This window comes from Lepisma saccharinum, unplaced genomic scaffold (genome assembly GCF_977018435.1).
Source record: "Lepisma saccharinum unplaced genomic scaffold, izLepSacc3.1 HAP1_SCAFFOLD_547, whole genome shotgun sequence".
Lineage (NCBI taxonomy): Eukaryota > Metazoa > Arthropoda > Insecta > Zygentoma > Lepismatidae > Lepisma > Lepisma saccharinum.
This window is the reverse complement of record NW_028143227.1, coordinates 26,868-171,046: the sequence shown is the minus strand read 5'-3', so window position 1 is coordinate 171,046 and position 144,179 is coordinate 26,868. Positions and strand designations below refer to the sequence as shown.

General features: G+C 38.8%; 1 protein-coding gene, 1 long non-coding RNA gene, 1 other non-coding gene and 1 pseudogene across 3 annotated transcripts; 1 reads left to right on the top strand and 3 right to left on the bottom strand.

Moving 5' to 3' along the window:
- Positions 1-7,726: 7,726 nt before the first annotated feature.
- TRNAT-GGU (transfer RNA threonine (anticodon GGU)) lies at positions 7,727-7,797 on the bottom strand. The gene has a single exon. It is a non-coding gene; the product is annotated as a tRNA-Thr (tRNA).
- A 1,506-nt stretch (positions 7,798-9,303) lies between these two features.
- On the bottom strand, positions 9,304-9,422 carry LOC145983016 (5S ribosomal RNA; annotated as a pseudogene).
- Positions 9,423-34,696: 25,274 nt separating this feature from the next.
- On the bottom strand, positions 34,697-121,449 carry LOC145983014 (adenylate cyclase 1-like; the record flags this gene model as incomplete). Its single annotated transcript, XM_083116296.1, has 2 exons — positions 120,785-121,449; positions 34,697-34,846 (listed from the first exon to the last, which is right to left on the bottom strand). Coding segments are annotated over exons 1-2 (735 nt in total), but the record flags the coding sequence as incomplete, so codon positions are not given.
- LOC145983015 (uncharacterized) lies at positions 51,302-58,116 on the top strand. Its single transcript, XR_014441216.1, has 3 exons — positions 51,302-51,371; positions 53,722-53,815; positions 58,020-58,116. It is a non-coding gene; the product is annotated as an uncharacterized LOC145983015 (long non-coding RNA).
- Positions 121,450-144,179: the final 22,730 nt, after the last annotated feature.

The following is a 144,179-nucleotide window of genomic DNA, read 5'->3' as shown; positions in this document are numbered from 1 at the left end:
AGCCCAAAGATGGAGATAAAGGGGGCGGTAAATAATGAAAATCAAACAAATACAAAATGAAATTTACTGAAGTTGGTTAAAAGTTTTAATTATAAAAATTACATGACATGGTGAAAAACACTACGGGTGTTGACCAAGGCAGTTTTGTTATAAACTAAAAACACTTTACACGTTACGTTCCTACACTACATAAGGATCTTCTTCAGACGGATAACTAAACTAAAATCTTAATAAAAAATAAAATTTTAGTTTAGTTTTCAGTGTGAAGAAGACCATGATACAGGGTAACAAACTGCCTTGGTCAACACATGCAGTGTTGTTAATGTGGAATGGAAACAAGGCTTAATGGTGGAGTATTACAACTTCAAGAACGTTATCTCGATTCGCATACACTGCGACCTAAGTTTTGAAAGTTCTCAGATGCTCTTGGGGAGAAACTCCAGAAGCCATGTTGCAAGTTCCTAAGGGTGTCGGTAGTTAAATGCCGCTTTTAATACACGACTTCTCCTCGTGCCCACCCATTTTACCTTGCTCGTGGAAATTGTAAAGCAACAGCAGATGAAATGTAAACAGGGTGAAAACGAATAACACCAACAGCCCGAAGGGCAGACAGAATTGCTCTGAGAGAAATGAACACCGGCTGGATATTAAATTATACGAGTTTTAATTAACGCGGACGTTAAAAATTTTGTTCATAAAAACCCGAGAGAATAATTGAATTCGACAAAAGTTTTAATGTGAACGGGAACCCGCTGAAGATGGGCCATTTGCAACAAATGTTAAGCACTTAAACGTTAAAGTGGGTTTTCAATAGTGTTAAATGTAATTGAACGGCATGAATCCTGAAATAGGGTCGTCTATCCTAAAACGAATAGAAGTTGAAACAGCAGCCGCCTCTTTTCTTCATTTCAATCCTTTCTCTGGAACAAGGGACTAGTTACAGGAAGACGCCATTTACTGATACAATGGGTTGATTGTATACACTGTAGATACTGTGGTGCACAGCTACACCAAGTGTGGTGTAGCAGATACCCAGCCTTGGTGAAACAAAACACTCCTTTTCGTATTGGCACTGGCTGTCGAACACCAAGTATAGAGGCCTTTAAGACTCGACAATGTTACACCAATTGATGATTGATTTGGTTTATTTTACTTCACTTTTCTGCCACGTTCGGTCAATTCCGATGATGAGGATGATTCATGATATGATGAAATGGATGAGGGACACTTACAAAGAACACCCAAGCTAAGGCCGGGATTCGAATCCGTGACCCCTGGCGTCGTAGCGCAAAGTGGTAACCACCTCGCCACGGATTGTTGCACCGATTGTACTTGGGTTGTAACGGGATGACCTTTTCCAAAGAAATCTAAATGTCACGTAGTACACCCTGAATTGCATTTTGCACACTAGTGAGGCTCTGGCATCCGGACCTTCAACGATCTTAACTAGGGCCCAGGACTTTATGTCCTATAAAACTGCAAAATATGTATGTAATTATGTCATAAAACTTGAAAAATATGTCATGAAAAATTAAAAATGTCAGAAAAATGCAGAAATATTTGCAGTAAAGCCAAAAATACACACAACAGTACTTTCGAATTTCCCATTATATGGCATGTCAGTATCTTCCAGGGAAGCGACTAGGGTGAGGATGGGGTATTGAATGAAGTCAGAATTTCTTTAACCGAAGAATTTAGTGGGGAAAATACCGAAAATATCGTGAGGTTCACTGCAATTTTCCTGTTTCATTTACTATTATGTCAGATTTACATCTTTGTGGAAACTAAAACACAATTGGCCGCTCGCTACAGTTGTTAAATCTGACTGATTGTTGTGAGAAGCGAAAGAAGGTAAATAAATTACAACAATTGAAACTACTTGATTTCCTGTCCGGTGATTCTCGTGCCCGCACAACAATGACAGAGAACATTTTTCCTCAATAATGTTCGCATGGCTATCAATTGTCAGCGGAATAAAAGAAAAGGCGGTATTATTGTTCTGTACTAGTTGGTAAGAAAATACGGCATCTGCTCTTAATTCTTTCGTTCGTAATTTCCTTTTCCTGCCATCGATAATACGAACTGAATTTGAATTTGAATTTAAAATTTTGGGTGCGTCAGCACTAAGGCTATTTTGCACCCGTCACATTATACGGGGTCCAGCCCCTTATCGTTACACATAACAACTCTAACGTTGCAGAACTAAAATCATAAAATATTAAAATCTTCTGACTTTCGTTAAAAGCTGAGGCTGTAAAGGAGCACTCAGCACAAAGAAGGACAAAACACAGGACAACACAAACAAAATTATACTGGCCATGGTGCCAGTCGCCAGAGCCTCGTTAGTCTGCAGTCCAGGGTGTACTACGTGGAAGTGAGGTTGACTATTGGGTACACTACGTGGAAGGAACACCACTTACACACCGAGAATACGAACTATGCGTTGCGCTAAAGGTACGAAGAATAAATTATAAAATAACCTATTACATGCAAGATAATTATGAAATTATACAGAAATTTGTCTTATTACAACAAAATTGAAGAAATATGTTGTAAAAACGCAAAATTGCTAAAATATGTCAAAGTATGTCTTATCAAGTTCGTCTATTTCGGCTGATATTCATGAGATATGTAAAGATCTGACCCCAATATTTGATCCGAGACCAAATAAAAAAATATGTTATAACAAAGTTCCGGGCAATAATCATAACCATCTGTCATCTGCACAGTAATCAAGACGCCTTACAGACTGAACCTACCGCGACTCTAAAAGGAATATAATTGATAGGAATTTTAAGGCTTGTTAGAATTCCGAAACAACAGAAATTCTCCGGACTGAGCTATCATAGTTCCATTAAACATCAATAATTCTCACCAATTGAACTTGATTTTAATATGGGTACCAACTAATCGAATTGTATAAAATCAGGTTTTTGGAAAAATACGAACAAAGTTCTCGTCAAAATGGTCTTGGGCGTTTAAGCCACTAACAATTCTGGGCTGTTTGGGGGGAAAAGCACTTAAGTCAAAGAATGGAATTTTACAGCAGGCGGTTTTTACGTTTATTATTTTAATAACAATCATTACAGACATGGTATACATGTTGAATCATCACTGTTTAGAATCTTTATACATGCTCAATATAATATTATGCGTATAATGTTTTCATTTCAGTGAGACTTAGATGAAAGGAAGAGAAAATCGAAGTTTGTGACTTATGTGCCTTTTGCCGAACATCCTAGAATTACTGTGCGGATTTTGTTCAATTCAGACACATTTTTGGCATTTGCAGACAGTTGCGATAATTACGATAACTCAACCAAGAAACAAGATAGAAAGATGTGGTAAAAAACGCTGTTTTCAGTACATTTATAAGCTACAATTTATGTTCTGTACCTTCTTTCACCACCTGTAATGCAAATAGCTGAAATTTCGGGTAAAAAGTGATTCAATTTTGAAGAAAAATCAAAGTTTAGGATTTTTTTAGTAGGGAAGTAATGTAATATCAGAGCTATAATTTTCTTTATGTTCCTTCCCTTACTTGCTCATGACTAAAAACAGATAGAAATAAAGTATTCTTAATAAATCCGTGAACTACTCGTATCCAAGATATCTACAATTATTAAAACACGTGTTTGCAGCACCGGCGTACGCAGAGAAGGGGCTCATGGGGCTACGGGCCCGTCAGAAATTGAGAAAATCAACATTTTCGATTAAAAGCCGTGAAGGGGTCGGCGAAAACCAGAGTGGTAAATGCAAAAAGAAGTTTTCACCCAGAGAACAATGTGAACAAGCCAATTGGTAGCTAAATGAATCGAGGAATTTAATTAAACCGTCTGCCTCGTTCTCTTTCTTAAAGTCTCATTATGTCTTGAATGCCTGGTGTCGAGAGGAGAGCCTCAACGGATGGTTTCCACGTTCATGAAAATTGTTTACCTCTCGTCAGCTTCTAAATCTAATTATAATTAGCTTCAACTAACTGCATGAAGCTTAATAACTGTTGGCGCACACAATCTGTGCGAAGAAAATCACATTAAAGTTGCCCTACGATGGGAGTGTATGTATCAAAGCTCTCACCAAATGACTTAATGAAAGATAGACGATAATTTTCTGCACGCTGAAAACTTGTTCAGTTACTCGTATATTAATAAAAGCACAAACCAGGTAGAAAAATACAGGGTGTCCACGATAATTCTTTCCTGGCACCTGAATTTTCAAATTTGTTTCTTAAATTTTTTTTAAATATTTCGAGTTCGCTCACAGAAATTTTCACTACTTTTTTACAATAACGAGCACAGAATATTAATATGAATTGGCTTATTCTGCCACTTTTGACTAATTGCGAAGATGATGAGTGATGATATGATTAAATGGATGAAAGGGACACTCACAAAGAATGCCCTTGCCCAGACCGGAATGCGAACCTGGGAACCTTGGCAGAGTACAGTGTATGTTTATGTTCTTTCTATTTTTTCTGTATTTTGGTGGAAAATCAGACACACACATAATACAATTTCGTAAGGATGAATGGAAGCTGACTGATGGCTACTACTTTTAATCCAATATTGGTGTTTTAAGCTTTCATTTCAAATATCAGGCTATCTGCGAAGCCTGAAGCCTAGAAAGTAGAATACTGAAGAAATTCGATTAGAAACTATGTGAATTAAGGTGATTTGAAAAATAAGATAATGGCTTTTTCTGAAGTTGGCAACCTGAATTCTTAGGATTTGGCAACCTGAATTCTTAGGAGTTGGCAACCTGACTACCTTTGGGATGGCAACGTGGCTTCCTTGAAGACGTCAAGAATGAGTCCAGTCTTCTCCCTTCCTCCATAGCCTAGGACCAGGTGTCATTGTGAGATATTGTGAAATGTATAGCATTATCTTACTTTTATTCATGGTTATTCATGGTTTCTCTTAGTCTATATTTATATAAAAAAAGCGCTCCTCAAAAAAAACATAGGCTGGTGCCTGAATGATTTTTATTTCTGTCTTACCCTGGCACTAACTACACATTTATATAAGCTTCGAGCACTTCCACGCAGTGCAAACTGAACTAAACTCCACGACCTTACAGCCCTCTCATTGATTCATTGATTGATTGATTGTTTGGTATATTTTACTTGGCTTTTGTGCCACTTTTGTTTAATTGCGAAGATAAGGATGAGTGATGATAGGATGAAATTATGAAGGGCACCCACAAAGAACAGCCATTCCCAGGCCGGGATTCGAACCGGTAACCCAGGCGTAGGCTTGCCAACTCTCCAGGAATGGCTGGGGGTCTCCCGGAATCGAACTCTCTGTCTCCTGAACAAACTTTGTTTTCTCCCGGAATGACGAGATTCAGTATTGTTATATTTTTATAGTATTTCGTTTTGAAGGAACTTGTTATAGTATTAAAGCTTCAGAAGTATCTGTATATCTGCATTGATTTTGTTTTGTATAATTACAATTGCAGTTGCTACGTTGTTTTGATCAAGTTGATTCAATTTTCTATTCACAGTAGGAATACCACAACAACAGACGTCCGAAGTTTTTGTCCCCAGGGGGCAAACCAGGCATATGCCCCCCATAATAGTGTCGCCCCTTGAAGGGCACTCACAGAGAACACCCATGCACAGCCCAGGATTCTAATCAGGACCCCTGACGTTTGAAATTATCATGTTCCTGGAACGCCCTTTTAATAATAAACATATTTGACTGCGACAAATAAAATTACATATGTGAAATATATGCTTTTAGGTTGACATTCCGTTTCCAGGGTGGTCATGTCCCCCTTTTCTAACGGTCACGATAATAGCTGATATTCAGAACATTTTAATCAACATTTAGCCATCTTTAATCCTAACGTAATGTAAACATACGTATTGTCTAAGAAACAGACTTTTTTCTGTAAAAAATAACAGGAAGGAGAAAAGTTATCAGCCTTTATATCTCTACCACCTTTCCAATTGCTTTGGGAGCGAGAGCGGAATTATCAGCTGCCATCGACAGATGTGTTAGTTTTCATGAGAAAGTTATCACACTTCACTCGCCCAAATGGCTGAATTCACGAAACAAGACCTCCACCGAATACGCACGCGACAGAGAAACAAAACGAAAGGGTTACGAAACCGTTCCACGGCATGTAATGACGCATGCGAGAACAGCGAAACGATAGACGTGGGAATATTTTAGTGCCAAAACGCAGGGCGGTGTTCGCAGTTTGGAGGCTCGAATAGCGGAAGACGTTAAAGGCACGTACTTTCAAAATGCAGTTAGGCTATCTCCCGTGCTTTGTCTTTACCATTACCGCACGGTAAAATTGCACAATTACCTTCACTTGTCCCCACACTTACTTGGGCTTCGCGTACGAATTTCCCGTGCGACTGCACGAACACTGTTCATTCTTAATTCAGCCATTAGCATCACATCGAATTTTCGCTTACTTGTCCCTGTGCCTGCTATTATCTAACTGTGATAGGAATACAGGGTGATTCAAAAGTCCCCGAACTCTTTATTTTAAAAATTCATTGTCGTACAACTAGAAAATATTTCTGAGTATTGATTGATGCTTGTGGTGATATGTGGGTGACCTTGGAAAAGTCCTGCACCACGGGATTGCTGCACGTGACAGCGCGCGCGCGAGTTGATAAGAAGTAAAATCCCGTGCACCACGAGTCTCGCGCAAGAACAGAGAGTTGCTATGTTTGAAGCTCATTTTGTGATGTTATGTAGCCTGGTTTCATTTGGACGATATGTTAACAGTCAGAACACTCGCACTTGGGCTTCAGAAAACACGCACGCATTACATGAAGACCCACCCACTTTACTGTCAAAAAGTTGGGAGTGTGGTGTGCAATTTCCAGTTGGCAAATTGTGTGACCATTAAAAAAACAAACTGTTAATTCAGCTGTGTACGGAGACATTATCTATAATTTCGTGGCGATGCTTGAAGCAGAGGAAGGTTATTGTTGGTTCCGAAGGAAAATAGAATTGAACTGGATAGGAAGAAAAGCACGTGTTTATTTGTTTAGACTCAGTCCCAGCGCGTCGTCTGCTGTAACGTCACACTATTGGACTACATATGTTGCTTCGAATGGACTCCAGAGGGATATAAGTAGGGCAACTTTAATTGTGGCCGAACAGTACGATGATTGGAAGATTAAACAATAAATTTATTAATTTCAACCCAGAAACCTGTAGTGCTGATAAGTGGGTCACGGAAAGGGGAATTTCTCGGAAGAGTGTTTTCGATTTCTCCCCTCCCCACCTGCCTGCAGTGCAAAACGACACCCACAATTAAAGTGAAATACGAAGCGTGTACGAAACATGGTTCGGCACTGGACGAGTGGCTTTGGCGTTAATGGGTCTCTGTTTGCTCGAGCGATAGGGTGTGTGTGTTGGAAGGGAGGGAGGGGGGTGCTGTGAAAACACAGCTTGGAGAACAAGGAAAACGTGTGACATCCTCGAGTCGGGAACAGTCTGTCTTGCGCTCGTCCCACATGGGTGTCGGTGCCTGTGGCGATGTGACCTTCACACGGTCATGTCCCCTCGCGTGATACGTTATCTGGTGGGAACAGGAGATGCGCGTGCGTCACTGGGTTACGAGAGTAATAGCCGATTCCTGTGTCTGGTGGATTAGAATGGGCTGACGACTAAACTGGATGCCAATGTAGGAACCGAGAACTTTTTTAAATTATGCACACACAGGAGATGTACTCGGTGAATTTGTCAGCGAAGAATGCAGGCTCGACCAGGACTCGAACCCGGGTCTCTGGCATACCGTGCCATTGCTCTACCACTGAGCTACCGAGCCGGCCTGGCCTCGACTGATTTTTCGTTATCGCTGTTTTACCTGCATGGAATCGTCCGTCAGTGCTACTGCAACGGGATCTGTTGCCTTTGAAACACTGTAGACGTCGACGTTGCCTGGATCCTCCCAGCGTAGAGATGTTTTTTTTTTTCTGTATGTTAGGCACACACAGGAGATGTACTTGTAGATTTTTATTCTACGAGCACTTTGCTGTTTTTTGAGGGAGCGGCCTTTCCACCTCTCGCAGGTCATCAACAGGCAGGGTTGGGTATCGACGTTGCGTCCAAACAATGTTTCCAGCTCGAGTAGTTTGTGACCAGATCGAAGCATGACCCGCTTGTGCGGCGGTAAACCGCATATAGCTATGTAAACAGTTATAAATGGTCCCGAATTAGAGCGCAACACACGCTAAAATAAGTATAATGATGGCGGAGTGCCTATGTAGATTATCATATCTCCGGGCAAGTGGTATTATTCGCACCAAATTTATTCTGCTATTGAAACAGCCTAAAACACGCAACCTGTTAAAAATCTTCAGAAACTACGATTTCTTGAGTCGCACATTATTTTTCTAGATTTCGTGAAGACCGACTTTGAGAATCCTCCTTAGCTAACGATGCCTCCACGATGGCGCAGTGGTATCGTCGTTGCCTTGTAATCAAGGGGTCCCGGGTTCGATACCCGGTGAAAGCACAGAGTGGTTCGTGTCGCACTTTAAACCGTAGATACAGTCCCGATTAGCCTTACTGTGCATAAAGTGGACTTAAATCCTGTCTTAACTCGACAAACCTTTCGAAGAATCAAAAATTTAAACAAGTAAATAGGCTACATTTTTGTCATTTTGAGGTAAATTATAATTTTTGGCTATTTTTGGTTCAGACGAATCTGCCTCGACCTTCTCCGTGGAAGTGCGGTCTGAGGCGCCGTGCTTTGGGCTCCGACTGCGGGACGGCATGGGTTCGAGTCCGCCTGGGTTCAGTCTCTGGGTTTTCGGCCTGTGGCAACCCACCATCGTGAGGAAATTGGGGAGCTACGATCGAGTAGCGTAACCCGGTCATAAAAATCTCCTATAACGGCGGGTGGGGGGGGGGTCGACGTGCTGACCCCACGTCACCCCATTACCGGTTGAAAAACTCCACACCTCTAGGCAGGATTGTGGGAGGGATACTGGCAGTCAGGTGATAGGCCAAGGCCCTAAAAGGGCTGTCGAGCTAGGGGTTATTATTATTATTAATCTCCCTTGCTCAATAAGTTTATTTTATTGAGTCAAGCACAATAGTCAACTCTTGCAATGATTGATTGATTGATTTAGTTTATTTTACTTCGCGTTTTGCGCTTCTTGGCTAATTTGCGAAGATGGGGTTCAGTGATGAAATGATGAAATTGATGAATGGACATTCACAAACAACCAAGTCCGAGCGGGATTCGAACCCGGAACCCTTGGCGTCGCAGCGCGATGTGGTAAATACTTCACCACGGGGGGAGACTTCTTTTTTTTTCTTTTTTTTTTGTCAACAGCACCTGGTGTTCCCAGGCGGTCACCCATCCAAGTACTTAGAAGGCCCGACGCTGCTTGACTTCGGTGATCTAACGAGAGCCGGTATATTCAGCGCGGTATGGCCGTTGGCACCACTCTGACACAGGGTCCGTCAACTCTTGCAATGAGTCACTGGAAAGACATACACGTGTGGTTGCACATATATATATCAGCATCTAAGAATAATTATATTCTTGTGGTCAGGAGTCGTTGTCATTTAACAAACTTTATTGATTTATTCTATCAGCATTATTGAAAATATTGTGCCATGCTGAACTTCACAACTTAACAAAGGCACATTGATTGCTTAATTTAATGAGGCATTCTTTGCGTTGCAGAGCAGGTTCAGTTTTTGGAGTATTACAATGCTTTACACAGTCCGTTCGAAGAAATCTGAGAATATTGAGGTTTTATCAGAGGGACCACCCCCGAATAAATATCTGTGGATGCTTATCTGTGGTAATTTTCCAGTGCAACATTTCTGTTGCCACTCAGGCTGGAGAGCCTAATGACGCTGACAAAGTTCCGATTCATAGGTGGCAACACTTACAGGCGGAACGACCTTGGCAGAAGGAACTCTGATTGGCACCATGTTGACAACTGACTCAAGAAGCCCCGCGACCACAGAACTCGTAGTGCTCAGATCCTACGTTGACACATAAACTTAATTAGGCGGGAGGTAGAAGTTCGCGCTGTTGCCACGTCGGAGCACAACCCCGTGTGTTCGGAGGTTTAAGAGAATGAAATATCTCGTTGTTAAGTTGGTCTTTGTAATCCATGCGATACAAACTGACAGTATTTGCTCGAAAGGTCACAGATGACACAAAAATGACCCGGAGAGAGAGAGAGAGAGGTCGGCCTCACACTCCAAATAGGCAACGCAGCCCGGTTGACGTTGCCACACAGTGCGCGGGAATCAGACATTTTTCGGCGTTATCGTATTTTCGAGAAACCAAGGCTCCTACTTAAGGGACAGCCTGTACATTTTATACATACAAAAATATATGTCATACTTTCATATATTCCTTACAGATCCACCATTCAGTTACCTTAAAAACACAAAAATAATTGAAATCGTAAAAAGTGTCAAAATTCTATCGTAAAAAAAAAGTTATTCAAATATGGAATACCACAGAAAATAAACAAAAATAGCTTACCAACATAAAATTCCATAACTCTATAAATACAAGAGTTAAGAGATAAAGAAAACTGTAAAGATGTAACAAAAATAATGGTGAGGTTCTATTGCAGCCGCCTATGGTATTCCATGTTATGAACTTGGCCATCTTTGTTTTCATATCCACAAACGTCAGAGGTAACCAACGACAGTCATTGAAACCTCAGAACATCTACCCTACAAATCCTCACCTTTATATTAAAATAACACTCATATCCATTATATTACACTAGTAAAAGAAACAACATAAAAAAAACAACTCACCTCTGCAAATAACACAAAAGAAGACTCCCGCCTGTTCCGCACATGTTTCACAACAGGCGGAATAGCTATGCAATACTACGAGGGATGATCGAGAGAAAAGGTTACAAAGCCTATTATGGCGTATGTGTTAGACATACCTGCAAGATCAACACACCTGATGATGGAGGGCACTGAACACTAGTCCTCGATGTAATCACCTTTTTTGTTCAAGCACTTGTCACAACGGTACATGAGGTTTTAAATACCGGTTGCACAGAAATCCTCGTCAAGTTCTCGTAGCCACCGTGAGGCAGCTCTTTTGACATCATCACATGTCACATGTCACATGTCAGATAATGGTGGCCAGCCAACCAAATGGTAGTCCCAGCTCAGCTGATATTGAGCGTAATGTTCTTCTGTCCTCACGAATACACTCATCCACAAGAGCACAGTTCACGTCAGTGGTTGAGGTACTGGGCCTACCACTGTGTCCAGGGTTGTCATTAACAATACTAGTCCGTCCTTCTTTGAAGGCAAGGCACCACTTCACTACATGTTGCCTTGAAATTGTCCCCTCCCCATACACCTCCACAATCTGCCTATGAATGTCAGCAGGTGTAGTGTTCTTGGCCCACAGGAACCGCACCACTGCCCTCACTTCTACTCTTGACCAATTTTCTAGACGAGTCACCATTCTAAATGTCCGCTTCTCGGGTATACATGGTCAGAATCCGAAGTCCTCAAACTCGCAACAAGACAAACATGTTATTAATTTACACATAAATTTTCGTTACGTTACAGTGAATAAAACAAAAGTTATATGCTTTGTAACCTTTCTTTCCGATCATCCCTCGTATATCGTAGCTTTGTCAATATTTCCTGCTCCAACCTCTAGGTTACAGCGCCATATAGGAGAGATATCCTGCTATTCCATATTACAAGCCTCTTCCATATTTAAGTACTTTCCTCTATATTTTTTCTCATTTAACATCGATTTTTGTCACTCTTTTGACAATCGCGGCGACGGGAATGAACAATGCTCAGATTAAACTGGCAAAGGCTGGAGAGCAAACCAATGTGTTCAACAGTCGAGGCAGCATATTAACTATGTCATACGTAATAATACTAACAGCAAGTGAAAGCTAACTCGTTCCGCTTAGTAAATCTAACAAGCAGGAGCGTATATTAAAGGCTAACTAGGTTATCTGCGAAGCCTGAAGCTTAGAAAAGTAAAATACGGAAGAGAAATATCTTAGAAACTGTGTGAATTAAGCTGATTTGAAAAAGAAGTTAATGGCGATTCTGAAGTTGGCAACCTGAATTCTTAAGAGGTTGGCAACCTGAATTCTTAAGAGGTTGGCAACCTGAATTCTTAGAGGTTGGCAACCTGAATTCTTAGAGGTTGGCAACCTGAATTCTCAGGAGCTGGCAACCTGAATTCTTAGGAGCTGGCAACCTGAATTCTTAGGGGTTGGCAACCTGAATTCTTAGGGGTTGGCAAACTGAATTCTTAGGAGTTGGCAACCTGAATTCTTAGAGGTTGGCAACCTGAATTCTTAGGAGTTGGCAACCTGAATTCTTAGAGGTTGGCAACCTGAATTCTTAGGAGCTGGCAACCTAAATTATAAGGGGTTGGCAACCTAAATTCTAAGAAGTTGGCAACCTGATTTTTTATAAGTTTGCAACCCGACTTCCGTTGGGATGGCAACGTGGTTTCCTTGAAGACGTCAATAATGAGCCTATTCTTCTCCCTTCCTCCATAGCCTAGGACCAGGTGTCATAGTGAGATAGCCCTGGTCTTAGACTCAGCATACGCCACTGCTAACAACGATGGTGAGAAGAACTTCCAGGAGCGATTTCAAAGTTTTCTCTAGCCCAGGGAAGGTACAAGAACAAAAAGGGGATAATTGCCTCATTTGCATTCTCTATGGGCATTAAGAACACCCGTGCCAAAGTCTGTACGAGCGTCCACCAATATTAACTTCAGAGAGTCGAAAGTTGTACGCCTCCCTTGGTCTTCAAGGGCAGAGAAATCTCGAATCTGGAACACGAACGTTAACAATATATTTTATATGGTTTGTTCTTATTAGCAGATTCGGTGGCTGAGCGCGTCAACTCACGATATCAATTCCGAGAGTTCCAGGTTAGAGTCTTTGCCTGGACATTAGTGTTCCTGTGTATGCTTTCATTGGTTTCATGATATAATCATCTCATCCTCATCGTCACGGCTGGCTAAATATTGCTTTTTCCTATTTTGATTCGCTTTCCTAACACTTTAGGTTCACCGGGACGATAAAGATGAATTGATTAAATAAGCTGTATGTGCTGGGAGCCGAACCAGGAACTTTCGGAAGTGGGGGGGGGGGGAGATGGGGATTAAGGTACCACAAGATATATGTTTAACGATCATTTAACGGAATATTATAATAAATTAAGCTGGATCAACATTAAAGAAAGACGTAAGTATAGAAAACTACTGTTACTGTTTCTTCATACAGGAAATAATTTGTACCTCACTGACAGATTGCTTCCGATTTTTATGACCTACAAATCACCAAAATATGCAAAATAAAATATGCTCGTATGACCTAAAATTGTACAAAATATGCACGATAATTTGAAAAATATGCCCTTATAACTAGACTGTTTCAAACATCAATGTCTAAATGCTGAGATATTTTCACATACGTACTATTCTTAGTTCACTTTATGGGCCCTAAGATGCAATCCACAATGAATACTTTCTGTAAATTTTCAAATGAAAATGAATAAACACCTCGAGTGAACTTGGGAGTAAGAATGAATCCACTTGGAATATGACTGTATATTTCTTTGAAAAAGCGACAATATGCTGAATATGACCGAAAATCCATCAAAATATGCTCCATCACGCACACAGAACCAAAAACATGTCAATTGACACATATATTTTGATTTTAATAACACGTTAACGTGCATAAACTGCAAATGATGCACCTTTTAGTGTATCAAAATACACATAGGAATGTATTAAAGGGTATTTTTATGAGATGAAGTCACGTGTGATGCACTAAAATGCATCAATTTGGAAGATCAGACAAGATCATTTCGAAAATGACAAAATTACACATTTAGCTGCGTCAATTGATGCATTAAAAGTGAAAGTTTGTTATCGTCGAAATGATCTTGTCTGATCTTCCAAATTGATGTATTTTAGTGCATCACACGGGACTTCATCTCATAAAAATACCCTTTAATACATTCCTATGTGTATTTTGACACACTAAAAGGTGCATCATTTGCAGTTTATGCACGTTAACGTGTTACTGAAATCAAAATATATGTGTCAATTGACACGTTTTTGGTTCTGTGTTTTTACTGTGTCAGTGATACATAAATAAATAAATAACAAGACAGTACTTGGCTGATTGATTGATTTTGATTAATCATTGATTTCATGCCACATCTGGCTAATCGCGAAGTGAGGATGAAGGATGATATGATGAAATTGATGAAGGGACAATCACAAAGAACACCTAAGCCAAGACCGACACCCCTGTTGACACAAGGCGAATTCCCAACATGAAAGATACCTTGATTTTTTGTCATTTAGCGCCGCTTTTCTGATAGTTTTGGTTATTCGCAACAATGAGGATAAGTGGTGAGATCGAAAAGTCGACCATATAACGCCTTCATTAAAAAGGTAAACCCCTAAACGGTAATCCTCTTGTCACTATTTCTACTTTATTATTAATCATTTTCTCTGAATTCTCCATTTTCTCATTCAAAACAAACGCAAACAAGCATATCTTACCTGGGATTCGAACCCAGGCCTCTCTAACGTTGTAACGCGCACGGAGGTCGAATTAGTCCACCGAGCCTGAGTCCCCAAAGCAGATGCATTAACGAATAAAACCAGCACAGGCGGAACAAATGAAATAAGTCTCCACTGAAAGGGTGAACTCAGGATATCAAACTTTCAGCATTTATTTGGATCCGAACCACAAAAACACTGCACATCAGTAATCAAACATGTTGAGTTGGTGTTTTAGTCCACTTTATGTACAGTTAGGCTAATCGGGACTGGACCTACAGTTTAAAATGGGATCCGAACCACTATGAACCTCCAACGGGTATCGAACCCAGGACATCTAAATTACAAGGCGACGACGCGACCACTGCGCATCGGGGAGAGCCGTAATGAAACATGTAAACAAAGCTGTAGGTGGGAGGTAATTGATTTTTATTTTTGCTATTTAGCGTCGCTTTTCTTCGGTTTTCGGTTAATCGTGACGATGATGATCGGTAGAGATATGATGAAATTAATGAGGGCCGGGATTCGAATCCGGGACCCTTGGTGTCGAAGCGCGTTATGCTAACCACAACGCCACGACGGTCGGCTTGGTGTAGCTGTATCCTCCACATTAGTTACACACAACGCCAAATCTTCAAGGGGTTCAAGTTTCAGGATCATGTTTCACGAAACAAACAAAAGCCTGCAACGTTGAATTTATTGTCCTTTCCTCTCTTCCAGTTGGGCAATGCCAATCGCGTTCCGATATCCGAAGCGTGTCTGTCACAATTGACCTAGAAGCACCCTTCTCTCTCTCAAGTGCCATGGCGTTAATTGAATGACGGCAGTTTCGACCTTCTCCATTCGTCGAGAGCTCTCCCCTTTAGAGTCGGGGGAGACAGACACAGTGCCATCTACGTCGCGCTATTGTTAAATAATGTGCAATTGGTGGAAACATTTCGGTTGTTCGTTCTTCACGGTGGCTGTTCCATATACAGCAAATGGAACGTTGTTTCTCTGATAGCTTCTTTATTTCCACCGCTTTTATCAGAAGGCAGGGGCGGCGCCAAGGGGGCGTGAGGGGGTGCTTGCGCAGCCCTTAATTTTCTTCCGCACCCCCTACGTTCAACTGACCACACTAACTCTTAGAGTGTCATATTAATGTCATGTCATATTTATTGAGCACCGAATGTTAGGTACTGAAGTAATACCGTTATTATTGTATGCAACAAGCAAGCACTGAAAGAGATGCCGATATACATACTTTTCTGCACTGGCGGCAGCCTCTATAAATATATGGATTTTTTTTCTCTTGTTTCTTAAACTGGTCTGTTTGTGGTTTCCATAATTGCCTGTGGCTAGTGCGAGTTATGTTATTTTTTTCTTTTTCTTTATTGCATTCTTGACAAACTGTTTATTTTCCGCCTGCTTTGTTCTTACTCGCACTGGAGCAAGAATTTCATCTGCTTTCAAGGTATCACCAGGTCGTGCTCCAGAAATTATTTAATGCGAGTTGTAACGTGAAGGGTAGTTTTCTTGTTAATACTTTCTATGTATTTGTTCCACGTAGCATGTCTAGTAAACGTACCATTTCAGGCTTTTCCAAAAACTGTTAAGGAAGAGACCCAATGTTCACTAAGAAATTTTACAGTTCATTGTTACGAGAGTGCGGCACATGAAATTTTAACGAAGACGAAGTTGCTGTGCACTATGTATTTTGTACCTCCATTGGTTACATTGAAAAGGTTCGAAAATTACTTATATTTTTAAAGGCAAGGATGATTTTGTATTTCACTACATAGCTAGTTCTATAAGACTGCAACCTGTATCTCAATGTTTACACTGTATGACCAGTTTCTTGGAATATACGACTTTAATACATATCATCATGGACGTCCAGAGAGAGGGGGGGGGGGTGGCACAGCCTCCCTGGAAAATGAATGTCAATCTAAAGTTATATATTTCGCACATATAATTTAATTTCAGTCAGTAATTTATGTTACTCAGTGGCGGCGATTAGGGGAGCAGTTGCCCCCGGTTTTGTTATTTTTGCCCCCGCACTATGCTAGACCAATGAAAAGTAAACTGTCCTTTCCCCCCCCCCCCGCCCAGTTTTGGCACATTGTTCCCTCAGTTTTGAAAGGTTGCATGGTCATGGATGTTTCATGTTTTCCTTATTTTCAGCATCGCGTTCCCTAAATTTCTTTCCGCACCCCCCTCAGCACCCCTAGATGATTAATCCTGGCGCCGCCGCTGTCAGAAGGGCACATAACAATACTTAGGCTTTTATCATCAAAATTACTTCACTTCGATAAAGTATGCTCGTAACCTCAGGCGTGCGCACAACCTCTGATTGGGAGAAGGAGGAGGGGCAACAGCCTTACTGAAAATTCAGTCGGGAAAAGAAAAACTACATTCAATCCCGCTGTCTTACAAAACCCACAGTTGATGCTTACAAAACAGGGGTGTATGTAGTGTAGTAAATGCTATTCCTACGTACATTAAGCCGACCTCAGTGGTGGAGTGGTTATCAGCGCTACGACGCCACAGGATGCGAGTTCGAATCCACGTCTGGGTATGGATGCTCTCTGCGAGTGTGTCCCTTTATCAATTTCATATCATCACTCATCCTCTTCTTCGCGATTAGGCAGAAGTGTCAGAAAGCTAAGTAAAATCAACGAATCAATCAACCTGTTTACATTTACTGCAATCTCTTACTTCTGATGCGGAAATGAAAGGAACTCAAATAACTTTACTCAACGTAGAAAAGTTGAATCTTCATTTAAAAAAAAAAAACACGGTTCTTCTTAAAACAAAAACTTTCACTACAAACGTGCTTGCGAATTGAATGCACACATATTTTTAAATATTGGACAGTATATGAAACAATACAAGAGTTATAATGTTAAGGAGAAGAGTGACAATTTCGCACCAGTTGTGCATTTATCTCAATATAGTCGGAATGGGCACTGGTACTAAAAAAAAAACCTTGGCTATACAAGAGAGTAAGAATCTATATACATGTTGCAAGTGGAAGCGGTTTTTTAAGGTGACTATTAAGCTAGACACGATGTTTGAAAAATATGATCAATAAGAATTTACAGAATCCCATGTATTCGTTACGGGAAATGAACTTCAACTTACGGCTAATCAAATGGGAGTTTCGACTTTTCCTACGAGTAAGACATTGTTCAACGTGTTCTTTTTCCGTCCATGTACGTTCCCAAGTCATTGGATGTTTTAACTCCCGATAGAACGAATAAAATAATGCTCCCATAAGCGTAATGCATTTCTCCTAGCCTCCTACGGCGATCCTGACAGTGTTGCCAAACCTGATGCACATAAAAGAGCTAAAGTTTACCTTAAATGGAACTAAAGTTGGCTTTTAAGGACCTAGATTAATGAAGGCTGGATAAAGTGCCTCCTAGGCTAATTTTAGTTGTCAGAAGGGTGCTATTACCGTTAACTTTAGGCGGCACCACCCATCTCAATAATTCACTTAAGGTTGCATGAAATTGGAAATAAAATATGACAATATTGTTATCCGGGAATCTTCACCTAAGCCACGGCACTATATAAAAGTCGCTAGGCAGATAAGAGGGGGTGGGCGATGCAGCCAATATAATAATATCACGTCATGGGCAAAATGTATACTCACTGCAAAAGTTGGTCTATGTGGGCCGGAGTCAGTGATGGCATCATAGTGGGGCATGTGCCACAGTTCAAAGCCAAACGAGCGCACGAAAGAGACACCTGGTTCCAAAAGAGCTAAGTTGGTAACAGTGCTTCCCAGCTGCCTCAGAGAAGAGGCATGGGGAAATTAAATTGTCACTCTTCCCCTTAAGGCTCCACGTACTCACGCCTACGGGTTTTAACTCCAAACAATTAAATCTGATTAGAACTCCTCCTAGAGAATTCTAAAGAATGGAAGATTCCATGCACTATTTTCTATGGCACCAGGAACCTATTGAGAATAAATATACAGGAAGGGTCCTTCTGAATATTCTAACAGAACGCATCTTTGCCTGTTAGAGAAATACTATGAGCTGTTCCTCTTTTCGCGAAGGCTCAAATAAATTGTCAATTAATAAAAACACACATTTAAAATTAAGTATTAACAGTTTGCTAGAGACGAAAATATGAAAAATATATCGTTGTCATTAGCAAGTTTCTTACAATAGAGGTTGTCCTCCAAAAAAGTAACCAAAAGTGTGCGAAACTTCTTAACATAAAATCCATGTTCCAGTTCGTCAAGGAGAAAAATGAGTTGCATGAATTCATTATAACCGCCTTGAACTTACGATTTTATTAGAGAACTATTACACGCCTCCATTATAAACTGCGATACTCACTATGATTCTTCGTTGCCAATACAAGATTTGGGCTAGTGAGTTTAATGAGATGACTGAATGTCGCCACTCTATCGGCTACAAAGTGATCAAAAGTGGTAAGAAAATTTGGAAAGGGAACATGATGTGGAGTGGATGAAAAGGACCGACATCAGTAGTATAGAAATGAGATAAGGACAGTTGCTATTTAATATTCGCAATTTAATTTGCACGTACTTATAACTAATTTGCACGTGTTTTAATTAATTCGCATGTACTTAGAATTCATTTGCATGTACTTAGAGTACTTTACATTTATATATTTGCTTAATTATAACTTTTTATGAATATATATTTATTTATTTTATGAAAAATATGTATATAGAAGGTAATTAGAGGTACTAAACGCTATGCATATGGTTTTATATTCATTACTGCAAAGTATGTAAAGTATCAATCGATAATATTAATGTTTATAATATTGAAAATAAGTTTTCTATGGTTTAAGAACCGCTACGAACGGTGGTAATGGCTGTAGGTACAGGTCCAATTACGATTGGGGACGGTCCCGGTACTCGAACCCGCGATATGTAATATTATTAATTAGTACTATGTAATAATGTATTTCATTATGTTATGAAACACGGTGGTTTCACACGCTAGACAGAATACTGTTTCCGAATCTGAACTCTGCTCTGATGCCAGACAGAGAGAATGAATTAATATTCCGCCCAGGTAGACGCGAAAGGAATTTGGGGAGTGTGCGTTCAAGGTCAAATGACGTCAGAACGTCACAACAAAGAAGGAATCTGATTCACCAATCAGAGAACGCGTCGGTAGATTTTCAGAACCGGTTTTTTCAAGGTTAACCAGTACGCAAGAACAGGGGAAAGCTATGCAATGCCGGAGGGCAGGGGAGGGATTCAACCAGACAACAAAGGATGTCTGGAAATGCGGAGCAAGGGTTAAATTTTTTTGAAACTGCGCGTCGCTTGCATGCTACGACATGTTTCTGTCAAAGTATGCCAAGGTTACCGAGAACACTAGAACAAAGGATGATGGGATACCGAATTAGATTGGAGCGAGAACTTTACTCTGAACAAGGAGAACGAAGCGTAAGGGTTTTAATCTGTACTAGGAAGAAGGGAGAGCTATCAGGGACTGGGCCTACAGTTTTCACTATTTGCTTTTATCACGGGGTATCGAACCTAGGACCCTTTGTTTATTGATTTATATAGTAAATTTATGTTACTGTGTGCTATTTAACATAATATTGAACTTATTTTTACCAAACTTTGACTTTATGTCAAATCTTTTACAACTTTGTTATTTTTTTACCAAAATAACACTATTTGTACTATTCAAGCAACATTTTTTATTAAATTTTGGACTCACAAAAACATTTTTCAACTTTTAATTTATTATTTTACAACTTTATGTTAATTTTTTACCAAAATAACACTATTTGTACTATTCAGGCAACATTTTTTATTAAATTTTCGACTCGCAAAGACATTTTTTCAACTTTTAATTTATTATTTTACAATTTTATGTTAATTTTTTACCAAAATAACACTATTTATACTATTCAGGCAACATTTTTTTTATTAAATTTTGGACACTCAAAGATATTTTTACAACTTTTTAACTTATTATTTTACAATTTTATACCTATTTTTAACCTAAATAACACTATTTGTACTATTCAGGCAACATTTTTTATTAAATTTTGGACTCACAAAGACATTTTTTCAACTTTTAACTTAAAATTTTACAACTTGATATTAATTTTTTACAAAAATAACACTATTTGTACTATTCAGGAAAGACTTTTAGTTACATTTTCGACACACTAAGTGTGTGTTCTCAACTTGTATCTGTTTATTATATTTATTATTACTCAAATAACACAATTTCAGCTGTTCAGGCAACATTTTTTCATTAATTTTGGACTCACAAAAAGACATTTTCTAAACTTTTAACTTATTATTTTACAACTTTATGTTAATTTTTTACTAAAATAACACTATTTATACTATTCAGGCAACATTTTTTATTAAATTTTGGACTCACAAGGATATTTTTACAACTTTTTAACTTATTATTTTACAGTTTTATACCTATTTTTAACCTAAATAACACTATTTATACTATTAAGGAAAGATTTTTAGCTATATTTTCGACACACAAAGTGTGTGTTCTCAACTTTTATCTGTTTATTTCACAAGTTTAGGCTTATTTTTACCAAAATAACACAATTCAATCTGTTCAGGAAAGACTTTGTTACATTTTCGACACACTAAGTGTGTGTTCTCAACTTCTATCTGTTTATTAGGCTTATTATTACTCAAATAACACAATTTCAGCTGTTCAGGCAACATTTTTTCATTAATTTTGGATTCACAAAGATATTTTTACAACTTTTTAATTTATTATTTTACAACTTTATGTTAATTTTTTACCAAAATAACACTATCTATACTATTCAGGAAAGACTTTTAGTTATATATTCAACACACAAAGTGTGTGTTTTCAATTTTTATCTGTTTATTTCACAAGTTTATTCTAATCTTTACTCAAATAACACGATATGAACGTGTTTTTTATTACATTTTGGACACACACACACACACACACACACACACACACACACACACACACAGAAAGAGAGAGAGAGAGAGAGAGAGAGAGAGAGAGAGAGAGAGAGAGATTTCCAAGTTTACAGGATTATTCTCCACGTTTACTCAAATAACACAATTTAAATGTGTTTTGAATTAAATTTTGTACACACGAAGTGTGTTTCGTCAAGTTTTACCCTTTATTTTTCAATTTTATGCTTATTTTACCAAAGTAAGACCTTTTAGTCTATTCAAGAAAGAGTTTTCAATTATATTTTGGATGCAAAAGTATGTTTTGGCAAGTTCTACCCTTTTATTTTACAAGTTTAGGCTTATTATTACTCAAATAACAAGGAAAGTTTGTTTATTTTAGAGTTTGCTGAGTATTTTGTTACTGTTGTACTAGGTAAAAGTTTTCTAAATATATCAGGTAGGGGGCTCCATCCATATACTTTGGTTTTTGCTGTTTGGAGATGATGCGATCAGCATCACTCTCCATCTGCTTTTTATTTTATGTACCCAATATTATTTTGAGGCTTAGTGAATTCTAGAGCCTATTTATGCAGGAGAGAGGGCTTGAAAATTTTGATCTCAGATAACCCACAACTATTTGTCAGAGTATTTTAAAGGATATTTTATACTTATTATGGGCCACTAGAATATCTAAGCTTGCTTAATTTTAATGCCTGTAACGCTGTTATTGTATTTCTAGCTAAGGCTTACTGGATAAAGTACACGAAATGTTTAACATTTCGACTATTTGCCTAATTTTTAGTGTAACGAAAATTATTGTGTGTCTATAAAGACTGAAATGCCTTTACCGAAGGGTCCACAACTGGACGCTTACCAACATTGTTTCTTTTTTTTTAAATATAACCATTTATCAATATATTGACAATTCACAGGACAAGACGAAGTTCACAGACGACTTACTATATGGACCATAGGTTCACTTGCTAAATGTTTTTTCTATGCTAGAAGAATAATTTAGCCTTATAACCTTTTTCAAGGTATTTTTTAAGTATTACTGGATTTTTTGGGTGCATGAACATTTGGGTTATTTCCATTTGGCTTATTATACGAGGCTACAATCACTATTTGAACACTGAAATCCTCTGATTGAAACTAAAAGCTTAGGCTGTAACTAGGGACTTAGTATTTATATCGACAATTTATAGGACAACACGAACCTTACAAAGGATTGTAGGTGATGTAAGCCCACACGCCAGAGCTTTGATAATCTGCAAGAAGCTCTTACAGCTAATATTACGAGGAAATGAGGTTGATTTTTTACTGTTTCACAAGAATGCTATCTTTTATACACCCAATATTTGATTTTTCAAGTAACTACATGTACCAGAAGTACTTACAGGTCAACTCTAACTACACTTCGATTTATATAAATGTGGCAAGAACTATATTTCTGAGGAAGTACGCAAAAGCAGATTACCCGATTAAAGTATCTGAAAAACAGATTTTTCTATGTAAGTATATTTTTATTGACTGGATTATTTAACAGATCAAACAGGAGGACTGCAAAATTCATTAAATGTAGTTCTATAGTATAGGTGGTTTCAGAGATATAAAAAGAACAAATATAAGATTTCGCTTTTTTTTTGCTTCTGAGGCTAATTGCGACGCTAAGGGTAAATGGCGAGGAAATGTAACGGAGGAGAAACAGTCCAAAAAGTTATGGGCTGCATGTAAGTTAATACCACAGAGGTATTACAGTAGGTGTAGGTTCTACCACCAGAACATTTCTATTATAATAATACTGGTTATGCTGTACTGTTAGTAAAGATGCTGATATTTGAGAAATTTAGAAGCTTATTTGCAAAATTTTAAGATAAATAATAATCTGTTAGACTGTAAACATATTTTATATCCATTCTGCACAAGATCCGATGACAAAATTTAAAAATTGTAATCGCCCAGACAGGGACTCGAACCCTGGACAGACAGGTTAAAAGCCTAACGCTATACCAACTAAGCTATCTGGGCACAAGGTATTCTTTTTTTTGAAAAGTTAGTTATGTTAAGAAATATATTGAAACACCTGAGAACACTTTTGGTCTGGTTCGACAGAGAAGGAGACAACATTTCCAAATTTTTACAGACTGGGTGTATTTTTCCACTATAGAGGCCTTCACTATATGTAATTCGAAACGCTAAAGTTCAGCTAGCTTCCAAAATTGAGGTAAAGATTGTGTTTGGCGAGATTAACAAGTTACAATTATATCCAGTTACGGACAAATAAAGCTAAAACTCTCAGATTTACTGTACTAGCCAAGTTTTAGTAACATTTTCCTTCACTATAGTACAAGTACCAAAGAAATAGATATATTTTATTTATAATTTGACAAAATGTACTAGTATTTAATTCACAAAGTTAGGTAAAAAACAGTATTTTTTAAAAATATTGTTACTGCCTTCAAATTTTATGTTATTTATCCACTAACAACTGGTTTACACTGTTTGGCATTCTTTAAATAGGAAAAGAAGGAATTATTTGTTTAGTATTTATACTACTTTATATTTATTTAAGAAAACAATTCTACAGTTTAACTTAATTTTTAACAAATTGTTACTAATTTATATATCAAAGTTATGTTATTTAGAGTGTATGAAGGCGTGTAAAGTTAATATTTGTACTTATCAGTTCAACTAACAATTATATTTTACACACAAAAGATAATGTTTACAGTTAAATTACTTGAATCAGAGAATAATATTTTACAGTAATTGATTCATTCAGCACTAGTCAGTACTTTTATGCATCAGAAAGTTTTTTTTAATTTTCTATTACGCATGCTATTTTGGGCTATTCTTAAAATGTATTTCTAGGGCAAACTGGTTTAATTTTCTGCATATAATGCAAAGTTGACAGTTTTCGCACAATGCATTGTACATTTGTTATATTCTCTACTTACAATCCAAATATTATGCTTATTTAATGTATAACTAACTAACTCTCTAGCCTTCTTAAACCCGAATGTTCATGGCTGCAGCAACACATGCCTTTCATCTGTCCCTGTCCTGAGCAAGATCTATATACTCCTTTCCTTCCCTACCAATTTCCTTTAGGTCCATCTCTACATTATCCCTCCATCTTTGTTTTGGTCTTCCTATTGATCTTTTACCATCAGGTTTCCCAACAAGAATCCTGTATACTCTTCTTTCCTCTCCCATTCGTACCACATGATCTACACACCTAAGTCTTCTTGATTTAATCATTCTAAAAATATCTGGACATGAATACAAATTATGTACTTCTAAATTATGTAACCTTCTCCACTCATCTGTCTCCTCATCTGTTTTAGGCCCAAATATTTTCCTAAGGATTTTATTTTCAAATACTTTCAATTTATGTTCCTTTTTCAATGTAAGGGACCAAGTTTATTTACTGTATTTAACTTTCATTTTTTGTAATTAACAAAAATTAAAAGCGTATACTGTAGTTATTATATCTCTTTCTATCAGCTTATTTTGAAATTAATATTATTAGGTATAGTCTTTGATTTATAACTATATTGCTTTTCTATCAATTTATCTAAGAGTACACGCAGACAAACACATGTGTACACACTTTTATGTACATAGATATGCCTTTTTTCAAAATTTAGTATGAAGATTGCACTTTAGCTATTCAAGCAAGGGTAGGAAAGGTAGGATTTCTGAGAATTTGTTGCAGGATTTTGTTGTCCAAGTATAGATGAGAACTGAGCTGGGAGACTGTTTTGAACCTTTTCATGAGAGTTTGCATGTGAACTGTATGCAAACTGAGCACTATTGACTGTGCAGGCTTCTAAGTTTTGCTGTTATTTTACATCAAGTCTCTGAGACTGTAGACAGTTTTCCCATTTCAAGTAGTTTTTATTGATTGTATTTGTATATGTTTTGGGGACTTAACAGTTTTATGTTATGAGGCAGTTTGTTGTAGAATATGTTTACCTGATTGTTTTGAGATATTGAGTGTCTGCTGTTTTACTTGTAATTATTTTCCTTCTTGTGTTCTGTATTTGACTATATTTTGTCCAAGTTCGTAGTATTTAGAATAATTGTTATTGACTTGTAGATGTACGGAGTAATAATCCTTTGCAAGATGCCCTATACTTTAGTCTGAACATCATTCTTAGTGTTCACTTTTGAAGCCTTAGTATTCTGGTAGTATTATTAATGTAGAGGTAAATTAGGCTGAAATGTAGGCATTTTTTCTGATAAATTATACTCACTTAGTTGTTTCAGCAAGTAGAAGTTGCATGATGGTTTACTGCTGATGATGTTAATTTGCTCTTCTTATGTACTACGTATGATGTAGCTTACTTGAGTAATTGGAATTTTCTACTGAAGAAAGGATTGCTTGTCTATTTTATTCCTATGTTGTTGAGTTTGTCCATAAGCAAGCCATGCTTTTACTCTATCCTATGCCTTGGAAGAATCTAGATATATTGTGTTTGCAGTATTATGTTTCTCTAAGGTTTCAGCTATGTAGTTTATTAAACTGTGCTATGGGTGTGACTATTGATATCTCTTTCTGGATGCCATGTTGGTTTCTGTGTATTCCTCTTGCTGCTTGAATTTGACTTAGGTTGTTTGCTTTTTTTCTTAGATCTTTATTTGTTCAGTATTTTTTTATTTTTTTGAATTTTAATTACTTTAATTTTACATTAACTAACATATTTTATTTTAACAACAAAAGAATTTACTCTAGTATAAAAAATCTTCTACTAACAAAAATGTACTATTATAACTTTTAATTTTAGAAAATTGTATTTTTAAAACTTTAACTTAGAAAAATTGAATTTTAATTACTTTAATTTTACATTAACTAACATATTTTACTTTAACAACAAAATAATTTACTCTAGTATAAAGACGTCTACTAACAAAAATGTACTATTATAACTTTTAATTTTAGAAAATTGTATTTTTAAAACTTTAACTTTGAAAAATTGAATTTTAACACACTTTGATTTTAACAATGTACTTTGAACATTTTATGTAAAGAATATTAAAAAAATAAAAAATTACTGAACAAATAAAGATCTAAGAAAAAAGCAAACAACCTAAGTCAAATTCAAGCAGCAAGAGGAATACACAGAATCCAACATGGCATCCAGAAAGAGATATCAATAGTCACACCCATAGCACAGTTTAATAAACTACATAGCTGAAACCTTAGAGAAACATAATACTGCAAACACAATATATCTAGATTCTTCCAAGGCATAGGATAGAGTAAAAGCATGGCTTGCTTATGGACAAACTCAACAACATAGGAATAAAATAGACAAGCAATCCTTTCTTCAGTAGAAAATTCCAATTACTCAAGTAAGCTACATCATACGTAGTACATAAGAAGAGCAAATTAACATCATCAGCAGTAAACCATCATGCAACTTCTACTTGCTGAAACAACTAAGTGAGTATAATTTATCAGAAAAAATGCCTACATTTCAGCCTAATTTACCTCTACATTAATAATACTACCAGAATACTAAGGCTTCAAAAGTGAACACTAAGAATAATGTTCAGACTAAAGTATAGGGCATCTTGCAAAGGATTATTACTCCGTACATCTACAAGTCAATAACAATTATTCTAAATACTACGAACTTGGACAAAATATAGTCAAATACAGAACACAAGAAGGAAAATAATTACAAGTAAAACAGCAGACACTCAATATCTCAAAACAATCAGGTAAACATATTCTACAACAAACTGCCTCATAACATAAAACTGTTAAGTCCCCAAAACATATACAAATACAATCAATAAAAACTACTTGAAATGGGAAAACTGTCTACAGTCTCAGAGACTTGATGTAAAATAACAGCAAAACTTAGAAGCCTGCACAGCCAATAGTGCTCAGTTTGCATACAGTTCACATGCAAACTCTCATGAAAAGGTTCAAAACAGTCTCCCAGCTCAGTTCTCATCTATACTTGGACAACAAAATCCTGCAACAAATTCTCAGAAATCCTACCTTTCCTACCCTTGCTTGAATAGCTAAAGTGCAATCTTCATACTAAATTTTGAAAAAAGGCATATCTATGTACATAAAAGTGTGTACACATGTGTTTGTCTGCGTGTACTCTTAGATAAATTGATAGAAAAGCAATATAGTTATAAATCAAAGACTATACCTAATAATATTAATTTCAAAATAAGCTGATAGAAAGAGATATAATAACTACAGTATACGCTTTTAATTTTTGTTAATTACAAAAAATGAAAGTTAAATACAGTAAATAAACTTGGTCCCTTACATTGAAAAAGGAACATAAATTGAAAGTATTTGAAAATAAAATCCTTAGGAAAATATTTGGGCCTAAAACAGATGAGGAGACAGATGAGTGGAGAAGGTTACATAATTTAGAAGTACATAATTTGTATTCATGTCCAGATATTTTTAGAATGATTAAATCAAGAAGACTTAGGTGTGTAGATCATGTGGTACGAATGGGAGAGGAAAGAAGAGTATACAGGATTCTTGTTGGGAAACCTGATGGTAAAAGATCAATAGGAAGACCAAAACAAAGATGGAGGGATAATGTAGAGATGGACCTAAAGGAAATTGGTAGGGAAGGAAAGGAGTATATAGATCTTGCTCAGGACAGGGACAGATGAAAGGCATGTGTTGCTGCAGCCATGAACATTCGGGTTTAAGAAGGCTAGAGAGTTAGTTAGTTATACATTAAATAAGCATAATATTTGGATTGTAAGTAGAGAATATAACAAATGTACAATGCATTGTGCGAAAACTGTCAACTTTGCATTATATGCAGAAAATTAAACCAGTTTGCCCTAGAAATACATTTTAAGAATAGCCCAAAATAGCATGCGTAATAGAAAATTAAAAAAAACTTTCTGATGCATAAAAGTACTGACTAGTGCTGAATGAATCAATTACTGTAAAATATTATTCTCTGATTCAAGTAATTTAACTGTAAACATTATCTTTTGTGTGTAAAATATAATTGTTAGTTGAACTGATAAGTACAAATATTAACTTTACACGCCTTCATACACTCTAAATAACATAACTTTGATATATAAATTAGTAACAATTTGTTAAAAATTAAGTTAAACTGTAGAATTGTTTTCTTAAATAAATATAAAGTAGTATAAATACTAAACAAATAATTCCTTCTTTTCCTATTTAAAGAATGCCAAACAGTGTAAACCAGTTGTTAGTGGATAAATAACATAAAATTTGAAGGCAGTAACAATATTTTTAAAAAATACTGTTTTTTACCTAACTTTGTGAATTAAATACTAGTACATTTTGTCAAATTATAAATAAAATATATCTATTTCTTTGGTACTTGTACTATAGTGAAGGAAAATGTTACTAAAACTTGGCTAGTACAGTAAATCTGAGAGTTTTAGCTTTATTTGTCCGTAACTGGATATAATTGTAACTTGTTAATCTCGCCAAACACAATCTTTACCTCAATTTTGGAAGCTAGCTGAACTTTAGCGTTTCGAATTACATATAGTGAAGGCCTCTATAGTGGAAAAATACACCCAGTCTGTAAAAATTTGGAAATGTTGTCTCCTTCTCTGTCGAACCAGACCAAAAGTGTTCTCAGGTGTTTCAATATATTTCTTAACATAACTAACTTTTCAAAAAAAAGAATACCTTGTGCCCAGATAGCTTAGTTGGTATAGCGTTAGGCTTTTAACCTATCTGTCCAGGGTTCGAGTCCCTGTCTGGGCGATTACAATTTTTAAATTTTGTCATCGGATCTTGTGCAGAATGGATATAAAATATGTTTACAGTCTAACAGATTATTATTTATCTTAAAATTTTGCAAATAAGCTTCTAAATTTCTCAAATATCAGCATCTTTACTAACAGTACAGCATAACCAGTATTATTATAATAGAAATGTTCTGGTGGTAGAACCTACACCTACTGTAATACCTCTGTGGTATTAACTTACATGCAGCCCATAACTTTTTGGACTGTTTCTCCTCCGTTACATTTCCTCGCCATTTACCCTTAGCGTCGCAATTAGCCTCAGAAGCAAAAAAAAAAAGCGAAATCTTATATTTGTTCTTTTTATATCTCTGAAACCACCTATACTATAGAACTACATTTAATGAATTTTGCAGTCCTCCTGTTTGATCTGTTAAATAATCCAGTCAATAAAAATATACTTACATAGAAAAATCTGTTTTTCAGATACTTTAATCGGGTAATCTGCTTTTGCGTACTTCCTCAGAAATATAGTTCTTGCCACATTTATATAAATCGAAGTGTAGTTAGAGTTGACCTGTAAGTACTTCTGGTACATGTAGTTACTTGAAAAATCAAATATTGGGTGTATAAAAGATAGCATTCTTGTGAAACAGTAAAAAATCAACCTCATTTCCTCGTAATATTAGCTGTAAGAGCTTCTTGCAGATTATCAAAGCTCTGGCGTGTGGGCTTACATCACCTACAATCCTTTGTAAGGTTCGTGTTGTCCTATAAATTGTCGATATAAATACTAAGTCCCTAGTTACAGCCTAAGCTTTTAGTTTCAATCAGAGGATTTCAGTGTTCAAATAGTGATTGTAGCCTCGTATAATAAGCCAAATGGAAATAACCCAAATGTTCATGCACCCAAAAAATCCAGTAATACTTAAAAAATACCTTGAAAAAGGTTATAAGGCTAAATTATTCTTCTAGCATAGAAAAAACATTTAGCAAGTGAACCTATGGTCCATATAGTAAGTCGTCTGTGAACTTCGTCTTGTCCTGTGAATTGTCAATATATTGATAAATGGTTATATTTAAAAAAAAAAGAAACAATGTTGGTAAGCGTCCAGTTGTGGACCCTTCGGTAAAGGCATTTCAGTCTTTATAGACACACAATAATTTTCGTTACACTAAAAATTAGGCAAATAGTCGAAATGTTAAACATTTCGTGTACTTTATCCAGTAAGCCTTAGCTAGAAATACAATAACAGCGTTACAGGCATTAAAATTAAGCAAGCTTAGATATTCTAGTGGCCCATAATAAGTATAAAATATCCTTTAAAATACTCTGACAAATAGTTGTGGGTTATCTGAGATCAAAATTTTCAAGCCCTCTCTCCTGCATAAATAGGCTCTAGAATTCACTAAGCCTCAAAATAATATTGGGTACATAAAATAAAAAGCAGATGGAGAGTGATGCTGATCGCATCATCTCCAAACAGCAAAAACCAAAGTATATGGATGGAGCCCCCTACCTGATATATTTAGAAAACTTTTACCTAGTACAACAGTAACAAAATACTCAGCAAACTCTAAAATAAACAAACTTTCCTTGTTATTTGAGTAATAATAAGCCTAAACTTGTAAAATAAAAGGGTAGAACTTGCCAAAACATACTTTTGCATCCAAAATATAATTGAAAACTCTTTCTTGAATAGACTAAAAGGTCTTACTTTGGTAAAATAAGCATAAAATTGAAAAATAAAGGGTAAAACTTGACGAAACACACTTCGTGTGTACAAAATTTAATTCAAAACACATTTAAATTGTGTTATTTGAGTAAACGTGGAGAATAATCCTGTAAACTTGGAAATCTCTCTCTCTCTCTCTCTCTCTTTCTGTGTGTGTGTGTGTGTGTGTGTGTGTGTGTGTGTGTGTCCAAAATGTAATAAAAAACACGTTCATATCGTGTTATTTGAGTAAATATTAGAATAAACTTGTGAAATAAACAGATAAAAATTGAAAACACACACTTTGTGTGTTGAATATATAACTAAAAGTCTTTCCTGAATAGTATAGATAGTGTTATTTTGGTAAAAAATTAACATAAAGTTGTAAAATAATAAATTAAAAAGTTGTAAAAATATCTTTGTGAATCCAAAATTAATGAAAAAATGTTGCCTGAACAGCTGAAATTGTGTTATTTGAGTAATAATAAGCCTAATAAACAGATAGAAGTTGAGAACACACACTTAGTGTGTCGAAAATGTAACAAAGTCTTTCCTGAACAGATTGAATTGTGTTATTTTGGTAAAAATAAGCCTAAACTTGTGAAATAAACAGATAAAAGTTGAGAACACACACTTTGTGTGTCGAAAATATAGCTAAAAATCTTTCCTTAATAGTATAAATAGTGTTATTTAGGTTAAAAATAGGTATAAAACTGTAAAATAATAAGTTAAAAAGTTGTAAAAATATCCTTGTGAGTCCAAAATTTAATAAAAAATGTTGCCTGAATAGTATAAATAGTGTTATTTTAGTAAAAAATTAACATAAAGTTGTAAAATAATAAGTTAAAAGTTTAGAAAATGTCTTTTTGTGAGTCCAAAATTAATGAAAAAATGTTGCCTGAACAGCTGAAATTGTGTTATTTGAGTAATAATAAATATAATAAACAGATACAAGTTGAGAACACACACTTAGTGTGTCGAAAATGTAACTAAAAGTCTTTCCTGAATAGTACAAATAGTGTTATTTTTGTAAAAAATTAATATCAAGTTGTAAAATAATAAGTTAAAAGTTGAAAAAATGTCTTTGTGAGTCCAAAATTTAATAAAAAATGTTGCCTGAATAGTACAAATAGTGTTATTTAGGTTAAAAATAGGTATAAAATTGTAAAATAATAAGTTAAAAAGTTGTAAAAATATCTTTGAGTGTCCAAAATTTAATAAAAAAAATGTTGCCTGAATAGTATAAATAGTGTTATTTTGGTAAAAAATTAACATAAAATTGTAAAATAATAAATTAAAAGTTGAAAAAATGTCTTTGCGAGTCGAAAATTTAATAAAAAATGTTGCCTGAATAGTACAAATAGTGTTATTTTGGTAAAAAATTAACATAAAGTTGTAAAATAATAAATTAAAAGTTGAAAAATGTTTTTGTGAGTCCAAAATTTAATAAAAAATGTTGCTTGAATAGTACAAATAGTGTTATTTTGGTAAAAAAATAACAAAGTTGTAAAAGATTTGACATAAAGTCAAAGTTTGGTAAAAATAAGTTCAATATTATGTTAAATAGCACACAGTAACATAAATTTACTATATAAATCAATAAACAAAGGGTCCTAGGTTCGATACCCCGTGATAAAAGCAAATAGTGAAAACTGTAGGCCCAGTCCCTGATAGCTCTCCCTTCTTCCTAGTACAGATTAAAACCCTTACGCTTCGTTCTCCTTGTTCAGAGTAAAGTTCTCGCTCCAATCTAATTCGGTATCCCATCATCCTTTGTTCTAGTGTTCTCGGTAACCTTGGCATACTTTGACAGAAACATGTCGTAGCATGCAAGCGACGCGCAGTTTCAAAAAAATTTAACCCTTGCTCCGCATTTCCAGACATCCTTTGTTGTCTGGTTGAATCCCTCCCCTGCCCTCCGGCATTGCATAGCTTTCCCCTGTTCTTGCGTACTGGTTAACCTTGAAAAAACCGGTTCTGAAAATCTACCGACGCGTTCTCTGATTGGTGAATCAGATTCCTTCTTTGTTGTGACGTTCTGACGTCATTTGACCTTGAACGCACACTCCCCAAATTCCTTTCGCGTCTACCTGGGCGGAATATTAATTCATTCTCTCTGTCTGGCATCAGAGCAGAGTTCAGATTCGGAAACAGTATTCTGTCTAGCGTGTGAAACCACCGTGTTTCATAACATAATGAAATACATTATTACATAGTACTAATTAATAATATTACATATCGCGGGTTCGAGTACCGGGACCGTCCCCAATCGTAATTGGACCTGTACCTACAGCCATTACCACCGTTCGTAGCGGTTCTTAAACCATAGAAAACTTATTTTCAATATTATAAACATTAATATTATCGATTGATACTTTACATACTTTGCAGTAATGAATATAAAACCATATGCATAGCGTTTAGTACCTCTAATTACCTTCTATATACATATTTTTCATAAAATAAATAAATATATATTCATAAAAAGTTATAATTAAGCAAATATATAAATGTAAAGTACTCTAAGTACATGCAAATGAATTCCAAGTACATGCGAATTAATTAAAACACGTGCAAATTAGTTATAAGTACGTGCAAATTAAATTGCGAATATTAAATAGCAACTGTCCTTATCTCATTTCTATACTACTGACATCTCCACTGTGTGAAGCAGGGCTTGATAACTGCAGATGGTGCCCAGAGGGTTGAACTTTTCAATACGTTTCCTCTGCAAGAACTTCATCGCCAAATTTCACCCCCCTCCCTCAGCAACCCTGGGTCGAAGTTCTATTCTTCCCCCATTTTCAACCAATCCTGCGGCTGGCACGGATGACGTTTGCGCTGGTTTTTCTTTTTCCTTCTTTCCTGTCAAATACACTTTCTCACCCTTCTGAACCAGGTGTTCTTTCTCTTCGGAACTATTCGGAATAAGAGGAATGTCGTAGCGCGGATACGAAATTGAAAACAAGTAGCATGCACAATATTACACAAATTATTAAAATCGTTCAAATAATATTTGAATGGTGATATAGATGTCACGAGTTTATATTAATTCTACAGGGTGATTCAAAAGTCTGGCACCACGGGACCTCTCTGTTATTAGTGCAGATAGCGAAAAATTATTGATCTAATTGATTGTTTTTAGTACGAGCACATCAGCACAGCCCGTCACGCAATACGGGGATAAGCTCCTTAACTAAAACAAAATTGAGGACAAGAAACAATGTCTGTTAAAAACTTACTCAATTTTCTAGAACTAATTCATCCAATAGCCGAACTCCGTGGCGGAGTGGTTATAACCGTGCTACGCCGCCAAGGGTCCCGGGATCGAATCCCGGCCTGGGCACGGGTGTTCTTTGCTAGAGTACATTCATAAATTTCATCTCGTCATCATTCATCCTAATCTTTGCGATTAGCCAAAAGTGGCAGAAAAAGCGAAGTAAAATAAACCAAACTAAGGCTCGTACTAGTGCGTTCTAAACTCAAAATTCAAGCACATTAGATTGAAAACGATATATTTCCAATTACTTTTCCGTCTTTTCATTATTCGCTATCTGTTTGCACTGATAACGGAGTTGTCTTATGGTGCCGGACTTTTGAGGCACCCTATATTAACTAAACAAAAAAAACCGTTCTGAGCGCTAGTGACTGAAAATAAAATTGTGAGCTGAAAAAATAAGATTTGGTACGGAAGTAGTCGATATAGTTCAGAAATTTACACATGCATGCATATCAAATTAACGCAACAATATGGCTACAGCTGAAATGATTTAATAATAAATAAAAGGTATATGTGAGAACTTACCAGTTTCTCGTTCTCGTCCTCCATCTCGAGCCGTGCGGCTATGCAGTTCCTCGTATCCAGAAAGGCTTTCCGCTGGGCATGCTCCATCAAGTTGTGCATGAAGATCCCGACAACGTTGACACACACGTAAATCAGCAAGTTGGCTGACAGCTGAAAGCAAAAAACACGCTATGTTACTTTTACGTGGCAGCAGTACAAAGTAAATCATATTCTAGATCTAAACTATTACATTGAAAGAAAAAGCCATGTAAAAATATAATAAAAATAAGAACTAGTACTTCACCGATCAAGAGAGTAATAGTTTTGCGACTACTTTCCTACAAATATTTTTAGCTATTTGAGAAGCACGGACCTTCTGTCTATGATGAAGGTTTTAGTGTCTTCTTCCATTTTAACGTCTTGTGCATGCATTTCACTTTTAACCTTCCTCGGGGGGATCTTTACACATCTTTCTTAACTTAAAGGTAAGGGCTTTAGATAAGGAGATTTTTCCTCATATAGTTCGAAGGGTGTGAAATAGCCATATGTGCTGAGGCAACCAGAACATTTAATTCATTCAGTCATTCATGCAGGTCATTCATGTTTTGAAATAAGTGTTATAATTTATTTGGAAATGTAACATACAGTTATTATCTTATATCAATAGATTTGAGCAACACTGACAAAGCTGTTGACAGCATTAAAAACAATTTGTAGGGAGTGCACAGGTTCAGAGCATGAAACGCCGAACATAAAGGAAGAGGGGGAGAGAGAGAGGAAAATGAGAAGGAATAAGAGAGAAAGAAATAGTAAGAAAAAGTAAAAATACAGAGAATGAAAAGAGAGGAAATAAGAGAAGGAGAAAAGAAAGAGTAGGGGAGTGAAAGAGAGAGAAAAGAATATAGAGAAAGGGAGGGAAAAACAAAATGGAAAAGAGAGAGTGAAGGTGGAGAAAAAGAAGAGAAGAGGAGGAATAGATACAAAATGAGAGAGAAATGAGAAGGGGACAGAAAGAAAGGTGGAGGAATAGAAAAAAGGAGAGAGAAAGGATATGCTAGAGAAGAGGAGAGAAAGGAGGAGGAATAGACAAAAGAGAAGAGAGAGAGAGAGAGAGAGAGAGAGAGAGAGAGAAGAGAGAGATCCCTTCTCTCTGTCCTTCAAACTGATTACCTGCACACCTTCATGCAACAGGGATTGCCTCTGCAGTAAGTGCTGAAATTCAATCTGAAACATCGAAGGAGGAGGCTCAGTTTCAGATCCGCGTGCTGAATAAATCATCAATCTGCTCTCAACATGCGGAAACGCTAGACGTCAGTATGCAGCTTCCATTATAAGATTTCGCATGGATGATCCCAGCGTGCTTTGAGAGGTTTCGTATCCCTTTCTCTGGCATACAGTGTATCCTTTCTTGTAATACACAGGCGTAACGTTCAAAGTTCGGCCCACGGTATAGGCGAATGGTATACTCCAAACCAATACAAAACAGGCATTTTCTTTGGCTAATCATGACTATGCGAATTCAATGATGTTTACATGGCTTTGATACCAAAACACACTCGTAGGCTGGTCCATGTTCAGCCCAGGACTTTGAATCCTAAGAATTCGGTAGCGATGATGATATATAATAATAATAAAACTTAAATATTATGCTTAGAATTTCGTCTAGAGCATCGATTCTCAACCTATGGGGCACGACCTACAGCAGGGTCCCGAGGGGGCGTTTGATAGGTCGCGAAGTCGGGCTTGAAAAACGAAAATTTATTTACTGTCTCCTGTGAAATTTTCTGACAAAATGGTTTCCTGTTCTGCGCATTTTTTTTCTGAGTTTGCGTAGTAATACTTTTAAGTAGCTACTGCTTCAGCACAATTCATCCGAGTATCATGGTTCATACGTCTTTCTCTTCAGAATAGAACAGGCATTCAAATGGTACCACGCACATGTTTACATCAAGTATGAGGAAAGGGAAATCGGGGATAATTCGGGAAATTTCCCTCAGAAAAATCCCTTTTGGTAACTTTGGGGCCCTCTGGATCAGCCCTGGATATAGGTACCCCATTATAATCTACCTTGAAAAATACTATGGCCTACACGTAATGCGTCCGCCAAGTTTCATTGCAATATCTTCAATAGGTATGAGGGATGAGGGAAAAAAATATTTCGCAATCCTGTTTGACAATACTATTAGAAACTCACAAACTCAAAAATAAATCACCAACAGTTCAAATAACGCAACACCAAAAAAAATGTACATAAAGGAACTGACTAAACGCGGCACGCAAACGAACTCAAGTTTGAACTTTGTCAGCATAACACAAAAACAGTTTACTTTCCTCTGAACTACTACTTCTTCCTTGTCGGCACTGAAAATCGTGTCTAAATAAAAGATCGTTGTTTCTTCAATAGAAAAACATATGTTTCACCAACAAAAAACGTATTATTCCGTTCAACACATGTTACTTCAGTCAGAGATGTTCGCGGGCGTAATATTACGCCCAACACAGAATAAGCTATAGTGACCAAGGGCGTAATATTACGCCGAACACAGGGAAGGAGTTAAAAACTTATTAGATTTAAATTACTAAGATTCAGATTTTTAGATTCAGACTTAACAAAGTATTGGATATCCTAAACTTTTGGATGAGACATTAAAGTTGCTCATGCCGTTCTCCATCTCATATTTGTGTGAAAAGGGATTTTCATCTCCGATTCAAGTGAAAAGCAAGTACAGAAATAGGCTTGACGCGCACTCAGATTTACGACTTAAGTTAACCATAATTGAACCCAATATGCCCCAGGTAATGCGGAAAAGGCAGCCCCAACCGTCACATTAGTTCGGTGAGTATATATAAAAAAATTGTATTCAATTTCAACATGTGTGTTTAATTAGATGATTACAGTAAATTCGTTTTTTAAATTGCATATTTAGTTTCTAGAAGGAAGTATGTGTAATTTGTTTAAGGAAGCGTAAAAAAGGGCTTCTCAAAGCACTCGCACTAGCAAAAAATATGATTATAAACTGGATGCACACCCCTACATGTAGACTTAATTCTTCCGGCGCCCATGAAGTGTAATATCCTTCAAGGTGGGCCCCGGACTGAAAAAGATTGAGAACCACTATAGAGCGTCTCAACCTTAAAAGTCAGTATGCGTTAAATGGAGCGCGGCGTTGCCATATCAACAAACTGAGTCGCATCGAGTCGCTGTTGATTGTCGCTAATGATTGCGACAAATTTACTTCCTTAATATCGTATAGGAAATCATCAAATCTATGCATTTGATGCATTTTGGGAAAAAAAAACGACAGTTACCTCAAGATTCGCATGTAAATGTTTATATTTCGACGTAACTATTTACCATTTTACATTTGCATTATATGTGTAATACACGCAACTATTGTTACTTCTTTCGTTGAATGTTGTATCCTTTACATAAACAGAATTAAATAAATGCAAAAACAAACATTAAGATACATTTTTTACGGAAAATAAAGCACACTGCACTTCTTACGAATTCTAACCTTGGTGGCGCGCAATGAATTTGATACGCGAGACAGCCCGAACAAACAAAGTACGATTGCGGAATAAATAACGGTGCTGTGGAGTAACAATGCATTCTAAAAATAACTTCAAACAATGGTCAACACTTTTCTCGCTTGGTCTGCATGTGTATCGCGACAAACCGAAAAGTTTCTCGCTAACCAACTTTTTCGTGTTATGGTCTGATGATTTATACAAAATATACAATGTATATATATATATATATATATATATATATATATATATATATATATATATATATATATAAATAACTCTCCTCGTAAGCAAATTAATTCACTCAGGCGAAGAATATCATATCTGCAAACATCATAGATCCCGTAGAAAAAAAACTGGCTAAGTTGTTCAAGCGGTTTGATATTTATGGCTTTTGAAGTATTTACTAGAAAAAAATTAAGCGTCTTGCAAAATTGCATAATTATGAAAAATTCAGATCACATGAATTTATGACAGGTTATATAATGCCGTCAGTAAAAAGAGCATAACAAACTCTACAGGATAAAGATTTCACCGTTTGAAATTTTTTACTTTTACATTTTGTAAATTTTGTAACATCTCGCAACGCAGCGGTGGTAGAGAAGGACAGAGCTATTGGCAAAACTCATGTATTAGAGAGAGAGGGAAGTACTCCATTTACTTCCATACTGACTTTTAAGGTTGAGACACTCTATAGAGCTTTCACGTAGATCTTAGTGTGGTTTACTTTCGCTCTTACCTGGATATTATCAAAGCTGTATAGACTAACATCGCCTGAAAACATTGCGAATTTCGAGGAATATTCAAAAAAACGTTGCCCTGGCGTCGGCCATAGGTCCAGCCGAGGTTGGCTCCTGAGACGGCAAATTTGAATGTGTTGATTGCTTTGTTTTGTCTTATGCCCTTTTCTGACACTTTTGGATAATCTCGAAGATGATGATGAATTGTCATCAGATGAAATTAATGAAGAGAGAATTACAAACACATGGACATAATACAAGCTCTACACAGGATTATACTGGCCGAGTCCAGACGGCTGCGTTTAGTTCGTCTGAAAAATGCAGTCCAGGTTATACTACGTGGAAGAAGGTTGACATTGGATGTAAACACATCACGATGTGTTGAATTTATATTGGAAAAGTAATTAATATGAATATGGGGCAGAAAAACATGAAGAAAATCGTGTGGGAAGAGAATCGTGATAAATAAAAGAATCCCGATTGGGATTTTCTTTTGATATTTGCAAACTTAGCTCGATGTCTCCCAGTTTGTTCCCATATAAATTTCACGTATCCATCCTGGGGGCCTCCCCGATGGCGTAATGGTAACGTCGTCGCCTTGTAATCACGGATCACTGGGTTCGATGTTCGGCGGAGGCACAAAGTGCTTAGAATCCCCTCAAATCAAAAACGTCAATACATCAATTCTGAATGTTGCCATTAGCCCAAAGAGTAAAAAAAAGATGTAAAATAATCTAAAATGTCAGACAGAATGGAGGTACTGTATTTTGTAATACGGTGCAGGTGGTGTGAAAGAGGTGGTGTTTCATAAGAAAACAAAAGAAAAGGGGGGAGAAACCCTCAAGACGCCCAACCTCCACCCGCATACATTCAGGGGTATGCGTTTAGTGCCCTGGTGACTTTAAAATAAACCAAGGCGAAAGATCCGCAGAATTTCGGTTCCCCATTTTTCTTTTCCTCCTCCTTTATCGATACTTTCAATTATCCATGTAAGGATTTTCATAAGCACACAAATGTCAACCTCACTTCCACGTAGTACATCCTGCACTCAGAGAACTAACTGCATCACATAGAATGTATCGATTAATGCACTAATGTGTTTTATGGCTTCTTCAAAGAATCAGATTCACATTTGATGCATTTTTGGTGCATTTTTGTATGTCGTGAAAGAAACACCAAAGTGGATCATTTGAATCAAGTGAGGATTTCATTCAGTCGAGATGCACTTCAATGCATCAGTTGGTTGCGTTTTGATGCACCTTGATGAGTTTTGATGCACCAGAATGCATCTTTTTTGATGATGCACTTAAACGTATCGTCTGAGCTACATAAACTATGTGGCTCAGAAGAAACGTTTAAGTGCATCATCCGAAAAAATGCATTCTGGTGCATCAATCGATGCATTATGGTGCATCAATCTACATTATGCATTTAGTTTTCTGTGTGGGACTGCATTTTGCAGACTATCGAGGCTCTGGCGTCTGGGCTCATAGCTGGTATGTTCCTCTGTGAGGCTCGTGTTGTGTCGTCCCTATATGTTTGTGATTGTTGCTTCACCCATCTCATTGTATCACAGTTCAAACTCATCGTCACGATTAGGCAAAAGTGGCAAAAAAAGCGAGTAAAATAAGCCAATCAATCAATATACGGTGCGGGTTTCCCTTTCTACCCCTCAGTTTTTGTCATGTCATTTCCCTCCTTCGTGGAATGATGCCTCAGCACAAGAGACGTTCTCTTTCTTTACTTTGGAAACTTCTTGCTTATTTCTCCAAATCGTGAAGAGAAAAGCAACTCCACCCTAATCTGTCTGACCATTGACAGAACATTTGTTAGAACTGACAACCTTGCTGTGGCTACATCACGAGAAATCGATCCAGCGTTGAAATCCTGCGTCGTCTTACTTGGGGTTCACAAAGCAATGCGAACAATGCATCCAGACAAGAATGCCTCCAGGCTGCGTGTTTGTGTTGGCTAAAAAGTTGTTGGGAAGGCTTCTGCGAATCCACAGATACTGGCTGGAAGGTTGGTTCGAGTCTTACTCTTGTCTCGTTATCAACCCTCGTCTCTTATTCCCTCCCCAAAGCTTCTGAAGATCTCATTAGAGTCGTGTAATTGTTTATTTTTCTTTATACGCGTCTTCTAGGAATTGCTTTGCCGCAGCGCTGTGACGTTTGATTTTCATCTCGGGTTTTTGTCGTTTCGTGCATAAACGGATTGAGGTGTGAAGATGGAAGCTTAGAAATGACGCCAGCAAATTGCGCTTATGAAGACACACACTATGTTCTTGCCGTTTTCGTTAAGGAATATAATTTTGTGCTCATTTCCAATGTAAGTGATTTGGAGGAGTTTCACACTGATGGCATGATTGTGCACTGGTTAAAGATGTTACGTACCTGTAAGTCTGTCTAGGAATTTGCCTCTGAGAGCAGAAGACTCTGATAGTCACCACTGGTGGTAAACAAAATTCTCTGTTTTAAACTTAATAAAATATTTATTCTTCGAGTACTTACGTACTTACAGCAATTTACAAACCCACATCGGGATAGTGAGGGACCTGTAGGAAGGTCAAGACGAAGATGGACCTAAAGGAAATCGATGAGGATGGAAAATATTGGACTGATCTTGCCCAGGATAAGACAGATGGAAGGCTTGTGTTGCTGCAGCCATAAACCTTCGGGTTTAAGAAGGCTAGAGAGTGAGCGAGTTAGTAAAACCCACATCGGTATTATCTTCGATTTCTCCATACTTCTGATATTCCTTTGCTATGCTGTTCGGAGACTGTTGATAAAATTCCATCATTTTGTAAATGTCGTTGCCAGGTTGGCATCTACAGGTTAGTCTAATTGTCCTTCTAATACTAGTTGTCTGTGATAATCTATAAACAGTTGACAAAATAAAAAATGAACGAAATCAACATCCCAACTAAATAACCTACAACTTTAATGCAATAATGTAATGTTCAGGCAATTACAAAAACTTTTAGAGACTTGTAGTCAACACCCGTTGCACATACGAGTTGAGTTCATAAACTCTTCAAAATAATAAGCTTCCGAGCTTTGTTCAATTGGAAAATGCTCAGCGAAACCATGTGTTAGTATTAAAACCATGCACGCCATGTTATTAGTAGTAGTAGTAGTATTAATACTATTACTATTCTCCATCCACTGTAAGAAGCAAGATAGTGTAAACAAAACCACGTGACTTTACAAATAGTTCCTCTTCTATGTTTTAGTTTTGATGTCATAATGTATTGGTGGTAGCTGTACAGCTAATAATATAAGGTCCCGCAATTTGAACGAAGAAGCCACATCGAATGGCATGGCGTCCTACGCGCAAGATTCATAAACAGCTGACATTGGAATAACAAACAGAATTACTCACAAGTCACATGTATGTGTTTATATTGACTTCGTTCTTACAGTGGATAGAGAATAGTGTGACGAAGCCACCGTGCACTCGCATTTGTCTGCAATTAGCAGAAGATCTTCACGGTAAGACACTTCAGGAACGCCATAACAATACAACCTTCACAGAAGGACTTAAGGAACGGCCAATTGCTACAACTCGTTAAACGCGTTGAACTGGTGCGACTTTCTGAACGCACTCATAAAGCCGAACATGGTCTAATCGGAGAACTGTTATTCGAGCTGAACAACTCCGTGGTTGGAACAACTGTTGAGAGAGAGGCGTCTTGTTTCCTCTCCCAAATAGATTTAGCAAACTGGCTGTTGATTCGTCCGCTCACGTTCCGTATTCAAACGATCAACTGAGGCGGATTCCTCTCTCGTATGGAATCAGGCCATTCTGTGAGGAACAACACGCCATCACCAGAAGACAAGAGCAGTGATGTTCCCAGAAGGGAATTTTCCAAGGAAAGGAGAATCTTTGAAACAGAAAACTACAGGAAAGGGAAACAGGGAGAAATTTCCACAAACACCGGCTGAAATAGTATTTTGTCGTATATCCATCTCCACTAACTTTTCAGAACAGTTGATTGAAGTTGGATTTATGTGGATTTTGAATACACTACACGATTTGCGCAAACGTTTTATTAATCTGATAATTCAAGCCACTGGTATCCAGATACACTGTTGCTTCCAAACACGTACGGAACACGATAATGTTATCATCTCACTCCAGACGAAAATTGGAGATACGACAAAATAGTTTCAGCCTGCTAATGTGCAAGGAACAGAGAAATTATACCCTGTCCCAGCTAACTGTGGAGCAAGGCCGTGCATTGCGTCAGAGAAGCGAGGGAAATCTATTGGCCAGAGAGAACAGTAGACGCTGAGGTGCAGGCTGGTAACTCCAGTCGCTTTCCCCCACTCCACACAATTCCGTTCCTCTCACGTGTTCATTGGTGGAGTCGTCTCGCGTCACTACTTGCGCAGAGACTTGCTTTCGTTTGCCTGCTCCACAGTTAGCTGGGACGGAGTATAGACGTCATGCACTAATTTAGAAAAACGATTTCTTTTATTTGGCCTCTTCCTAGTGGAGTATAAGCGCCTGAAATATCGTATTTCGTTTCAATCTGAACTCTGCTGATTAAATGTAATGAAAAGTGTACGAACTTTAAAGTTAGAAGTTTAGAGACTGAAGGTAAAGCAATTTTTTCTACATTTATTGTCTAACAGAAAGGAAATGATAAGTACATAATACAAGCACAAGATTTATCCACTCCCCAATTAACATACAGAGCGAGCACAAACAAAAGAACCTTGGGCCAAAAGCCTTCGCGCATCTTCCCTTCCATCCGTTCAACTCGAGCAACAAGGAAGCCTGCTCCACTCTGCCCCTCCCGTCCGCACGGGAGCACAATGCACAGGAGTCGCGTCTACGAAAGCTCTTTTGCCTGTGGTCCCACTATCATTTTCTATGACACCCTCCCATAAAGGTGATGACTAGAGCCCGGAAGTTCAGGCATTTATTTTCGTTAAAATAGGCAGGCAAAAAGGCATTTATAATGTGGTAAATAGGCACTAAAAATGAAAAAAGGCAAAATAAACCGAAAAAAGGCACATTTAGAAGTCGCTTACTTTTATCTATAATTTCTGGCAAAATGTTAAAATCTAAATTGGGAAGAGCATTTCAATTTTCTCCGTCTTGATTGCACATAACTACAAGTGCTTTTTAAGTTCTAAACATTCATTGATAGTCGTCTGTCAGAGAGAATGTTTTTCATAATAGAAAATGATCTTTCTACTTCGACAGAAGTTATTGGAGCATACATATAACAAGCTAATGTAGCTGGACTCATTTTGGTAAGAGCATTTTCACCTTTTAGAATATCACAAATTGTTTTCAATTGTTTCAAGTCCTCATTTGCACTCACTACCCGTTAGCATTTTTCCGCAACAGCTCACCCCTTTTCTCCTGGCACTTCCATCATCTGCTGCATAGATTCCTCGAAGATTTTCATGGATGCTATAATTGTAATTGTCTCTGGCAATGCACCATAATGTGCAAAAGTAAACTTGAATAGCACAGGAGTTTTTTCACTTCACGAATTGAAGCCGCTTCATTTTCTGGAAGAGCATCGATCACCTCACTGATTTTTTGAAGGTTGTTAGCATGATATATAGCTGCTGATATCCAGGTTCCCTATCTCGTCAAGACTGGTTGCTGAGGTAAACTAAGCTCAATCGCAACTTCCTGAAATTTTCGGGTTCGAGAAGGAGATTTCAGAAATATTTTCTTTGTGTTCGAAATCAACCTCTCCACTTCAGCAGTCAATCATGCACAAGGAAATGTTAACCGAAAGGCAATATCCTAACTCAGCATGAAATATTTTTTTTTTCTCACACTTTTCTCCTTCAGCAATGTTGAAACATGCGTGAGTTCAATATTACTTAAATAAGGCGAAAATTATTCACATAATAATAGGAAGAAAAATAAATGCCAACAACGTTTTTTGGGAGAAAAATAATTTACATACACATTTTTTTTTAAAAAAAAATGTCAAATTTCATTGAAAAAAACAAAAAAAAGGCATTATAATTAAAAATAGGCAGTGGGGTCCCAAATAGGCAAAATAGGCAAAATGAAAAGGCTTCCAAAACATTCGAAACAACATAAACGTATATCCGGAAAAATTGTATCAATATATGCATTAGATAAAAAGAGGCATTTTGCCAAACTTCCGGGCTCTAGTGATGACAAAAGCTTAATTTGATGTTCAATTTGCCATTATACACCCTAAAATCGTTCTTACACTCTCATCAGATCGAGAAATCTCTAGAAAAAACTCAATAGAGGCTCTTTTTTTTATTTATTGTTTGTGAAAAAGGGAACGTTAAGTTCGGAAAGGGAAATATTTGCAGGGAATTTCCCTCTGGGTCAGGAACACCACTGAACAAGATAAAGAGTTCGATTTGAGGAGCGGCCTTGAAGGAGCTGGACGGGCACAGAATAAATTTCGGTAAATCGGCCAAAAAAAGGAGAAGAAGAAGGTCTAGAAGGGTGGATCCGGAAAGGAAAACTTCACCAAACATCCTGGAACTCCTGTCCCACCTCCATCGTTGGCGATCGATAGTTTTATTTCGACCTGCGGAGTCTTCTGTCTCCGAACTAAATGGGTTCTGCCACGGAAACAATATCTTTCTGCTTTATCTCAGTGTTACCTCGAGACTTTCCCAACAGTTGTTCTGGTGAGGAACGCAGGGTTCTTAAAATTTCCATCACTCACTCCCCTAAACACTTCCGAAGGGGCGAATGGAACTTTCCATATTCCTCCCTTTCTCAAAGCCTGCGGAAGACACAGTTACTTCAACGAACCAAGAACACCTAATACTCCATGAACCAACGAAAACTTATTTGAAGTCTACTTTATGCTTAGGTATGGTACACTGTCTCGGGAATCTGTGGAGCAAGGAGAGAAAGCAAGTGGGAGGAGCAAAGCAGTGCGCGCTGCTGCAAAACGACTGGCATAGCTGCAATCGCGTTTTTTCCCCTCCACGTACTCACTCCCCCTCTCAGGTGTTGGAATGATAGTAACTCGATTATAAACGTTGACGCTACTACAAGGCCGGGGGGGGGGCACAGGGGGATTCATGACGTGCGTGGGTCATGGGAATTTTGGGCGGGGCAAAATTTTATGGGTTAGCTACCAATTCTATAGCCTGACAAATCAAGTCCCGGTATGCGCAGATCGCTGCAGAGCACTTCCTATTACGTCATCCTCCACACCACTCCTCTACGTACTGGTTTGGCCTTGAGAGTACGAGTGGTGCCAACTCAGCAAAATTAAGCTAAAACAAATATGACAAACGATTTTTACTGTGTAGATTGACGGTGCCGGTTCATATCAGTTTATCAGTAGTTCGTTTGATTTAATCCGGTCTTTGAAAATGCGTGCGGTGCGCGGATCATAAACTGTAGTATTACGCACGCGCGTTAAGGTTTATAACGAAGAGGAACTACTGGGTGAACAACTTTATTTTCTGAATGCGACAAAGCAGAGTGGGGTGGGGGTTATTTTGTTTATCGTACAACAATCGCTACGAGAAGGCAGTCTAATAACATGCTTGCCTGTGTTATTTTTTAAAGCATTGAAATGTTCTTGCTCTTTACTCTTGGCTGCATATTTTTGAAATGCAAAAATCAAATTATGCCGGGTCCAACGAAATCCACAATCTGCTCTGGAAAGCCCCTTAGAGGACAGGCCAGAGAAATTGTTTACAATGTTGCAACATATTTGCGAAAAGTTACATAAACTTCAAGTATAATGTTGTCGAGTCCACAAGCGCTTCCACGGGAGTATCTAAATGGATGGGTTTTTAAGTTTTAAAAGAATTGGATTGGATCGATTTGTTGTTTTAAGTCCACTTTATGCACAGTAAGGCTAATCAGGACTGAACGTACAGTTTAAAGTGGGATCCGAACAACTACGTGCCTCCACCGGGAATCGAACCCGGGACCCCTTGATTACAAGGCGACGACGCTACCACTGCGCCATCGGGGAGACCAAGTTTGAAAAGAAGGAAAAGAGTCGTTGGCGAAAGGTGAGCTGAATTTCTGTACTCCGATAAGTAGAAAACATCCCATGAAAAAGCGAATACAAATTTCGTTGAAAATCCTCAGACCATTCCGCTCCCTCCAGGTTGCAACACTGCGAACCAACGTCGCTGCGGAGAATGGAGTGGGGAAATGTGGTGGGAGATGCGCAACAGCTATTTGCAGCGTCTTGTTTTTAAACTTGTCAAGTTATATATATTTTCACACAAAAAGGGGGGAATCGTTTCGATTGATTGCCTTGCTATTGATTTTTAGCTATGGCTATTAGTTTTTCTTCCTACTTGTGGGGCATGGCGGCAATTGGGTTGAAATGAAACGCCACCACCTCTTATGCTTTTAGAAGCGGTTTGGAATTAATACAAGGTTAGTCAAACAGACAAACTGATAATAATAAGGTTGATTCAGTACACTAACAATGTCAGTGAGCCTGAACAGTTTTATACGTTTTATGTTAGCAAACATGATAGTGAGCCATGTTTTTTTTTTATTTTTTAGTCTTTTAATTTCAACTGCAATGAAAGGATTCGAATTCCATGCGCCTTTCAATTGTTGGCATGTGCCTTTCGATTGTTGGCATCTCGGCCAGTGGTAAATAATGCCTGGTGTTTTCTTTCAGTTTGTTGGATGATTTCAGGCACGATTAGTTTCGCTTGTATGTGTTCCTGTGCTACGATTGACTGGATAACTTTAAAATACTGCCAGCTTTCGTTGTCTAAAACTTACATATTTCGATTTTTTTTTAAAATATTAAATCAAATTATCGACATTCAAACAAAAATCAATTACTGCATGTTTATCCAAACTATATTTGAGCACAGATAAGTCACTTATCTGTGATTTGAATGTGTGTGTGTGGGGGGGGGGGGAGGTTTTTGGATGAACAATTCTTTTGGGGGATATTTTGATGAACGATTTTGGGGGGGATGCGTCCTCGGCCTTGGGGGGGATGGGCACACCCCTGCTACAAGGACAGTGAAAATATGCGAGATGCAAAGGAACACGTAATAATTCAACTTACAGTGACGTAATTCTATTTAAAAGAGATATCTGATTATCCCTTACAACGGCCTCTCCCCCAAAAACACAAAACAATCGAAAAATTACTGCTTTCATGAATCGCAAAACTCTCGCCTTTCTCCCGAAATTCGATATTCCATTGTTGAGTCCGTGATTAATTTTGCAGCTGTCTGGTATATCTTCGCTCTGCATGTGTTTTTCTCTTCCGTGTTGGCGCACGTCAATGTGTGTGTGTCCAATGAGAGGGATTTACATGAATCATAGACGCGCAGTGACGAGCGTTTCAGTTCAAATAGGGTTTGTTTAATTTGGAACCCAAATTCTCCGGTTCCCCCTTCCACCTCGTAGCGTTGAAACTCCACGTTCGTATTGACAGGATAGCATTTTTGCATATTGCAGCTGGCACGTCAAAAGCATCATCAATAAGTCTTCAAGTTTTTTTTTTTTTTTTTACTGTGCTTCCATTCGGCATGTGTTAATACATAAGTAACTAACTTCGTAATAAGCCTTGCGTTTCATAGATTCAAACTCAAAAGCATTAATTACATGTCGCAGCACTTTCATATCTCTTCCTCTCTCTCTCTCTCTCTCTCTCTCTCTCTCTCTCTCTCTCTCGCTGTATATGTGTGTGTGTGTACACGTGTGTGTATGAAGCATCAAACCTTGTACAGCCACGGGCACTTCTGGGTTGTAACGATTCCACTGAAACTTAATGGGGAGTGTTAGAACCCAGAAGTGTCCGTCACTGTACACTGTATCAACACAAATGATACATTCTTCTGATTCTGCGTTTGTGTTTTAAGTCCACTTTATGCACAGATAGGGTGATCGAGACTGAACATAGTTTAAAGTGGGATCCGAACCACTATGTGCGTCCAACGGGAATCGAACCCGGGACTCTTTGATCACAAGGCTCAGACCTTCGTGGCGGAGAGGTTAGCACAGCGCATTACGATGTCAGGGGTCCTGGGTTCGAATCCCGGCCTGTCCATGTGTGTCCCTTCATGCATTTCATCATAATTTAATATTGAAGATACAAACATTTCCAAGTATTTGGAAACTAACCAAGGTGTGTCCTATACCAAAAACGAATAAAATATCCGAAATAGAAAATTACAGACCAATCTCAATTTTATGCTCCCCTGTGAAGGTACTTGAGCAAATTCTTTACACTAGAATATATAATCATGTCAAATGTTGGATAACAGATTGTCAGCATGGTTTTACAGCAAAAAGATCGACCATCACGAATCTATTAAATTATACACAAGAAGTTCATTTAATGTTACATAATAGATCCACAGTACATACTATTTATTTAGATTTTACTAAAGCATTTGATAAAATCAATCATAAAGTGCTTCTTCATAAACTAACATGGTATGGATTATCAGATGACTGGATATCACTGATTGAATCATATTTGAAAGATAGAAGACAATATGTAGATTTTAGGTTGACAAAATCTTTTAAATATGATGTAAACTCTGGAGTACAGCAAGGATCAAACTTAGGGCCTCTTTTTTTTGTATTGTATGTGAATGAACTACCATTAAGTATTAATAAATCTAGTTGTCTAATGTATGCAGATGACATCAAAATATATAAAGATATTACAAAGTTGCAAGATACTTGTCAATTGCAGGAAGATTTAAAGCGTGTTTATCAATGGAGTATTCAAAATAAACTTGATCTCAATATAAAAAAATGTTATTACATGGTATTATCTGCAAATAAATCGAACGTGCAATGTGAATACTTCATAAACAACCAAAAATTGGAAAGAGTCAACACTATGAAGGATCCTGGTATAATAATTGACAAGGATCTCTCGTACTCAACTCATATAATACAAATGGTAAATATTGCATACAAAAAATTAGGTTTTGTAATTAGAATGTCAAAATATTTAAAGGATTTGGACGCAATCACGTTATTATACAATGCAATGGTTAGGAGTACCTTGGAATATGCATCTATAATGTGGTCACCAATAGCTAAAATATATATAGAAAAAATAGAACAAATACAAAAACGCTTTCAACGTTATTTGTATTCCAAAAAACATGGTAAGAATTGTAATGTTAAAATGTTATCTACCAATACACTTCAACGAGAAATCGACATGCCATCATTAAGGTCAAGGAGAATTTTTATGCAACAGCTATTTTTGTATAAAATAATTAATGGCCTTATTGATAATGCTCAAATTTTAAGCAAAATATATTTTAATACTACATGTTTTCATCTTCGAAATAGAAACTTGCTGAATTGTCAAATGGCTAAAACTAAGAAGTATCAAAACTCTCCGTTACAGCAAATGTTAGATTTGTACAATAAGTTATCAATGATAGATAATGAGTTAGACTTTTCGTATTCCCTGAATATTTATAGAACAAAGTTGCAATCATTATGTTTTACACAAGAAATTATAGAAATTATTGTCTTGTAAGTGCAGACATTTAGGGATTTCTAAACATGTATATATATCATGGGTGAGGTATATTGTTACCATTTACTATGAGTGTAGGTATGGCTTTGTATTGTTTCGTCTTGTAAATATCTATTTGTGTGAAGTATCTCTTTATTTGTGTGTATGTGTGTTTTTATATATTATTAATTATGTATGTATATTTCAACTGTATGCAAGTCTCCCATAATTGGAGAAGCTTTCTCTGTTGGAGACAACTACAATTAAATAAATAAATAAATACGCTCGTCTTCATCGTCGTGGTTAGCCAAAAGTGGCAGAAAAGCGATGCTAAATAACAAAAGTAAAATCAAGTCTAACTGATTACAAGGCGACGACGTAATCACTACGCCATCGAAGTGGCCATTCTTCTTAGATAAATGCGAAATTCGATGAAAAATATACAAAACATTCAGGAAAATTTAAAGATTCGCGCTTAATATTAGTACTATAATACAGTATATCCTCCTGAACTGCTCTAACTTTTAAGTAGGTAGGTGGCCAAATTGTACACAAGTGGGTAGTGGGGTGCTCACGACACCCCACAGAAAAAAAATACTCTTACAGTTATATTCTAACAATTATAATTGTAATGTATGTAATTTTACATTATTTCCCATACAGCACACCAAGTTTCAGACATATTTCAGAAATATTGCAATATTTCATATACGTTTCTAACATTCTGGTTTCGCGTTGACGTTACAGAAAGCATCACATGAAGTCCCAGTTTTGTTTCTGAAACATTGCAATGTTATCGTTTCATTTTCTAGTTTCTGGAACGTCTCGGAGACATTGCAACGTTGGATTCAGTCATCATCGGCCATCCGGGAAATTTTCTGAGGCGGCCATGTTGTGTTTACGTTCAATGCTGACCGGGAGTCGTGCACATCTTATGAAGAATAATGTTGTTTATTGAGTGGTAAGTTGAATATTATTAATACCAAAGTGTGTTTAATTGTGTTATACTTATGCACGCTATATATTTAATCTGTGTTGTGTAACGTGTGTGAGAACGTGAGTGGAAACAAGGCAGGCGTTATCAAACCAGTGTTTAAAGAAGTATTTCGTCTTGTTTGTTTAATTGAAAATACATGATGTGAAGAAGCATGGAACTTCTCGCACCTCATGAAACTAAAATAACAGGGAATAAAGTGCTTACCTATAAGCAGTGCACATTTATAGTATACCGAAAATAGATTGAATGGAAGAGACGGAAAGTACTTGTTGCTGAAAATGTATCATTTTTCGGTTACATTATAATTACCACCTTCCTAATTTTGTACAAAACTTGCCCTCTTAAAAAACGTTTCTCACCTCCCTGTGCATAGTGAAGAAGCGTAGAATACTTTGAACTACATAAGTTGTTACGTTAGGTTTTATCTAATAAGAAATACGTTTCTACAAATTCATTCTTCGATTTCGATACGTAAATCGAAGGCTGCAGCATTGTCACGTGCAATTTTTTTTAGCTGTGTGGATTGTAGCTCGAGTCTTAGCGAACAGGCTACTACTGAAGATCACAGCATGATTTACATGGTGCTCCTATAATTCAGATTCTAATTTTACAGGACGCAATGAAATGTTGCTGCATTACAATTACCACAGCTTGAAGTGGGTGAAAGAACAAGTAACAGAAACAATATTTTCTTTAAATTTATTTGCTAACTAATTTTTGTGTTTGTGATTGCGATAATTTACCTTAAATCAGCAATGCACACAAGAAATACTTTTCCCAACTCTGTGATTACATTGCTTCAAAATATAATTGTCACATTATTGCAAACTTATGTAATCAGAATTTGATCTAAATATGGAATATACAGCATCCACCAAAGTAAAATTTTGACAGAGTGACTAGTGAAGCTAGCTTAGAGTTGTTTCACCAGGTTTTAATCTGTGCATGCGAATAATCTCTGACCTGACCTGGCCTGTTACACTGTCACACACATTCTTTAGTTATTGGTGGGTATAAAGATTACATTGGTGTGTGTTTACATGCAGGCGATCATTACTTTTTTACCTCCACACCATGCAGTTGGAAAAATGTATCATGTATGGACTAGTGTATCACGTGATGAAGATAATATTACATTCATAAATGGTTTGGTCCTAGTTCCAATTGTTTAATTACAATTTCATTATGGTACACAGGCATTTTTTTCATGGTTCAATGTCTGTTTACTTCAGAGTTATAGCAATCACTTTCTGTGTTTTTGCTTTGAGATTAATGTTTCACTTACATGTACTTCTCAATTGCAATCAGCTATTTGTTTACTACCATCTTGATTACAGACTACTACTGCCATGTGTGCATGATGCAAAGGGGTTTCTTAATAAAGTTAGGCAAGTAAGGTTTAGGGCTCTTTAGTTTTCAAAAAACGCCTCTAAATGCTTTTGTGGTTAGGTTGGGTTGGCCATTTATTCCAAATGAAAAATGCCTTGTCGACAAATGCTTGCGTAAGGTACTTTTTTCGTGTTTTTATTTATTTGCTAATGGGTTGCACTTTGGAATTCCAAACAGTGGTAATTACTTTCACCAGGGTTCAAATTTATTGTAACAATAAATTCTACAATTTTGCAATACTTAATCTTCCTATGAAACTGAAAAAAATCATTAAACATTCGGAACCATTACCCTTCCAACACCTTATAATGTGATTTCTGGTCTTCAGTACTTCCTGCTATTCTCACAACCTGGTGAAAGAGTTCCATGAGTATTCTCACCACTTGGTGAAAGTAGTTACAGCCAAATTTTAAATTACTTCTGAAACTCAATTCTTACTAGTTCAGCTCTCATTTGGTGGCTAAACCCCTCAATAATAAATAGCCCATGTACATTGAAGTGCAATTGTAAACAAAGTAGATGTGGTACTGGTTTAAATGACTGCAATCCTCTGAAAGTGACACATGCCATGACTGGACACAGTGTATATTATAATAAAGTGACTAGCTTTGCCAGGTGATTCAGCTAGAACCTTTTTTATTACTTCTTTATTAGTTTTGAGATTACAGCAATGGATAAGCAGCATGTTTCACTCATTTTATATTTTGTGTTGGCGTAGCAGTATGGTATCTTATGCAGGCACTGGAAGTATTGCCAGACTTCTAGAATGTTTTATTTTACTGTTCTGTAATTTTATAAGTAGTTTATGTGAAATGCAATATTTTCTACTTGCTTAGTCAACGGGTTCAAATTATGGAAAATTTTGCATTTCAGTTTGCATACAAATGAATTATTCCTTATACAATTTATGATTTTTTTCTTCTAGGCACTGTTTGCCAACACCAGCCAAATACTAAAGAGCAAGAGGTGTCTGATGTTGTGGCTTGTGCAGGACAAACTTGGCTAGACAGAGAAAACAAGTAAGTAATAACGTTCTGTGATGGGCTAATTTGTATTTTTTAGCTCAAGGAGTCATAAAAAACATTATGCTGATGATCCAAATTAACATGTAGAAATTACACATGTGCTGGATTCATTATTGTGCTTGTTTCAAAGTGTAATCTCCCATTATATACTCCATAATGTACAGTGATGGCATCAGCACCTTTTTTATATCTGCCACTAGCCACAATATTCATGTAAAGTCAAAGATAGCAAGAAATCTTAGCAAAACTCTCCCCCCACCCATATTTGCCAAGTGTAAACACAGTAGTTATTTTCGGAACGATTAAAGATGACCGGACCCCTCTCAGATTTTCTTCATATTTGGCATACTCTCTAATTGAGGCCTCCAAATCACGAATCTAAAGTTAAAAGTTGTCGGAAACGTCTAGAAATTGCAAAATAAGCTAAAATAAGGCATTAGTTTTCGGGCTGGTAACCGTCGATTTTTGCAAAATTTTTTGTTTCACAAGCAAAATATATATATTCCTGATACTATCACGACACCAAATTTTAACCATGTTTGCCTGACCTAACCGAAACTAACCTAACCACACGTCAATGGATCGCAATTATTTTGCAATTTCTAGATCCTGATACTACCACGACATGAAATTTTAACTATGTTTGCCTAACCTAACCACACGTCAATGGTTTGTGGGGCTAGCGTCAATAATTCACAATTATTTTGCAATTTCTAGACGTTTCCGACAAATTTTAACTTTAGATTCATCATTAGCAGGCCTCAATTAGTAAGTATGCCAAATATGAAGAAAATCTGAGAGGGGTCCGGTCGTCTTCAGTCATACCTTATTTTCTTTCTTTTCGTAAAATGAAATTAAATGAAATGCAAACTTCTTTTCCAAATAGTAATAACCCGTGGCGCAACAGCCCGTGAGGACCAAGGCGTATCTACCGACTGCCGGTGATGATTGATTGATTTGGTTTATATTACTTTACTTTTCTGCCACATTTTTGCTAATTGTAAAGATTATTATTATTATTATTAGAAATTCTTTATTCATGGATGCAGTTCAGCCACGGCCAGGCTGGGATTCTAACCTGGAACCCCTATCATTGCAGTGCAATGTGCTAAACACTCCATGGAAATTTGTGCGATATTCTGTCTTAAACTGTGATGAACAAAGGTATTTTTGGTTAATAAAAAGTGGCCTTTGGTTAGAAGCCCTAGCGAGGCATAAGTATGCTTTGCTCATTTCTATCACGTCCTCTTATCAGTTGGCTGCAACAAACAAACACACAATGTATTTATTAAGACTGAAATGTAAAAATATTTTGTAGCCCTGTAGAACAGATATGGGTTGCAGAAGTTCAAATATATGGCTTGCTTTTATTTTACTCAAGGATAGTTTCATGTCAATTCTGGGTCATTCCATGTCAAACCAACCAAGTAATTGGTTGCATGACCATTTTAGAAAAAAAAAAACCAACCAAGTAATTGGTTGCATGACCATTTTAGAAAAAAAAATCATTTTTAGTACAAATGTTGGTACATGTTTGTAGATATTAAAAACAATATCCCAAAAAAATATTGTATTTAGTTCTCCTGGGCCAGCCATTTTTCCAACAATTACCCGTGCTCATGTAGAAGTTGACGGATTTCACAGATCTTCAGTTGTCATACCTTGTAATTTTAATTTCTGGTAAGTCAACTATTAAAATCCTATGTTACTATATTTTCTGATTTTTTAAGCCCAACTTTAAAAAAGAAAAATGAAATGCTTCATTCATTATTCTAGGCATACATGTAGCTTAACATTACACACCAATGTCACAAATTAGATCGCATATGTTATGTCATATTTACCAAACAAGTTGAGTCTAAAAGTTGAGATTTTTACTGTGAGTTAGGTTCATGCAGGGCTTCCTCCATGCCAAATTTCAGAATTTTTCAAAAGGACCCATCTGAGATATTTAAAACCGAAACTGTCAAAATTCCATAAACGGCTATGTTTCTTGACCCGGTCGTGAGTGGGGGTGATGTGATCAACATCACGCCCCTGACCGCCTTTACCCCCCGGGGTTTCCCCCCGGTAGCCATGTTATTCGACACTGGGTGGGCGCCGGGGCCGCTTCCACCGTTAGAAAAGTTCCCGGATTTGAACCGGCGGGGATCGAACCCGGGACCTTTAGCATGGTAGTCAGACGCGTTACCAACTGAGCCACCGTGGCCACTGTCTTGTTACCCAAATTACCACCTTAATTTTTGTTCTTAGGATGCAATTTTGAGCAAAACATACTTGAATATCATAGAAAGTATGATTCACTAACTACAGAATGAATTTTGTTTCAGGTCTCTAGCTTTATTGATTTTTGAGATATTAAGGTTTCCGTAATTTGCTACATGAGAAAAAAAACACCTTTGTAATGTTGGAAAAAGGATGTTCCAGGAAAACTAAAGACAATAAATATTTTTGAACATTGTTTCTGATATCTAGAAACGTGTACTAATAAGGTTTTTGTTTTCTAAAATGGTCATACAACCACCATTGGAGGGTTTCTACCAACAAAAGGGGTTTGAGAACTTATGATCCTATATTTTAATGAAACTCAGCACATTTCATCTTTCATTGTGGTGAGAAACCACATGATTTTTTTGGTATTTACCTTGAATTATGTCCCCTTGAATGACCCCTTCAATTAATTAATTAATAGTAAAATATTACCTGGTTTTGGCCCAAAAACAAGGTTTACTAGAATTTCGATTTTTTTAAAGGGAAAGTTGCAACACCAACTCAAATATTTTTAAAGTAAAGTTTCATATATATAATCTAACTTACACAGAAATAAAATTGATGGTGTTTTCATTCCTTCTCTGATTTTTTAAAAAATGTATATCACATTTTATAGTTTTCAAATTATCTCTAAGAATCTAGATATCACAGAATCAATTTTTGGAGTATACAATTTTAAATAAGGTTTTCATGGATGCCAGGAAGGTGTCACCTTAAAATTTCATACTTCACCCATATAATTTTATTTCAGTCACAGTCATTTGAGTGAATTATTAAAAGGATATTGCAGAAATATGATAACTTTGAATTGACGGTGTTTCTTTAAGGGAGTGACACTATTATGGAGAAAATATGCCTCCCCCTCCCTTTTGAAAAAAAAATCAGTGCTTGGCCCTACCTGAAAACATCCTGTGGTCAAACATGAATGTTTTGTTCTTACCTTTATAATTACTAATATTAGTTTATTTACATTTACTATGACAAAGACACATAACTACTATAACTTTTTAATACATGGAATAAAATTAACGGGGAATGTAACTTGTAGTACAATTTGTAGATTTGATCCCTCGGTTTAGGATGAGACTTTGTGTAGTGTTTGAGCACATTATAGCTACTGATATACCAAGGTACTAGCATGCACTAGCCAGCCATTTTCAACAAAAAGCACTTCATAGATTTCCAACCGCTTCTCAAGTAGTGAAGATATTGTCCAATTGCCAAGTGGATCTGGTGGTCCAGTAGTAAGGCACCAGTTTGGCTTTTCCTTCCATGCCCTGCGTTCCTGGCATCCATGAAAACGCTATTTAAAATTTTATACTCCAAAAAATGTGTTTCAATGATATCTAGATTCTTAAGAGTTAATGTGAAAAGTATAAAATCCGGTAGTCATTTAAAAAAAGCAGAGGAGGAATGAATCACCATCTATTTTATTTCTGGGCTAGTTAGATGATATATCAAACCTAAGAAAAATCGAAATTGTAGTAAACATTGTTTTTGGCCTAAAATCTGGTAATATTTTACTAATTTATTGGTGTACTAAAATGTGAATGTGATACGTTGTCATATTTTCTTTCTATTATTTTGGTAATGTTGTGAAATTTCAAAGAAGTTTGAATAATTTGTAAGGGAGCTAGAATTTTTCTTCCAGGACAGTGCAGCTAACACTTGGAGGCTTTGGAAATGGAAGAAAGAGGAATTACTGAACAACTTAGAGAGAGAGAAAAAGTATGGTTTCTCACCACCATGAAAGTATTATTAAATGTGCCGAGTTTCATGAAAATTTGAGATTATGGGTACCGTGGTCTGGTTGAACTGATGTCTGATGTGGAATGACCTTATGCAAAATTTTGTTTCTTTAAATGATATTTCTAACCACAGAATGCTAATTCAGAATTGATGTTACATGACATTATTCTCTTTACAGGTAAAACTGAATGTTGTTCCACTGAGGCTGTCTGAGTGAGAACTTGTGGTCTGCAGAAATTTCAACTGAACAAAAAAATGTATTTAGACAAAAAAATAAAGACTCTTTTGTGAAAAAATATATATTCCTTTGATAATACTTATCCTTTTATATTTGTTTCATGTGTGAATTGTTGATTGAAGTCCACTTAATGTGCAGATAGGCTAATCGGGAGTAGACGTGCAATTTAAAGTGGGATTCCAACCACTGTGCAATGTGCCTTCACATGGTATTGAACTTGGGATACCTTCACTGTAAGGTTCTTATTTATATTTCTCACAGTGTATTCTGAAACTGACGAACCTAGCCTAGCACAACCATTTTGAAAGTCAATGAAAGATATAATATAAATCATTCAAAAATCATGTCTTGCACGTTCTCATTTTGAAATGTTTTGGTATAAGTTAGGAAATCTATGTAAAATTGTTTTCATGAAGAAATGGTAATGTAGGAAATCGTAGAACATCTTTGAAGCAACAAGACAATGGAAATTTCTCACAAGAAACAGAAATAGCATTAATAATTCTGACTGGCAAGCACAACCTCTGATACTGCACATTTTCAAGATTATAGAGAATGTCAAAACACATTTCATCAATTTCTAAACTTTGATTTGCTGTTATTGTTCAATTCTTATTTATATTGTTAGTTCCCAAAAATTGCCCAAGTTTAGCTTGTGTCCATTTTGCTCTTTTTTCTTGTGAACTGATAGTTTTCCAAGTTTTTATTTTTTACTGATTCTTTTAATAATAATCCATGGCTCCGCAGACCTTGGGGTGGCACGGCATACTTAACGGTTGCCAACTTTGTGGTCAATTTCTCCAATTATGTAAGTATGTAGGATATTCTTATCAAATGTATAGACTGCCAATTCAGGTAACTTGTAGGTCACTCTGTATGATCTCCAGAAAGTATCCAATATGGTATCTCAGATGTTTCCAGAATAATGCATAATGTTTCAGAACCAATATTATTAGAATCTAAATGGTGTAAATAATTCACAATAGCTATGTACAAGGTGGTGGTAAATTACAAACATGCAAGTTTGCAGTTTAACTGTTACATTAATTTTGAATTTTTATTTGGGATGATATGATCAAATTATCTGTTCATTCTTTTGTAATTAATATATAGAATATACCTTATTGTACCAGATTTTTCATCGTAAAGTGACACAATGCACAAAGTAAATTTTAGTATTTAGTAAAATGTTTACATGCTTCCAGTCTATCATCAATTGGTAAAGTGGGCGAAAAGTGACTGGAGCATGATGCTGATAACATCACCCTCAATCCAACCTTCCTTGTGACGTGGCACAGCAAACCACAAAGAGCTTTCTTATTGCATGTAAAACTCTATTCCTTTGTAAACAATTGAAGGTATTAATGATGATTACCAGTTTAATGTTTCATATTTTCTTTTGAGGTGTCTAAAGTTTATTTTTTTTAACTCTAGCTTTGTCTGACATGAACGAATGCATAATCGGCAATTTTATGCACTTTTTCTCCTGACTAGATTAATTGAGATATATGGTCAATTGATGGGAGATAAAATAAATATTAAGCATCATGCGTAATGAGGTTTCCAAACCCAAGACCTCTGGCACTTTCACAGCATCACAATACTTGATTTTAAAACAAATACTGTGTATTCTATTTTCAGGAAATTATTTACAAGTAAATATTGTAATAATTTTTGAAGGGGGTTTAACCCCAAACCCCCCTCAAATATGCCATTTATGAATACAGTACTGATTCCATTCAATATAACAATAATGTGAAATAATATCACTGTAATGTAACTGAAATATCACAAAACTGTACGGAAATGTATCTGTAATGTTACACTGACATGTTTCTGCAATGTTACATTGACACGTTTCTGTAATGTTGCACTGACATGTTTCTGTAACATTACGAATGTTATGTTAGATTCGCGGACATTTTTACATTGCTGAAACATACCTGAAACATCACAGTAATGTTTCGCAATGTTGCTGCAATGTTACAATGTTTCAAGAGTTACGTATCCGTAACATATCTGAAACCATGTTGTGCTGTATGGGTTGTACGGTTGTAAGATTGCGAATAATGAAAATAACTAAATTTGAAACTTTTTAAGGACATTTTTATAATTTTCCTTTTTCCTTCTATTTTTTAGGGACAATTCCTTATTTTATTTTTTCACTTTTCCTTCCAAACAGAATACACAATAGTTACTGAAAAGTAGCATATATATTAAACAAATGTACAAGGATTTATATTTAATCATTACTAATTAAATGGTAACACATGAAATTGAATTTGAGGCTACAAAAAATATAGAAAACAGATACAGGCCTATAATTTTTTATTATCACTACAGTTCAGCTAAAGAAAACTTGTCAGATAAGTATCTGCAAGAGCATTTACACTACTAACCACGTCCAATAACTCTAATAGCTTTTTGACACGTTCCTGTTCTTTCTTGTATTCCATTTCCAAGAAAAGAAAAGCCACAAGTATTGCAACACTAGAGCAAAATAAAGTTTAAAACAATACGCTAGTAGGTAGGTGGGGTGCTGATAACACCCCAGAACGCGGTGGACCAGCGCCCAACAATCAGGCGACTGAAAGACCTACCCCTCAAGGAGTAAACAACATGAAGGTAACGGAAAGATGAACAGTGTTGCCAACTTATAAACTTTTTTTTTTAACAATTTTTAGACCTGGGGTGTTGTGGCCACCCCACATACCCACTTAAAGGAGGGGCAAGTTTCTGAAAAACGTAACAGAGAGGGATGTGATAGAAGTGGTAAACGATAGAATAAAGACAAAAGAAGCGGGGCAGCAAGTGGGGAAATACCTGTGGGAAATAAAAGAACGGCGGGGGAAAGCTGTTAGAGAAGACAGCGAAATTAGTGATCATGTGTAACGTAAAGTTTAAACACCCCTTATCACATAAAGAAAAGGGGAGAATGGGAGTGTGAAAGGCAGCCCGGGTGTTTGTGTGGGAAGTGAAAGATTGGAATAAAGGTATATAGAGTCTGGACACCAAAGGAACCAGACACACAACTTTGATTGCTAAACTATACTTATTATGTCTAATTTCCCTATATTCTAACTTTCTTATTGTCTTATGTGTCATCAACTACAAAGAATTTCTGTATATTAACGTAAAGAGGCGACAATATGAATACATGACTGTAAGGAAAGAGAAAGTGTGTGTAAAGTAAAATTTATGTAGTGCGTACAGCTCGCACAAGGAAAATACAAATAACAGAATTCTTCCAAAGGTGACGTAAAACAGATACTCTCCGAATTCGCTTCCTTTCCTTGTGTTTATCCATCTACACGCTCTGCCGATCTTTCGGTAAATGCCGTGTTTGTCTTTCTCGGAATGTGTCGGGAGCTCTCGGAAGCGGAAAACAGCGTCGCCCACCGAAGGGAAATCGTCGCCGCAGTTGAATCTCGCCGTCTGCTGGGACGTGAATTGAAATGGAAGCATGGAGTCTCCGGTGGAGGAAGACAGCTTTCATCTCCAAAGCCACCGCACTGAAACGGTTGGCTCTTGTGACTTTGACGCTAAGCCTCCGCACAATTGCATGCTGGGACCTCGGATTTCCTGCCTCTCTGTCTATCGCCGAGTTTGGGTATAGTTGAAGTCCTGATTCGAACGTCAGTTCGGTATTTTTGACACAGCTCGCAAGGAAGCCGACCGAACGCGTATCTTGTTTCGAGCCAGCACTTGTTTATCTCAAAAGCGCTGTTGTTAGTTTTACCTGCAGTCTTTAGACATTCATTCATTCACTGCGATGTTATAATCCAAAGATCTCCACATTGTATATAAAAGAAGAGTACAACACAATAACACAACCTAGCAAAGATAACGGAACCGCAACCTCAAATTAAGCAATCACTAAAGAAGCTCAACTGGCAACATCTGATTTACTCCACGTGGACTTGACAAGTACAGCCAGTTACTAAAACGGACGCCATTGGTGCGAACGGTTTTAGGGGAGGATATACTGGGCTCCACGCTGACGTGACGGATGGTTGTTTTTTCCTGTAACAGAGGGAACTGATCTCTCGGAACTTTCTTTGAAGTGAAGTGGCGTTCGAATCTGAACTTCAACTATACTCAGCAGAACTCAAAATGTATGAGATCAAGGTTGGGGCACTTTATATGCACTAATTGATACAATTAAACTTGTATTTCTGGTTCCTTTGAAATGATCGTGTCTACTTTTTTTTAAATTGATGCATTATTAGTGCATCGCAGGGACAGCAGCCGATGCAAGTACCCTCTTATGCAAGGTAAAACAGTTTGGTAAGCCCTGACCCTCAGAGGGCTAAGGTGCCATCGAGTTTAGTGTAGTCCCTAATCAGAACGGATGCGTTGTATAGAAAGAGGGGTATAAGAGGTGATCCTTCCAAGTAGTACACCCTGGACTGCCTTTTGCAGACTAACGAGGCTTTGGCGTCTGGACCTACGGCCAGTATAATCCTCTGCAGGGCTGTGGGTGAGTTGCCCTGTGTTTTGTCCTTATGTGGTGAGTGCTTCTTTACAGCCTTAACTTAACTTAAGTCAGAATAGCCTATACTCCGTCCAAGATAACTGTGGAGCAGGCAAACGAAAGCAAGTCTCTGCGCAAGTAGTGACACGAGACGGCTCCACCAATAAACACGTGAAACGAACGGTCTGCACGTCAGCGTGTACTGCTTCGCTCTGGCCAATAGATTTCCCTCGCTTCTCTGACGCTATGCGCGACCTTGCTCCACAGTTAGCTGGGACAGGGTATAAGTGCTGACGCACCCACAATTTTAAATTCAAAGAATCAATCAATCATTATATAGAAAGATGACAGTAACAAGTTATGAATTATTGGGAGAAGGACAAGTTGCCCGCTTACGACGCTCGTCTTGCAAATTTCCCATTCCATTTTTTTTTGGAAAGGAGGGGGGGGGGGTAGGAACTTCGATTCGCTGTGATTGCCCCCAAATTTCGGTACTGACCCAAGAAAATTGGGCAATTGGGGAGCTATTTGAAAAGACATAGCGGGCTCCTGTCGAAAGGCACAAAAACTGAAGCTTAACATAGAACGAATGCAATCCCACACCACAGAGCGGCATACGAAATTAACATATTGTGTAACACTTCTCTTTTTATCACGCACGTGAAATTTTGCTCAACAGTTGTCAGACGAAGCAACATTCTGTTGACCTTGGCCCGGAACACCACGTTTCTGTCTTTATTCAGGAATTCAAGTACGTTTATATAACTCTTTCTCTCTCTCTAATATATATATATATATATATATATATATATATATATATATATATATATATATATATATAGTTATGGTCTGTAGAGGTACTGATGCCTGTTAGCACACTAGAACGAGGCAAGAATCATGTTTTCATCGCCTTCAAGGAGATTCGTCGAGTTAGACAAGTCACGAAAACGTCGAACGTACTCTCTTTGAAGATGCCGTCAGCAGTTAGTAATGAAAGGCAAGAAAATATGCAACGAATACGACTCTATAGTATACCGGACACTGGCGTACGTACAATATTTTTTTGGAAAAAGCTGGACTTGTAAAAGTGCACATTACATAGCTACGGTTCAAGTGGGGCAGGATTCACAATAAAATATGTCGTAATTACCATTTCAACCATCATTTTAATAGTTGTTTAAATACAAAAATGGTTATCGGGGATTCTTTTAAGGGTGTTTTGCATTTATTACTGCATTTTTCAAAATTTTGGGAGGGGCGGTAGCCCCGTCAACTCTCCCCAGGGTACGCCAGTGACACTGGACATTTACATGTTATCAGTTATGTATAATGCAGTAACGTAGACACACACAGTAAGGACGGTTGTAATGTTGCTTGTGTAAGTATACCCTGTCCAAGCTAACTGTGGAACAAGGCCACGGATATCCATAGTACACTTGTTGGCACAGAACCGGGACGATATTTCCGAAGTCACGATGATTAGTGATACCCAGTGATGTTGATTGATTGATTTGGCGTTTTAAGTCCACTGTATGCACAGTAAGGCTAAACGGGACTGGACCTACAGTTTAAAGTGGGATCCGAACCAATATGTGCCTCCACCGGGACCCCTTGACTACAAGGCGACGACGCTACCACTGCGCCATCGGGGAGGTCCTGCATCGTCAGAGAAGCGAAGGAAATCGAGTGGCCAAGCGAAGCAGTACACGCTGCTTGGAAGGCTTTCCCAGACTCCACGAAATTCCGTTCCTCTTACGTGTTCATTGGTTGAGCCATCTTGCGTCACTACTTGCGCAGAGACTTATTTTCGTTTGCCTGCTCCACAGTTAGCTGGGACAGAGTATAGGTCATTCCTGGTTATATTCTCACCAGAAGCAAACTAGTTCAGACTCCTTTTTTAAATGTAGACAACGTTACGATTACTTATTACCAGTTAGGTATATTTTACAAGAAGTATTGTTAAACATTAGCATAATTTTCTTACATACCGGGTGTGTGTTAGAAAGAAGGGGTGAAGAAAGGAGAGCGGAATGAATGAGACGGACAAAGAAAAGGGGTGAAGAAGATGAGTGCAAGAGAAATGCAGACATGGGTGGGGAGACAAAGCGATGCCTCGGTAACAGAGCTCGTTGAGTAATGGAATCACAACCTCGCCATCCACGATTCCGGGTTTGATTCCCTATCCGAGCACTATTTTGCGAGTGTTCTTTCCCCAGTGCCATCTACATTCCTTTTCCGGAATGTCTGGAGTAGCGACGCGCAGAGGGGAAAGCTTGTGGGCGGGGCCAGACTAGGTGGGGAATGCAGAATTCCCCTAGTAGGCTTGCGAGCTGTCGTGCGAGTCGCCCTCTTCTCGCGGTCCCCTCCCCTCCGCGCGTTAATTGGACGAGGCACACATCCGCAACGTGCGCCCAGGAAGCGTTCGCGTTCTCTTACTCCAGATATTCCGGAAAAGGAGTATAGTCATGATTCGTCCTTATCGTTATAGTTGATGAATGATGAATTGATATTCCAAGTCCGCTTCTAAGTGGCTAATCGGGACTGGACCTACAGTTTAAAGTCGGACCCAATCCATAATGTGCCTCCACCGAGTATCCAACCAGAGACCCTTTGATTACAAGGCGACGACGGTAATCTGTTGCCTTTGGGACACTGTTGATGTTGATGGTGTCTAGTAGCTTCGTTCGAGCGCCATTTAGACGCTAGATAGCGTATGGAATCGAGAGCTTCTTCGCTCGATCGAAAAACGCTCCAACAGGCAAAACGATCGATATACGCTCGAAGCCCAGTAGTACCGGATGGTTATAATTAAAGTGACGGTGTTCAGAGTGGTACAGCACGGGCTGTAATGAGAGTAGCAGTCTGAAACTTCGTAGATATGCTAATGAAGCAATGCGCTCGCGAATAATGCAAAAAAAGTTCCAATTCTCGCCACCAGGGTAAAAAATGGCACTGTAAGCAGTCAAAATGTGGAATTTTCCCTAACTCTGACGTCAAAGTCGGTGACATTGCCTAACCATTGTGTGAGCTCCCTGGTTGTGGTTGGTGACGCTTGTTGCTTTTTCCTTTAGTAATATTCATGTAATTCGAATAGTGAAATTGTAGCGATATATTATTACAAAGAGTACTGTCTTCTGCGATTTACAGTGTTTTCTTTCTGTAACTATACCAAGTTTTGACTGCTTACAGCGCCATTTTTTACCCTGGTGGCGAGAATTTGAACTTTTTTTTCATTATTCGCGAGCGCATTGCTTCATTAGCATATCTACGACGTTTCAGACTGTTACTCTCATTACAGCCTGTGCTGTACCACTCTGAACACCGTCACTTTAATTATAACCACCTGGTACAGTGAGATCCATGAGTATGACCGTGCAAATTGCCCATCACCATGTTCGTGCACTTTATTTTACCGAATAAGAGCTTCAAGAATTAAAAGAAAACTCAAAACGAGCTGTTGACAACTTCTGCACCAGCATGCATAAAAATCCATCGCTTAAAAACACATAGGATGTAAGAGAAAAATTAATGAAAATAGTCATGGACAATTTGCAGGGCAATACTTATGGATCCCACTGTACAACAGTAATTGTCTGTGGTAGTGAGCCCTCAAATATGGAGGTGAAAGACACAGTGAAATTCAAAATTAAGTAAACATTATCTCGGTGATAAAATGTAGTTTAGTCTATCTTACCAATACAGTGATACATGAAAATGAAACAGATGATTGTGGGCTGAAACTGCCAGGATAGATATTTTACATATTCAGTACGCGTCTACAATTATTGTCACGTTAAAATGATATTGCATTGAAAACGTTGGAGAGTGGGAGATTCGAATGAGTACAAGCTAGCAACCCAGTTAACTTGTTAGTTAGGTAACCTGCCTGCCTGGAGGAATGTACACCCGACGACTGTCTGGTATTAACAGGCGCAACGACTGCAATTTATTTTCTATTTATAATTATCAATTATCACAAAGCTTCCTTGTCACCAGCCTGCAGCAGGAAGGCGACAATGTTTATGGAAGAAGACAGACAACAGCTCCCTCATTTGAGCAGCACGGCCTCTGGCAGCGTGAAAATTTCTCATGCAAATCCAATTACCCAAAAAAGGGCTCCGTTTCGAATGCGATCAGGCGAAAAGGTATCCGGTATGAGGAAAGCACCTCTTTCCTCCGTCCCCGAGCAGCAGGACTTTGTCCCTTTGATTCTTGGCTCCCGTGCAACAGGGGCGGTTGCGGGTCATTTGGTGAGGCGTCAGGTAGCGCCTGGGATGCGATGAATCAGACCAAATTATCTCCTGGAGGAGCCGATCCACGACGACCTCGGTCACGCCGGGACTTCAAAGAGATCTGCGAAGAACAAAGGGAGCCTGCTTTCGTGGAAGGAGAGCGACAAGGGAGGGGCGTTGGGGAAAGAATTTCAGACTCGCGCTCAACATTTGGAGCCGGTTCATTGGGACAAATCTCCAAGCAATCGCATCGCATTACGCCGCCATGCAAACAAGAACATTTTAAAGCAGTGTTGCTACGTGGAGGGAAATTTCCTTCCCTGCAGGGAAATTGAGGGATAATTTTATTATGTGAAATGAAAAAAAATTATATCAAAATTACAGAATAAATATTTTTGATCAGGCATAACTTACACCACATGCCATCATTTCACTAAGCAATAAAGACCAGTTTTGGCATGCACCACATCATGTGGCTTCCTCAGGAGATAGGACAAGAATAGTCAAGATTTAAGACATGGGAAGGTAATTTACAGTTAAAAAAGGTTTAAAAAATGAAAGACAGTGTAGTGCCCTAGTGCAGTAGGTAGGAGTGATAGGGCACTGATCTATTTATCTTTTTAACCTATTTTCACATTAACTTACCTCCCCATGTCACAAATCTTGACTATTCTTGTCCTATCTCCTGAGGAAGCCACATGAGTGGTGAAAGCGTAACGAACCTTAAAGTTCGTGGGATCTTAAGAGTATCTAGCAGGTTAACCAGTTAATTGATGGGGTGATGTAAACTACTCATCATTCATCCTCTTGATGAGACCACTCGTCATTGACATGACGAGTTATTGCTTGGCATGCGAAAGGTACAAATTACACAAAGGAATTAAACTACTGAAAAGACAATGGCAACTCGTTGGATTTTGTGAACCGTTGAACCTGTATCATGGCTGGGTGTAGGATAATTACCTGTCTAACTGAAGTCTCTGAGCTGTATCAAAATAGCGAAGTCTTCTGTAAGCTTCTAACTTGTTGACCAAAGCGTGCTTCCACTATCGACCTCCTGTCTTGCTGACCTCCTCTCTCTACCAACTCAATTCCCAAAGTCCAGTCACTTCCCAGCTTGTCTCACCTCTATATTCCCTGGCCATCGAGCTCTTCCTCGATGCCGAATCGCCGAATCGTGTTTATTATAATTGCTACCATGCAAACCGCTGACACCAAACCCAGAAGTGTTACCTGTTTCCTGAATGCTCAGGAGGTTTGCATGGCACAACACAATGCATTGTAAACATGCCTAAGAGGCTTGAGACAGCTGAGAAAAACAAGTGAATGCCCTGGTCAACATGAAGCGTTCAGAGAGACTTAATAAAATAAACATACAATCTTAGGGATTGATACGTTCGCGCCTCCTAGGAAAAATTTTCTCCTTTGAAAATTTAAAAGTCAAATCGCAAAGCTTGACATGACTCAGGTTCGCCAATTCCATATATTTTCTTAAAAAACCCAAATATACAAACGAAATCCACCATAACAGAACTCTTGTTTACTGCATCCTGAAGGAATGAAAATTTTCATTCCCTAAACTTTATAGTGAATAATACCCTTAATACTAACAAATTCGTACGTTTATACGATGTAAAAAACAATAATATATACTATTATAGGACTAGAAATCACAAACGTTCGTGTCGTTAAGCGAAAAAACTCTTAATGTATCACATTTTGTGCGTACGTACTGTTTATTATGTAGAATTGCTCATCCATTTGCTCCTAGTCAAGAGTCTGTGATGCCTCGCCACGCGGTAACGACTCTGTGTGTTCCGTGAGGCTAACGGCTGGAGCGGAGCGTCTTTGCAAGATAAAACGGAATTCACAATGTTTGTTTATATTGCCGCTTGATATAAACTCTTCAAAATAAAAAATACCTTAAAAAGGTGCACAAGTAAGTACACGTAAGTAAGCATGTAAAACATTGTCACTTCTCACTGTTTTGTCCGTGTGAAAACCCTGATCATATCAAAGTGCGTATGTTTTACGAACTACGTAGCACTGCACTCCTAACATCGCCAAATATATAAACTTGCATGGCTGTGTTGCACATTCCAATGTATTATTATATAATATTCAAATGCATATAGTGAGTTACACTGAAAACTGTCGCTGGTAAAACTTAATTATAGCGTTCAATTTTCTTTTCTACATTAAACTGTACACCGTATACATATATCTGGCTTGGTGATTACCTTTGTATGACTGCACACACAAATTAATAATCTTGCAAGTGACAAAACTATGTGCTTGAGTTATAAATATCAAAAAAAAAGTTCTGCGAACAAATGTGTCGCTTTCTTGTAGTATGATGTAAACTTGCATGCATATAAAACTAGTTCTTATGCATGACACGAAACTGAAAATGTTTATAAGGGCTATGGAAAAATACTGTTTCCCATAATGCATGGTAAATGACCAAATAGATACACATGATAGGAACTCGCATGTGTATATGTAGAAACACTGTAGCACAATTCTGTAATTATTGTTTGTGACCAGAACTGCTGTTTGTAGAAAGTACGTTTGCTATGCTGCTTCTTCTCTCTGGATTGCTTGTCGTCTTGACTGCATGGGGGCAATGTAAAAATGTGGTAAATTACCCGTAGAACTTGGGAGATGGGGAAAAGTTGTTGATAATGTATAGTCCGCTATACTGGGAAATGTATGGTTGACTACATCCTTCCTGTAAAATGTAGTCTCCGTGCAGTAATAAGTAGAAATGTCTGCATGTCTCCCTCGTAGAATGGTGGTGACGAGTCTCTTCTTGAAATAGTACATAAAATGTCTGCATGTCTCCCTCGTAGAATGGTAATCAGTCTTTCTGCCTGGTAATAGTAGACTGCCTGCGGATGTCCGTCATGAAAAATGCCCATGGATGGTGTAGGTATTGCTTGTCCATGGCGCTCCGTATAGACAGGTTAGGTTAAAAGGAAAAATTATGACAAAGAAAGGAAATTGCAATAGGATGGGTATATATAATTCAAGTATGCATGTACACAAAACCAACTAATTTCCACTGCCTTTTCTTTAAAATTAAATTAAATTGTCTCATCAAAATAAGATAAATTAAATAAATAAATAAAATAATTGCCATAACTCTTTGAAAATAAATAAGGAAAATTTAAATAAAATATCCAACCGTAATTAAAATATTAATGTCCATGATTAATGTGTTGCCTTAACCTATTAATTATTACTGCTCTGCTCTGAATTAATCTGTTTCACAAGCTGATGATGCTTATAAAAGTAAAATCCTACGGTTGCGGTTAATAACACATTCCAAATAACAAAAACTAATATAGACATGGGCAACGGGTTTAGAACTAATTCCTGAAATGAAATGTTTTTACTAATTGATTGATTAAGTTGTTTTAAAGCAAGTTCAAGCGAAGTCCATTGGGGAATAGTGAAATCAGATAAATTCTTGGGAATATTAAGTAATAACTCAATTTCCTGCATTTTGACTTGTTCGAAAGCTAAAATTCTTGTGTGTAAAATTTGTTGATCCACAATAATTTGCGAAAAATCCTGATAATTAAAAAATAAAGATTCCCCTTCGTTAAGCTGAATTGATCTGTGCGTGTTCAAATTATTATTCAAATTCTGAATAACAATAAATTGACCTGAACCTGATATTAAAATACCATTACGTGTCCTAATAAACTGAAATAATTTATTGTCAGTAATAGATTTCACTTCAAAATTACAAAATGTAGAATTAAGAAACAAAGGTAAGTGTTGCAAGCATGTTCTAAATTCTGTTAAAATTCAAAAAAATTATTATGGTGTAAACCCTAAAAATAAATATATAAAATTTGTGTTGCGCAAAGCAAGCTGTTAGTATCTAAAAGATTGCTTTGACAAGCCTCTAATGGCCTCCTAATAAACGATAGGCCGGTGCAATTTTGCCGTGGTTCATAAATATGCAATGTAAGACAAAAATTCAGTAAATGCTACTTCTGAGTTTCGTTGAAACTCCAGGTGGTAACAAAATATAGCATCAGGGAATTAAAAAAGGTGATGTTCAAATTTGAAACACAATAAAAATAATAAAACTTTCTCAATTTCAAATTTTCTTTAAACAAAAGAAATTTAACCACTCAAAACTTCTTGAGTCCGCCGTATACCTCAAATCACTTGGTCGTGTAATCAGACCTGCCGCAGAAAGGTATACTTGACCCATATAAGAATGGTGTGTCAATCCCTTAGGTATGTTTAAACAAAATAGATAGAGAATAGTTATGCTATACATTACAATATAAATACAAATTAATAGTTATTTCCTACTGTACTAACATTAACACGAAGTTAATCAGTAAGAAGTAATGAATTTATTGCTGCATGGTCAAATAAAATGCAAAGTGGGTAAGTAAACTAAATTTCCTAATAATAAATATTAATAATAATAATAATAATTTCTCAAATTATAACATTTGTGGTAAACCACACTGTTTAAATTTGACTAGGCTAACGATGCCGTGGCGACTTTTGCTGCACATGCCTGTGCCAATCACCGAGGCTTAGCCTGGCATGTTGCTAATAATCTTGATTACTCTAAGTGCATAAAGTGCTAAAATTGCCCTTTCGTAGAAATTTCCCTGATTTTATCAAAATTTCGTTTATCTTTATCCTGATTTAAACCAAATGTACGTCGATTTCCCTAAAAATTTACTTACTATAAATATCTCTATGAAAAACGGGAAAATTTTGCGAGAAAAACGCAAAAAAAAATTCGTCTTGTTGTTCCTTTGAAAATTATTGGTCATGATTAGTCTGAAGTGCATAAATGCGACGTTTTACGGAAAAATTTATCTATATAGAACAAAATATCCCTAACATGGTTTACATGAACTTCTATCGTAAAAATCAAATTCTGATGGCTATATGCGTAACTAAACTGATTCCCTAAAATTTTACTGAACGAACGCCACTAACGCAAAAAAAAAATATGCAAAGCCTGTGGTAAGTGTTTCTGAGCTTCTAGCGTGTTCAAAGTACTTGGGAGAGCGCTTGAGTGCAGAAAAGGAATTCGCTGATACCAGACATTCTAAATTGTGCAAGGTTGCATTTGTGGTCGCTGGACGTAACTGAAAATTTCTCTATGGCGACAACGAGAGCTCTGGCAAGTTCGCTGCCGTGCTCGGCGACTTCGGGTACGTTCGGGTGCCGTCGGAGAGGTGGAGGGGAAAAGGTCGCTGCTTCGAGCAGCGGGCATAGGAACGGAGAAAGAAAATGCAAGGTGATGGTTCGCTGATACATTGAATGACGCGTAACTGTTTACAAAACTTAAACTTACTACGAACAAAGTGTAGTAACAGCTGCGGGAGTTCGAAATAAAGTCAAGGTCTTTGAAATGACGTAATAAATTGGATGGAAAGAAAAAAACTTCGTTGCGCTTACGACAGCGTGTTACATGAACACTTCCGTGCTGGTAAAATAACAACAGTTGGGAAGCTGTTAGCAAACTAAATGACTAATAAACCTTACATAAGGTACAATTAAACGTAAAAAATGAATTATACTTAAAATTTGAATCGTAATGAATATAAAATTCTAGGCGAACATGAAGTCGTACAGAATATGGTCTGTAAACGATACAACAGGTTCGGGAACCTGAAAATTTGGCTTACTTTCTGCTTTTAAAGTAACACTTGGAACTTTCTCGACTTTTACTGGTGACTGATTCGCAAATAACTCTTTAACTTTTACAACTAGCTGAACACAGGGTGAAATAGGCAATTCACTTTCCATTTTGCGACTGTTTTGAACAAAATTAGGACCCTTGCTTACGGCAAATTTCTGAACTCTATCTTTAACGGACAAAATATTCTTCGGCAAATCTATACTGTCGTCTTTAGTGACTAAACTATTTCTGGATACATCTTGAACTTCTTGTTGTACCCTAGGTTGAATAATAATGGACTGAGACAGTGGAGGGGGAATTGGCGGGTGACTCGTTTTTAATGGTACCACTTCAACAATCGGTGCAACATCGTCGTAAACCTGATCAATGGGCGGTGAATCATTATTAAGTTTGCTTAACTGTAACTCGATGGTACACTCATGGTCATAAGTAATAGATTTCTTGCGCTGACATTGAAAATAACAGATTATGAAAATTATAAAAATACTAATAATAAATGTTGTTAATAATAAAATAGTAATTATATTATAAGGATAGTCAAAGGACTTGTTCAACAGATAAATAAAATTATAAGCTTTTACGTATGGAAGAAATCCGTTTAAAATAACTAAAATCGCAATGATTTTCATGTTGCTTAGGGAATCAAAACAAACAGTTCTTCAAAGCTAATACGTACTTTAAGCTTGCCTAGTCTAAATAGTAGATATTTTAACTCAACTTTTAATTATTTCTGACTCTAGGCTCAAATTATCTGCGTGATTTATTTATTTAATATAATTTATTTATTCTCTAAATTTATTAGCACTGTTTAACTTATGTTATTTTAAATTTTACTGCAAACTTATCTTATTTTAATTTCAGGTGTTATGTTTAAATACTTAAAATGAATTGAACCGTACTAAGGTACAAGGTAAGGAAAAATTGAGTCTGATTTACTCCTGACTACCTGAAATAAAATAATAATTATTATTTATGCGATCTTTAAATGCATTAAAATACTAACATCACTAAAACTTGAAGAATCTTTAATTCTCTCTACTCATTCTAAAATATGCTTAGCATATTATTGTGGCAAAGTTTTATACTAAAACCGTTGTGGTTTAATCATTATCATTCTGCGATGGCAGAATGGATTTCCAGGATTTTGGTCCTGATCCAATATCCGAAGGAAAATACTTGTTAGTGGAGCGCAATAAAATCTTGACGTCGACGTCTACATATTCATATAATATAAATATTCTCATAACTGGCGCTTAAAATAAACTTTGCTAATATAATCATATACCTTCTTCTGAAGAGTAACTATAAAATTCTAGTGATGTATCCGCTGAGCTAGTATTATTACATACTGCAAAAAAAAACTTCTGTGCCTAAAGCACATTATTAAATAATAAGTCTGCTTTTAATCGTTAATATTATTAGTGCTATTCTATGATAAATTATTATTATTATTATGTCATGCAAGTGAAATTAAAATGTTAAACCTGTTACTTATATGAATTTTCAATTTTAGTGACCATTCTCAGTGCGTGAGTCCGCGTTGTCCTCTCGATGATCTTCATCTTCACCTGCCAAATTCTCTTCGCCTTCACCGTCATCAGGCGCATAATATTTTTTGAGTCTCTGGACGGCAATAGAGTCCACTACTGTCTTTCCGCGCTTGTTTTGGAATTCCACCAGGTATGTATTAGGATTCTCTTCTCGAATAACTGTGGCTGGGCCTTTATAAATACCTGAAAAGCACCGTGCGGTTCCAATTTTCTGGGTGCTGTCAAAAATTAATACTTTATCGCCTGGTAGAAACTTGATCTGTTTCCTCTTCTGATCATAATATTTCTTCACTTCAACATGACGTTTTGCTAAGTTATCCGTAGCATTGGTTCTTGCTTTCTCCAATACTCGGAACCGTACGTCATTCTCTACATTTTCACAGCTTGGTGTGTGTAATGCAAGCTCCCAGGGCAAAGTGGGTTGGAATCCATGTACTAAAAAGAATGGGCTATACCGCAAATTCTGATTCCTGGTAGTATTATAACTAAATACACTTGGCTGTAAATATTGGACCCAATCTGTATGTTTTGAATTAACATAACACTTCATTATACTCTGTAAGACCCCGTGGTTACGTTCCGAAAGACCTATAGAGTTATGAAGACCGACTGGTGAAAACTTGATGGTGATTCCCAATTTAGTGCCAAGTTCCTGGAAAAGCTTAGATTTAAATGCAGATCCGCGATCCGTGTAAATATCCTGTGGGACTCCGTAGCGTAACACTATCTCTTCATACACAAATTCTGCTGCTGTACTGGCCGTGCAATCTGCAACTGGTTTGGCTATTAAATAGCGCGTCCCAAAATCTGTGGCAGCGATTATGTATCGTTGACGAAGATTGGATGAAGGAGGATATGGACCTGAAAAGTCCAGGCAAATCCGCTGAAATGGCTTCTGTGCGGGAAAAGTGCACAGTTCCCCTGCTGGTAGACCTGGACGGCGTTTATTCTGCTGGCATGTTATACATTCCCTAATTTTCCTCTGTATAAATAACTTCATGTTTGGAAAATAAATTCTTGGTAAGGCCACATTGTAACACTTGGTAAATCCAAGGTGAGAACCTCCTATGGGTGAAGCATGGAGTGTCTCAATGACAGAATCACGTAATGTCATTGGAATGCATAATAATTTCTTGGTAGTAGCTCCTAATTTCTGTTGTCTATACAATAATCCATCTTCCAACACATGATGATAGACCTGCCTCTGGATGTATAGAGGTAATGTTCCATCGTCCCTGTCTGGGTCCTCCAAAACTTTAATAATTGGGCCAAAAAATGAATCCTGTCTCTGATGTTCCGCAACATCTGTGCTTGCATCAAATAAAGTAAGTGTCCTGGGTTCGGGAATGTCCTCTTCAGTGTTGCCATCCTCTACGTTGTCTCCACATTCTCTGCTGAGGGGATCGGCGATATTCTCCGTAGTTTAAACATGGATCGGTGTAAATGAAAAATCCTCCAAAAGGTTGCTCCATCGAAGAAGCTTTGAGCTCAAATTACGGGATGTCCTAATGTACGTAATTGCTTTGTTGTCTGTGTATAAATCAAAATGGCGGCCAACAAGATAAAATCTAAATGATTTGAAAGCATATAAAATTGCTGTTAATTCTTGCTCAATAACACTCAATCTTTTTTCAGTGTCGGTCAACGTTCTACTGCAGTACGCACATGGCAAGTACTCTCCTTCTGCATTGGGCTGCATTAATACGCCACTGACCGCATGAGATGAAGCATCGGTGAAAACTTTGGTGTTCTTCGCTGGATCGTACGGTAACAAAACAGGTGCAGTAATTAGAGCTTCCTTTAATTTCTCAAATGCTGATTGTTGTTCAGGACCCCATGTAAACTTCTTGCCCTTACGAATTAAACCCTGTAATGGTGATGCAATATCAGAAAAATTCTTGACATATTTCCTCACGTAGCTGCAAAGACCTAAAAACATTTTAACCTTCTTCGTGGTGGTGGGAACCTTATAATTCTTAATGGATGACAGTATTCTATCACTTATACGATAGCCATATTTGCCCACATTGTGGCCCAAGGCAATTGTCTCATAGTATCCAAATGAACATTTAGGTACAGCCAATTTCAATCCGGCAGATCGTAAACATTGAAACATTTTCTCTAAATTGACCAACATATCCTTAAATGTATTGGCAAAAACAAACATGTCATCAATATAAAAGGCGAAATTATTGTCGTTCATCCCCGTTGTAGCGAGCTGAACACATCGGGTCATTGCCGCAGGAGAAGTCACATGTCCCATAGGTGTAAAGTTCATCGCAAATTGTCCCCTGGCTGGTATAGTAAAGGCAGTGTACTTTTTTGATTGTTCTTCTAATGGTATTTGAAAAAATCCTTGTTTCAAATCGGCACTACAGTAATAGCTCTTACCGGCCATATTGTGCAATATCTCGGAGATGTTTCCTATAGAAACTGCATCGAAAACAGACCTAGCATTTAGTAATCGAAAATCCTGCACCATGCGATAAGCTCCTGATTTCTTCTTGACAAGAAAAACTGGTGAATTGTAGGGTGATGTCGTAGGACTGATGACCCCTGCTTCTAGCAAGTTGTCAATTTGCTGGTTAATTTCCTTACGCAGGTGAACTGGTATAGGGTAGGCTGGGACGTGAAATTCCGAATCGTTCTTTAACTTTATACGATGCGTATAATTAGTGGCACAACCAATGTCTTGCTCAGACCAAGAAAATACATCTACATATTTCTCTAATAATTGTCTAAGTTGCAACTTCTGATCGGGTTCTAATGCTGGATTTATGTCAAATTTAGTAATATCGTGCACTGGTTTTGTCACGGTGCCAGTCTCCTTGGTCACCATAACGTTAGGTCCTTCGTCGTCTGCAATATGACGCGAAGCTGGTACTGGATTTTGCCATGCCTCTGCGGTACCTAAGCGTGCCCCTTTCCTAATTTTAATTTTGTAAGAATTTGGATTAGTAATCCAAATTAAAAATGACTCCGGATTTACAATGGCTCGAGGCACCATTAAGCCTGTGTCCATTTGAAACTGTAAATCTGGTTCCAAGTAAGTTAAATTTTGATTACTAGAATTTGTCAATTTGACAGGAATACACAAATGAGATCTAGGTTTGATTCTAATTTGTCTGGAAGTTACAAATTCTGGCACATATAAATCCCTGATCAGACTAGCAACTTTTATGGAAACGTCAAAGGTCTTTCGGTGTTCCGTCCTTAACTGGTTTCGCGGAGGAGTACCAAATCTCCTCAATGTGAGTCGATTTTGATCAAAATCCAAATTTGCTTTATGAGCTCTTAAAAAATCGTTTCCCAGGATTGTCCCATGTTCAAAATTTGGAATCATCCGAAAAGGATGGGTAAAATTACGGCAGTTTATTGCAAAAGTTAATAGGACAATCTCTTTAATTTCAATTTGTTCTTTTGCTACTCCCCTTATGGCCGTATGAATTTTAAATCGTTTGGCGGTTGAAGGAATGCCTCGATCACTGGTGACGGATACTTGGCTTCCGGAATCCACGAGAAACCTCTGACGTTGTCCCCCTAATACTGCGTTAATATAAATTAATTCCTCATAGGGGAAAGTAGAGACTGATATCTGTTTGCCAACGAAATCTGCGCATACGTCTCTTCTATGGGCAGTCATTGTTCGTTTAAAGCCTCCGTGTTCTGAAAACAAGTGGCTGCTGTATGATTAGGGTAATTACAAATTGAGCAGCGTGGTCTCCCCCGTTGCTCTTCCCTGTTTTCCTGGTCTCGCCCTGCTGACGACGAGGAACCCCGCGAGTTCTGTCCGCGGAAGTTTCCACGTCCTCGCCATTGTTGGGTATTGCCGTATCGCCTATTGCGATCTGAGTTGTTGCCATTATTATTACGTCCATTCCTGTACCCCCTATTGAATTGTCGTCTATTATTATTACCCCGATAGGAGCCTCTATAATTATTACTTGACTGATAATTATCCTTATAATAAGGTTCTCTAATTTGTTTTGGAGTAAATGAGTCGGTGCCAGGGTTCTGTTTTTGATCCTCCATGCTATCCAATCTCAAAGTGAGACTGGCTAATCTCGCTTCCAGACCAGTTTCCTGAGCCTGGACTTGAGCTTTGGTATTGTGAGGATTGTTAAATAATTTTAGTTGCTCAACCTCCTTTTGCAATGCTTTGAATTTTGCCTCAATGTCTGAAGTGGGTCGCGCTTGCGCTGACTCAGCAGTAGCCAGATTGTTACTCTGCAGTAAAATCTGCTGCTGTTGCGAAAGTGCTGATGGATTATGCAAAGGAGAGAATAAACTCTCTCTTTGATCTTCGTACCTCAATTCCTTCAGCTTGCGCTGTCTCATCAAAAATTGGAGTTTCTCAAAGGATTTTAAATCTTTAAGCAACCCATGCACGGACTCATACTCTTTATGGTGGATATCTTTCATGTAATCCACCTGTAAACCCAATATGATCTGTTTGATCTGTTGTTGAATACTCATTTTAGGGTCTGCCTTGAGTAGAAGTAATTGTTTGTCCCGAACATAATTCGTAACTGGCTCAGTTTCTTTGTGTAATCTATATCGAATTTGCTCCTCGATCTGGAGTTGATCCAAGGACCCTGTAAATTCGTCTTTAAATTTCTTCTGTATCTCCTCATAAGTAACTTCCTGATTTTCTGTACCATCTTTCCAGGTCTGGTACCATCGTAATGCTGGCCCGGCCAGAAGGGCTGGAAACAATTCCTGTTTACGGGCATTATTCCATCCATTTAATATGGCAAGGCTATCCACTTTATCTAAAAATTTTGAAACGTCCTCCCCGGCTATCCCCTGAAATGGGATACCCTCTAAAATAGTTGGGGGAACAAACTGCGACTGAGCCATTGTTGCGAATTGTGTTTGGTCTAAATCTCTAAAATCCTGATCTTGTAACTCTAATTGTGGTTCACATTTCTGTTTTTCCAATAATTCTCGCTGAAGGCGTCTAGTTAAAATTGGGCTACGTTTAAACTTGGGGGTGGAACTTGCAGCTGGGCCGCTGACATCTAAATGAAAACTTGTAGTCCCTCGTGCTATATCTAATAATTGGTCTAATGTTTCGTCGAGTTCATCAGCAAGGTGAAAGCTCGACATCTATCATGGCACAAGTAAATTCTTCTCCCCCCATTAATTTTAAAACCTTTAAGCCCTATGTATTTTCAAAAATAAACTATGGCAAGGACATACTAAAGAAACTAAATAAATGAGCAAAATATTGGGGTGGGATTTGACCATGTGTCAATATTTGGGGTGGGGTTGAATTTAAAACTGATTGTTGAAACCTCTACTAGATAACATTCTATTTTCTCATGGCATTTCCGAGGAAATGGATGAGAAGCCCAAATCTCCACCACGTAACGAGATTTGGGGTGGGGTTGAATTTTAAACCGGTTAACAATTTCTTTTCATTTCTAAAAAAAAAAAAAATGAAAAGGCCCGCTAATCTCCACCACGTAACGAACCTTAAAGTTCGTGGGATCTTAAGAGTATCTAGCAGGTTAACCAGTTAATTGATGGGGTGATGTAAACTACTCATCATTCATCCTCTTGATGAGACCACTCGTCATTGACATGACGAGTTATTGCTTGGCATGCGAAAGGTACAAATTACACAAAGGAATTAAACTACTGAAAAGACAATGGCAACTCGTTGGATTTTGTGAACCGTTGAACCTGTATCATGGCTGGGTGTAGGATAATTACCTGTCTAACTGAAGTCTCTGAGCTGTATCAAAATAGCGAAGTCTTCTGTAAGCTTCTAACTTGTTGACCAAAGCGTGCTTCCACTATCGACCTCCTGTCTTGCTGACCTCCTCTCTCTACCAACTCAATTCCCAAAGTCCAGTCACTTCCCAGCTTGTCTCACCTCTATATTCCCTGGCCATCGAGCTCTTCCTCGATGCCGAATCGCCGAATCGTGTTTATTATAATTGCTACCATGCAAACCGCTGACACCAAACCCAGAAGTGTTACCTGTTTCCTGAATGCTCAGGAGGTTTGCATGGCACAACACAATGCATTGTAAACATGCCTAAGAGGCTTGAGACAGCTGAGAAAAACAAGTGAATGCCCTGGTCAACATGAAGCGTTCAGAGAGACTTAATAAAATAAACATACAATCTTAGGGATTGATACGAAAGCTAGAGAACAAATTAAGTACTTGCCAAAAATGTTTTTTATTACTTAATAAATGTTTATTTTTTATATGAGTCACCGAAAATAAGAATTTTACTGGTAGCAGAAGAATTTAATATACATTTGCGATGGAAATTTCAATTTTTCCAAGTCGAAGGGAAAATTTGGATTAAAAGGACAAGTTTTGCACTTTTAAAAAACAAGACTAGGATTTCTAGATCCTTTCAGCACGTTCTTATTCGTTCATCTTCGTCAGTAGTAGATTGATTGGTGGATTTAGCTTATTTTACTTCGCTCTCCTGCCACTTATGGCTACTTACGAAGATCCGAATAGTGATGAGATGAAATGAATGAAAGGGGAATCACAAATAAACATGGACAGAGTACAACAGGATTATCCTGGCTGTAGGTCCAGGCGTTACTATCGGATTAAACATTATGGACACTCGAGTATGGACTCCCATTAGAAATTAACTAGTGGAACTACATAACAACGAGTTACATCAAATGGTTACAGTTTTTTTTTTAGTATGCCTTCGATGTTTTATCGTCGTGAGAACAAAGTGACGTGTTTTTAGTGTTTTAGAAACCCCAAATTAATCTATAAATAAAAAACTTAGAGGTCAGATCGTGACGGAATTTAAATACAGTGCAAATAGAAAGATATTAAATAAAATTCTTAATTTTCAGATTTTTCAAATGGTCCGAAAAATAAGTTCTTATGAATTTCGTGAAACAATTTCTTGTCAGCATTGCATAGTCCTACAAATACGAGGTTTGTCTTGTTTTGAAGCTCTTATGAGCTCTTTTTGAAATCCATTATCATTGTCAATCCACATTGCGAAACAGTTTTTATTCAGATTTTTATTCAACGGAGTAAAAACGTGTCTTGAACGTGGCGGCACCGTACGCGTACGCAGTAGGGACGGACGATATCCGAAATCTGATATCGCGATATATCGTCAAAAAAATATCGTCTTAGACGATACGATACGATATTTTTTTCCGTATCGTAATATCGGAGATATAAAAGTCTCCACACCGACACGTTATATATCGTGACGATATATCGTCTAGTTGATATCGCGTGGACGATAGTTTTTTCAATATCGCGATATATCGTCTGGACGATAAATCGACCAACACTAAAGTTATTTTCTACTCTTACGGCAGGCGGCCCTCATGCTGGCAAGCGAAGTGGGCAGCGGTGATTACGCCGTAAACCAAACAGAAAAAAGCGGTGGCGCCGAGAGGAGAAGGTGCTGTCCCCACCTCGTTTCCTATCGCGCTGGACTGGTCGCTTCTCCGCTCCCCACTTCTCTTGTCAGCATGAGGGCCGCCTGCCGTAAGAGTAGACCTTTAGTACTTAGTGACAGCCCGCAGTTTCCACGGTTCAACGAACATCGCTGTAGTGACTGCACGTCACATGAGGAAACTGGAGTGGCTCGAAACGACGTGTTGGAAATATCGGGAAGTGTGGACTCAACAATTGGCACACAATTCAATTTACTCCTTGAGAGAAAGGAAGAGAGCTACGTAATCACGGGAGCTGTAGGAGAGCCAATCACCTCGCGTGCCGACAGCCACATCCTCCTTCCACCAAACACTCTTGGATGCTGCCCAACGAGCAGCCGAATGAGTTGGCCAAGCCTTGAGAAAGAAGAAAAACGCAGAGAATTTTAAAGGCACGGAACCGATTGCTGCCATTGTAGCCAGCTCGAGTGAAAGCGCGATCGACTCTAAATGAAAGGAGTTGGCAGCGAGTGAAAGGAAAAGGGAAGATGAAACAATTCGCGTCGGAAACCTTAAAGACAACGAACATACTGGACGTCGGACGTCATAACTGTGTGTTGTAGCGAGAAGTGGCGGGTGCCAGGAACCAATCCGGGAGCAGTATTTCACGCATGCAGGAGTGTCGTGTCGCGGTGTCGGCTGGGAATTTCCACCTTCGACGTTCCTGTCTTCGGTTATTTAGCTATTAGGGCCTATCACGCTAGCTGAGACGAACCTCTTGCAATACCAACCTGTTGTTTTGCACTTAGAAAGAAGGGGGATGATTTATTGTTGTCTGCGAGTTTAAAACTTTATGACAAGTGTACTCTGCGAATAAAGCATTCACTCGTAACTATTAGGAGGTTGGGGTCACAAATATGCTTATCACCACCGCATTCTTTATGGTCTATTGAACTGGTCTATTCTACTTCACTTTTCTTCCACTTATTGGCCACTCGCGAAGATGAGGATGATTAGTGATGATATGAATTTGATGAATGGACACTCCGCAGGAGCGGATCCACGGGGAGGGCGACAGGGGCGATCGCCACTTCCAACTGCCAGATTTTTAAATATGTAATTATTCTTCATTTTATTGTGAATCAAATATTATATTTTTTATCACATAGCCTACTTGAACAGGCTCGAGAATATTAAAGTTTAAGTTTACTTAATACTCATCATAAGCCCATCGAATTGAATTTAAATTCAGTTTAAATTAGGATCAGAACTCACTGTGCAATATGCCTCAAGAAGAGATTGATTGATTGATTTGGTGTTTTAAGTCCAATTTATGCACAGTATGGCTAATCGGGATTGGACCTACAGTTTAAAGTGGGATCTGAACTACTTGCGCCTCCACCGGGTATCGAACCCGGAACCCCTTTCTTACAAGGCGACGACGCTACCACTGCGCCACCGGGGAGGCCCTCAAGATGAGAGGAAGGGGTTCGAACCCGAGACCCCTTCAGATTACATTTTTGCTTTCTTTGTTTATTCACGCTCATACCTGATTGCTCAGTTTGCCGTGGCAGTGGTGGAAATTATAATCCGACATATAGGGTGCGGCAGAAATACTGAGACCATTTCAAAATCGCACCACCAGAATCTCCCGACAGATGGCGCGCAAATTAGTGTGTAATTGTGTGAACAGTGCATAGCCTTCAGGAGCCATGTAGCGTTGGTCGAGTGAGCAGCGTGCATTCGCAGTGGAATGTTACTTAAAGAATAAAGATTCTGCCACTAAAACGCAACGTAGATTCAGGCGTCTGTTCAACAATGGGAGAAATGGGACACGACAGACAATTCTGAATTGGGTAAGAAACTTCAGAACAACTGTATCAGCAAAGGTCTATATGGCCCGACCTGAAACGTTGCGTGACTTAAAGAAGAGTATTCGCGCTGTAATACAGCAAATTCCACTGGAGATGCTGCACAAGGCTTTGACTGCTGTACGTCGACGTGCAGAGGTATGTTTGAGGGAGAATGGTGTCCACCTGAGTGACATTATATTCAAGACATGGGTATCATATTAAATGCTTTTGTATGTACTTTTCAATTACGTAAGTGTTTTCATTGTTATTCTGAAGTGTAATATAGATTTTGCAAAATTAAATCGTTTCAATATTTCTGCCGCACCCTGTATAATAATTAGACCTCGAATTTTTATGTAACATCAAAGTACAAAATATGTATATAAATATGTAAAAATAACTGATAAAATATGTCCCAAAATATGCATTATAAAAAGGGTATATAGCTAAGTATGTAGTATCAAAGAATATGTAATATTACTAATAATCGACTATCCAAGCAATTTCAAGAATTCGGTTATTTATTTTATTTGAACATATTCAACATAATTCTAAGGACATAAGTTGTTCAAATTAAAATTTGTATCAAATTTCTCAAAAAAGCACAACAACGTGTACATATTTAAGAAATTTCATACTGCACTGAGGCAAGGAGAGCTGTATGGAACTTTCGAAACGAACTGTAAAAAAAAGCGTCTACAGAAAGAACAATCGAATGAAAATACATAGCTACTTATGTACTTTTTGTACAATGGAACATATTATGTAACTCGCTACGTACAGGCAAGTAGCTTTCTTGTCTACCAATTCCAAGTTTCTACGTGCTTTGATTAAACCTAAATGCGAAACGAAAATATGTAACCAGAGAGGGAGATGGAGGGAAGAAACTCCAGCATCTCTCGATAAATAACGGTTCCCGTATTTTTTTTCTTTTGGTCTTCAGCCTGTCTTGGCAGTCCATTTTAGGTGACCGTAAGTACTATGCATCTCATTGATTAGAAAATATGACATCACATGAGCTACAAATTTTCTACATCAAATTTCAGAGATCGAAAATATAGGAAAAAGGATTAAGATAGAAAAAGAAATTACCGAAATATGTTGTTTTATGTAAAGTAAATTAGCAAATATGTAAAATATGTAATATCCTGGCAAATATGTACAAATATGTAATATAAAACTTATGCAAAATCATGTCTGTTACATAATTCGTTGACATTTTCTTGTTCAAGGTATGTATCTAGAAAGGAATAGAATATGTAATAACATATAAATCCTGGCTCTAATAATAATAACAATCTATTTCAGCCCTGATTCCCTATTTTTGCAAAACAATATGGTTGCTATTTAGAGTAATTGTTCTCCTTTGTATAAAGTATATACTAGAATACTATAGACTAGTTCAACTGTACGTTACAATTGATTCTCTGTGAGGTGAGGTACCCCACTGAAATTCGTCCCTACCAACTGTAACTTCAGGAATCCGCCACTGACACAAAGAACATCCATGCCCAGGTCGGGGTTTGAACCCCGCAATCCTGATGTCGTAGCGCGCCCCGCTCCACTCCGCCACCCTTTTCCTTGTGGGAACTTGTATCCGTATATGCACCATGTTCGACCTTAGGCATATCTGAGAGCAGAGTTAGGGAGCAATCCAACAACGTTGTATTGCCTTACTAAATACATAACTGGTCAATTTATTCGTCAAAACAAAACTAATTAATTACTCTTCTCAGAAATCATTAGTCTCGCAAGTAACAATGACGAACAGTGGCGGCGATTGGGTTCCAAAACTGGGGGGTTAAGCACAGTCCAGGAGCAAAAGTTTCAAAAAGTGGGGGGAGGACAACTGCCCCTCCCCTTAATCGCTGATACTGATGATGAACTTACAAAATTGAGGCGTAGCGCCTGTACCTATATGGTCGAGTTGAAATTACATACTTGTAAACATTTTTTTTTTTAAAAAAAAATAATGGTGTTTGTAGTTTCAAGCCAGAAATGTCTGTGACTGTACACCACGTTAGACTATAGGTACCGGTTAACTCGTGGAACTATGCCACTAGTTTCTTTAGTACGTCATTCATGACACGCTGTGGTGATATTTATTGCACAGTGACAAACACATCTTAATTGTAATATTGCCACTTACTCTCAATGTGATCACTACAACCCATTAGTGTACGTGACTGTACCATATTTCATGACTCAAACTTAATTGTGGAAAGCACGCTAATCTGCCCAGCGATCCAGTGAGCTTCCGCTCTACCATCATGTTTTTCTTGGACGAGTGAAGAATTTGCTTTGGCCACAATTATCTGGCAAAATCTCAGGAAACGAAACGCCTCAATTTACATTACCACCTGTACGATCATACGGTAAAATTAAATGCATTGATCAGTTTCAGCTTAAACCTGTTACTTATTGTGTCTAATGGGGAACATGTTCGTCTTCTTACATACGAGAAGACAATGCTACACTAAGGAGTGTTCGGAAAGTTACTTTTAAAAAGTCACCCAGACACAGGTACTTCTTTTCAAAGAGTTACAGTTATTACTCATTTTTAAAACTCAGTCATTGTCTCTGGTAGTAGAAAACTGTAAGCTACCTTTACAGTTATTTTCTGCTGGATATTTTCTTGCAATCAAATTACACGTAATCAATGATGATTCGGAGTGTAAATGAGTAAACTGAAATTGCACGGGGGGGGGGGGGGAGCTGATTTCGGACGGTGGAAGCTGAGGATTCGGACACAGTCTTGTTATGTCGTATTGCCCATCCCAGACAGCTTTTCGATCACTATCCATGTGAAATATGAAGCGATTTCTCACTAAACGAGGCTTAATCTTGCGTGTAATGGAAAGGCTTTGCAGACTATAGCCCTTGTCTAGTCTTACGGCGGGCGGCACATGCTGGCAAGAGAAGTGGGGAGCTGAGAATACGCAGTAGACCAACAAGACAACAGCGGGGGGCGCAGAGAGTTAGGACGCGGCGGGAGGAAGTACTACGAGCACCTCGTTCTACAGGCTGCTGCGCTGGATTGGTCGCTTGGACAAGAGCTATAGCAAACTACTCACGTTTCCATCTCTGTTTTCTTGTCAGCGGGACGTAAATTTGCTCGAGATATAACCCAGGTCTTTATGAAGGATCCTAACATTTACCTCCAGCGTGCAGGAAATATATTATGGAAAAATAGAGTTAGCTTTTCACGTGTATACCGCCCACACCTGGCATGTTGTGGTATCAATCCAACTTTCACCTGTTTCTTTCTCTTCCATTCCAAGCTCAACAAGATCACTCCTTTCACAATAACTTCTCTCTGGCTCGACTACCATGTTCCAAATAAATGTAGCAATCAACTCAAAACACTGCTTTAGGCGATTCCTTTCACCTTAGCATCCTGAAAAGACTCATTAGCCCCGTCTAGATCGCTACACTATTTGAGAGGGTTGTTAAAGGTTAAAGAACCCATAAATTCTAATGGATTCTATTGGGTTCATGACCGGAACATTTTTTCTCGCACAATTTAAATTCGGTACAAGTTGCGTATTGTCTCATTGAAAAACGTTCCTGGACCGTATTTAAATTGATCCGAAAAAAAAGGTTCCTGGACCGTATTTAAATTGACCCGAAAAAAGGTTCCTGGACCGTATTTAAATTGACCCGAAAAAAAGGTTCCTGGACCGTATTTAAATTGACCAGAAAAAAAGGTTCCTGGACCGTATTTAAATTGACCCGAAAAAAAGGTTCCTGGACCGTATTTAAATTGAGCCAGAAAAAAGGTTCCTGGACCGTATTTTAATTGATCCGGAAAAAGAGTTTCTGGAACGAATTGAAACACTACAGAAAAAATGGTTCTTTACGGTCCAGAGCCGGACCCTGTGACCGAGTGGTTAGCACATCGCGCTGCGACGCCAAGGATTCCAGGTTCGAATCCATTCATCAATTTCATCCATCTTCGCAAATTAGCCAAGAGGCACAAACCGTGAAGTAAAATAAACTAAATCAATCAATTTACGGTCCAGAACTCATTTACGCTTGCAGATTTTCTATCCTGGGCCAGAATTGTGTTTATTAAAAATTCCTGGACTTTTAACAACCCTGCTTTTTGGCACTACGTGTAGTGCAGGTGCATCTCAGTGTCAGGACGGTGCAATGAAATTTCGTTCAGCGAAGTAGACGTTGTACGCAAGAATAGCTTTGTAGATTCAACAAATGACTGTCGTCTACGTTAAATGTACATTCCATCGGTTAGCACACACCACATAACCATATACCACACCGTTCACCGCTCCAAAAGATAGTGCAGCAAACTGTGCAGACACCAAATACACTAAGTAACACCAAATCGACGAAGCAGACGGCTCGGTGTTGCACTTTGGAACCAACTAAACACGAGAGTGCAAAGAAAGTCAAAAACTGTAGCGAACTCGACGGGGTCATGGTTGGAAACAGAGTTCTCAAATTTAGATCATCTCCCACGTTACAAAGTGTCAAGTTAACATTTAAAGTGTCATCAAGTAGCTATGAAAGCAACTGTTGGTGACGTTACTTCTATTGCAAAAAGTAACTGTTACATTTACAGCTACTTACTTTTAAAAGTAGCTAGTTAGTTAGAATTCCTCAAAAAAATAATTGTTACCTTCTAGGTTACGTCTGAACATTGGTTCAGAGTTCGCTATTTTTTGCCTCAAGTCCAACGAAAGTACTATTAAAAAAACACTTTGTTTGACACAGTAACAAATACAACTGAGAAACGAAGAATGTTTAGATGTTCTTCAAGTAGAACTCTTTCTGCAAAAGACAATTTGTTTCTTACAGTAGGGCAATATTGAAGCCATCGTCATACCACTCTCGATACATAAAATTATGACGGCATTTCCTCAACACTTTTTTTAAGAATTCGGGGAGAAATTCTTCATCCAGAATAGTTTAAATTTAGATATTTATCATTATTTATTAATTAAGCAAAAGCTCTAATTTGCTCAGATATTTCACAGTTCTATTATTGTGTATAAAATAAAAAAAGAGTAACAAAGGTACAAGCCCTTTTGTGAGTGTTGTGACCACAGAAATTAACACATGCATGTACTGCCATCTGTGGACAAACAACAAACCTTTAGGGAGTATAGGCGGATTTATGCTGTAAAGGGACTACAAGCACTACACTGTATCTCGGGAATTTGTGGAGCAAGGTCGAGACACAGCGGTAGAGAAGTGAAGAAAGCGATCGGGTGGAGCAAAGCAGTGAGCGCTGCTGTTAACGGCTGGTACATGCAGTCGCATTTTCCTATCCGTGCATTTACATATGCCCGGAACAGAATGTAGTGCCATCACCTGACTGCATGAAAATTCCAGCTACAGATTTTATTTCCGAAATACACCACATAAACTTCTGCGTCTCTTGTGAAAATTGAAGATTCGACGGAACTACTTGAAGCGAAGAGAGACGTGCGTGAATAGGAACGCGTCTGAAATCTAATAAAATACAAGAATGATCTGTATTCATCCGCCACTTCGAAACCAATCGTGGTTGCAAATGAACTTCTTGCACGCCACGTCGTTTTCATCCAAGCAAAACCCATCCAGGATTTCAATGTGGATGGAGGGGTGTGGCTATTGAGGGAAGGTGGGCTTTAAATAAGAAAGCAGCCCTTCCTTCTCGTTCAGCCACTTGTATATTAAAATATACCATCGAAATAGCTTGAGGAAAAGCAGCGAAGTAAGATGTTTTCGTTCCCCTTCCAGCATACAACTCACGATCGAGTTTTTCCTCAGATTTCTCTAAGGCACCGTTCTAGGCTTCAAGCAATCTTGTGAGTAAGCCTACCTTTAGTCAGAGAGAGAGAGAGAGAGAGATATTGAGATCCTTTTGCGCTTCGAATTTGTCTCAGGAATTACTTTTTCAATTATGTTTACATGTGTGTGTGTGATATGATCCATATTTTTATGTGACGTCACCCCTAGAAAATATGTCACCTCTTGTAATAGAAAGTGTAATTTTTGTGTTATTGTATGTAAATTGCACCTTGTTTGTAATGTATATATCTTGTACAATATTCATTGTATTGTATGTTTTATTGTGTATGTAAAAAGTGTTTTATATAATCTGTGATAGAAACCCATGTAGATGTCACTTTTGTTTGTAGCATATTTTTGTAATTAGCAAGTGATTTATCTGTATTTGATCTGTGATCTTGAAAAAGTACAAAAGCGAGGATTTCACATGAGAAATTAACATTCGCCGCAACTGCTCGGTGCTGTACATACCTCTTGGTGTGATAGTTCGGAGCGCAAGCTAGGCCTATGCGACCATAGGTACGCCGATAGCCTTGCATTGATGGTGGCTATGTACAATACTACAACCATTCTACGTTAGCTAATAAATTCGGCCCAAAAACTAATTTGGAATAAAGTGCTAAGAGCAAATATTGGCTGTTATTATTACATACCCCTTGGTGTGGTAAGCTATGCGGCCATAGGTACGCCGATAGCCAAGCATTGAGGTTATATGCAACAGTTGACCCAAGACACCGATAAAGCAAAGTCCTCACATTGGTTACAAGTATATTTGCATTATAATTATAATAAATAAATAATGAAACCTTTCATTTTATTTACGGCAGTAATGTGGTTTTATTTGTCTGTCTGTGAACCACTGTCTTTGCATAACACTACCCCTGTACCTGAGAGGAGTCTGTGTACTTCCGCGAGTCTCATTGTTCACCGCTGAGCATCATTCAGTTATTAGTATTAAATAATATACAATCACTGAATACTTCATTAATAATAACAATACAAATAAACGTATCATATACAGGGGTTGGTCAAAATAATATGAACACCAACCTAATATGGTGTGGGATCACCTTTGGCTTTGTGAACAACCTAAATCCTCCTGGGAATGGATGCATACAAATCCTGGATGGTGGTCAGTGGGATGCTATACCATTCCTCAACAAGAAACTGCTCCAATTCCTTGAGATTGGCTGCGGAGGGAAACGTGCCCGTACTCTGGTTTCCAATACAGACCACAATGGCTCGATAATTTTTAAATTAGGCGATCTTGCAGACCAGGGTAGATGTGTAAGTGCGTCATCGTTCTCATCAAACCAATCTTGGGCAGTGCCAGCGGTATGAATGATGGGGGCATTATCATCCTGGAAGATGGTATCCCCTGTTAGGAACAATGCATGCGCCATTGGATGGACATGGTCACCTAAAATGCCTTTATACACCTTGGCAGTTACCACCCTTCCTTTCAGTGTGACAATAGGACCCAGTAAATGTCATGAAATGACCGCCCACACCATTACACTACCGCCACCATACTTCACTGTTGGCACCAAACAGTCTGGATTGTATGCTTCGGCCGGTGTTCGCCATACGTAAACACGTCCACTGGTGGGGAATAGTGTGAAGGTTGATTCGTCGGACCACATGTTTCCATTGGTCGGTTGTCCAGGTTTTGTGCTCCTGACACCACTGATGTCTCCGTTTGGCATTGTCCTGCGTTACAAGAGGTTTGGAAATAGCGGCTCTGCCATAAATATTCTGTTTATGCAGTTCTCGGCGCACTGTTTTGTTGACACTGCATTCTCGACACGCATATTCAGCTCAGCAGTCACTTTGGTTGCGGTGGTCTTCCTCTGAGAGCCAACAATCCTCCTTAATGCCCTCCTGTCTCTCTCTGTCAGTCTCGTCTTTCTGCCATTATTCTGTCGTTTTCCCCAGCACTTTATATGCTGTCATGACGGTAGATACAGTAGCTCGCGATAACCCTACTAACTTTGAGACCGTTGTTACGGATGCACCAACTAATCGGGCAACAACAATTTGCCCTCGTTGAAGTCTGTAAGGTCAGACATAATGGTAGCGCAACACAACACGAAGCCGTTCACAGGCTTACTGGTGGCTCATAATTCTAGCAGAGGGATCATAGGACACGGAGATAAAAGACGCGTTCTGTGCGTGCCAGTGCAGTCAGCACACAACTCAGAAATTGGGGCTCATCTAATCGAGTGTTCATATTAATCTGTCCAACCCCTGTATATTCAGAGAACGTTTTTCGCTCGCTTGCTAGGAGTGCTGTTGTTGTCGAATGTAGTAATGGCCTCCAAGATCACCTGACATTCCACTGTTATTTCTTTCTGTGGCGTATGCCACACCTGTGCTGGATTTGGTCATGTTGCGTTAATTGCAGACGTCACTCAACCAAAGTTACAAAATGTGTGGCCTGAGAAGTGCATGAAATGGGATGAAAAGGCATGCCCCGTGTATCTGGTAGAAAACTTTCGGAACTTTACGTGTATCTCTGTACCGGATCTGGTGTATATGTCTCCATGCAGCAAACAGCTGCGAGCAGTTGAAATCAGAGAATTATTTTCTGTACATCCTGTATCTTAAACACTCAATGACGCAAAAAAATATTCTTACATTTCTTGTCCTTTAAATCCACCTCAACTTTCTTCCGTGGGTAATTTCGTTGTTTATTGCGCCATCGATTTAACGAAACCACAATCAAACCTGGTATTAAGAAACCTCGAGATGAGATCGATGTACATTGCAGTAAACAAGCTAATGGCATTCTGACATGCTCAACACAACGGTTGCGTGTTGAGGGGAAAGGTTCAGAATGGTTTACCTCCACTCGAACGGCAGCCAGAATTGTGACTATTCCTTCGTCCCTTTCACGCTGGAGGTAACTGTTAAGATCCTTTATTAAAGGCTTGGGTTATGTCTGTCTTTACGAGCAAATTTATCACCAAGCTGACAAGAAAACAGGGATGGAAACGTCAGTTGTTTACAAGTTTACAAAGCCATTCCATTACACACAAGATTAAGACTCGGTTAGGGAAAAATCGCTCCAAGCTTCACATGGATACTGATCGAAAAGCTAATGGACAATAAGAGCTGTGTCCGAATCCACAGCTTCCACTGTTCCACCCGTACAATTTCCGCCTCTTTACAGTCCGAATTCGAAGCATAGACAGGGTTATGCGACTCACTGAAGTGCTTTGACTACAACCAGGCTGTAATTTTTATATTTGCAGAGACAATGTTTATTGCGTATATAAGCTAAAGCTCAGTCCCAATACAATATTGATAATATTGTATTCAGAAGAACTGTAAAAAAAAAATCGTATGCCACATTCTCAATTTGAGGGTTAAATACATGCAAAGCATTGTGATGTTTGGTTTGAGTCTGTCTTCTCCTGAGAACACACCCAAATGTAAACTTCTCTTCCACGTAGTACATCCTGGACTGCATCTGCAGACTAGCGAGGCTCTGGCGTCTGGACTCACAGCGAGGATAATCCTCTGTGGGGTTCTTTGTCCTGTGTGTGTTTCTTTACAGCCTCAACTTTTAAATTATGTAAGGATATTTGAGTCCTCAGAGATTAGTTTGTGAAGTAATGAATGAATGAATAAGTTTTTAAAAATTGGGTAAGTTTTTCAGATATATATTTTATTTTCTTGTTAGGGACCTGTCGCTAATTTTGTTACCCTCGTACTACGTGAAGGGCAAAAATAGCCTATGTGCTCGCAACTGTATTATTCTGGTCCTATACGGGCGCCTGAAACGGTACGGAAAAAAAAAACAATTCACTTATGGATTCTGAATGCAGAAGTGTATCATGCTAGTCAAATTTCTTGTGACCATCATGTGCGACGAGGAAAGAACACAACACGAGTTTCTTGATAATTTTCTTTCTTCCCATGGCACGCCTCGAAACAAAATGGCCAAAAACGTACTGGAAATGTTATTTCCATCCATCGGATGTCCAGAAAATTCGAATCAATACATTTTTCAAATTTGTTTTTCTTTTTTTTTACATTCAGATACATACTTAATCCATTCGCCATCTCTGTTTCCATTATATATGAAGTTTTTAGATATTTATGTTAAATATCTACCGGCGAGAGTGCAAATTCACAGAGAAACATCATCTCTGGTTGAAATTATATAGAAACAAAAGGCTCCTGCGCCATCTTGTGGTGAATCTATAAACTAGTATGTACGACTTTGGTTTGAGGACAGAGTAACAGATTGATTGATGTTTATTGCATGGACACATCAGCATTTAGGCTATTTTTGCCTGTCACGCAATACGGAGATAAACCCCTTAACTAAAAGAAAATTGACCGCAGGCCCCTCACGAGAAAAAAAAAAGTCACTAAAAACTTCCTTATTCAATTTTTAAAACCAAGTCATTCATTCATTACTTAACAAGAACTAAAACTGTAGTGTGTCTAAGGACTGAAATATCCTTACCTACACTCTATTCCGGGAATCTCTGGAGCAAGGTTTCGCACAAGGGCGAATGGGCGGAGCTGAAACAGTACACGATGCTGTAAGAGCTGGTAACAGCAGTCGCTTTCCTACACCCCGCAATCCCGTTCCCTCCCAGGTGTTCACAGGTCGAGCCGGTTCGCGTCATTATTTGCGCAGACTTGTTTTCGTTCGCTCCCTCCAGATATTCCCGGGACAGAGTATAGGTTAAAAGCTGAGGCTGTATACCAAATTCAACGTAAGACAAAGTCTCTGATGATTCATAATTTCTCCGTGCCCAAATCCATTGCTGGACATGTGCCTTCAACAGATCACAAATAACTTTCCTGTTGCTAAGGAAACGATTTGTTAACGTGTTTCTGCTCAGCAAACAGACACAAAAAAATAAGAGACGAAACGACGATTGGAATTTATGTTCACGCCACGTCACCTGTTTGATTTGGCGCCAAATACGACACGGGCAGCAAAGGAACTGTTTGCAAGCTAAGTGTTGAAAAACTCGTCAAACAGTCCAAGGCAAACAATGGTAAAGGCGAGGATTAACTAGTCAAGTAAGTCTCTTGGTTAAGATGATTTATTTTATTTATTTGCTTACAGTCGCCTTTTCACATTTCATATTACGAGGGTCATTATTTACATCTTGAGCCTTGGCAACACTGATTGAAGTTAGGCGCGATTTGACGTTTGCACGGAATCGTCTGGCATTATTGACCATAACGTACTTCAAATATTTTGTCAATAGCTTGATTTGTGTTGCTTAGGTTGCCTTGGAGATTGCGCGACAACAATAAAATGGAATTAACTCGTGAACATTTTCGTGCGATGATTTTTTACGATTTTCGACGTGGATTATCAAGACAAGAGTGCATCGATCAACTTACTTCCACATTTGGCGATGAAGCCCCATCCTTTGCCACTGTGAAACGCTGGTATAACGAATTTAATCGTGGCCGCCATTCGCTCACCGACGAGATTCGCGAAGGTCGTCCAAAATCAGTTGTTGTTCAAGAAAACATTGATGCTGTGAAAAACCTAATACTGCAAGATCGTCATGTGACATACTGTGAGATTGAGGCAACCATAGGCATTAGTTCCACCAGCATATATAAAATATTACATGATCATTTAGCTGTGAGAAAGGTATGTTCTCGTTGGATCCCACACAATTTGACAAAAACTCAAAAAGACGCTCGCGTCAATTGGTGCAAACAAGTGCTCAATAAATACAATCGTGGTGCTTCAAAAGACGTATATAAGATTGTAACAGGTGACGAATCATGGATATATGCATATGAGCCGGAACGTAAACAGCAGTCGACTGTATGGGTGTTTCAAGATGAACCCAATCCAACAAAAGTTGTTAGCGTTCGAAGCACATCGAAACAAATGGTCGCCTGTTTTTTCGGGAAAATTGGTCATGTGGCAACTGTGCCTTTAGAGGAAGGTAGAACGGTCAACTCTGAATGGTACACAACAATTTGTTTGCCAGAGGTCTTCGGTCAAATACGGAAAACAAACAAACGCCGTCGGATCATTCTTCATCAAGACAATGCCAGCTGTCACGCATCTCGTCTAACAACCGACTTTATGAACAGTCAAAAAATCGAATTGATGGGTCATCCGCCGTACAGTCCTGATTTGGCACCCAATGACTTCTTCTTGTTCCCGAATGTCAAGAATAAATTGCGTGGACAACGATTTTCGTCGGCGGAAGACGCCGTTGATGCGTTCAAAAACCATATTATGGAGGTGTCTCAAGAAGATTGGAAAAACTGCTTTGACAAATGGTTCGAACGAATGCAAAAGTGTATTGACCATAAAGGAGAATACTTCGAAAAACAATAAAACAGTTTTCAATGCCAAATTCCTGTTTTTATCATTGTTAGGCTCAAAATATAAATAGTGACCCTCGTACTTCTGTCAAATCCATAGTTGCTAATTTTTTGGGGGAGTCGAATCACAAGAACCGAAGTTCAATTACCAACCTTTTCTCTTGCAGACTCCAAAATGTACGCAAATTCCAGATCTTCAAAATTCCCTGATATTTTCCCTGTTTTCCAGGATTTTCGGATGCGTAGCAACACTGAAAATGACAATACGGGAAACGGGAAGATAAAAAAAAGAGTTAGCTCTACTACGAGAAAGTTGGTCAACCTTGATAATTCATAGATTGATTCAGTTGGTCTTTTAAGTTTACTTTATGCACAGTAAGGCTAATCGGGACTGGACCTACAGTTTAAAGTGGGATCCAAACCACTATGTGCTCCACCGGGTATCGAACCCGGGACACCTTGATTATAAGGCGACAACGGCCACCCTAGATAAGGCATTATCTAGTGAGTCCAATACTTTTGTGCATAAGGCGAAAGAAGGAATATTTTACTGTCACGGAACATCTGTTGTCAACTGACATGAACAGTGGCGGCGATTGGGGGGGGGGGGATATATTGTCCTTGTTCCCCACAATTTTGGCACCTTACCCCCGGTTTTGTAACCCAATCGTCGCCACTGGATATGAAAGTTACAACTCTCCTTCGGTCTGTAGTTTTTCAGAACTAAATGACCGAAATATTCTATCGCCATGCCTTGGATGGGCCGAATTCCCCCTGACGCCTCTAAAATTACGTCACTCAGGACGTCTGCAAGGGAAGACCCCCATGCGAGGGACACATGCAGCTCTATAAATACACAGCCTCCAGCGGAGTTGGCACTCCCGAACAGTCCCATGCATTGGGAAACGCAGAGTCACTAACAGACTTCATCTTGCATAAAGGATTACAACAGGTAGACAATAAAGGTTTGGATTTTTATTTTATGTAGACCAAACATGCGAAAGAGTGATATTCTTCACAGTCTTGGATTCTTTCCTTTATTCCTGTTATTTTTTGTTCGAATGGATTTCTCGGAAATTTCGTGGGCGTAGAGGTAATGTCGTCGCTTTGTGTTAAAGGGGTTCGGGTTCGATTCTCGGTGGAGACACATGGTGGTTCGGATCTCACTGTAAAGGTACGTCATTCCATGCCAAACCAACTAAGTCCACAACCCGACCATCTCAGAATTTTATGAATCTCTACTATTTGGTTGTCTTCATGAAGATATGAATTCTTGAGAAATTGTAGGTTCCTGTGTGTCATAGTTATGGAGTTTTGGAGGGTCGAAAATACAAAAAATTGTCGATTTTCAGTCTGTTCCCGAGACTTTCATGGATAATTGCTCTTACCCTAATTGACGTAGAGAGCTGGTTGTAGTCTTGTTTGAAAGGACATGAAATAAGCTTTCCAACGGTATATCACATCACTATATTTAGAATAAAACCTTTTTAAGGTCATCCACTTTGACCTTTGGACTTTGAACTTTTGAAGATGCATATCTGCGATTTCCTTGGAACTGAAATATATTGTTAACACAAGGTTACACTATAACAGACCTGAATTTGAAGTTGAGTCGATTATGGGATAATATTTTTTCAGTCGGTCATTTCTAGTGGTAGTTTGCAACACTGTTGTTATTTACATTTAAGAATAATATTACTATCTATAGTAGTGAGAAATGGACAAGAATGTTTGCTTCCTGAGAAATAACTTACATGCACCATAGTTCACAGGTTGTTCTTCAGTATTCATTCATTCAGTCTTTGCATGGCAAGCTGGCTTTCGTCCGTTGTTAAAGAGTATGTTCTTCTTGTAGCAGTGGAAGGGTCCACTTTTGTTAGAACATTGCACGTCGGGACCCAACAAATGTCCAGTTGGACCAAATGGGGACATAAAAATTATCCTGATGGTCCATGAGGTTGAAGAAAGTTAATTTGTAAATCACCGGTGTCTTCAGACACTTTCTGAACACACACTAGCCACCAGTTGTTATTATATACAGAAGTAAAATATCCAGTAATACCTGTAAATTCTAAGACATTTGAACATATTATGAAACGATGTTCTATAAATTCATCACATGCAGAATAACGTTTCATATGTATGACATCTTTTGTAAAAGGAAGTACTGCATGAACCTTTGGGATTCCTGGAATGGAATTAACTTTTGCAAATCGGTCACACAACATAGAAAAATCATCCTCATGATAGGCAACATTGATGAAGTTTTTGCGATTTTTGTAGTGTGCTCCTGCTCCACCAGAAAAGTAAAATAACTTGGCCAGACTGTCGAAGTATTGGGATTTCCATAATAAATAGTGAATGGATGTATTGTTGTTGCTTGACCATTATTCTAGTGAACACCTTGTGAGGCATCTTGCAACACACAGGAGTAATTTTCTGCAAAATCGCAAAGTACAATGTAGTTTCTTTTAAATGCTTGAGAAATTAAGCTTGTTGGCATGAAAAAATTCTGATGAAGTGCGCATTTTTTCAACTAGAATTTCTATGAATTCTGCAGGCTTCATTGATGTTTCAAATCTGTCTGTGGATATCCACCGTTTGTTCCTGCTTTGATGTCAATTTCCAGGTGATATTTACTAATTTCAAAATAGGGACTGTCAAGGTTTCCACGGATCTCAAAATCTTCAAGGCTCTCTAATCTGGATGATGCCATGATGCTGGTGATCAAGGCATCTTACTTAAAAAAAAAGTCGGCTCAAATTAAAACTGTCACAATAAAAACACTATCTATTCAACATTCTATCACACTTGTTTCAAACAAGACTCCTGCACACATTCTTCACTTTCTAGTTGCAGAAGTATTGCACATTTGCAAGTCTGCAATGCAACAGGGCAGTGTTGCAAACTCTCACTAGAAATGACCGGCCGAAATTGTTTTTCTTTAATTATCCCACAAGCGTCCCAACTTCAAATTCGGTTATGTTATAGTGTAACCTTGTGTTAACAAAATATTTCAGTTCCAAGGAAATCGCAGATATGCATCTTCAAAAGTTCAAAGGTCAAAGTGGATGACCTTGAAAATATTTTATTCTAAATATAGTGATTTGATACACCGTTAGAAAACGTATTTCATGTACTTTGAACAATTATCCATGAAAGTCTCGGGCGGAGACTAGAAATTGACAATTTCTTGTATTTGTGACCCTCCAAAACTCGATAACTATGCCACAAAGGAACCTACAATTTCTGAGGAATTCGTATCTTCATGAAGATTGATTTAGTTTTGATTGATTTAGTTTATTTTATTTCGCGTTTTGTGCCTCTTGGCTAATTTGCGAAGATGGGGATGAAATGATGAAATTGATGAATGGTCATTCACAAACAACAAAGCCCGAGCGGGATTCGAACCCTGGACCCTTGGCGTCGTATCTTCATGAAGACTACCTAGTAGAGTTTCATAAAAATCTGACATGGTCAGATCAGAAAAGACACTTTTTTTGTTGATTTGACGTGGAATGACGGAATTACAGTTCCTAACCTTAGTTTTAAAAGTTGTTCAAAGACAAAAATGGTTATCGGGAAGTCATTTTAGGGAGGAGTTTCCCGAGATAGCTCTATCATTTAAAAAAAAATATTTTTTAAAATTTCTGGGGGGCAGGGTTCCCACACACCTGAACCTTCAAATGTCAGGAAATTTGGAGAAAATAAAATGCTCAGGGAAATTTCAATGAAAACCATGAAATTGATCAAGGAGTTTCAATGAAGTACATCTGAAGGACTAAATTTACTATGATTGTTGATAGTAATAATTTCAACTTAAACACAACCTACTTTCAAGCTATATGCTTGACATATATTTTGAATTTCAGATTAATTGATGATGTGTCAATTTGTAAACTTACCTTTGCCATAAGCGACAAAATATTTGCTCCATTCACGATGTGTTTGAAAGGTTAGGTTATGCACATAATAATGTTCACAAAACTACAAAAAACTATACTTTAGTCCTTAATTGCGTGCACAGAGATATTTTTATTTTTAGATCAGTTTTGTTATCGGTATGAGAAAGGGAACTGATACGAGTCTTTTGCCGATACCGATAAACATCTGCCACAAAAATTAACAGATACCTACAACCAATATTCTACAGATACAATATAAAGATTTTAAATGTTGCTTGAAAAACATGAATAGTTCTTTCATTCACCTGCGTCATTAATGCATGTAACTAAGTAATTGCAGTGAGTCTTCCTTTGAAAAACAAACTGCATTTGAACATTTACTTTACAAAACCATGACATATGAATTATGATTTTATTCGTAAAGTAATTACGAAATGGAGGAGTACTGCAGTAAATTACAGGTTATTTATAACCATACTTAATCGGTAAATTTATTGGTAACATTACGCACACACACTATCATCACAGATAAACATAGTATGTCTATAATAGTTTATATTTATCTGTGCTAATATGCTTATGCGGGCAAAACCCATTACAGTACTGATTAACTTGTCGAATCTCTAATAATAATAAAGAAATGTAAATGGACGAGCTTGAGTTGTTGTTTAAATTCCACTTTATGTAAAGCTAATCGGGACTGGACCTACAGTTTAAAGTGCGATCCGAACCACTGTGCCTTCACCAGGTATCGAAACCGAGACCTCTTGAATACAAGGCGACGACGTTACCACTACGCCATCGGAAATGGAGGCGGTCATTGAGTACTCTTAAAGAAAAATGAGGGTTCTGGAAAACTCAGGGAAAATATATTTATAGTTCGTGTGGGAACCCAGGGTTGTAGGTAGGTAGCCACTTCAGCGACATCAGTGTGCAATATGTATCCCTGTATGATCTATTCAATGCATTGATTTTCTAATATTCTGACGAGGAACGTTGCTGCCTGTTTGGGCTTAGAGCAGTGTTTCTCAACGGCCCTGTCGTCAATTATACCAGGCCGTGAAAAGGTTCTCTTGAACTTTGAGACTTGCAGCCCAAGTTTGCAACCACCTGGAAAGATGACCTTTCGCACGGGGTTCACCAGCGACAAGAGAAAATCCTCTCTCGCCAATCCTGGTGAGAAATCAAAGCTGCCGAGAGGGAGCCGTCACCCGCGCAGACTCCAAATTTGAATTCTAACGGTTGGGTCTTTCTCAAGTTAGAACCGGAAGGTTGAATCGACTTGCAGCCCAAGGTGGCAACTACCTGGAAAGATTGCTTTTCGCTCGGGTATGAGTTCGACTGCGATAACAGAAAATGGTTCGGCGACAGTAGAGGGAGGGATCTACCGGGGAGTGGGCGTTGCTTCCTGCCTACAAATTTGGATGTTGACGGACGGCCACTCCGCCAATATAGTTTGCGCCGCAATTTTCATTGAAGTGGGAATATTCTAATTAATTGGAATTTTTGTGCGTCCGAAATGGAGCATTCCAATGAAAACCCGCTCTTACCAAATAAATTTCAGAATATTCGTCGGGAAGAAACTAAAAGATTCCATTAGATCCAGCCATTGTCAACTAATTTAAAACCAAATTTTATATTAGTCAACAAGCCTAGACCTAATCGAACTAATACTCTCAATGAACATGCCATAATTTATTTAGTAATATTAAGTTCAAAGGGTACATCTTAATTAACGTATAAAGTTAAAAGAAACAGACAGCTATTTATGAGTATAATTGTTGGGATCGGAGCAGGCAGAGGCGCAACCACGAATTTTTGTCTGAGGAGGGGGGCAAGTACCAGGATAAACTTAATAATAATAATAATAACAATACACCAATAATGACATTATTATTACTACTACTAGTGGTAGTAGTAGTAGTAGTATCAAATACGTGATTATCCTCATAAATTATGTTAAAAGGGGGTAGAAGTCGGTGCTAAAGGATTCGTTTGGAACAAACGATTTGAAATATTTTTTCAACACGTTCAATTTCACATTAGCCAAAGATTGAAAACAAGCCCACAAACTGTATTTTTCAATGATAGAAAATGAATGATAAATGCATTCCGAAGATAATTATTTTTGTACATAAAACATGCATAACTTTCACGTACAAGGTATGTTTTACACATATGAAACATGGAGCGACATAAAATAAAAAAATACATATGCAACAACATGCTAACACTAAACTGTGTACGTATTCAGAGTTTATTCAATACATATAGTATACAAAACATATTATTTAAATACATTACAGAAAACAACCATATTGCTAGCGAAGCGAGTAAGAAAATTTTTAGATCCAATTTTTGCAACTGAAAACAATATAGATTTAATATGGCGCAAATAATTTCACGGGGCGCCATGGCATTGTCTCTTTAACAACATTTTTAATTTAGATCGATCGGTTTCCATGGCCGACTCCCACCGCCTCCTAGTTACGGCTCTGAACTTGACGACACTGAGAAAAGCAAGCACTGCGAGCGAAGTGAGCAAGAAAAGTTTACGAAATGTATTTTTATTTGCATAAAATTTGAAATCGAGGGGGCAATTGCTCCTCTGTGCCCCGCCGCAGGTGCTCTTTGCCGAACACGTTTGCCCCCCTCCCCCTGTGGTTGCGCAACTGGTTGCAGGCCCTCAAATGTTGAGAACCACTGGCTTAGAGGGATATTTTATCATTGGCTCTGAACAGCAACCACTTTCGATGCGAACTGTACATGCACCCTTCATGTACTAAAGACAAAAGAGTTTCAAACCGTTGTTGCATAATAGTGGCCAGCGATAAACCTTTCCTGCAATGCAATCATTTCAACTGGTTCCGGAACTTGAAATATCCACATCCACACGTACCTAGGTAGAACTAATTAACACAGGCAATGATGGGCGCCGGCTTTCAAAGGAAAATAAAATATCCGCCGAAAAAAATAAAAACGAGAAGATAAACAATTTTCATTTCCCGAGTCGCAACTGGGAAAAATACAGGAAAGTATGAAAATGAGACTTGCACGACATTCGCCGTGGGAAGCTCGTGAAAATAAAAAGTCCCATTACGAGGTCAGGAATGCAATTCCTTAGGCCGTGCAGGCAGGTGATGCACTCAAGTTTTCACTTGGGATCTTGTGACGTAATAACGTCCGTGTTAACCCCTTTTCTCTTATGTAATCCTTCATTCGTGGAACATAATAAAGATAATCTAGACGTTAAAAGAGTAAATGCATTCTGTTCGTTCCGGTAAAAGCGAAATAAAGGGTGTCAAAAGTCAGGTTACATAGGAAGTTGTCCTCGTCTCGCTAATTGTCCAGTTTCCTGGTGCATGGTTCGGTCGCCGTGGTCCCGTTGAGTGGCCACCGCGGTCTCCAGATCGGTGTGGATAAAATATTTTATTTTTATTTTAAAAACAATTTTTGATGATTTTTTTATTAAAATCACATATTTTATTTAAATCATTTTCTTATTTTAAAAAACACGCTTAAAATTGCTTGCATGGCTTTTTACACCATAGATATAGATATATATATGTTTTTTTTATATAGAAATACTTCTTGTAAACAGCCCTGTAAAATGTTTGTATAGTTTGATTAAAGCAAATAAAAATTTACATGTAAATATATATTTTTCTGTTTGTGATACTGTGTATATATGAACCTACTATGGAAATATTGTTGGTTGTGTTAATGAAACCATAATAATTTCAGTAACTTTTCTTCCAGAGAAAATAATACATTCTGGATGTACTGTATAATTGTAACTTAAAATATTTTTTACAGTTTTGTATATGAATTTTGGTGATTTCTTTTAATGAAAGTTTGCAAAATATCAGCTCGCATGTTCATTTACAGTTTAATGTGTATTTACAGTTTAACATGATTAGTATTCTGTATATTATTCTACACAAAATGTTTATTTTTTGCCTACAAAATTATTGAATTTTAAATCAAGACAAATTTAAGTGTGTTTACAGTAAACATCTTACATTTCCTCTTGTATGAGATCACCCCATAAGTAGCTACATTATTTTGTTTCCTATATTTTGCTTTCTTAGAGACTAATAAACACCATTAAATGATTTACGAGATTAATGTACTTTCACCAAAAGCGAGTCTGATGTTTACAAAATCTTTATGCACAATATTCTATAAATTATTTCTTTAACGAGATTTAAATCAATCCACGTTGCTCCACACCAACGAATTTGTCCTTTGTGGTCATTTAAAGGCGCTCGTCTACTCAGTTAAACTTCAGAACATCCAGCATCTGAAGGAACGCATTGTGCAATGTGCAGACATGATTATGTCGGACGTTCTGCAAAAGGTTCTGGAGAACTGAAAACGTCGCGTTCACATATGCATTGATGTTCATGGTACACACATTGAAGATAAATATACTATAAATCACAATGTATCGGTTTTGGAGCAAAGCAAAGCTGTGTACCAAATACCATCAAAATCGGTGACACTGGGGGTCAACTCCTGCCTGATTTGACATGGAATGACCCATATATTTTTACCATATTTTACCTTGAGGTCATACTTTGAGCAAACATGGTATAAAACCATGGTTTTGCTTATATTTATTGTGTTCATTTCAGCAGACGTTGTTCAAAAATCATATTATGGCAATACAAAGACATTTTGTTTGTCTTTTCCTCATTTTTTCTTAGAAATGATAAAAGCAGGGAGATAATGGGATTGACAAGGAATATCGGAAACAAAACTTGATTGTGAAAGGTTGCTTTTTCCGCTTGGGTAAGTTGGTTACTGTTTTGGTTTATCTGGTTAATCGTGAACATGAGGATGAGTGATAATATGATGAAGGGCCTAGGCCTGGATTCGAACCCGGGTCCTCTAGCGTCGTAGTGCGCTGTTATAACCCTCCGCCTCGGAGACTGTTTGCGTGGTCATTTGGAAGTTCAATCTAGATCCAATTTAAGGCCATTATGAACCTGGTTATACCTAACATAGTTCCATTTCGTGGTTGGGTTTAACGCGATGGGGAAGCTCCCATTGGCCAAGGCGAGTGTTGCGTTTCACAACGTTCCTCACAAACTCATAAAGCTGCCTAACGTCAAGAACCAAATATGCTTATAAAACAGCCGTTCCGCGGCATTAGTGCGTTGGGGCCCCTTAGACAATTCCGCGGGGAAAAAAACAAGCTACTGTTTACGGGGCCTTGGCGACCGTAAACCGGGTATACGCGACCCGTAATCTTGTTCGATGAAAGGTAAGATGTGCGTCTGGGGGAGGCGGGTTGAGCATCTTTGCATTGGCTTTTCTTTTTACCGCTTTCAATCGCAACCAAAGGCCACGGTAAGAGCGGTGCCTCGTTCTCGATATTTTGAGAATAATTTCCAGTGATATTCTGCCTCTGTTGAACACAAGTCTTCCTGGTAGTGGCTTGTCGACGATTTTCGAAACGGGGGGGGGGGGGAGGAGGGTTATGTATACTTCTTTAGGGGTCGGGTACCCTATTCTACACCCTCGAATTTTGAATTTTTTTTTTCTTCATTATGAACATTATTTGATCCTATTTGTGAATAAAAAAAATTGGAGCGCGGAAAGAAGTATTTACGACTGTACAGCCGTTTAAAGTTGAAATTTTGTCGTTTGAAATGGTTCGCAATTATTTCCAATTTCTAGATCGTGATACTAACACGACACCAAATTTTAACTATCGATCTCAACCTAACTGAACTAACCTATCCACGCGCCAATGGTTCGTGGGGCTAGCGCCAATGGTTCGTGGGGCTAGCGTCAATGGTTCGTGGGGCTAGCGTCAATGGTTCGTGGGGCTAGCGCCAATGGTTCGTGAGGCTAGTGCCAATGGTTCGTGAAGCTAGTGTCAATGGTTCGTGGGCCTAGCGTCAATGGTTCGTGGGCCTAGCGTCAATGGTTCGTGGGGCTAGGTTCCCTGTAAGTCAATTACAATGTCCCGTATGTCTCGTCGAACAAAGTCCTCTATGTCCTTCATCCGTTGAACGTGTGTCAATCTAATATTTAGTCCTTTTGTCTTAATTCAATGTCACACAAATCAATTCCAATGTCTAAAGTGGCACAAAACAATTGCAATGTCTCAAATATCCAATCCGCCAATAAATTACATAAATAATATATTGAAATCGCAAATTATCCCATTGCACAAGTCATTCATAACAAGAAAAAATTGCAAATTATCCCATTGCACAAGTCAAAGATAAGAAGAAAAAGAAAATGTTCAGCCGTGCGCCTGTGACATGAATCCAAGATGCGCCATGATCAAATCCCTGCAAAACCGTTTCGACGTTACATAAGGAATCTAAATATTGAAAAACGTAAGTTTCCTAGCACGTAGATCTAAAAAAATTACTTTCCGCGCTATTTAGAAACATCGTTTCTTATGAAGAACTAATTTTCGTAACGAGAATATTTGAAATGTGCGAAAAATCGAGGGTGTAGAAAAGGGTACCCAAGCCTTCTTTAGTAGTAGTCACTGCTTATTTTGCCATCCTTTCCTGCTTTTCATGTTACTTTCTTTACGAATACGGGCCAAAGGGGTGTATGGCCCACACCATCCCCGCCTTGGGCACGCCACTGCTTCCTGGAAAACCAATTGGAAACAGTTTCTCATGTTTCGGCCTGCTCCTGCTGTGAAAGCTATCTTAAGCTTTTGTTAGTCTTAAAGAATGAAAGACAGTTAAAAAAAACTAGTTTTGAGGACAGCGATATTATATGGGCGTAAAAATAATGTTTTAGAAGATTGACTTAGCATAAGTTGATTGAAAATTTACTTATTTCCGATGCCATCTCTAGAAATTTGACGATCTGGGAATTCTTAATGGCGAATGAAACATTTTCCTGTGAAATTCTCATGTACGTGAAAGTACACCTCAAACATAAAATTTTCCATTTTAAGAGTGAAAAATTGACAACAAGTACCTCAATTATTGAATAGCATGTAATTTTTGTTTCCATAAATACCCATTCATTTCCGTGAGGAATATTCTTTCTCCCATATTTTTTTTCCTGTAAGATAATTTTAAAACACTGTTTGCATTCATGAGTAAATGGAACTTTATTTTTTCACCAGTTTGATTGATTGATTGATTTGGTTTATTTTACTTTGCTTTTCTGCCACTTTTTTTCTAATTGCAAAGACGAGAATGAGTGTTGATATGATGAAATTGATGAAAGGACACTCATTCCTAGGCCGGGATTCAAATCCGGGATCCCTGGCGTCATAGCGCGCTCTGCTAAACACTCCACCCAGGAAGTAGACATATTTCCACGAGTGATTTTTATTTTCATGAATTTAGTTTTATTACTTGTGTCAGAGTATTGTTGTTAAACATGGCTATATAACATGTATGGAACATATTTTTTGTTCATTATATATCCGTAAGCAGTGCTCGAAGTGGAGAACGCAGGGGATGCTATCCCCCCCCCATAATTTACATAAGCACCCTCCCAAATACTGCAATTTCTCCATGTTGATCCATATAAGCGCCCCCTCCCCTCCCATACCAAAATTCGACCAAGCATTCCTCCCTCCCCATGGGAACATCCACCTCTAATACAGACTGTGAGGAAAGCTTTAGTTGAAAGAATATCTTATTTAATTTGTTGCGGATTTTTGTTTCAAACAGATATCGTGTAGTGCAATTTTTCATTGAAAAGGTTCGTCTATATTTGCGATGGATTTGATTGTTGAAAAGGGGTTCAGTTACTTTAAAATTATTTTAGATGACTTTTTGTTCAAAAGTTTATTTCATAAATTTTAATTGGCCTCCTTTCTTGAAAGGGGGTTTTCTTTATTGCATTGTTTTTTCTGTTGAAGAAGTGTTTAGGTACTTTTTTGTTATTATTTAAAGTGTCTATTTTCTTTCTTTACTCCTGTGCGGGAATTTCTACGAATACCCTGGATATTTGCTCCAGGAAGAATGGCGTTGCACTTTCAGGGTTCGTGTTTCTTCCTGGAATTTCAAAAAGGAGCAGCCTGAAGGGGTGAAAAGGGAAGAGAGGGTGAGTGCCTAAATTTACTAACAACCCCGGGCAGGTGCCCCGACACGCGCAGGCGAGCGACAAGACAACCTCCCTTCAGAAACGGAAGTGGTGCGCGGAATGTGGGAAAACGTGGAAGCATGAAAGACGAAAAAGTTTCACGTGGAAGATGTAGGCAAGGAGGAAGGAGGGGGAGGAATTTAAGATGTGATGGGATGCTGGAACTGTTAGAAGATAACGTAGAGAGGAAGCGTGTGTCAGGGGAATGCGCTCCAGTAGTTCCGCACAACAAAATTTACATTTGAAAGAGCCAATACAGAACAACTTGAGGAGTGTGTGCGAGTTGAAAGCAAAGTTCTTGCAAATACACACCATATCATGAAGCGGCGTCAATTATGGGAAGAGAGTAGCAAAAACATGCACACTCATCCCATGGCGTGATGATTCGTTCATATTAAATATAAAACCATTAATAGCATACTGCGTAAAGATATGCTAACCTTGTTAGATAAGTCGCACTATTCCCATACGGTACTTGCCGACCATCGTGGCAAATTGGCTAGAACAGGGCGCTATGACAGGGCTCGAATCCCAGCCTGTTCTGTGAGCGCTTTCCTTCATTAATTTCATCATATCCTCACTCATCCTCATCGTTGAGTTAGCCAAAACAGTAGAAAAGCGACGCTAAATAACAAAAAAATAAAAAATAAGAATATCTGAAAAAATAACTTCGAAAAAAATTTGATTGGATGTGTACGTCAGAACTACGGAAAATCGATATAATAAACACAAAAATTGGCATGTGTGATGTATTGAAAACGCGAAAATCAATAGCGAATTCAGAAGTAAGTATCACGATTACGTAATGCAAGATTTTATTTTCTTCACCTCATTTAATCACCAAATTTATGGTTAAATATAAAAGGCTATTTACAACTGAAATAATAGTCAGCCTGAAAATACGCAGAATCAGTATGTTTAAAAAAAAAGTGGTTTAAAGGTACTTTTAAACCTTTGTAGGGACCGAGATTAAAAGAGGAACATAAACTAAGAGAATTTAAAAATAAAATTCTTAGAAAAAAATATTTGAACCCAAAGGTATGTGGAAACACGGGAGTGGAGAAGGTTACTTAATGTAGAACTGCACAATTTGTATTCATGTGTAGATATTAGTAGAATAATTAAATCAAGAAGACTTAGGTGGATAGCTCATATGGCACGAATGGGAGAAAAGAAGAGTTTACAGGATTCTTGTTGGGAAACCTGGTGGTAAGAGATCTATAGGAAGGCCAAGACGAAGATGGAGCAATAACATTGAGATAGACCTAAAGGAAATTGGTATGGATGAAAAAGATTGGTTTGATCTTGCCCAGGATAGGGACAAATGGAAGGACTCTGTTGCTGCAGCCATAAATCTTCGGGTTTAAGATGGCTAGAGAGTTAGTTTTAGTCAGTTACTTATAGGGACTGAGATAAAATTAAATTTGACATGGTCGCCGAGTTTTAAGTTTCCCGCGCGGACATCAAATGAGAGCCTAGATTCAGGAGGATTGATTTCGCCATGTGGGCAGCGGTTTCTTTACGAATACAATGGGTCAGAAGCGCGTTGAGGATGTGTCTCATTGCGACCAATTCGCTCTCAACCGCTGAAGGTTCTTGCCTCCACGCAATCATGTTGCCAATTCCTCTCATGTCGCCGCACGCAGCATTTGCCAGCCGCTTAGAGGTCGCCGCTACACATATCCATACGGAGCAGAAAGGGATTTGCCTTCGTTGTGAATGCAGACACGCAGAAGCCTGAGTCTTTTTATCAATCCACTGAAGCTACAATCTGCTGCTCTTTCAACTGCCAACTTACGAAATGCGTGTGACCTCATCCACTTTAAAATGACCACAGTTTAAATGACGTTTAAGTCTTTCGGCTCTTGTTGCAAAATATCGCACAAAAAAGTTGAATGTCCTTTCCATCATCAGTAAATTAGGGAAGGGGGGGGGGGGTAATGCAGCGACGAAACTTCGTCTGCAAAGGATCTTTTACTGTGAGAAAAAAATCTTTGAAAGGGCTCCAAATTAAGGGAGGTTGAGGTATTTGAAATGTCGTCAACTAATCATTCGATATAACTTGGATTAAATTTTGTAACTAATATTTTACATTGGCGTCTCACGGTCATGTTATCAAAACTCCTCCACATATATTGTTTCAGTTTTTTGTTTAGAGTTTGCACACATAGGATAATCAGGACTGTACCTACAATTTAAAGTGGGATCCCAAACTACTGTGTGCCTCCAGCGGGTATAGAACCCAGAACCCTCGTGATTACAAGACGTCGACGTTTCAACTACTATACGGGGAGTTCCGCTCCAAATATATAAATACGGACCTGGAAAGGACAGCAATTGTCGTAAATAGTAAATTACACACTCACTCACTCTCACTCGAATTTATGGAGAATTTATTTTCAAAACTTCTCTTATCCATCAAGCAAAGTTGTGCGACATTTCAAGGAAAACGTATTAGAATGTACAACTTTTAGGAAATAATAATATCCTTGTGCTACATCCGTCATCACAATAGTAAATTTATAATATAAACTTATAGTTATAACACCTTACACATTTCATATATAATTACTTGTCGATAGCTAACGTCCATTGATTCGAAAAGATCTCCTAAAATAAGAATTATTCTATCACTTTATGAACGAGTGCTTCCAGAGTTGATGCCTGATAAATGTAGGAAACGCTGTCTCAAAATGTAGGACACAATCGTTTACAGTAAATAATGTATACTACTAGGAAATATTCGTAAATAATTTAAAACTGACCGATATTCAGTTCAAAATAATGAATTTTTAAATGAATCTTTGAGTACAAACTCAATAACAACACTCTGCATGTACTTTCAATCGGTAGCCTGACAATTGCGATGGCGGACAATTGCGATGAACACAGTTAGAAGTGAAAGGGCGGGTGGACAATTGCGATGACATTTTAAATCTTCTATCAAACTGAAGAGTGACTTAACACTCCGTATAATACCTCTTACAAGAGAATTATGTGAAATATTGATATTTTCGGCTGGGTATTTGGTTGAATCAAGTTTTTGAACATGGGTTAGAGCCAAGAGACACCTTTTGAAGTCACGCACCCGTTTCCTCATATGTGCGAATACACTTTCCAACTCTCTCGTCGATTTTAATGTCACGCTTCTTCCTTCTCTGACCTTCTAGATTAAGTTCCATCCACATGTACTTGACGTTGGTGCCTTCTGATTGGCTCTTGAGGCAGGCCAGATCATCATGAATCTTTGGATGCGGTCTTCCAAGCCACCTATTTATTTTGTTGTTCCAACCTTCTACAGCATTATTAGTTCTGTGGCGCCTTTGGTTTGATTAGGTTAGGTTAGGTTAGGTCCTGATCGTCGCAATTGTCCTATCATTAATTAGTAAAATGACCTTCACCGTCAAAATCATAGCAATTGTCCGCAATTTTGGCTTCATCGCAATTGTCCTAGATTCTTTCAATCGTACTTCTTCGAGGAGTCATTTTCTCTCAAAATATTTGTTTTACTTATTTACTCACTTATTTCGTCCTATTTTTCAGGTCAAAGTCAAGCCTGTGCAACCTTTTCTTTCACTTACCTATGCTTACATCTATTGGGTTGGTGCGAATGAAATGTCCGCCCCAGGTGCGTCATTGCAAAAGCCCACAAAAATCAAAACTACAATACCTGGTTAATCAAAATAGTCTCAGTCTGCAGCCACACACTTTTGCCATCGCTCAGCCAACAATTAGATTCCATGGCGAAAGAAGTCTGGAGTCTGCGACGCAAAGAACTCCTCAACGGCATGTTGCACCTCGCGATCATCAGCGAAGGTCTTCCCTGTCAGGAAGTGATCGAGATGCCGGAAGAGATGGTAGTCAGTGGGAGAGAGGTCGGGAGAATATGCTGGATGAGGAAGGGTTTCATATTGCAACTCATGGAGAGCCTGCACCGTTCTTTGCGCGACATGTGGGCGACCATGTCTGTGGACCATTGCTGGATGCTTGCGGAGAAGTTTGCGGTGCATTTCATGGAGTTCAGCATTGTAACGATCTGCATTGATGATTTCACCTCGCCTGAGAAAGACATAATGGATCACACCCACCATAGACCACCATACCAGCAACAACACCTTCCGTGGGTGGAGAGGTGGTTTCGGAAACCGCCCTGGACGTTGATCACGATCCAACCATTGTCCTGATCGTTTACGATTGTCATAGCAGATCCATTTTTCATCTGAAGTGAAAATCCGATGCAGGAAACCATCCCGGTTATTCCTTACACTCAGAGAACTGCACACATCCAGACGGCGAGTCTTGTTGGCCGGTGTCAAAACATGTGGTACCAATGAGTCCAACTTTCTCACTTTACCGATCGCACGGAGCCGCCGAACGACAGTGGTATGGTGTATGCCTAACTCGTCTGCAATGGCACGAACACTTTTCCGAGGGTCCTCTTCCACGGCGTTCCTGAGAACCTCATCCAAACATGATGTTGGTCGATGGCCACGGAGCTAATTTTGCAATGCTGTGTCACCGGAAAGAAATTTGACAAACCAGCGGCGAATGGTGCGTTCATTTGCCATTCCTGGCCGAAATGCACTGTTAATGTTTTTGGCGGCTTGCTGAGCAAAATGTCCCAGTTTGAATTCGTAAAGAAAAATCACTCGCAATTGTGTGTTCTCCATGGTGCACTTTCAGACGACCCTGTTCAGCAACATACTGCCTCCTGACTGTCTGGGTGCTCCAGCCTGTTTGCTGGACGTATACAGAGTTTATGACGTTAGACCTGTGACCTCAGTCAATCCCTGTCTTGTGTTGTTGAGGTGAGTTTCCCACCAGACGTCAAAGCGGACATTTCATTCGCACCAACCCAATACATTTATTGTATGTGAGAGTAGAAGTTTACATTTAAGTCACTACTCAAAGAGAACTATTAATATGAAAGGATATAAAAGAATTAGAAAGAAAAAGAAAAGTCTAGCCTACACTTATAAGTACACATATAGCCTAGATACTACTGCATGTATAATTATGCAAAACTATGAACACTTTAAATCTTCGAAATTGTACAGAACCAGTATCAAACATTTTTCTTTTGAATTTTTGAAAGTTATAAATTTCCTCTGGAGATAAATAATTTTCCAATATCCCTGCGATTTTTTGTCCCACCCCACCGAAAGACGCATTTCCGTAATGCAAATTATGTGATGGTGGAATTAAGGATATTGACGGTTATTTCCAATTAGTACTTCAGAAGACCAGAAGTTACAAAAAGTGGAGGACATCTCTGTGAAAAGCGAGACGTGACAACTCAGTTCGAGTGGAATCTTTTTGGTTAGGACCAACTCTAGTTGCGTTTAGTCCATCTGTGTATGCGAACCGACACGAATGAATGAATGAGTTCAAAATACTGGGGTACGACCAGTGATGTGCCGTAGACTATAAGTTTACGTCTCTACGTGCGTTGTCTACGCGTAATCTACACGAAAGATTACATTGGCTTATAGTTTACATAGTCTACTGTAGACAATGTAAGCAACAGAGAAGAAAGGAATCCCAGTACTCTGAAAGAGAAAGTATTGTTTTCTTCAAACATGTCGATAGTCTGGGCCTATAACAAACTTAAGATCATCCGACGTAATCAATGTTATCGAATTGTCACTAACGAGAGGAACATGGACTATCGGAAGAAAAACAAATGACAGCCATAGTGAAAACTGACATTATTTTTTACACTGACAAAAGGAAAGGCTAATTTTTTTTTTTCCTTATTACTGCATAGGAAAGTGCATGTGTCTTTAAAGCAGATTTTTTCACGTGTGAAATGGTGGAAATAGAATTAAATCAAATCTTGTCATTCTACGGACATGCATTTTTTGGGGTGTGTCGCGACAAGTTTATTTTGCAGTTCAATTAATACCTAGTGTTTAAATACTTAAAGATACTTGTTTCTGGATAGTGAAATACTCCACACTTTCTATTTCCACCTGCTGACGCTGGTTGCTGCTTCTAGAACAATTCGCGTGCCTTGCACGAAGAACGCCGAGCGCCATGTTGTCTACATGTAGGCTATTACGTCATCGACGTAGATTACATAGTTTACATAGTCTACATTGTTTACACGTAGAATGTAGACAATCATTGTTTAAGCGATTACGGCCCGTTTCGTCTTATTGCGTTTTCACCTCCCCCCAATACAATTTCAAATGATTTAAGTGACACGAACTTTCTAAGGCGAAACGGGACATCCCATTTCGCCTTACACACAAAAAATTTCCTACCTTACCTAACCTAACCTGGTCGGTGCTCCTGGAGGTCGTGGGTGGGGGGGGGAGAAGCCAAGATAGGCAACATCACAAGCTCTGCGCTCCCATATGAATTAACCTCCAAGTCGATAACATCCCCTGGTGGGAAATTTTTTGTGTGTAAGGCGAAACAGGATTAAGCTAAATGGGATGTCCCGTTTCGCCTTAGAAAGTTCGTGTCACTTAAATCATTTGAAATTGTATTGGGGGAGGTGAAAACGCAATAAGGCGAAACGGGAGGACACGGTTTAAGTGTAGACGCACACCACTGGGTACGACGGCATGTGTATCATTTTGTATTCTTCGAAATATATGAGGAAACATTCCCTTCTCTAAAATCCTTAACTGAGGGTTAAAAAAGGGGCGTAGAAGGGATGTAAAAAGTCCCTTGAGAATGGTTAAATGTTCAAGGTTGTAAAGGGACCTACACAGGACATACACCACGTTAAAATGGTAAGGAGAGACTAAAGGCTTCAGTGTAAAAGGCCCGTGTTTCTAAAAAAGAAAAAGAAGTTAAAACACTGTTATTATCTCCCAACATGGGTAATAAAAAGTTGGGAAGATTAAAATTTTGCCTCAAGGTAGTAAAACCGGCACATTTGCCAAACACTTAAAACATCATTGCATACACGACACATTGAAGGGTCCAGCCCTTCCAGCAAATGACAATGGGCGAAACGGCTGTGTCCAATCCGAAGTCGAGTTAAAATGATCTCTCTACTGGAGGGACGATACGAAGAACGTCATGCACCAATGATGGCACGAATACAACGGTACTCCCTGTATCTTTAGATGTCTCGTGTAATATTAAAAATTTATGTTCAAATGTTTTCTTACAAAACAAAAAAAAATGACTGCAGAAATAGGAAACTGCTGCACTTTTTCGAAAAAGTTAAATCACATATCCATCTAGTTCACTGTACCTTTCGACTCTCTTTGCATTCACGTGTCTCGCTGGTTACAAAGTGCAACACTGAGGCATCTACTTCGTTGATTTGGTGTGTATACTCTGTCTCAGTTATCTCTAGAGCAAGCGAACGAAAACAAAGTCTCTGCGCAAGTAGTGACGCAAGACGGCTTCACCAATGAACACGCGAGAGGGAACTGCATTGCGTGAAGGGGAGGGCGTGCAGTTACCAGCCTTCGCAACAGCGTGTACTGCTACGATCTGAACACTCGATTCCCCCACTTCTCTGACGCTATGCGCGGCCTTGCCCCAGAGATAATTGGGACAGAGTGTAGTTGGTATTTCCACCGTTTGCACGTTCTGGAGCGACGTGCTGTTTGGTATATGGTTATGTGGTGCGTTTAAAGCAGCACACAGGCATTTGTTGAATCTACACCGCTATTTTTGCGTATATCGTCTACTTGGTTTAGGCTTATCATACGTCCGGGATTATCCCGGACAATCCTGGTTTTTTAGTGCTGTCCGGGATTGCAAAATGTCCGGGGTTTTCAGAATCTGAACATGAATATAGTTACCGGTATTGAATATTCACGACCTGAATTTATGACCGACCAGGATCGATCGATTATACCTTTTCTTTCTTCGAGATATCGACTTCCGAGCGGTTCCATTTCCGTACTTCCGTGAGCGTCTTGGTGGCAATTTTTAAGGTGTTTCAAAAGACTGATATTTCATGTGCCAACATGCCTAAAATGGTTGAGTATGGTTATTTGTTATGTCTTTGTCTGAAACATCGGCTCCAGTTGAGAGAGTGTTTTCAATTATGGGGAATATTTGGTCTGCAGAAAAAGGTGGACTTCCAGTATCCACTGTTAAACATCTGCTGAATGTTAAAATTAATTCAGAACTTTCATGTGAATTTTATGATGTTATTAAAACAAAAAGCCTTATCTGAAGAAAGTCATGTCTAGTGAAAAGTTCAAGTGAGTCTATTAACAGATAATGCTACCTAGAACAGAGAGGCTTCCTAAACATCAGAAAATGTATTATTCAATTAAACATTTGAAAATTAATTGATTGATTTTAGAAAATAATGTAAATATTTTTTCTTGTACAATTTATAGTTTAATGTTCCAATGAAATGTTAAGGCTTTTAAGTAATTTCAATTTATTTTTGTAAAAAAGAAAAACAAAAAAAAATTAAATTCAGCAGTAACGAGTTGATCGCGAATATGTCCCGGGTTGGACCCAAAAAAATATGGTAAGCATAACTTGGTTGCACCTGCAGTACACCTGGTGTCAAAAAGTGTAGTGAACTAGACGGTGCTAAAAGAGCTGGATTAAGACGAAATTGGGCCTGATGCTGCAAGTGGCAACAATCGCCAAGATATTGCAAAAACGCAGCTAAATTACTAAGTAAACTGTTTAACGTAAAATTAACAGCATTAACTTGAAATCTTCGGCGAACAATAAACACAACGACGTTATAGTTACGTCACAGCGCAAATAACAACAGTAACTGTATAATAAATAACGCTGTGTCTAGGCGTCCGAAATTGGGGCTCCAAATTTCATTAAGACTTATTTTCAGGTTAATGTAGCAAAAGAAAACTGTTCAGCTTTCGGAAAATTCTCGTCTGTTTTCATGTGGGCCTATTTCAGGAATGGGCCTAATGCTGCAGCATCAATAGCACCGACCTTAATCCGTGACGCTACAATGAGGTACTAAGAACACAGAACAATTTCGAGAAAAAACGTCTTGCAATGGGATGTCACATTTTCTGTCCGCTTCTCCTTCCCTGATAGACCCACTCTTCTTCTTCTTCTCTTTGTCCCCAGTGTGTGGTCGCCTCTCCTTCATCATGGTCCAATTTAGGCGGATCCCACCAGCAAGGAGTTGATTATCGGAGATAGTAATTTGAAACCTCTCGCCGCGGGGAGCTGCATTTCACAGTGGACTTGTTACCAGAGACCTCCCGAAGCTCATGCCCACAGCCAGCCTCAGTGCAGAGGAACCCTGGGGATCTTGTAATCGACAGCTGCGGGGATCTCGAGTGGCACGGCACAGCATCTTTTGCCCCTCTGAACTGTTTTGCATTTTCTTTACCCTCTCTCTCTCTCTCATAGTCTTGGCAATGTGAATACAATTTGAAACATGCCACTACTGGTTGATAAAAGTTTAAAGGTGGACAAAATGTCTCATCTGGGTCATTTTCTGGAAGTAAAAATTCACGCAAAATTCCAGATTTCACAGGATACATTCCCGATAAGCACTGGCGTACGCTGGGAGAGAACTGATGGGCCCCTCCAGAAATTTTGAGAAAATCGATATAGCCAACTAAAAGCAGTAAAGAACTCGGCAAAAACCAAACTGCTAACTGAAAATCCCCTCAAAATGACCCTCATTACAAATTTTGCCTTTGAACTACTTTTAAAACACAGGTTCAAATTGGTAATATGAAGTATTTTATTGTGTATCTCTCCCCCCACCCACGTAATATCCACCTTTACAATTCCAGCCCCCTCCGAAATAAACTTCTGCGTACGCCAGTGCCCACAAAATCAGAAAAATTACAATGCTTAGAATTCCTTCTAGAGCATTCGTGTGGTTTTCTTTCGTTGTTCTAGATATTTGCAATAGTTTAATAGGCTTAGGCAGCCACGAAATATATAGGGTGGGCCATGAGTCAAGAGTGAATAATGCCTTTCTTCGACATTTGCGTAAAAATTACTTTCCACACACAAGCTTAAACAAATGTCCACTGTGTAAGTGCATAAGATCAAACAATACAGTATGCTCAAGAAGTCCCCGTACCCCTACTTGCATGTATCCTGTTGGGACGTGTTGAAAATTGGACGCTATTCGATTGCTTGGGAATTATTTCGTTTTGGTGGTTGGCATCCTTGTTCTGAAGGTCACATGGAACGCTAGCTCGAATTCGTATGTCAGTTGTTGCGCCATGACTGATGTGAGAGGACATAGTAGTTGCAGTGTTGAGGAACGGTTAGTGACGTGTGTGTGGGTGCACGGACAACAACGTTGTAATACAACCATGGGCTTATTTAAGGTAGGGGGGGTCGATTCCAACCCCCACTTTTGGTTCAGTAAAATTACCAGATTACCTGCTCTATCCGTTTGTTCATAAACATTTCTTCGGACTTAACTTCATTTTCCTAAATTCGAGACGTATATGACAAGATATGGGTGGGAAGGAAATTACGTAATTCCACGCAAATATCTGTAATTTCTTGAAAGTATCAGAATTTCTGCGATAAGAAACTACATTCGGACTGTCAAACCTGTTATAATTTTTTCTCCTTCAGTCTTCTTAAAGAAATTTGGTTTCTAAAACCGGTGTGCCAGATAAACATCGTAACATTCTCTTGTTTGACACAAGATGAACAGAAAAGCGTGACTTGGCCACTACATACACACAACTTTGTCGGGTTCAGCACCCCCTCCACCCCCCCCCGCTCCCCAAAAAACTTCCGGTCAGAAGTGCCCTGGATTTTCACTTATGAAATAAAGCAACGCTTATCATACCAAAAGTTGAGAACTCCCCCTTACGTGAACTACACTACTGTCCAAAATTAAAGCAACAAACAGAAATCCCTTCCTCGTGTGATTTTCTTTGTTGATAAATTTGCCAAGATTAACCTGTTGCTATTGTGATTTTTTTGTTGATAAATCGTGGCAGGGGTGCCCACAGGGGTGTTTTATGGCGCAGGTTGCGCCATCGAGATTTTTTGGGGGATTTTTTCCCCTTCAAATAATATAAAATTCAACATTTATATATTTTCCAAAATATATGTAAAAATGTTACACCTTAAATGCACCATATTTAATCCATTAGATGAAGAAATGAAAGTGTTTAGGGCATTATCAAAAGGCGGGGGGGTATCGAACTCCTATATATTAGGCCTTAATTGACACGTGGGTTCTGAGGGGGATTCTGAATTAAACTTTGTGGGACACAGTATCCAACTCTAGGTCTTAGATTATGGCGAGTACTTTAGTTAGAGGGGGATTGAGCATTAATTGAAGGGGTATTCAATTCTTGTGTATTACTATTGTCTTAGATTGTTGCGAAAATTCCGGTGTGGAGACTGAGAATTATTTTTCTCGAGGAGGCAATATCTACTCTTCAATATTAACAGTAAGTCTAAAATTGGCATGGAAATTTTGGTGGTAGGATTGAGTATGAAATTCAAAGGGGGAGATAGAAAGCTCTTGATAAAGTGTTAAATCTTAGATTGTGAAGGGATTTCTGTAGTGGAGAGAGAGATCGAACATTACATTTGGAGACTGTATTTAGCGATCAGGTATCCACACGTTTTCGACCCCGAATGTGCCAAAGGAAAAGACTAAATATCTCGGGATCTTAAGAAAGTATTGACACCCCATTAAATTAATATTCTTCAAAGCGTGCAAAGAAATGGATGTAAAAATTTTCTTGCTCGCTTCGCTCGCAATAATTTGTTGCTACGGCGTGTGTTTGGCACTTTAATGAGATGAATATGAAGTTTTTATACTAAAGCTGCATTACAAGACAAGCGATATTCTCCATTATGATGAACGATTTTAGGGGTGGTCTTGACTGATGGCACCCCTGTTTAGGGAGGAGGGGCAGATCAATTATAATGTTCATGGTTTAAGGGCGCGAATGTTATGATTTGGGGGAAACGCATGACATGATTTTGGGGGGGGGATGCGCCATTGGCCTTGGGGGGAACGGGCACCCCTAAATCCTGGAACATTAAGGTTAGTTTATTTTCTATCTTAAACCAGTTGTCTATGACATCATAAATATTACTATCACCTGATCGTATTATGTGGTCAAATGGACACATGAATACAACAATACATGCTAATTGTACTGTAACGTCATCAAAAGTTCCCAAGTATGTTATAAGGTAAATAAATAGATACATGTGTTATAATAAATAAATATGTCACATATATCTAGGGGTGATGTGTATTGTGTAATATAATCTAAGGGTACAGGAACTTCTCAGACACACTGTACATACAAAAGTTATGACCTGTTGAAACATCTTCGTGACTTATGACTACAGCCCGGCAGTTTGGCAAAATGCAAATTTTCCTATTGCATTTATTGTATCTTTTTAATGTACATTTTTATGTTGTTGCTATTGTTTTAGAAGCTTTTTTGCCTATTTTGTACTGCCTATTTTTAATTTTAATATATTTTTTTGCAATTTTAAATGGAATTTTACAATGTTTTTTTTTTTTAATTGGATACAACTTATTTTTCTTATTTATTAGGACTTTATGATCCTGTCAAAGACAATTACAAAGCTTGAAGAAGAAAAAAGAGGAGGTGAAATGCTTGTAGCATCCATGAAAGTCTTCGAGGAATTGGTGCAGTAACTGATTGCAGTGCCAGGATAAAAATGTTAGCTGTTGCAGAAAAGTGCAAACGTGTAATGAGTGCAAATCTGGAATTGAAATATTGAAAATAATTTGTGATATTCTTAAAGATGGAAATTATATTCTTGACGAAATGAATAGCCTGTTTCGTGTATGGTCCAATTACTTCTGTCCAAGTAGAGAGATCATTTTCTGTTATGAAGAAGCATTCTTTCTGACAGATGGATATCTATGAATGGTGTCGGGGGGGGGGGGTAGTGGTTATGTGCAAACAAGACAACACAAAGGAAAGTAAACACATTATTTCCATGTAGATTTTGAATGAATTGAAATCAATTGAATTGTTGTTTTAAGTCCACTTTATGCACAGAAAGGCTAATCAGGACTGGACCTACAGTTTAAAGTGGGACCCGAACCACTATGTGCCTCCACCGGGTATCAAACCTGGGACCCCATGATTACAAGGCGACGACGCTACCACTGCGCTATCGGGGAGGCCCAGATTTTGAATGAAATTATAGATATAAGTGACATGGAATTTGACACTTTGTTCGGTTCATCATGCCTATTTCTTTGTTTTTGGTGCCTATTCTTTCACAATATAACTGCCATTTTGCCTGCTTATTTAACCAAAATGTGCCTGAACTTCCGGACGAACTACTCTTATAGCCCAGCATGTACTGATATCTGGAATAGACACTATCCTCTGCGTTCTTGATGCATTGCTTTTAGTTTCTCACATTGACAAAACAAAACAAAAATAAAAAAAAGCTTAAGAACATGGTGACATACAATTTGCCTACTATTGTTGGTACTACTTACCTGCTGCCATCTGAAGAATGGGTACTCCTTGGCGTAGATCACAGTCACTATCACATGAGCAATTGGTAATAGGATTCCGAAGGCTGCAGAGATCCATGTTTTCAGAGGCATCATTGCATAGGAGATGAATATCACGAACACCACCTGCCAGGCACCCTCCGCGGTCACGCGACGCGTCTCGACGCGGAACGACGCCGACGGATTGTCGGACCCCCCCATGGGCATCGCCACGGCGCAGAAGGTGACGCAGAAGAACAGTATGACGTAGCACACCCAGAGCAGGTACCCGTCCTGCATGAAGCGAGTGTTGACGAACACGAGAAGGAGCACGAAGAGGATGCAGTGGACCGTGTGGTAGATGTTCTGCGGCGTTGGGGCCTGGTTGTACGCGAAGCTGAGGTTCGCCAAGATGGCGGTGAGGAGGATGAAGAGCGCCACCACGCTGGCGATGGAAGAGTGCTGAAGCTTGAAGATGTAGCGCTGGTAGAGCGCCTCCAGCTCGTCGTTCTCGAACCGGTGGCGGTTGAGGAAGCGAGCGAGGACGATCTTCCGGTGGGAGTTCATTGCCTTCACGCTGTGGTCCATGGCGACCTTCCTGCGGTGGCGTCGGTCTGCTTGAAGATACGGCGCGGGGTCGCTACCGATTCACCACCGCCCTCACGTCCATCAACCTGCAACGACAACAAAACAACCATTAATGACATGTCCAGCCAATAACGATATTCAAGATATTCTGGTGGTTCACGACTTTTGACGCACCCTGTACATTACATACACATTTCATAGACATATATATACAAAGGCTGTCGCAGAGAAGGTGAGACTAATTCCTGTATAGGAAAACAGCGACCTCCATTGGCTAGCAAATGTACTAGGGTGAAAATTTGGTTCATTAGATGCCGATTGAGACCAAAATGAGCGCAATAGGTAAAAAAGTCGTGACTGCGTAGCAGTTAAAAGACAAGCATGTACATGAACCCCTCCAAGAATCATTAAAATGAATCAAAAAAATTACAAACCACAAAATTTTTATTCAGAATCAGCCATATCTAGTAGACGTACATTTTTTTTCAAAATAGGCACCATTGACAGCTAAGCAAGCGTCCACATGCTTGTCCACTTTGTGAATGTCTTTGAAATTTCGTCGTCAGGTAGCGAACTGAAGAAAACTTGCGCTGCGGTGATCACTTCTTTGTTCGACATGAAATGACGACCACGTAAAGAGGCCTTTTTAAGTGGAAATAGCCAAAAGTCGCAGGGTGCAAGGTCCAGGCTGTATGATGGATGTGGGAAAATTTCTATTTTTCTCTTCGTTGCGTAATCCTGAAAGGCCCGCGTGGTATGCGGGTGTGCGTTATGAAGGAGTTCTTCAAATGCGGCCTCTTTTTTCCTACGTGCTGGCGCAGAGTCTCAATGAGTCCTTGGTAATACTGTGGCTCTACTCAGTCTGTCTTGATCGGCATTTGCCTGTTGAAACATTGCATATGTTTCCGCAGCACTTTTCCCTAAACGCCAATAACATTTTATGGCATGTCGCTATTCATCTTGAATACTCATCGCGAAAAGCAATATTATACACAAAAACCTGGAGGGGTAAACGAAACACGTTCCACATAAATCAACACAGCTGCTCACTAACGTGGTTTCGCAACATGTGACAACTTGCTACGGAAACAGAATGAGTCATCCTACACGACGCGACTAGTGCCGAAACCATACGCAGTGTTGCCAAGCCAGGAAAAAATCTGTCTCACCTTCTCTGCGACAGCCTTTGTACATGTGCGGGTGTGTGTGTGTGTGTGTGTGTGTATTGATGAGGTATAATGAGAAGAGTTAGAGAAGAGTTAATGCTCTCTTTACTCTGTTCATTAACCTGTCGTCTTCATCGATTGCCTCCAAGTTATCCCAGGAATGCGCTGCATTTCATATTGCTTCAATACTGAAGTCATACGGTCTCACCGGGGCCTTTTTTACATGACCTATGTTTGACACTTAGTCCGGAGACCGAAGTCCCGTTCCTAGGTGTCGGGCCCAGCTAACGGTTTTGATTCCAGGGTACGTGTGACCGGATCGGTTTTTACCCCCGACGAATAGCCGACTCGTGCATAAAGTGACGTTGAATAATAATAATAATAATAATCAATAATAATAATAATTGATGTTAGCCAGCAGAAATGCTTTGCTGACTTAACGTTGACTAAAATATAAATACCACCAGTTATGAGGATAAGTATACTATATGTTTGAACACAAATCATAGTCAAATCATAAATAACAAAAATGTATATTATATAACACACAAAAATAGACACATTACACAACCCCTCACTATCATTCAAGCATTCACACACTCTCTCATACCGCAGGGGAATAATTACATTAAGATAAATACATTGGCCCTTTTTTAGACACCATGCAATATTTAGTTTTTTCTTATGAATATTAAACTGCGCCCGAAGACGTTAATTGGCTTAGAATTAAAGATACTAAACTTTCATCTGCGCGTGCTCATTACATTCTGCCAACGGGCATGACACGTAAACTTTTTATTCTTGCAATTTACCAAAACATTTAAACAATTTTTGTTTAAATTATTACTAATGCGCCTTGGAACTTCCGTAACATTAGGCAGGGCACGCAACTCGTGCAACATAGATATCAACTGCAAGGCATACATGTTTACAGAAAAAATGAAGACACTTATGTATGAATATATATTAAAAATAGCACGCAGTTAATTTACTTCCTCACTTAGCAAACTTGAGGGATGATTTCTGCAATAGATACACGATTTATGCAGTTTTAATCAAATATTACCGAGTAAAGCATATAAGGTGACATAAATAAAAATTATTACTCAACAGCTCGGCGCAGAGCGTGGAAAAACAACAGTATGCTGTGAATCGATCTTCCTAATTAGCAATTGTTTTGAAATTTAGATTATGTTGGCAAGAAATAATTATAATCAATACCTTCGCGACTTTTAACTTTAAATACTGGCATCCTTTCGTCCGACGGCCGATCTTTGGAGTCTTGGGTAGATGATCACTCACACATATAGAAAATTAACAGTAGTATACTATACCATCTCGACGTTCTAGACGTTCCAGCGACGTTTACCGTAGTCCTCTAAACGGCTGCGTGACGTCAATGCGCGGTCCTCCTCGCGACAATAACTCTTCCCCACGTTACTTCTTTGTAGCGGCACTTCGCAATCTTCTTTGACACACTTTCCTTCTACACTTCTACATCACGGCGATCATAGACGAGGGAAAACAGCCTCTCTGTCATCTTGTCGACCTCGTAATGGAGCGATTAATTGATTCGCATCGTCTCTCTCTCTCTTTCTGGGGGGACGGCGAAAAATGGGCGAAGTTCCTTTACCGGGGGTACTCGTGGATTCTCGCTGCTAATCTCACGCGGGACGTCGGCGTCGTCTCAAGACGCAGTAGGTGTCGCTTCATTATCTCAATCTTCTCTTCTAGACGGTAGACCTAAGTGTGCTGGTGTCGCTTCATCTTCCAATTTCTCTCTCTCTCTCTCTCTCTCCGTAGAATTCTCGTCGGGCGTCGGCGTCGGCGTTGAAGTACTCTAGGATGCTGATTCGGCTTCGGCTTTCGGCGGTATCATTTCAGGGCTTCTAATCGGGCTGTGGGCGTCGTTTGTGGCTTTTGTAGCGCTTGTGGCGGCGTTTTAGTGGTGTGGCGTCGCGACGCTGAGCGATGATCTGCTGCGTTGTCGGCTTCATGCAGGCTAGGAAGACCCAAGGCCCTCCTTCTCTCGTGATTAGCCCGCCATTGTGGTATTAATGTTCCTCGTCACAAAACGAATAACTCGAATCCAGTGCACAGGTCACAAATTAACACGGCGTATTCGTACAACTAGTCACTGTCACTCACTCACGCAGGTTAAAATACACGGCGCGGTAGAAAAAGACAAAGTCCCGAATCTTTACTCCGACTGTCGCAGAGGTGTTGTCGGTTCAAAAACTGGCGGTAGACTGTACTTGTTTGTTCGTTCTGCCACTATATAAAGACAGCTTGAAACTTCGAATACAACGGACTGACTTTTAGGCGCGGGAATCTGGAGTTACGACGTTGGTGGTCAAGCGTCCATTTTTTGCCTGGTCCAGCTTCTTCAAGCACACGTGTTGCGTTAAAATGGGGTGAAAAGAATAGTTCTACCCTCATCCGGTACGTAACATGTTCCTTCCAGTAACTGGCCTCCCAAGTTGACTTTCCGGTCGCCAAATGCACAAAAGTCGCTCAAAAACAGTGAAAGATTTATCACAGCACATTGTTGGTCCGAGCTCCTACGACCGAAAGGGGGAAAAGTCAACAAAAGCAGAGAAACACAAAAGGTTCAGAAACGTGGTGTTTTTCTACCGAAGCTTCAAGCGGATACGAAGTTACAGAAAAATATAAAATAACGAAAACCTAGGATAAAAAAAAGTAGGTGACAAGAACTGACTGTGATATCTCGCCCCCCCTAACTTCAAAAAAAATTGTAGGCTTGAAAATCGTTCTCGGCTGGGGAGATTTTTGAAGGTTACATATTTTTTTTAAAAAACACCCTGTATATGAATACTTTCTTTGAAACACCCTGTATGTGAACCTATACATGAAAAATACTTTTTATGTGAGCACCCTGTATATAAAACTTCACACGAAAATTCCTTGATGATTCACAATAATAATACACAAGTAAACAGGGCTCAAATAATACATAATACCAAAATACATAATGTTGAAAAATAGCAATGATATTAATAATATAGAAATAAGTGACATATAAATAAAACACAAAACAAATCAATTGCGAAGTCACTGATATTAGAGCTTAACGGTATCCCGAAGGCTGTAGTCCGGAAACACCAGGTGTTGGAGAGTCACTTCTTGTTTGCGCCTGATTTCGCTCTTCAGTCCCTCGGTCCGACTGCGGGCTCCTTGATCGACCGTGGGGTCGGTAATACCCATCACGTACGTACGTGACCTCGTCGAAAGGTACCGTCCCGGTTACCCTGTCCTGTGCCGCGCGGCGGTCGACGCATATTTTCTCCTCCACGTCTGCCTCTCTGGTACTGCCGCCGTTCTCTCTGTGGCGAAGGTGGTGAGGGGTGAAAGCTTTGGTCATCGGCGGGTGGAGCGTGGTGCTGTCCTCGCAGTACCATCTGAACTCGCTGGCGTCGGTTCCGGCCGTGACGATCATCTTCTCCTCTGGGACGCTTATTCCAGCGCTCTGCCCCGTTGCGTTCTTCTTCTTCTGAGCACTGGTACAGGTTCTCCAGCGTCAGCGACATCGAATCGGGGTCGAACACACAACTGCCATTAAGGTGACGCCGGACATTTTGAGGAAAATGATATATCAGCGCCGCGATTATTTCTGGAGCCGTCATTTCAGGCTGCAGTGCCTTGAATTCATTATATTTTTTCCAGAAATATTGGGCGTAAGTAACTCCCGCGTTTCGGTTGTACCTCTCGTTGCGCAATCCCATTAACATCCGCTCTACTTGGATCGGCCGCTGAAAGTGCCCTAGGAACATCTCCCGGAAAGCTTCATAAGATGTGAAATGCCTTTCATTCGTTTGAAACCAATTTTTCGCCCGATCTTCCATTAAACCTCGCAAAACAAGGATCTTTTCATCCTTCCCTAAGGACAGCTCCTCTGAGGTAGTTTCAAATCCTTCCAAAAATGCAGACGGTAAAACTCGATCAGCCCCGTTGAATCTTTTGAAATGGTTCTTGTATTCAAGTGGAAAAATTGCTCGCCTCGCAATTGTGGGTGGCGAATAATGACCTTCGCAGCTGGGTGCTTGGAGTGGGGATGTATCATTCCTTGCCCCCCTTTCGCCGTTTGTCCTCCTCGGCGCTGAAGGTTCATCGCGGTTGAGCAAAGGAACATCAGAAGCAGCAGGGGGTGGTAAAGTTCTCCTGGCCTCCGGCGTTTCTCGGTCGCGAGGGTGAGAAAGGTCCAAAATGTCCATTCTTCTTTCCAAAGCCTGTATCTTTTGGGAATGGTCATCAACCTCGCCTATTGTTTTCGCCACGCGCTCTCTCATACCTTCGAAGTTTTGGTGACAGGTAGCCTCAAGCTGCGCCGAGGATTTCCTCAATACTGCCAAATCCTGGTCCGTCTGGTCTGTCCGTCGCGACAGCGTTGCCAACTGCTGGTCCTGGTCATCAACACGGGAATCCAAGCGAGCGATTTCCGCGGTGAGTTTCTGCTCACTGTCTTGCAAACGCGTGGAAAAACGTTCAGTCATTTGTTCCACCGAAACACGCACCACTTCCTGGAATCGGGTCTCCAGCTGTTCGATTCGCTTTTGTGTGTCTGCATGCTCCGCTCGGATCAGCTGTCTTATCATCTCGAACATCCTGTCGTTGGTGCCGGCGCCATTCTTCAATGCATCTTCTGTTTCTTCCATCGGAGCGACTTCTTCCGGGGGGGAAACGGTAAGCTGATTCAGATCTTCAGAAGGTGGCGTGGATTCAGTATTTACAACTAAGCCCCCGTGTCCTGACATTCCTGACGAAATAACACAATTACTACAACGCGGCTGCGCTTCGTTCAACGGGTCTATTTCACTTAATGGGATTTCAATCCCACAAATTACACAATTCCGTGCTTCGCTCATGTTTCCGTAAATAATTTTATCACTTCGCAATTTCATTAGATTCTTAAAAGCACTCACTATGTCCTGAGGTTGTCAGAAAATAAGTCTACACTTCAAAAACATGAAACGCACTACAGAAAAAACAATACAAACAAATAAATATCAAAAGTGCAGAGAGGAGGGCACGACGGGTCCCCTTTCTGCTACCTACATAAAAGCCTACGCACACACACACAAATAAAGTCGCCACTAAATGTGCATGAAATAATTCCTAGAAAATTCGCCCTTGCCGATATTCGCCTACTTAATTGCCCTTTACGTTAATCAAATTCGCGCCAAGAAATGAATAACGCAAACTCAAAATACTAAATGTCACAAAAATAATAAAAACGCCACAAGAATACACGTAAACACAAAATACCCAATAAAAGTTTAACCAAAGCAATGAAAAAAATCCTCACGCTATCTATCAATTAAAAAAATGAAAATGTACTTCCCTCGACGAGGGTAAAAGATAGACCGGTCCCTGTTCGGGATGCCAAATTCTCACCGGGGCCTATTTTACATGACCTATGTTTGACACTTAGTCCGGAGACCGAAGTCCCGTTCCTAGGTGTCGGGCCCAGCTAACGGTTTTGATTCCAGGGTACGTGTGACCGGATCGGTTTTTACCCCCGACGAATAGCCGACTCGTGCATAAAGTGACGTTGAATAATAATAATAATAATAATCAATAATAATAATAATTGATGTTAGCCAGCAGAAATGCTTTGCTGACTTAACGTTGACTAAAATATAAATACCACCAGTTATGAGGATAAGTATACTATATGTTTGAACACAAATCATAGTCAAATCATAAATAACAAAAATGTATATTATATAACACACAAAAATAGACACATTACACAACCCCTCACTATCATTCAAGCATTCACACACTCTCTCATACCGCAGGGGAATAATTACATTAAGATAAATACATTGGCCCTTTTTTAGACACCATGCAATATTTAGTTTTTTCTTATGAATATTAAACTGCGCCCGAAGACGTTAATTGGCTTAGAATTAAAGATACTAAACTTTCATCTGCGCGTGCTCATTACATTCTGCCAACGGGCATGACACGTAAACTTTTTATTCTTGCAATTTACCAAAACATTTAAACAATTTTTGTTTAAATTATTACTAATGCGCCTTGGAACTTCCGTAACATTAGGCAGGGCACGCAACTCGTGCAACATAGATATCAACTGCAAGGCATACATGTTTACAGAAAAAATGAAGACACTTATGTATGAATATATATTAAAAATAGCACGCAGTTAATTTACTTCCTCACTTAGCAAACTTGAGGGATGATTTCTGCAATAGATACACGATTTATGCAGTTTTAATCAAATATTACCGAGTAAAGCATATAAGGTGACATAAATAAAAATTATTACTCAACAGCTCGGCGCAGAGCGTGGAAAAACAACAGTATGCTGTGAATCGATCTTCCTAATTAGCAATTGTTTTGAAATTTAGATTATGTTGGCAAGAAATAATTATAATCAATACCTTCGCGACTTTTAACTTTAAATACTGGCATCCTTTCGTCCGACGGCCGATCTTTGGAGTCTTGGGTAGATGATCACTCACACATATAGAAAATTAACAGTAGTATACTATACCATCTCGACGTTCTAGACGTTCCAGCGACGTTTACCGTAGTCCTCTAAACGGCTGCGTGACGTCAATGCGCGGTCCTCCTCGCGACAATAACTCTTCCCCACGTTACTTCTTTGTAGCGGCACTTCGCAATCTTCTTTGACACACTTTCCTTCTACACTTCTACATCACGGCGATCATAGACGAGGGAAAACAGCCTCTCTGTCATCTTGTCGACCTCGTAATGGAGCGATTAATTGATTCGCATCGTCTCTCTCTCTCTTTCTGGGGGGACGGCGAAAAATGGGCGAAGTTCCTTTACCGGGGGTACTCGTGGATTCTCGCTGCTAATCTCACGCGGGACGTCGGCGTCGTCTCAAGACGCAGTAGGTGTCGCTTCATTATCTCAATCTTCTCTTCTAGACGGTAGACCTAAGTGTGCTGGTGTCGCTTCATCTTCCAATTTCTCTCTCTCTCTCTCTCTCTCCGTAGAATTCTCGTCGGGCGTCGGCGTCGGCGTTGAAGTACTCTAGGATGCTGATTCGGCTTCGGCTTTCGGCGGTATCATTTCAGGGCTTCTAATCGGGCTGTGGGCGTCGTTTGTGGCTTTTGTAGCGCTTGTGGCGGCGTTTTAGTGGTGTGGCGTCGCGACGCTGAGCGATGATCTGCTGCGTTGTCGGCTTCATGCAGGCTAGGAAGACCCAAGGCCCTCCTTCTCTCGTGATTAGCCCGCCATTGTGGTATTAATGTTCCTCGTCACAAAACGAATAACTCGAATCCAGTGCACAGGTCACAAATTAACACGGCGTATTCGTACAACTAGTCACTGTCACTCACTCACGCAGGTTAAAATACACGGCGCGGTAGAAAAAGACAAAGTCCCGAATCTTTACTCCGACTGTCGCAGAGGTGTTGTCGGTTCAAAAACTGGCGGTAGACTGTACTTGTTTGTTCGTTCTGCCACTATATAAAGACAGCTTGAAACTTCGAATACAACGGACTGACTTTTAGGCGCGGGAATCTGGAGTTACGACGTTGGTGGTCAAGCGTCCATTTTTTGCCTGGTCCAGCTTCTTCAAGCACACGTGTTGCGTTAAAATGGGGTGAAAAGAATAGTTCTACCCTCATCCGGTACGTAACATGTTCCTTCCAGTAACTGGCCTCCCAAGTTGACTTTCCGGTCGCCAAATGCACAAAAGTCGCTCAAAAACCGTGAAAGATTTATCACAGCACATTGTTGGTCCGAGCTCCTACGACCGAAAGGGGGAAAAGTCAATAAAAGCAGAGAAACACAAAAGGTTCAGAAACGTGGTGTTTTTCTACCGAAGCTTCAAGCGGATACGAAGTTACAGAAAAATATAAAATAACGAAAACCTAGGATAAAAAAAAGTAGGTGACAAGAACTGACTGTCATAACGGGAGGTTACGAAAGTAGCCTCGCCGATAGAGGACTGGAGAAGTAACAGCCTCTAGTCCGGCAGGAGTATAAATGCGAAGTCCGGAAGGACGTCGCTCTCATTCGCTCACGGTTTTACTCAGATACTTCGTCGACACACTTGACGCGGGATAACGGAGGACAAGTTGGTCAGAGTCGAAGTACGGACTCTGACACGTTATGGACACAGCATACATCTGTATCTAAGACAGGATTCTACAGGAACTTCGCGCAGGTATGATAAGTGTGGAGAGATCATTCTCACTCAGTTATAACTCATCTTTTCCTTCATGACCGGAGCGGACCCTTTTTGCAACTGTTATAAACCGTAAACCTCTCGTTCTATGATTTGATACATCCCGGTGACTCTGATCCCCGATCTTTATTTGAGTAACACTGCAATATATATATATATATATATATATATATATATATATATATATATTTGCAGTGTTTTTATTCTGGCGGTAAGCAATGATACGCAATACCGGAACCTTTTTATAGGTGAACATAAAACTAATAACACTTTATTTTATTGAAAGAAGTATGCATGCATGTGTGCAACTACGTGGCTGGACGATTATTTATGAACATATCAACATTTTGAGCAGTTCCTATGACGCAAATAATAACTAACCAACACAATAACAACAAACCAATTTGAAGAGTACCGGAACCTTTTTCCCCAGAAAAAAAAAACTGTGTGTATACATGGGTTCGGCCACAGTTCCATATTTAATCTACATTTATACTAATTGATTTATTTATTGATTATGTGTATTTTACTTCGCTTTTCTGTCAATTGTCGGCTAATTGTGAAGATGAGGATGAATGAAGATACATGATGAAATACATTAAGAAAACACTGAAAGAACACCCATGCACAGACCGGGATTCGAACCCAGGATGTCACATTTTAAATAACTGCATTTTATCTTGCAATTTCATCATTTCCCAATTCCACGTGTTTTATTTAGTGTTGAAATGGGGCTCGTGGTGGCTAAATTTAATATTAAATATCTTTCTTCTTAGGAAAAAAACACCTTTAAATATTGTGATCAAATTTCAGATTTTTTCCAGCCCCCTTTTGGGGTTACCGGGCTTCAAACTTTTTATTTTTGAAAATTTGTAATTTTAAGAAGTTTATAGAAAAAATGGGGACCCAGATACCTGATATGGTTAAAAATTTTCGGATTTACCTGGCATCGCATAGTCAATACACGAAATGTGGTTAATCTATTTTGCCCGCTTCATGGTTATTTTGTGCCCCAAAGATGAGAAATTATGAAAAATAAAAAATCTACCGGATTCATAGTAGTATATCACGGAAACCACATACAAATCTGAGGGTAAAAATGGTAATACACAAAACAAACAAAAGAGCATTTATTTCTGAAGAAAATTGTTTTTGACATTTGGAATTATAGAACAGAAGTTAAAGCGATTTTCATTAACGTCTGAAAACGATAAAATCACCGCACACGAAAATGGCCTACAGATCTAAACGAACGACTGAGAAAAAAAAGTCAATTTTGAACACCTGAAGGGTGCAGAAGTGGTTCAATTATTAATATTTTAAAAAAAAGTGAAGCGACAAATTAAATCAAAATTGGTCGAAATGGTATAAAAAAAAATATTAAAAGCAAAATTACAGAAAGAAAGTTTTAAGAAGCACCAATCATCAAAACACGAAGTCTTTATTCCTCTCTCACGTTTGAAAGTTGGGATTTTTTAAAATTTTACAAAACTAGCTATTTAGGTTTTGTCGTTTACTAAGACTGCCCCTAGCCACGTTGAGAAGCCGAGAACAAATTTTCGTTTTCTGTTTCTAATGAAATTAACTAATGCAATGGCCACCACAGGGAGTCACATCGAAACTCGCGGAATCGGTTTGGGGAATTTCCATGACATAAGTTCGAAGGCTTCTATACTTTGTCCCGCGCATCTCGCATCTCTGGAGCGAGCGAACGAAAGCAAGTAGCACCGCGAGGGATCGGCCAATGAGAGGGAATGGGATTGCGAGGAAGGGTAAAGGAGACTGCAGTTAGCAACCTTTGCAGCAACGTGTACTGCTTCGCTTCCGCTCACTTCTTTCTTCCCTTCACAAGGCCGCAGTCTTGCTCCAGAGATTCCCGGGACAGAGGATAGAGAAGATTCTTCGTTTCAGCGAGCTTCCAAATGCGCTCTCGTGTCATTCCGACTGTCTTCGTGCGGTTCCGGCATTTTTTAAAGAGGTAAACAAGATCCAAATTATATCATTTCTCAACACATCTGTTTTTTCCTCTCTCTCTTTCTTTCTCTCTCTCTCTCTCTCTCTCTCTCTCTCTCTATATATATATATATATATATATATATATACATACATATATATATATATATATATATATATATATATATATATATATATATATATATATCGAGTTGAGAATGATGCCCACAATCTGGTTCAGCCCGTTTGTAACGAGTTAATCTAAAGCTCCAGGAGCGAACCCTGGGAACACTTTATGTGAAAAGGTTAATTAAACCGACACCCAAGGCAGCAGACAGGATTAAGACAATGCTTCTAATGTTCCTTCCATCGGAGATAAATTTTAAAAAAGACAAGCTACACACGTAAAGAAATCTACCCTCTCGACCTCAGGGAAAAGGCTGGTATGCGCATTTATTAATTTGCGCGTGCGTAGAACGAAAACATGATCCTGGCGTCAGATATTTTACAAATTGAGACAAAAAAGCCTGACAGCTGGAAGCTTACAGTCTATAATTATCTTCAGTAATGTTGATGAAGGAATGTTGTTCCTTTGTTGGCGTGCACAATCGCGTTTTGAGTCGATTGTTACGTAAGAATCTGCGTGTGCCAAAGTGTAAAAGTAGGAAACACAAGGTTAAGCCATTAAAAAAACCTGGTCGATTTACATTAAGGCTGCAATCATCCTGTCCAAAATATATAATCGGCACTTGTGTTAAAAATAAAGTCTAATATTAAGTCCCCCTCCTTTGTTTCGAGTGGGAGTACCATTGTTTGAAATAGAACTGGAATTTTTATTCTCGGGCCTAGCTTATCATGTTGCCAGTTTTGCAACTACAGTAGAATTCTAATTATTATGAACATTGTGGAAAGCTTGCATCTTATCTACTCATATCTAGGTGTAATCTTTTTGGCACAGGAGCAGATGAACTACGTCATAAACACTTCTTTGGACAATCAATTTTATATTTCGCCACCTTAACCGCATAAATGGATATATGATGAAATTCAAAAGAACAACCGCAATGAATGACTTAGCCTTAGTAAGACATTTAACTTTGCAGCACCGGTATCCTGTACCTTACGCTGACAAGCATTAAAGTGAAAAGTGTCGATATATTTTCATGATGCTATGCTCACCTAAAAGTTTCATCTTGGAATAAATGTTTCAATGTCAAAATAAAATAAAGGCATAGTTTAAATTTATTCAAATTGTATTATTTTATTCATAGAAATATGCAGTATATTTCACTTAAACATACGGTTTGACAATTTGTTTCTGAATAGCATTTGGCGACTAGTTTCCCTGATTTGGCGCATAAAAGCTATACCCTAGTCACCCAATTGTGTCTTAATGCTATGCACCAGTCGCCAAATAATGTTTTAATTCTATGTCCTAGTCGCCAAATAGCGCCTTATTTCAATGCACTAGTCACCAGTGACTTAATGTAAATCACCAGTCGCCAAAGAGTACCAGAATGTAATGCACTAGTCACCAAACAGCGATTGAAAGTAATGCACTAGTCACCAAACAGTGCCTGAACGTAATGCACTAGTCAGCAAACAGTGCTTGAACGTAATGCACTACTCACCAAACAGTGCCTGAACGTAATGCACTACTCACCAAATAGTGCCTGAACGTAATGCACTAGTCAGCAAACAGTGCTTGAACGTAATGCATTACTCACCAAACAGTGCCTGAACGTAATGCACTACTCACCAAACAGTGCCTGAATGTAATGCACTACTCACCAAACAGTGCCTGAATGTAATGCACTACTCACCAAAGAGTGTCTGAATGTAATGCACTACTCACCAAACAGTGCCTGAACGTAATGCACTACTCACCAAACAGTGCCTGAATGTAATGCACTACTCACCAAACAGTGCCTGAATGTAATGCACTACTCACCAAAGAGTGTCTGAATGTAATGCACTACTCACCAAACAGTGCCTGAATGTAATGCACTACTCACCAAAGAGTGTCTGAATGTAATGCACTACTCACCAAACAGTGCCTGAATGTAATGCACTACTCACCAAACAGTGCCTGAAAGTAATGCACTACTCACCAAATAGTGCCTGAACGTAATGCATTACTCACCAAACAGTGCCTGAACGTAATGCACTACTCACCAAAGAGTGCCTGAATGTAATGCACTACTCACCAAAGAGTGTCTGAATGTAATGCACTACTCACCAAACAGTGCCTGAATGTAATGCACTACTCACCAAACAGTGCCTGAATGTAATGCACTACTCACCAAACAGTGGCTGAATGTAATGCACTACTCACCAAACAGTGGCTGAATGTAATGCACTACTCACCAAACAGTGCCTGAATGTAATGCACTACTCACCAAACAGTGCCTGAATGCACTAGTCAGCAAACAGTGCCTGAATGTAATGCACTAGTCAGAAAACAGTGCCTGAATGTAATGCACTAGTCAGCAAACAGTGCCTGAACGTAATTCGCTAGTAACCAAACAGTGCCTGAACGTAATTCGCTAGTAACCAAACAGTGCCTGAACGTCATTCGCTAGTAACCAAACGGTGCCTGAACGAAATGCACTAGTCATCAAACGGTGCCTGAACGTAATGCACTAGTCATCAAACGGTGCCTGAACGTAATGCCCTAGTCACCAAACAGTGCCTGAAAGTAATTCGCTAGTAACCAAACAGTGCCTGAACGAAATGCACTAGTCATCAAGCGGTGTCTGAACGTAATGCACTAGTCATCAAACGGTGCCTGAACGTAATGCACTAGTCACCAAACAATGCCTGAACGTAATGCACTCACCAAACAGGCCTGAATTTAATGCACTAATAGCCAAAAAGTACCTGAACGTAATGCACTAGTCACCAAACAGTGCCTGAATGTAATGCACTAGTCAGCAAACAGTGCCTGAACGTAATTCGCTAGTAACCAAACAGTGCCTGAACGTAATTCGCTAGTAACCAAACAGTGCCTGAACGTCATTCGCTAGTAACCAAACGGTGCCTGAACGAAATGCACTAGTCATCAAACGGTGCCTGAACGTAATCCACTAGTCATCAAACGGTGCCTGAACGTAATGCCCTAGTCACCAAACAGTGCCTGAAAGTAATTCGCTAGTAACCAAACAGTGCCTGAACGAAATGCACTAGTCATCAAGCGGTGTCTGAACGTAATGCACTAGTCATCAAACGGTGCCTGAACGTAATGCACTAGTCACCAAACAATGCCTGAACGTAATGCACTCACCAAACAGGCCTGAATTTAATGCACTAATAGCCAAAAAGTACCTGAACGTAATGCACTAGTCACCAAACAGTGCCTGAATGTAATACACTAGTCAGCAAGCAGAGCCTGAATGTAATGCACTAGTAGCCAAACAGAGCCTTGATACGATGTTTGTCGCTAAATGGTGCCTAATATCGAATATGCCGTTAGATTGTATGCAGTTTTGTCCATTTGCCGCGTAACACGGGATATCTTACAGTAAAGACCCGGCCCTTCGCGATCACTTTTTCGTAACGATAACTACACAATTCCCCTTTTATTTGAATGTTACATTTTTATTAGAATCCAACAGCGACACTAGTTCAAGACCACTCATAGTCACGGCTGAAACAGGAATTTCCAAACGTCTTTAAGCACATTTCATCAGGGAACGTTGGTCAATTTCCTCTTTCGAATCTATCATCTCGACGTGGAAAGATTATTATTGAGCGCAGAGGGAGCGATTCCTTCTCGAGCGCCGGATATTTGACGATCGAAGATGATATTGAATTTCCCCCGCCTCTTCCCTCGGTACGCACGGGAGAGAAGAGTCAATCTGAACGATATGAGGTTCCTGCGGACGGGTTGAGGGGGAAGACGAGAACACAAGACTGCAAGAATCCCCGCATGGAAGACAAGGGGGTTTCTCTCTAACAAGCTGGCAAATGGTCGGGAGGGTGGGTGCAGATTAGGGATCAGAGTTTCGCTGCGAATCGGGACTAAATTAACCCGCTGGATGTTACGATGCGGTATTGTTGGAGGTGATGGCACGCGCATCAGATCGGAGGAAGACTTTCTGGGTGTGCTGGCAGCTTGTTTAGGCAACTGCGGGGTCATAGGGGGGATGTTGGGGCTGGGTTTATGTGCGTGTGACAATAGCACTGTGATCCATGATTAGTTATCATCAACAACTACTAAAATAGCACCACAGAGAGAAAAGATAAAGGAAGACATGTGGGACAGAAAATAAAGTTACAGGGATGAATACAATGAAGACAAAGTGCAGTGGAGGTGGGGAGAAGAGTGACTTTGAAGAATAGAAAAAGAAGAGAAGGAGGGATGCAAAGAGAAAGAAAGAGAGAGATACATGAAGGGATGCAAAGGGAAACAGAAAGAAACTTGGAGGGATACAAAGAGAAAGAGGGAGAAGCGTATGGAGGGATACATAAAGAGAGACGTGAGGAAATACAGAGAGAAAGAGACATGGAGGGATGTAAGGATAGAGAGAGAGAGAGAGAGAGAGAGAGAGAGAGACATGGAGAGATGCAACGGGAAAGAGAGGGAAGCATGGAGAGATACAAAGAGAAAGAGCGAGAGGAATGGAGGTATAGATAGAGATGTGAGGATACACAGAGAAAGAGACATAGAGGGATGAAAATAGGAAGAGACATACAGGAATACAAAGAAAAAGAGATACGTGGAGAGATATAAAAGTGAACGTATTGTGTCCACTAATTTCATGAGCCCCTCTCACACCTTTATATATATATCTGCGAAAAGCATTTTTGGAATTTTTGTTGTTCACGAAATATTTCAGTATATATATATATGTATATAATAATAAATAATCCGTCGCGCAACAGCCCATGAAGGGCCTAGGCATACCTACCGACTGCCGGTCTCCCTCCCACGCTTTCCTTCGTCACCTCTAAGCGTGGAGATCTTCAACCAGTAGTGGAATAGTCGGGGGGTCAGCCCGACGTATTCCCAGCCGTTATAGTAGGTCTCCGTGACCGGATTACGCTCACTCACTCGGAAAAAAAATAGTATTAAACTGACAGGCAATGTTTCTCTCTTTGAGTCCACTTTATGCACATACATGCTAATTGGGACTGGACCTACAGTTTAAAGTCGGATGCGGACCACTATGTTATGTGCCTCCAGTGGACAGTGGTACCAAGAGATACACAACATATTTTGGTCAAGGTTTAACGTGGTGTTAAAAGACACCCTGGAACCAGCCAGTTTGTGTCTTTTTAACTTCATTTCGTTCATAAATCATTTGGGGTAATACGTATTCTACTAAAAACATTCAATCAACATTCGCCATAAAAATTATCTCTATCAACATTCGCCATAAAAATTATCTCTACGAATCTTGTAAGCAAATAAACAAAAGTGATATTCAATTCATGAAGATCAATTCAGTAACTTTGATGGCCAAAATTATATATCAGTGAAGAAGAAGGAGCTGCACATTGTTTTAAAGGAGAACATCTTTATATTGTAAATATACAAGCTCTGAAATTTGTCTGTAAAAAATTACAACATCAAGTACTATTCGTCTAAATTTGATTCATAGATTGCCAATTGTGTCAGTCCGTTACCTTTATTTTTATATAGTGCTGGCAAAATACATTTGAAGAAATTTTGCTATGCAAGAAGAACTTGTAAATCTTCTGGGTTAATTATTTTAAAATATTATGTTTCATGAATCATACAACTGCTTCTAAAGTGTCAGAATGTTACTTCTTGAATTGCAGAAATAAAATAAAATAACTATACACTAGCATTCTACCTCGTTATTTACCAACAATAGCCACTGTATGCTCGTGACGAGCTGTGAGCCAAGGAGTTACATGTTGGGGTAGAGGGATCAATACAAGGGAAAGGAAGGGTCAACAAAACATTCCCGGTACCCTTAGAGAACACCAGAGGCGTGGAATCGTCAAGGAAAGCGAAAAAGAAAACTAAATGCAAAGAGTTTCCGTAAATTAATTAAATTTAAAATAAAACCGGACATCACAAATCGCTTCGTAAATAACGGCAAACATCTCGTGCAATAATTGAAAGCTCACTCTTTGATGGGAGAAGAGGGCAAGGCCCATTAAATCTACAAAATACCTTAAGGGGGCAGAGTATGTCTACTTCCAACCCCCCAACCCCTCGAAAGCACCCAATCGTCTAGGGATTTTTATTTCAAATGGATAGAGGAAAACAGTGTATCCAAAACATTCGTAATCTTTGTTTCTCTAAACCATTTATTCAATTAGTAGATAAAATCAGTGACAACAGGAATTGTAGCTTTTCTGGCGACGTGATTCGAACAAAAGATCTACCTGCCCAACAGGCGAAAAGATGAACTTCTCCCAACGGTACCAGAGTAAGAAGATGATACGATACAAAATCTGTCCCGGGAATCTGTGGGGCAAGGCCGCTCATAACGGTAGAGAAGAAGCGAGTGGGGAGCTGAATATAGCTGCAGCCGCGTCTTCCCCTCCATGCACTCTCTTCCCCTCTTACATGTTCATTGGTCGAGCCTTCTCGAGTCCTTCTTGCGCAGAATTGGTTTCGTTCGCTTTCTCCAGAGATTCCCGGAACAAAGTGTATCTGCAACCGCGTTTTCCCCTCCATACACTCACTTCCCCTCTCATTCATTCATTGGTCCATTCCTCTCAAGTCACTACATGCGCAGAGAACTTGTTTTGGCCCGCTTGCTCCAGAGATTCCCGCGACAGAATGTAGCTGCAGCGGCGTCTTCCCCTCCATGCACTCTCTTCCCCTCTTACGCGATCATTGGTCGAGCCTTCTCGAGTCCTACTTGTGCAGAATTGGTTTCGTTCGCTTTCTCCAGTTCACAAAGTGTATCTGCAACTGCGTTTTCCCCTCCATATACTCACTTCCCCTCTCATGCATTAATTGGTCGAGCCCTCTCAAGTCACTACTTGCGCAGAGAACTTGTTTTCATTCGCTTGCTACAGAAATGCCCGGGACATAGTGTAGAAGCGAACAATCTGATTAGATTTCTCAAGCAAGGAATAGAGTTACACTCTTCGGATGCTTTTCTCGCATACCGGGTCATATTTTCTTCTAAGAAATTTCTTTTCAAAGTTTCGAAGCGTAGCTTTATTAAGTGGCCATCATTGTGAGCCATACATCAACATTGATCTCACTAACGTCTCGTAGAGATTAACTTCGACCTTCTCTACTCATGTATTGGGATTTGTGTTGCTTTTTAAGATCCAAATATATCCTATTGGCTACGTTTATTCAATGCAGTTACGTCTCCATAAAAGATCCGAACGACCAATAGGATAGGGAGAAAATTCCACTAACGGCCTCTGGTGACGAAAATGAAAATAAGAAAATCCTGTTTTCGGATCCCACCGGTCTTTACGACCCTCCTATTCAGGGTCCTATCATCGAAATTGGTCCACTTGACTCCCGCCGAGGACAGCGTCGAAGCAATTCGTTCCTGGCGCCCTCCCCGCTCTCGGGGCTTATCTGGTATTCGGTCCTCAAAAGAGGACCAATTCGTCCGGGGAACTATTCAGCCTCGGAAACCAGTAGCCGATATGCTGTAGAGATCGCTTAACCTGAATGGATACGGGCATTCGACACGGCCGGAGGTAGATGGTTGCCATGGCAACGTCTTTTCTTTTGTTCCTCTTCTTTTCAATTTTTGTTTTTAAAAAAATTCTGAAGCTTGAGAGCATTCGAATTGGCCTTTCGGTTTTCCCGACGGCCTTAGCTAATCTAACGTTGCACAAGGGGCAATTCCATTCGAAACGCCAACAATAAATCAAATATACGCGAAGGGAATTGATTGGCTCGCATCAATATGCTTCTCTCTGCCGTCCTTTGTTCTCCGCAAGGTATGCAACCTTGTACTTGAAACGTCAAAAGTGACTCTGTTCAACAAAAGGTACATCCTTACAGAGATGCAACCCGAAATACATCGCAACTAGATCGGTTGCATAACATGGAAGGATACAAACTCCGATAGAGCAAACTGATTGGAAAAGGGGGCTGAGCTAATCTTTTTACTGCGCTGACTACACATACAACCCTACACAAAAGTACATGCATTTTGCATTTCTGTTAGTTAGCGTCGCGTTTCTGCGTAATCGCAACGGTAAGGATGAGTGGTGGCCTCATGAAGGGACATTCGCAAAGAACATCTATGTCCAGGTCAGAATTCGAAACCGTAACCACTGAGGCTCGTATCAGTGTACAGCCTAAACGGTGCATGATACGTTGAAAATTCAAGCATTTTAGATTGAAATGCAACTATTTCCAATAACTTTCCTCTCTTTCCATTATTCGCCATGTGCACTAATAACGGAGTTACCTATGGGACTGGACATTGAATCACCCTGTATTTTTAAAAACTGCAAATTTAAACATTAGATCCATGTACGTTAATTCAAACAATATTGTATTTCATTTCTGTTAGACTTTTACTTTTGAATATTATAAATTTGTCTATCAAAATATGTTATAATGCATTACCTGACCTACCCCACCCTACCCTAAATAAAATATAACTCCGGATCCCATTGGTGTTCCATTTTCAAATTTTGTACAGTTATCGAGTAATAAAAGACCCGTTTTTTTAGAAAATGGCTATCAAAGTTTTCTTTACACCACCTTCAATTGTTTTTTACCTTGACATGGATGTGCAATATCTCTTGTGAAAGAGCGCTTCGTGACCTTTACAACACCGTCCGAATCACTTCTATAGGTGCCCTGATTGCCGAAATATTGCAATTTAAAGTTAACAAGATGTTGGAAAAAATTATCAAAATCGCACAGTTTGCAACACTGTAATGTCGAAAAAACAAAAAAATATGGATCTGCAACTTTGCATATACCTCAAGTAGCCCTTCCAGTATGCCAAATTACAAATCAATCAAAATATGTGAGGTTGAAAAGTGCTTCTTCACTTGTTGATTTCACATGGAATGTCCCTTCTGTGCATCAGAAACTATAACTGTCATCCACATTAAAATACTATTTGTGATTACGATTCATATTTTATTTAATTGCACTGTAACGTTATGAGTAACGAAGTCTTATAGTAAAGACTATGAGTAGATGGAAACACTTGCTTCGTTTCCAGGAGAAATACTGAGACAAATTATAAACAAACAGCTATGGATTTACTCTATCTAAAGCTACAGTATGGGAAATGTTGGATTTGATCTCCTGCTGGGCTTATAATTGAATTTGCCATCACTTCTGAGTTGCCAGGGAGACTACTGATTGATTCAACAGGCGCTTCCAGAATATTCAACAGCTGTGCAATGGTTGAGCACGTGCTTGACGCTCAACTGTTCAGAAGTGGCTGTTCAATCCCTTTCAAACAATTACATTCACTTGTATTTACAAAACAAAGAACAAATATAGTACAAAACATGTAACACAAAAAGGAGAAAAATAGAGCGTATAATAATAGTTTTTTTAATCCACCTTATGCACATAGAGGCTTACCGGGATTGGGCCTACAGTTTAAAGTGCGATGCGGGCCATTATGTGCCTCCATCGGGTATCGAGCATGGGACCTCATTATCACTAGTCCCTAACAAGAGCTCCTTGTGTGTAGAAATTAGTCCATCTCAGCGATTATACGAGGTGTGTTCAAGTAGTCGTGCGACTAATAGTACGCTGAAAATCGTAGCACGTACATCATGATTTTACTTTCAAGCATTACATCTGTTAAAGATATATGCCTTAATACATGATGAGATTAGGTTTTTGTAGGAAATGTGTTTCTGGTATCAGATCTCAGGTTCTGAACATAAATTAACGACTGTAATGTAGCCATAAGGCGACTACCTTACTTTCTCATTTATTATTAGCAAGTACGCTGTATATAAAAAAAACAATATTTTCAATTATTTTCAGTGATTAAAATGAGTGAGAAATATTAATGCATAATTACTTCAATTACCTGTGTTGAATTTGTAACCGTCTATTACATTCATATAAAATGTAGTAATATAACTATTATTACATAGCCTTAACGAATTACCGTCAAGCGTGAAAAAAATCTTGATACAGTAAAACCTCGTTAATCCGGACTAATGGAGGATAAGTTGACCGGTTTGACGAAAGTCCGGATTAACTGAAATAACCCAAAAGAACAGCACAAAGTGCTGTATTTAAAGGACATAGGCCTAAATACACTATACAGTACAAAAAATGTAAAGCAATACTGTGTATATAATGCAGTACGTACGTATGCGATACCCATATTATGATGATATGCCCAACTTCTTTGGGAAGTTCTCCCATGGACGTTGGATGTAGCCTACGTATTTTTAGCCGTTATGGAGCAATATGACGAAGGCAATTGTTCACTTCTAGCCACATTTAAAACTTTGCATTCTGCTTTTCTTTTGGTCCGGATAAAGCGAAGTACGGCTTATCGGGGTCAGGATTATCGAGGTCTTACTGTAATATGTACCGGTACAAAATTCTGGCAAGAAATTAATTAAACATTACTTTGGTATAAAATTAATAAGTTATGTCTTACAATTTCAGACTTGGAGTTTGTATTTTGGTAAATTAATGTCAATTTTCTATCTCTTTTTATAATTTTTTATGAAGATTAATGATGATTACATGAAAAAATACACATGAAAATTTCAAGCCCTGGCGAGAGCTATAGCAGATCACCAGATAACTCAGAGTCACTGTGTTACTGATTTACAGGCTACACATTTGTGAGAAATCAAAAATATATTTTCGCCTTTCAAACCGTGTATGTTAATATGAAAGGATGAATATGAACAGTGAAAGATTCGATTATGGTTGTACTGCACAATACACACACTGGATAAAATTGTTTATTGTTTCATTGATTTGCTTTATTTTACTTCGCTTCTTGTGCCACTTTTGGCCAATTTTGAGAAGATGCGGATGAGTGATGACATGATGAAATTCATGAATGGACACTCACAAACATCCATGTCCAGGCCGGGATTCGAACCCGGAACCCCTGACGTAGTAGTGCGATGTGCTAACCAGTCCGCCACGGGGGTTGGCACACTGGATAAAATAAATCTGATATCGAAGTTCTATGTATCATTGGACAACAAGATAAAAACTTATACAGGGTGAGGCAGAAGTCAGGGTACATAGGTGAGTAGCCACCACGGTCTCGGGACCTGAAACCCCTGCATTTTTATTGTGCGGACACGTAAAGGCCATCGCCTTACCTTCGTAGCGGAGTTGTTATCACAGCATGCTAGGACACCACGGGTCTCAGGTTCGAATCTCGGCCTAGGCATAGGTGTTCTATATGAGTGTCCCTTCATCAATTTCATCATATCATTAATCATCGTCATCTTCGCGATTAGATAAAAGTGGCAGAAAAGTGAAGTAAAATAAACCAAACGAATGAATTAACGTAAAGACAATCTAGTACAGAAGAAAATTAATATCCTGTACCACCTCACA